The sequence below is a fragment of the Piliocolobus tephrosceles genome, chromosome 9 (genome assembly GCF_002776525.5).
Source record: "Piliocolobus tephrosceles isolate RC106 chromosome 9, ASM277652v3, whole genome shotgun sequence".
NCBI classification, from domain to species: Eukaryota; Metazoa; Chordata; class Mammalia; order Primates; family Cercopithecidae; genus Piliocolobus; species Piliocolobus tephrosceles.
This window is the reverse complement of record NC_045442.1, coordinates 11,287,919-11,432,097: the sequence shown is the minus strand read 5'-3', so window position 1 is coordinate 11,432,097 and position 144,179 is coordinate 11,287,919. Positions and strand designations below refer to the sequence as shown.

The following is a 144,179-nucleotide window of genomic DNA, read 5'->3' as shown; positions in this document are numbered from 1 at the left end:
TCCTGTCCAACCGTCTCCAAGACACCAGAAGTGAATAAAGGTGGATGGAATGAAGTTTGGGAATTCCTAACTGGAAAATTTTGTGCTATGTATTATTAAGTTCAAGCAAAATTAGTATCTATAATAAGAAAGAGCATTTCTTAGATTTTCTCCTCCCTTTCTGTGTGTCCTGTAATATTCCTCTGTTCCGTTAATGCTTGTGAAAGGGTAAGTGAACCAAGTGGAAAGTCATTCATGGGATTCATTTCTCTAGAATATTTTGTCTCATCTCCTGGGCTTTTTCAGGGATGTGTGCCTACCGCATTGCTGTCCTGAAGACAGAGGTGGTATCTTGTGGCTTTTTTCCCCCCTAATTCCTGATGCAATTCAGTATAAAGAAGAGATCCGGGCAGGAGGTGGTCTGCCTGTTTTGTTTACTTCTTAAACCTCAGTCTCTTTTTCTGAGTGAGTGAAGGAATGAATGAGGATACCATCCAAGCCAAGAGAAGACATTAGCTACTCTGCAGAGGGGAGATCTCTCCTGGGGATCTTACAGGTTTCAATTCGTTTTTTGTAGAGTTCACATAGTCAGATTCAACCCCACAAATGTTTTAGTCTGGTGCCTCATTCTGGGGACTCCTGAAATGACTGGGTCCAGGCCTTTGATCTGGAGCATCTGGCAGCCTCGTTGGGAACGCAGGTGCCTGGACTTCTCTGCAGGGGACACACATTGAAAAGGGCCTGGAGTCTTGAAGAGGCACTCCTGTGTGTCGGCATGGTCAGACTGTGGGGTTAGGTGGCCGAGGTAGATGGGAGATGAGTAGTTGCAGGCAGAGCCAACTGGTGTAGCATCTTAGAGCCATCTAAGGAATCTGGCCTTGACCCTGAAGGTGGTGGGGTGAAAAGTCTAGGTTTTCCTGAGATGTCTATGCCCCTTCCATTGTATATATCTCCCACTGTCAGTCCAGCATAGTCTTGTGATGTATAACTATGAAATCTAAGCTCCTTTACACAGAGAATTTCTGAGCAGCTATTTCCTGGTGCGGTCCAGGAAGTTATCTCTGACCTGAGTGCTGGCAGGGCAGCTTCCCTCTTGAAGTGGGGCCTCTGGCCGCCTTCTGTCTCCAAGCCTCAGCTGCCCTACCGTAGGAGCAGACTGGAAGCCGCATCTCACCTTCAGAACTCTCGCCCTGGCTTATCCAGAGATGAACCAAGAACATCAGCTTCTTCATCCTCCTTTCCCCTCCCCCTGCCTTGTTTTGAATGCCAGAGCAGGAAGGGCTTTGCAGCTAATGAGCCAAACCTTTCATTCCACTGATGAGCAAACATAGGCTTGCCTGAAGCTGATGGGACCTGCCCAAGATTCTCCAGATAATTGTGGTGGGGCTGGGATTCCAGGTCAGAGGCCAGGGCGGGCCTGCACACAGTTGAGCTGAATCTTGCCTGCCTTTGAGAGGCTGATGGCGCAGTTGACAGGGTGTGGCGTCATGGGATACATGTGTGTTTGTGTTTCTGTGTAACAGAAGCGCCCCAGGTCACTCTGATAGCATCACAATGTTCAGCTGCTGAATGAGACCTCACAGGTTATCTCAGCTGAGCTCCCACGCAGTGGGAAATTGCCAGATGACTGCTTGATTCTGAATCATACATACCCGAGGCCTCCCATCTTGAAGGGATGCAGTGTGTGCACACAGCTTCCACTGGGTGATGTTCCTTTGACTCTCATGTCAATATCGTCATTGGCACTTGGGCTAGAGTCACGGCTGGGATTATGGCTGTCACATGCACGTCCCAGCACATACGTGCATGCATGCATATGCACACACATGCTCACACACATACACATGGAGCACCTCCCTGGTTGTCACTTGGGCTCCTCCAGGCTCACAGGGCCAGAGGGGCATTTCCTTGCCTCCATGCAGGGCTCAGCTTCCTCTGTGGGCAACTTCCTGGTCCCTTAGAATTTCCGGAAGTGGAAACCCCCGACCTCCCTGAGCCCAGAGGCGAGCCTGGGTGGCTTGCTTTGCTCCCTTTGGTCTGGGAAGTCTGATCATTCCAGTCCAGCCCAGGCAGTGGGTTTGACCGTGAGGAAGGGGAAGCGTAAGAGAAGGTGTCAGTCTCCTGGGGCACTCATTTCTCCTCCGCAACTCCAAGCCCAGTTAGTGCTCCCTGTAGGTTTCGACAGACAAAAGCTAGCACCGAAAGGCTCCTGTGCCCAATGAGGGTGGGGCCCGAGCCGGCTGTTCAGCCTCGTCACATCTTGGGCTTCCCCCTCTGCTGAACGGTGAGGCCATGAGCTCCAGGAGAAAAGGGCCTCCATCTGTCCCTGCTGGCATTTTCAGAACCAGCAGCACAGGTCAGCACAGAGCTGGCACTCAGGATGGATGTGGTTGGGGAGGGTTGCTTCCTGGCAGTCTGTTGTTTCGTGGGAGGTGGAGGGAGGTAAGGAACCAGGTAGAAGAAGGAAGGCATGGACATCAAAACTAAGGCAGTATGTGGGGAGGAGCAATCAGGGTGACTTCCAGGAGGAGGTGGTGCTGGACCTGAGCTTGCAAGAATTACAGCAGTCAGTGGGGGAGAGAGAGGGGACAGGGCGGAGCAGCATTAAACTGGGATGAGCCTGGCCACTGAGACCCAGTGCAGTTGCAATGGCTGGAGGTTTGGATGAGCCCCGGTGGTGCAGGATCCTGTAGCCACATGAGCAGGTCTTGGTTCAGTCAGCAGAGCGGGGAGCCTGGGCTTGGGAGGGGAGAGTGGCAGAGCCTCTGTGCTTTAGGCTGAGCCCCTCCTGTGTGAAGGATGTGGTAGATATGTGGGAAGCTGCAGGGCAGGGAGGCTGGCTGTTGAGAGGCTATGCAGAGGCTCAGCCGAGAGACCAGGAGGGTCTGAAATAGGCAGGGGAAGTGGGAATGAGAGGAGGGGCACGCTCAAGAGACAGCCAAGATACAGGATTGACAGGACTCAGCAGTCTTAGAAGGCAAAATGCCTAGGAGATGACAGCAGCACCTCATGTTTACTCAGCACAGGTTTCGCCAGTACTCAGGACACCTCCTAATGGGTAGAGTCAGTCTCCCTGTCTGAAGGGCCGATCCTAGCACACAAGGGGTAGAGTGCCTTGGCCATGACCAGATTATTTACTCATGTATCATTTCTTACCTTGTTCTAGTAAAGGCTTTGAGTGACTCCCATGAATACATGAAATGAAGCCACAGAACACTAAATTGTTTGTTTGTTTGTTTTTTGAAGGAGGAAGAAAAAGACAGGCTCCCATTGTACATTAACTGTAATAACCCACACTCTTCCTAAGATGGGCCATACATTTAGCTCTGAACTTGCTAGTGGCAGGTAAAAAGGGAAACTTGATCAGTGATATTAGATAAAAACCAGACAAAAGCTTAAAAAGCAATTCACTTGGGAGAAGTACAGCTACTATTAGTATTAAAACGGTGGATGTCTTCAGCAGATGACCCCGAGCAACCTAATGATCAATGTCCTCAACAATATCTGTAGAGTAAATGCAACAATAAATCTTATAATGTTTTTTTTCTTGATGTTGGCAAAAGCGGCACACCAAAATGCAACTCAGTAAAAGCTACTTCAGGGATGTGGTTGTTGGGGGCAATGAGACCCCAGCTGCCTTCTGGTCTGGCCTTATGGAAGGATACGTTTTAGAGTAAGTGCAAGAGGTACTGGATATCCTTTAGGCCTCTGCCCATGAGCAGTGTGTATCTCAACTGAGTTTACGGCAACCACTGAGTTATAATGAGTTCAAGGTTATGCTTCAGTATGAGATCCCAGTGGCTACTCTTTGGTGCCCTGTTCAATGAAGTGAACATGCTTCAAGGCAATTTTGCTGCAGAGAGGTTAATATTAGCTGTGAAAGTTCAGTCACTGAAATCTCTGTGACCCTACCTGCCACATAGCACATCTACCACCACACTCCATCCACCCTAGCTCATGCCCTTCCTGGAGAGAGGCAAGGAACCAGGTAGAAGAAGGAAGTCATGGAAATCAAAGCTAAGGGAGTATGTAGAGAGGAGCAATTAGTGAGACTTCCAAGAGGAGGTGATGCTGGAGCTGAGCCCAGATGAATGACAGCAGTCAAAGAGGGACAGTGTGGAGCAGTGTTAAACTCACAGCACTGCAGCTATGCCAGCCCCAACATTCCCTCAAAGTGTGACAACTGCTTCTGCCCCAGGGCCTTTGCACATGCTGTTTCCTTTTCTTGCAATGCTGGTCTTCCAATCCCTGGCCTGGCCAATTCTTTATCCTCCTCTTTCAGGTTTTAAGTGCCTCTCTTCTGACTTCTGGTCACTTTTCTGATTCAACCACACTAGGCTGAAGTCTCCATTTTCTGCCTTCCCATCACACCTTGTTCTTTAACTTTTTAATCCTTAACATGACTGTCAAATGTGGTTATCTGTTTGAAAGTTGACTTAACATGTCACCTCAATGGCCCATCAGTTTTGTTCTTTGCACACCAAGGACCTCTCTGGGTGCCTAGCACACGGTATGTGCTCAGCGAATAGATCCTTCATGGGTGGGTGAGCCAAATTGACGGGTCCTAGTCATGAGCTCACAGAGACCTTCATCTGAAAGCTGCTCTTTGATTCCATTTGTGGGCAGAGAGGAATGGGACTTGAGGCCCCTCTGGTGGCACCATAAGGGTCTGTACAGGAAGACAGTCCTCAGGCAGGGGGATGACCAGATGGCTGTGTTGGCTAAAATCAAACCTTAACTCAGCACCTGGTGGCACTTCAGCTTTGAGCAATAATCCTTGTTCCCTGCTATAGGGTTACTTTGTTTTCTCTTGAAGGATTTGATCTCTGGCCTTATCTCCCAGGCCCAGAGCTATTTCTAACAAGCCATGTTGATCTTGTCCTCTGGCCAAATGTCCATATCCCTAAAGTGAGGCTCCCTTCCGTGCAAAAGCCTGCTGCTGTCCTGGAGTTGAATAAGAACCTCTGGGACTTCCCACTTCTCCAAAAGCAGTGTGGGGTTCCTCCAGAAACTGCAGTTCTCTCTCTCCAGGTGCGTGGATGTGATGATAACCAGACTCATGCCAAGCACCATCAATAGCTTCTACGAGGCCGGCTGCAAGGTGAGAACAAACCAGACAGGGCACATCACCCCTTGAGGGGGCCTTCAGGAGCAGCCCACATGCTGGGATTTTACCTACCAGGCCTACTTCCCCCCAGAATATTGATTTGAAGTCACCAAATATTTTATTTTGCCACATGAACACATTTTTTTTAAAACATCATTTTATTTGTAAAAGGATGTTTTAACACCAAAAAAATAGAAAGACTTTAATCTTAGATGGGGGAAGAAGCAGCATAGCCTTTCTCACTGAAACAGCAGAAGAGCTTCCAGGACATTCTTGTTGGAGTTGTGAGGTCTGGACTCACCTGGATCTAATCAGTGTGTCAGGGTTGGTAATAAATGATAGAATCCAACCTCATTCTCAGAGGAGAAAACAGAGCCAAGGAGGGCGGCAACCTGCCCAGGGGAACCAGGTGGGTCCAAACCCCAGGCCTCCTGACTCCAGCTCTCTCTGTATGGCTATCAGTGACCTGGGGGGATACCAGTCAGCAGGCCACAGTTCTCCTATCGTTGCGTCCTCCCCTTCGCCCCAGTGGTAATTCCAAGGTCACTTGTGGTGGCATCTGCATCCTAGTCAGCATTTCTCAGCAACGCTTGGGCTGCAGAAGGACCCCAGGCCCTGAAGCTATTTGAGATGCACTAGAACTCTCTCAAGGTCCCTGGCTCTGGGAAGCCTTTTCCACTTTCACTGCCCTTTAATTCTTGCTTTTTGGGTGTGTTCACATCATAGCCTCAGAACTCCCGTGGGGAACACCCCTTGGGCCCTCCATGATCGGCCACTAACTTGAGCCAGTGGCAAGGCCTGTGGTCAGGCTGCCTGCGTTTGCATCCGGCTCTGCCACTTACAAGTTGTGTGACCACAGGCAAGAACAGGAACCTGGGACTGTCAGTTTCCCCACCAGTGACATAGGGATAACAGTAATCCCATGTCATAGGTTTTCAATGAGGATTGATTTAAATCAACTGAGGGCAGCGCCTCGAGCATAGAAAACACTTAGAAAAGGTATATGCTGTAATTCATGTATTTTTTCTATTTTATTTTATTTTATTATTTTATTTTATTTTTGTGACAGAGTCTCGCTCTGTTGCCCAGGCTGGAGTGCAGTGGCACAATCTCGGATCACTACAAGCTCCGCCTCCCAGGTTTACGCCATTCTCCGGCCTCAGCCTCCCGAGTAGCTGGGACTACAGGCACCCGCCACAACACCCGGCTAATTTTTTGTATTTTTAGTAGAGACGGGGTTTCACCGTGTTAGCCAGGATAGTCTCGATCTCCTGACCTCGTGATCCGCTCGCCTCGGCCTCCCAAAGTGCTGGGATTACAGGCGTGAGCCACCGCGCCTGGCCTTTTCTTTTTTATTATACTTTAAATTCTAGTGTACATATGCACAACGTGCAGGTTTGTTACACACGTATACATGTGCCATGTTGGTGTGCTGTACCCGTTAACTCGTGATTTGCATTAGGTATATCTCCTAATGCTATCCCTCTCCCCTCCCACCACCCCGCAACAGGCCCGGGTGTGTGATGTTCCCCTTCCTGTGTCCAAGTGATCTCATTGTTCAATTCCCACCTATGAGTGAGAACATGCGGTGTTTGGTTTTCTGTTCTTGTGATAGTTTGCTGAGAATGATGGTTTCCAGCTATTTTGCAGAAAAGGTTTGAGCACGTCTGCAGAGACCCTCCTTCTGAGCACACGTGTAGGGTCATCGCAGGCCAGTAGAGGGCGCCAAGAGCTCAGGACTTCCTTCATCAACTGGTTTTTCTTGTCTTAGTACAAGGAAGAGCAGCTCACCACCGCCTGCGAGAAGTGGCTGGAAATGAACTTGGTTCCTGTAGTGGGGACGCAGATCCACCTCCGCAAAATCCCGCAGGACCTGCTCCACAAAGTGCTGAAGTCCCCCAGGTCAGAGCTGGCTCCCAGGGTGCGGCCCCTGATGGGGGGATGGGAGAAAGTAGAGGCCAGCCTGGAGAGGGAGATGCTCTGGGGGAGGCTGCACCCACTCCTTAAGCTTCCTGCCCTCCCGGACAGCTGGGCCTTGGCTGAGGCTGGAACTCAGGGTGCTGTGTGTGGGGCTGGGGAAGGGGCTCCCTTCATGCTCCTTCTTGTGGGTAGGGACCCTCTCAGTACCTGCTATCTCAGGTATTTTCGCCTGGGTGCGAAAAATGAAAGACTTAATTACCTAAGTAATTTTTAGAAAAAAATCCTGACAACATTAATGCACATTCATTACAGAAAATAAAATCTCTCACCTTAAATCAGTTTACATCTCCAGCGCTGACTTCTCTGCTGAATAACTCTACACCCACGTATCTGACCACCTGCTTGACCTCTCTGACAATTGAGATTAAAACCCATCTCTCGGTGCCCCTGCCCTTTCCTGCACCCCAACCCTGCCCCCAGTGTTCCTCCACCATCTGACTAGCGGATCAAGCTAGAGCCTTGATAGTCCTGGATGCCACTGTGACCACACCCCAACCTCGAGGTCATTTCTCCTTCCAAATGAAGTCCAGCGCTATGGGCCTTTCTCCACCGGTAGCAGCCTCAGCCCAAGATCGGAGGTCCAATGTGTCTTATTTTGGACCAAGGTGACCTCTAATGTCTTGCTTCTGGTCTGGACCTCCTTCTAATTGCGTCTCTAGCCAACAGCCTTTGCCTCTGGTGACCTGGCTTCTTCAACTCACACAGCTTAAGTGCAGCCACATGCCCCCCTCCTGAAACTTCCCTGCTGAACACTTCCCCATACCAGGCCTTGGTTCGTGCCCATCCTCCTGCCTGAAATGCCTGTCCCCTGCCAGGCTCCTTCTCCCTTACAGAAATTCATGGAGATGTTTCCCAATGCCGGGCTTTTTAGGTTATTTCCAATGTTTTACCAATATAAATAGCACACGGGTGAACACCCTTCAACATTTATCTTTATCTCAGATTCTTTTCCCACATTAAATTCCTAGAAGTGAAGTTACTAAGTCAAAAGAACTATTTTGTATTAGTCTCTTAAACATTTTTATTTGAAAATAATTTCAAACTTAAAACTTGCAAGAATAATGCATAGAATATATACAATATATAATGCATAGAATATATGCTATGATGCATAGAATATATACACAATAATGCATAGAATATGTAGTCACACTCGGTACTGCCAATCACCATAGAGTTCAAGTTCTGCCTTGCTTGCTATATCATTTGCATCTCTATGTGTATCTACATATACACTTGTTTTTTCTGAACTATTAATATTTGGGGGTAAGTTGTGTTTGTTAAGTTCCTTTACGCCACATGCTTCAGTGTTTATTTCCTAAGAAAAATAATTTTTGAAAAATATAATTATAGTGCAGTTATCAACTTCAAGAAATTTACATCGATGTAATACTTTAATGTCATTTGCCCAATATTGCCTTTTATAGCATTTTTTCTTTCTTCAATGCTGTTTAGGACCACTTAGTTGTCATATCTCTTTAGGACTCTATTTAAAAGGATCTTGGTACCCATTTCCAAGTTACCAAAATTTTATTACCTTTGAGTAAATTTCAAAAGCGAAAACTAAATTCTGCTTAAAATCCTAGTAGAATATTAGAAAATGAGTGTTTACTCATGTTTATGTGTGGAAAGTGTTCTGATTTCAGAAATTAGATTTGGAAAGATTTATTCTACTGTTGATCTGAATTGGCTACGTAGTGTGCAATGCCCTCACATTTACGGAGATGTGAGGCAGGTAGACCAGAGTTCTGGGACAGAGGGAAGGAGACCATATTCTCTAGGAAGCCTCCAGGAGTCCCAGTCTCATGCCAGCCCAGGGCACTGGCTCACTCCTAAAGTCATTTCGTGGTGTTCTCTGCTTTTCCCTGCTTAGGTGCTCCCCTACTCCCCAGCAGAGCAAAGGTTGCGCAATTGTTGAAGCAAAGATAAACATGGCATCCCCTAGACTTTTCATAACATTGTCCCTCCCTTGGAAAGGCTGAGCTGTCACACCCTGGCAGCATTAACCAAGAAAGGAGAAAAAAATGTCTGACCACAACCAGAAGGTTAGTGGTGGGAGAAGCCTGACAAACGTACGTGGGGCAGGAAAAGAGGTCAAGAGCATTACGTGTCAAGTGTCTAGACTCACCAGCTTGGCAGACATGACTGATGTGGAAAATGGGTCCTACTCCTCCGGCCCCTCCCCAGGAGCTGTCTGCACAGACAGTCCAGGGCTATCACTGAGTGGGAGAAGAGCCCTGTGTGGCTTCGGGCTTGTCATCAGCCACGTGCCCAGGCTGACCACTTCCCAGCCTCTGCTCACATCTTCTGAGGCTGATCTCCAGTGGCTGCCTGCATTAAAGCTTGAGAGAGGTGGGAGACAGGGTTCAGGAAGAGGGGTCTTGTTAGAAGTTTCACCAGCTAGGGCTTCTCATGTTAGGGTGCTTGTGAGTGGCCGGTGGATTTGGCACCGTGGCCCACAGCTATTTCAGAATGTATCTTTCTCGAGCAAACATTTTGGTGTGTGTTGGGTGCTAAGTGCACTGTCCCTTTCTATCCCCACCACCCCATGTGGTGGGCACCGTTATCATCCCTGATATAAGAGGGCTAATGATGGGCAGGGCAGGGCAGGGCCTCCACTGGCTCCAAAGTCCACGTCTTGCCCTGTGTGCTGCACCCCTCATCGGTGGTCATGGAGGCCAAAGCTACCAGCAACTAAAAAGACATAGTGAGAACCCAGTGGTCCCAAGGAGTCACGTGGCCCCAGAGTGGGATGTGTGGAAATGCAGACTCCAAGGTTAGGGGTGGAGTGGCCCTTGGCCTGACTTATCTGGCCCTCCAGCTGTGGGTCCAGTCCCCTCTCTGTGGTCACAGGTGTTTGGAACAATCCATTTCCTAGCAGATGCTGCAGCTTCTGGGCCATTCGGCTGTCTCCATCTGAAGTCCCTTGAGCTCAACTTCCTTCAGGTTTTGCTTTTCATTTTGTAAACCACCTGGGGTAAAATATGCAACAGTTTTCCTGACCTCCTGAGCCTCTGGTTTTAATTTATTTCCCTGGCATTTGGTTTTCAGTTAATTTTTTAGAGGTCACTACTGGGTTACCCTGTTTCTATTAACTCTAAGAAACTTTCCTTCCAACTTCTGTTTTTCTGGAAGCCAAGCTCCTCACAGACTTAGGAGGATGGAGATCTCAGAGCACTGTCTAGCTCCCATCTCGACCAAAGACTACCTTGCAACCAGGGGCACTGCATCCCTGTGTTTCCAATTCTCCCTGACTTCCCGCCTATAACCCGAGAAGTGTTGAGGTCTCAGGAGTTCCCTAAGAAGAGCTACGCATGTCCTCCTTGTTGCATCTGTCGCATGGCTTGCCTCTAGCATGGGACAAGTTTCCCAAGGGTGTCTGGGACACCCCGGGCACCCATCTCAAATATAATAGTTCTTGAATCCAATGCTTCTTTAGTTAATACTAACAATACCCACCAATTATTAAGCACTGTTGTATGCAAAATACTCAAGTGGGTTATCCAGACTGATTCCTACAGCAGCCTAATGAGGTGGATACTGTTATTGGCGTTTCCTGCCTATGGAATAGAGATGATAGGAAATGACGGTATCAGCTGAAGGTCTCCTCATGCAACATGAGAGTTGGGATTTGAACCCACGTCTGAGTGGCCTAAAGCCTGTGGTCATTACCAGCCCACTGATGTGCTCTGCATGAGGCCTTCTTTTTCCTTATTGATGGTCAAGAACGATAACAATATTGATGTTATTTTTACTGTTAAAAAAGTATAAAGGTAGAATGATAATACAAAACGCAGTTGTACTCATCTCCCCAAATGAATGCATATTAATATTTTGCCTGAAATTGAGAAATCAAACATTTCCAGTGAAGCAGTAGTCACCTACGTTCCCTCCCAGTCCTATTCCTTTCCTCACTTCCTGCCTCCTTCCCCCCTAAAGACAAACCACTGTCAGGAACTCGTGCAGATTTAATCTACGTGATTTTACTCTTACCACATAAATAATATTGCTTTAAAAGATTTAAACTTGAAATACACGCTCTCATCGTGATTGTAACGTTCTGCAACTTATTCGCGGACATTGTGTGCTGTGTTCTCTCCATGTTGATATTTACATATCTAATTAGCATTTAAAATTTTAATTGTACAGGGTTCTGTTGAATGAATGCACAACGATCTCTTTTCACTCCCTTCCTAATGGCCTTTTGTTTTGTTTTGTTTGTTTGTTTGCTGTGACAAGCGACGCAGCAGTGGGCATCCTTGTTCATATCTTACTCGCATGGTCATGATTTTCTCTATGGTCTACATGCAAAAGAGGGCTTTTATTGTTGATATATAATTTTCTCAGTAAAAAATAGAGGACAATGTCTTATCAAAAGCATTTTTTCCCCTAAAGAACAAATACTATTTACATTCCAATGGCTGCATTAAACACACATGGTACAGACCATAGAGGAAGTTTCAAGTCCCTGTGGGTTCTGTCTTGATTGAGGCCATCAGAGCTCTTAGGTAAATGAAAAGGTGTATGAATGTCTTTGGTGTGGTTATCTGTTGCAGAAACAAATACTTTCAGGTCTGATATTGACCTAAAGACAGAGGAATTGACTTTAATAATTATCCTTCATAAATAATAGAACCAGGATTCTGATTCGGGGAGCTCCCAAGGACTCCCCAGTGTTGCTGCTAGCCCCTCTTTAGTAAGACCTCAAAGGACCTTCTGGGCTTGAGGACCTCAGGTGTGGAGTCTACACTGGAAGTCACACCACTTTGCCAGCCCAGCTGACAAAGTTCTTCACGGGGACATCGTATCAAGTGGCTCTGAAGAGAGTCTCCCTTTCTGGCCTCACGATGATTTGCCCACATGGTGACGAACTTGGTCCTGTCTGGCCAGAGTCAAAGTCCATGCATTTGTAGGTGGCCTGAAAACCAAAGGAGAGGAAAGAGACAGTTTTACTCTGTTCAGAAATAGCATGAGAGGTGGGTGACATTTTCATTGTCCTTTAGAGTCACAATTTGTCTTTCATGCCACCCACCATAACCACATACAGTGGCTGAGCATGGAAGTGGTGATGTATTTTAAGGCCAGGACGCTATGTCCATGGTCAGAGACTGAAAATGTCAACGGGTTTAGGAAATGTTGAAATGGCTCCATAGATAACCATCAGAGGCTGCTAGAGAAGGGGGCTGGGAAACAGCCGTACTTACAGAGCTGACATTACGGGGTAGCAGCTATTCTTTGGCAATGCTTGTTTATGGAAGAGAGGCCTCATGCTGCAGCAGGTACTGCACGGGCTCTGCAGCTAGGAACTGACTCTGCCACGTATCCATAAGAGCTTCCATCCGCTGAGCATGTCATGATGTGCCAGGCACTGTACTTAGCACTTCGTATGTGTGCAGTCAGTAGAATGATGGCCCCACAGATGTCCACATCCCACTCGCTGGAACCTGTGAATATGTTAGGTTGCATGGCAAAGGAAACTAAGGCTGCAGATGGGAACTAAGGTCACTAATCAGCTAATTCTTTTCTTTCTTTCCAACTTTTATTCTAGGTTCAGGGGTACATGTGCAGGTTGTTACATGAGTAAATTGCATATCACAGGGATTTGGTGTACAGATAATTTTGTCACCCAGGTGATCAGTATAATATCCTTGATATAGTTTGGATGTGTGTCCCCACCAAATCTCATGTTGAATTGTAATCCCCAGTGTTGGAGATGGGGCCTGGTGAGAGGTGATTGGATCCCGGGGGTGGATTTCTCACTAACGGCTTAGCACTATCCTCTTGGTGCTGTTCTCCTGATAGTGAGTGAGTTCTCTTGAGATCTGGTCATTTAAAAGTGTGTGACTTCTCCTGCTCTTGCTCTGGCTGTGTGAAATCCTCCTCCTCCTTTATCTTCTGCCAAGATTGTAAGTTTCCTGAGGCCTCTCCAGAAGCCAAGCAGATGCCAGCATCATGCTTCCTGTACAGCCCATGGAACTGTGAGACAAGTAAACCTCTTTTCTTTACAATTACCCAGTCTCAGATATTTCTCTGTAGCAATTCAAGAACAGAACAATACAACCCTATACATAGTTCTTCAATCCTCGCCCTCTTCCTACCCCCCACCGTCAAGTAGGCCCTGTGTCTGTTGTTCCCTTAATGGTGTCCATGTGTACTCGATGTTTAAGCTCCCACTGATAAGTGAGAACATGCAGTATTTAGTTTTCTATTCCTGTGTCAATTTGCTTAGGATAATGGCCTCCAGCTCTACCCATGTTGCTGCAAAGGACATGCCTTTGTTCTTTTTTATGGCTGTATAGTATTTTATGGTATATATAAATACTATACAGTATTTCTTTATCCAGTCCACCATTGATGGGCACATAGGTTGATTCCATGTCTTTGCTATTGTTAATAGTGTCAGCTGGCTTTAAAATGAGGGGCTTATTCTGGATGACCTGGGTGGGCCCATCGTGATCACAAGGACCATGTAAATGTGAAGAGGGAAACCAAAGAGTCAGAACCATAGAGAGATTTGAAGATGCTGAACTGCTGACTTGAAGACTGAGAAAGGGGCCATAAGCAAAGGAATGTGGGTGGCTTCTAGGTGCTGGAAAAGGCAAGGAAGCAGTTCTCCCTTGAGCCTCTAGAAGAAATACAGCCCTGCTGATAACTCGATCTTACCTTGTTTGGTACTTCTGACCTCCAGAATGAGGAGAAAATAAATCGTTTTGTTTTGAACCACTTGGTTTGTGACAATTTGTAATAGGAGTGATAGGAAACTCATACACTCACCTCATCCGCTCTGCACCACTTTCCTCTGAGAAGCTGCTGTGATCACACTTTCACAGATGAGGACATTGCAGCTGCGGGGCAATTAAGCAACTCACAGGAGGTTCCACAGCCAGTTTGGTGAGAAACTGAGATTCTAACCTGCCCTGTACCCAGGTCTGAGCCCAGAATTGTGTGACCTTGGATAAGTTATTCAGGTTTCAGCCCTCAATCATGGCCAGAACTCAAGTGAAGTGAGTGAGGCACCTTGGTGCAAAATTTAAGGGAACACCAAAAAAACTTAGTCATGAAGATGCAGCATATTTTACTGTAATATATTAGAATTAAAAGTGACAGACTGGATTAAGAAAATGTGGCACATATACACCATGGAATACTATGCAGCCATAAAAAAGGATGAGTTCGTGTCCTTTGTAGGGACATAGATGCAGCTGGAAACCATCATTCTCAGCAAACTATCGCAAGAACAGAAAACCAAATATGGCATGTTCTCACTCATAGGTGGGACTTGAACAATGAGATCACTTGGACACAGGAATGGAAACATCACACACTGGGGCCTGTTGTGGGGAAGGGGGAGGGGGAGGGATAGCATTAGGAGATATACCTAATGTAAATGACGAGTTAATGGGTGCAGCACACCAACATGGCACATGGATACATATGTAACAAACTTGCACGTTGTGCACATGTACCCTAGAACTTAAAGTATAATAAAAAAAAAAGAAAAAAATAGTGGTAAAGACCACTATTTACAAAAATAAATGAAAATAAATTATAAAAAAATTGATGCAAAAAATGCCACGATGAACAAAATACTAAAATTTTAAATAAACATAGGGTTAATCTCAATTTCTACATCTATGAAAGTAAGGACTAACTTTGCAGGATGGTTGTGTGGGATTAAATGAAAGAATCTACAGAAAACATCTTGGGAACACCTGACACATGGTAAGAGCTCATTAAATAATGATCATCGTATTGCAGGGGCACAGAGGGTGGGTGAAAACACAGGCCCCCGTGTCAGGCTGCTGAGAGTCAAATCCTAGCTCCGCCATTTCCCAGTTGAGTGGCCTTGAGTAAGCTGTTTACCTGCTCGGTGTCTGAGGCTAACTTCCGACTCAAAGGTGGTGTCACCTCATTCCCAAACTCATTCTAACCAGTTTCTTACAAGCAGCATGATTTTGTGCTATTTCTAAAATGTCTTCTCAATCTTTTTATTTTGGCCAGGTTGTTTACCTTTAGTGAATTCCGTCTTCTGAAAACAATGCTTTTGTGGGTCTTCTTGCAACTAAACTACAAGATTCAGGCAATTCCAACTCATGAAACCATGATGACATTTTTTAAGAGGTAATATAACTTAGTGTTGATTGATGAAATACACAAATACTGAAATGTACAAACACTGCTCGTAATATCACGGGGGAAAACCCGTCAGTGATAAAATTTTTTATAGCATCATTCAGAGGGCAATTTAAAAAAAAAAATAGGGTCTAAGATTATAGGATGCTTTCAAACCACCAAATTACCTGGAAAAGTAAACAACATGTAGGTGTTGTACTGTGAGATAATCAGATGCTTCTGGGAACTTGTTGTGTCCAGTAATAGGCATGATGCAAAAGGTACTCCTTGGTTCAGGAAAATGACCACACTAACCTGACCTTTAAAACTTCGTTTGAAAAAAAAATCAGCTTTCTTAGGTTGAATAAGACTCATTTTTTTTTTCCTGTGGACGTAACTGGTGGCATTACCTTGTTAGGTTTATGTTTCTGATCCCCACATCCTCAGGAATGAGGGCTTCCAAGCGTGACGAGGTGAGTTTAAGGAAGTAAAGATGCTTCATTTCTTTTGCATGTGTGAGTTTAGCAGATAAACACGCATTCACATATTGACCTGTTTAAGCCAAGTTTCATTTGCATTGTTTTGAAGCATTTAATTCATTTCTGGAACATCTGTGTACTGCGTTAACTAAAGAGCCCATTTTTTCCTCTGTCTTGTTATTTGAGGAAAGCAGTATTCAGTGTCGGAATTACATGTACTTTGTTTAGTTTCCATATAATTTGCTTTGAAGCCAAATGTTTTACCCGCCCTCCCCCACTCTTTTAATAGCCTATGAGACACTTTTTCCAATGAGTCATGCAGCACCAGGAGGAATTGCTGTTTGGCTCCAGGTCAGCTCCCCTACTGGAAACGTCTTAGCACTGGGAGATAGGAAAAGAGCTAGAATGTGGTGATTCATCAGAGCTGTGTTTTTAATGTGGGAGAAGCAAGTGAGGAGAAGGGAGTCAAGGTGTGGGCCCCCTGCCAAAGTTGCTGTTTCCGAGGCCTTCGCTTGCACTCCTGAGCCAGAGACGCCACAGCTCTTCCCCGGAGTGGCAGGCACACGGGTGTTTCTCACCACTAGGGCTTTTCCATTTTCCTTTCGAATCGACATTGATTTGTCCCAGAGCTCACATCGCCATGCATTTCCCCAAGCCCCCTGATCCTGTACAGTTTTCTTTGTTGGAAACCATTTGCTTCTTTCCAAGTCATGTCATTGCCCCAACCTAAGCACTGATGACAAATCTTTCAACAGGGGCCGAGTCCTCTCAATATAGAGTGGGGGGTGGCTCCAGACAGCCAGAGCCTGCTGTGTCCCTTCCCCAACCTCCCTCCTTCCCTGCTTGGCTCTCCCCAGTCTCCAGTAAGCTTTGGGTCAGACTGGGAGAAAGGATGGGAAAGCGTGGGGCTTGGATGCTCTCCCCTGCACACTGTCCAGGCCCACTCTGTCAGCACAGAGGACCCTGTGGCCCACTTTTAGCACTGCAGCTGGTTCTCCTCCTGCCCAGCTCATCTCTTGCCCCAGAGTGGTAGCACCTCGCAGTTGTGTCCTTGTCATTGGCCTCCATCTCCCAAATGCATTTCCTGAGCCCTGGGCTCCTTCACCTGGGGGTCTGCTCTGACTGCTCCTGCTTCCCCCAGTCCCTGCCTGCTCTGCCTTGTCTCTGTCTATCCGTGACAGGGCCCTCCCACCAGAGCTGCTCTTCCTAGCCCCTGATGAACCCCTTAGTTCATGTGTATGTCCTGCCCCTCCCAGGGACACCATAAGCAGCTTCAACAAAGGGCTTATGATCCTTTCTCTTGTCCCAACTTGCCTGGCACCTTGCTGGACCATGAGTCTCCATCAGACATTTTTTTCTTTTCTTTTTTTTTTTTTTGAGACAGGATCTTGCTCTGTCATCCAGGTTGGAGTGCGGTGGGGTGATCATAGCTCACTGCAGCCTCAAACTCCTAGGTTCAAGCGATCCTCTCGCCTCAGCCTCCTGAGTAGCTGGGACTACAAGAGCATGTCACCATAACTGACTAATTTTTAAAATTATTATTTGTAGAAACAGGGTCACTCTGTTTTGCAGGCTGGTCTCAAAGTCCTGGTCTCAAGTGGTCCTCCCACCTTGCCTCCCAAAGCACTGGGATTACAGGCATGAGCCACTGTGCTGGGTACATTTGTTTTTTTTTTTTTTTTCTTTTTGGAGGCAGGGTCTTACCCTGTCACTGAGGCTGGAGTACAATGGCACAATCTCAGCTTGCTGCAACCTCTTCCTCCTGGGTCCAAGCAAGTCTAGTGCCTCAGCCTCCCAAGTAGCTGGGGCTACAGGCATGTGCCACCGCGCCCAGCTAATTTTTATATTTTTAGTAGGGGTGGAGTTTCACCATATTGGCCAGGCTGGTCTTGAACTCCTGGCTTCAAGTGATCCTCCCACCTCAGCCTCCCAAAGCATTGGGACTGTAGGCATGAGCCACCACGCTGGGTCCATTTTTTTGTAGCTCCGTTCTTCTCAGAGAAGTGGGTCTTAAATGCTGATGGAAAATTCGGAGAACACCATGTGTGTGGCAACTTCAAACCATAGAGATAGGAGACACATTTCTGTTTCTATTGATGGGTGGTGCCCGTTGAGTGCACTAGCCCAAGAAGGATTCTCAGTTTTTCTCTAGGCTCTGAGAAGAAGAATGTCGCAGTAGATTGGCGGTGTCTATCCTGGATGCAGGAGCCAGGCTTGGTGGCGCCCTGGCTCCATGTTTGCCATCCCCTGCCGACGATCCCCAGGGCTGACCAGTGACAGTGCGGGGGGCCTTGTAGCTGCTGGCCTAGCAGGGCTGGTGACTGGAGGGCTTGGGCTGCCCTGAGGCACCTCTGCTCCCTGTGGAGGTGGAGGGAGACTGCAGGGAGTCACGGATAGCCTGGGTCAGCATTGCCTCACCAGGCGAGTTGAGCTACAAACTTTGAAGGGGCAAAGGGAGCAGCTAATCAAGGAAGCTCCAGTAGTTGCTGACAGGGATATGCCAGGAGCATTTCAAAGTGAGACAGAGGAGCAGACCCCGGGAAGACAGTAAACAGGCAGAGGAACAGACCCCGGGGAAGACAGTAAACAGACTCGGAAATGAGAAGAGAGGGAGCTATTTGGCCCAATTTTAAAAATTGCAAATATTGATAAAATCATTTAAATGACAGAGCAATCTACTTCCTGGGGAGGAGGACATGTGGAGGCCGTCACATTATGGGAACTCACAACATGGATCTGCACTTTCCTAACATGTCAGTAGTGGGACAAGCTGAACAAATATTAGCTCACCCGGCCCTTGACCCTACCAGGAAAGAAGCTGAGCAGCAACTGCGGGCATGGCCTTGGCTGGCCCAGAATCCGGAAAGGAGGGTCGAGAGCCATTAACTGAGTAAAATGAGTCAGACGCCCTTTCCTCATCTGTCTCAGCAGTGTCCGGAAGACAGGCTAGGAGGGAACGTAGTTGAATAATTGACTTCTCCAGCAACAACTATACCCAAAATTAAAGACATACGTCCAAGCCATTTCTACTCTCCCATTTTCTTTTGTTCATTAATTTTTTTTCATTCTTTCATTCATTCAACAAATATTTTTTGAACATGTGCTATGTGCCTCAGACATTGACATAATATTGAAGGGGCAGTTTCTTTGCCTAGCCAGATGTTTAGAAATGACTTCGTTTATTTTTGTTGCTATCCAAGAATATCAATGTAAGAAGGAAATATAAACACACATGCACGGTCATGTGTGTGGCTTGCAAACACATGCAAACGCACACCTATATGCACATAAATGCATCACAATTACACACACCTAAGCATACACACACACACACACACATCCCTCTACATTCTACAGCCTGTTTTCCTGGCAATAGCTAGTTTAGAAAAACAAATAGGCTCTCCAGAATTAAATTTAACATCTCCTTGTAGGAAAAATAAAAAATATAAGCAAAACTGTTGCCTTCATCCATGAAGGAAAAGTCATCATTTCATTCCACTTGGTAGTCTGAGAAGTTCAGGAAAGCTGTAAAAACTTGTAATCGGAGAAAGGGCAGAAGCAGGCACATTTTCAACTTTTTAAAAGAACATTTTAAAATCAAGGCATAAAATGCAGAAAAGTGCGTGAACCTTAAATGAAGAGCTCAGTGAATTTCTACAAAGTGAACACACCTGTGTGACCAGCACCCAGACCAGAACGGGGGACATGGCCAGTCTCTAAAGCCCATATCTCAGTCCCTACCTCTTCCACCAAAAGTAAACAGTATCCTGATCTCTTTTACTGCCGATACATTTTCCCTTTTCTTGAAGTTTGTATAAATAGAATTCTGCAGCATATACTTTTAAATGTCTGTCTTCTTTCACACAATAGTGTATCTGTAAAATCCATCCACGTGGCCGCATGTAGCAATAACTTGTTTATTCTCATAGGATATTTCATTATATGATTATACCACAATTTATTCAGATGTTGATGGACATGTTCAGCCACTAGGAATAGTATTGCTATATACAACCACGTACATGTCTTGTGGTACACATAATTATGTGCTTCTATTGGGTAAAAACCTAGGAATAGAATTACTATGTCATAGGGTACGAATAGGTTCAACTTCAGTAAATGCTGCCAGTTTGCAAAGTGGCTGTGCTAATTTATTCCCTAACCAGCAGTGCATGAGAATTCTGATTTTTCCATATCCTTGCCAACACTAGGTATATTTGGTCTTTCACTTTTCTTTTTCTTTCCTTTTTTTTTCTTTCTTTCTTTTCTTTTCTTTTCTTTTTTTTTTTTTTTTTTTTGAGGCAGTCTCACTCTGTCTCCCAGGCTGGAGTGCAGTGGCATAGTCTCAGCTCACTGCAACCTCCACCCTCCACCTCCCAGGTTCAAGCAATCCTCCTGCCTCAGCCTCCTGAGTAGCTGGGACTATAGGCATGCGCCATCACACCCAGCTAATTTTTGTATTTTTAGTAGAGACAGGGCTTCACTATGTTGGCCAGGCTGGTCTTGAACTCCCAACCTTAGGTGATCCACCCACCTCAGCCTCCCAAAGTGCTGGGATTACAGGCGTGAGCCACCGCTTCCGGCTGGTCTTTCACTTTTCTAATGGATGGATAGTGGAACTAACTGGTCTATTCCCTTTTAATTTACGTTCCCCTGCTAATGAGGCTGAGCATTTCTTTATATATTTGTTAGCCATTGGGTATCTTCTTTAGTGAGGTGCTTGTCCAAGTCCTTACCCCATCTTTTCTATTAGGTGGTCATGTTCTTTTCTATGTTCTGCTACATTGTGGTCCATGTCCTTGTGGGATATATGAATTCCAAATACCTTATCTCTGTGGCTGGCTTTCTCACTTTCATAATGGCCTTTTGTTTTTGTTGAGACAGAGTCTCACTGTGTTGCCCAGGCTGGAGTGCAGTGATGTGATCTCGGCTCACTGCAAACTCTGCCTCTTGGGTTCAAATGGTTCTCCTGCCTCAGCCTCCCAAGTAACTGGGATTACAGGCATGTGCTATCACGCCTGGCTAATCTTTTGTATTTTTAGTAGAGACGGGGTTTCACCATGTTGGCCAGGCTGGTCTCAAACTCCTGATCTCAGGTGATTCGCCAACCTCAGCCTCCCAAAGTGCTGGGATTACAGGCATGAGCTACTGTGCCTGGCCTCATAATGCTCTTTTGATGAACAAAATTTTCAATTTTAAGGCAGTCCAATTTATCAAGCCTTTCTTTTATAGTTAGTACTATTTTTTTTTTTTTTTTTTTTTGAGATGGAGTCTCACTCTGTCACCCAAGCTGGAGTATAATGGTACAACCTCAGTTCACTGCCACCTCTGCCTCCCGGGTTCAAATGATTCTGTTCCCTCAGCCTCCTGAGTAGCTGGGATTACAGGCACATGCCACCACACCTGGCTAGTTTTTGTATTTTTAGTAGAGACGGGGTTTCACGATGTTGGTCAGGCTGGTCTGGAACTCCTGACCTTGTCATCCGCCTGCCTCGGCCTCCCAAAGTACTGGGATTACAGGCTTGAGCCACCATACCTGGCCTATAGTTAGTGCTATTTAAGTATCTTTGCCTATTCCAGTGCCATGTGGATATTCTCCTATTTTCTTCTAGAAGCTCCATTGTTTTACCTTGCATTTAGATCAAGAGTCCATCCAGAAGTATTTTTTTGAGTATAGTGTGAGGGACGGGCCATGGTCACGGTCCTTCTTTTTATAAGGATGCACAATTGATCCAGCACCATTTACTGGAAAGGCCATGCTTTGCTCACTGCTCTGCAGTGTCACCTTTGTCACAACATATTTTACATGCTATAAGTGTTAGTGTCATGCAACTATATGTATGACATATGCATCATTTTTAGTACCTCTATTCTGTGCCATTAGTCTTGTCTATCCTTGAAGCAATACCACACTTTCTTAATTACTCTTTCGTTATAAATCTTGAGATGGAATAAGACATCTACCAATTTTGTTCTTCTCCAAGATTACCTTGGTCATTCTTGGTCCTTCGGATTTTCACATATTTACATTAGAATCAGATTGTCAAATTCCACCAAAAAAGACAAGAGAAAAAAATGCTGAGATTTTGACTGGGAAGATGTTGAATATGTAGATCAATTTGGGGAAAATTGACCTCTTTAGAATACTGGGATTTGTAATCCATGAAAATGATATACATCTCCATTTGTTTGTGTTTTAAAATTTCTTGACCAGGCTCAGTGGCTCACACCAGTAATTCCAGCACTTTGGGGAGGCCTGACGCTGAGAGTTAGAGACCAGCCTGGGCAACGCAGTGGGACCTCTTTACAAAACAAAATTTAAAAATTAGCAGGGCATGGTGGCATACTCCTGTAGTCCCAAATACTTGAGAGGCTGAGGCAGGAAGATCACTTGAGCCTGGGAAGTTGAGCCTGCAGTGAGCTGTGATTGTGCCAATGCACTCCAGCCTAGATGGCAAAGTGAGACACTGTCACAAAAAAAATTAAAAATAAAAATAAAATTTCTCTCAATAATATTTAACAGTTTATTGTATAGAGGCCTTGCTCATTTTCTGTTGTATTTATTCCTAAGTGTATAATGTTTGCTGACTCTATTATAAATGGTATCATTTAAACATTTTTATATTCTAATTGTTCAGTGCTGATGCATAGACATACAATAGTTTTGCATATTGACTTTGTGTTCATATATTGATAGATTTTCTTATTAATTTTAATAATAGCTTGTACATTTTCTTGTATGTTTTCTACATATAATTATGATTTTTAAAGAATAATGCTAGATTCATCTCTTTCTTTCCAAATCTTGTGTCTTTTTTTTTTTTTTTTGAGATGGAGTCTGGCTCTGTCGCCCAGGTTGGAGTGCAGTGGCCGGATCTCAGCTCACTGCAAGCTCTGCCTCCCGGGTTCTTGCCATTCTCCTGCCTCAGCCTCCCGAGTAGCTGGGACTACAGGCGCCTGCCACCTCGCCCGGCTATTTTTTTGTATTTTTTTTAGTAGAGGCGGGGTTTCACCGTGTTAGCCAGGATGGTCTTGATCTCCTGACCTTGTGATCCGCCCATCTCGGCCTCCCAAAGTGCTGGGATTACAGGCTTGAGCCACCGCGCCCAGCCCAAATCTTGTGTCTTTCACTTATTTTTCTTCCCTTATTGCACTAGGTGGAATCTCCAGTATCATGTTGAGTAGACGTAATGATAATGAATATCTTTTTTTTCTCCCCAGTCTCAAGGAAAAAGCTTTCGGTAATTCCCAATCTATGTATGCTGTTTGCTGTGGGTTTGGTGTAGATACTCTCTATCAGATTTTGAAAATCCCCTTCTATTTCTAGAGTTTGTAAATCATGAGTGAATCTTACCAACTTTACCAAATGGTTTTCAGATTCTCTCAAAATGATATATAGTTTTCTCCTTTTTGCTGTGAATGTGGTAAAATATATTGATTTTTCAAAGCAATAAACTTTGAGGTGTGATTTAATTACAGCAAAATAAGTACATTTTAAACGTACAGTTTGATGACTTTGATAAATAGATATCAAAGTATATATGCCTGTATAACCAGCACTGCAATCAAGATATAGAACTGTTCATTTATTTTTTAATGGTAAACCAACTGTGTATTCCTAGAATGAAACCAACTAGGTCAAGCAATGTTATCCTCTTTTGTGTCACTGAATTCTATTTGCTGACTGTTTAGAATTTTCGCCTATATATTCATGAGAGATATTAGCTTGAAATTTTCCTTTCTTGGTTTATCCTTGCCAGCTTTTAATTAATATTGAGGTTATGCTAGTTTCATCAAATAAATTTCAAAGCAGTCCCTCTTTTTCTGGTTTCTGGAAGAGTTTGGGAGAGACTGCTGTTTTGTCTCCCTGAATATTTGGAAGAATTTATCAGTGAAGCCGTTTGGGTTTGAGATTTTGGAAGACCTTTACTTACAGATAGAATTTTCTTTATATATATAGTATTATTCAGATTTTATGGGTCTTTTTGTGTCAATTTTAGTTATGGTCTGTTTTTCAAGGAATGTGTACTTTTCATCTAAATTGTTTTAAATTTATTGACACCAGTAATTAACAAACTTTATCTTTTTAGAGCTTTTTTGAGGAATAATTGGAGTTCAATAAACTGCACATAGCTAAGGTTTCAATTTGATGAGTTCTGATGTACATAAGTACCCAAAAAATGATCATTACCATAAAAATAATGAAAATATCCATCTCACATAAAGGTTTCCTTATGACACTTAATGATCCGCTCGTAGGCCGGGTGCAGTGGCTCACCCCTGTAATCCCAGCACTTCGGGAGGCCGAGGCAGGTGGATCCCCTGAGGTTGGGAGTTCCAGACCAGCTTGCCCAACATGGTGAAACCCTGTCTCTGCTAAAAATACAAAAATTAGCCAGGCGTGGTGGCGCACATCTGTCATCCCAGCTACTTGAGAGGCTGAGGCATGAGAATCACTTTGAACCTGAGAGACGGAGGTTGCAATGAGCCGAGATCACACCATTGCACTCCAGCCTGGGTGACTGAGTGAGACTCCAACTCAAAAACAAAACAAAACAAAACGAAACAATCCACTAGTCCTCTTTGCTTCAGCCCCACCACCACCCTTGGTGGGCAAACACAGATCTGCTTCTATCACTCTTGATTTGTTTGCATTTTCTAGAATGTTATACAGTCATGCGTCACTGAACAACTAGGATGTGTTCTGAGACATGCATTGTTAGGCTATTTCATCCTTGTGCAAACATCATAGGGTGTGCTTACACAAACCTAGATGGCATAGCCTACTACACACCTGGGCTATATGGTATAGTGTATCATTCCTGGACTACAAACCTGTACAGCATATTCCTGTACTGAATATCATAGGCAGTTGTAACACAATGGTAAGTATTCGTGTATCTAAACATAGAAAAGGTACAGTAAAAATATGATGTAAAAGATTAAAAAAAGGTATACCCGTACAGGGCACTTACCATGCATGGAGCTTGCAGGACTAGAAGTTGCTCTGGTGAGTCAGTGAGTGAGTAATGCATGAATGTGAAGGCCTAGGACATTACTGGGCAGTACTGTAGACTTTTTTTTTTTTTTTCCCGAAACGGAGTTTCACTCTTTTTGCCTAGACTGGAGTGCAATGGCACAATCTCAGCTCACCACAACCTCCGCCTCCCGGGTTCAAGTGATTCTCCTGCCTCAGCCTCCTGAGTAGCTGGGATTACAGGCATGTGCTAGCACGCCCGGCTAATTTTTTGTATTTTTAGTAGAGACAGGGTTTCTCCATGTTGGTCAGGCTGGTCTTGAACTCCCAACCTCAGGTGATCCACCTGCCTTGGCCTCCCAGCGTGCTGGGATTAAAGGTGTGAGCCACTGCGCCTGGACTGCTGTAGACTTTATAAACGCTGTGCACTTAGGCTACACTGAAATGTTATTTCTTCAATAACGAATAAGCTTTAGCTTACTACAAGTGTTTACTTTATAAATTTTTTAATTTTTAAAACTTGACTTTTTCATAATAACACTTAGCTTAAAACACAAACACATTATACAATTGTACAGAAATATTTTCTTTATAATCTGTTCTATAAACTCTTATCCTGTTTTCTAAAATTTTATGTTTATTTTTTACTTTTTAAAACTTTTTGTTAAAAACTAAGCCACAAACACATGCATTAGTCTAGGCCCACACGGGGTCAGGACCATTAATGTCACTGTCTTTCCACCTCCACATCTTGTCCCACTGGAAGGCCTTCAGGGACAATGACACCTGTGAAGCTGTCATCACCTATGATAACAACGGCTTCTTCTGGAATACCTCCTGAAGGTCCTGCTTGAGGCTGTGAACTTTTTTTTTTTTTTAATATAAGTAGAAGGAGAACACTATACAATAAAGATTAAAAGTATCTAATAGTAAGTACATAAGCCAGTAACAGTCATTTATTATTCATGATTAAGTATTATGTACTAAACATAATTGCATGTACTATACTTTTGTCCAACAGGCAGCACAATAGGGTGTTTTTTATACCAGCCTCACCACAAACACATGTGTTGTGCTACAATAGAACTTTTTCAGTCCTGTCTTTCAGTTCCATTATAATCTTTTGGGACCACTATCTTATATGTGGTCTGTTGTTGACTGAAATGTTGTTAAGTGGTGTCTGACTGTATATCTAGAATGTTATGTAAATAAATCATGGAGTCTGTACTCCTTTTTTTCTGGATTCTTTTACTCATCATAATTATTCAGAGATTCATCCATGCTGTTGCATGTATCAGTAGGTCTTTTTGTTTATTGCTGAGCGATATTCCATTCATGGATTACCAAAATTTGTTTTTCTGTTCATCTTTTCATAGACATTTGGGTTGTTTTCAGTAACTTCATAAATAAAGTTACTATAAATATTCCTGTACAAGTCTTTATGGGAGAGTATGCTTCCATTTCTTTTAAGTAAATAAATACCTAGGAATAGAATGGCTAGGTAAAATGGTAGGTGTATGTTTAACTTTTTAAGAATCTGCCAAACTGTTTTCCAATGTGGTTGCACTATTTTTTGTTTTTGTTTTTGTTTTATGTTTTTGAGACAGAGTCTCACTCTGTTGCCCAGGCTGGAGTGCAGTGGCATGATCTTGGCTCACTGCAACCTCTGCCTCCCAGGTTCAAGTGATTCTCCTGCCTCAGCCTTCTGAGTAGCTGGGATTACAGGCACATGCCAACACGCCCGGCTAATTTTTGTATATTTAGTAGAGACGGGGTTTTGCCATGTTGGCCAGGCTGGTCTCAGGAGATCCACCTGCCTTGGCCTCCCAAAGGGGGGCATTTCATTTGCTCCACATCCTTGCTAACATTTGGTCAGCCTTTTTAATTTTTGCCAATTTAATGCATTTGTAATGGTATCTCATTGTGATTTTAATTTACATTTCCCCAATGACTAATGATGGTGAGCATCGTTTCATATGGTTATTTGTCCTTCATTTATCTTCTTTAATGAAAAATCTGTTCAAACCTTTGGCCCATATTTTTAAAACCGGGTTGTTTATTATTGAATTGTGAGTATTCTTTATATATTCTGGATACAAGTCTTTTGTCAGATATATATTTCATAGATATTTTCTCCAAATCTCTTACTTATATTTTCACTTTCAAAATAGTGTAGTTTGAATATCAGAAGTTTTTTATTTTGACGTTTAATGTGTTGACTCTTTTTTTTCTTTTCAGTTCATTCCTTTTGTGTCCTACTTAATAATCTTGCCAAAGCAAGATGACTATGATTTTTCCTCTGTTTTCTTCTGGGAGGTTTATTGTTTAAGCTCTCACATTTATATTTATGATTAATTTTGAATTAAGTTATATATGTATGTGAGGTAAGGGTTAATGTTCATGTTTTGCATATAGATATCCAATTATTCAGAACGATGTGTTGAAAAATTATCCTATTTCCCTTGAATTGCTTTTGGCACCTTTGTCAAACATCAACCATATGTGTGTGTTTATTTTGGGACTCAATATTCTGTTCCTTTAAACCATATTCCTATTTTATACCAATATATTATCTTGATTAGATAATTCATTTTTACTAAGTCTTGACGTAAGATAATGTAAGTTCTCTAGCTTTGTTCATTGTTTTCAAAGCTATTTTGACTACTCTAGCTTCTTTGAACTTTCATATTAATTTTAAAATCAGCTTGACAGTTTTTGTAGAAAAATCTCATGGAATTTTGATAAGGATTGTCTTCAATGTACAGGCCAATTTGGGAAGAATTCACATCTTAGTAAGACTGAGTCTTCTGATCCATTAATGTGGTGTATCTTTCCATTCATTTAGGTCCTTTTAAATTTCTTTCATAAATGTTTCGTGTAGTTTTGCACATTGTTTAGAAAATTTATCTCTAAGGCTTTCATATTAACACTATTATAAAAGGTATTATTTTAACTTTGATTTCTGATTGTTCTTTGCTAATATGCAGAAATATAAAATTAATTTTTTTACATTGACTTTGTATTATGCAACCTTAGTAGAACTCAACTGTAGTTCTAGAAACTTTTTTTATAGATTCCTTAGGAATCTACATAGGCAATCATGTCACCTGTAAACAAAGATAATTTTATTTCTTCCTTTTTATCTGTATGCCTGTTTTTGTTCTTGCTTTATTACACTGAATAGAATATTCAGTACATTGTTGAACAGAAGTGGTGAGAGTGGACCTTCTTGCCTTGTTCTAGATTACAGGAGGAAAGAATTTAATCTTTCATTATTAAATAAAATTTTAACTAGAGGTTTTTTATAATTACCCTTTATCGTGTTGAGGAGGTTCCTTTTATTTCTAGTTTGGTGATTAATTTTATCAGAAATAGACGTTTTATTTATTTTGTCAAATGTTTAGTTTGCCCTTCTTTTCCTAGTTTCCTAGGTGGCAACTTAAGTCATTGGTTTAAGACCTTTTTTCTAAGTGTTTAGTGCTATAAATTTCCCTCTAATTATTGCTTTAGCTGCATCTCAGAAATTTTGATATGTTGTGTTTTAAACTTCAGTTCAAAATACTTTCTAATTTCCCCTTTGAGTTCTTCTTTGATCTATGGATTATTTAGAACTGTGTTATTTGTTTTGCAAATATTTGAGGATTTTTAAAGATATCTTCCTGTTAACTGATTTCTAACTTAATTCCATTGTTATCAGAGAAAATACTTCGTATGATTTTAGTTCTTTTAAATTATTGAGACCTGTTTCATGGCTCACCATATGATCTCTCTTGGTAAAAAATTTTTAAAATTCTTTATGATTGTATTTTATGTATATTTTTAAAAATTTCAACTTTTATTTCAGATTTAGGGGGTACATGTACAAGTCTGTTACATGGATATATTACATGATGCTCAGGTGTGGTACAATTGACCCTGTCACCCAAGTATTGAGCATACTATTCAATAGGTAGTTTTCCAGCCCTTGTCTCCTTCGCTCCCCACTCTAGTAGTCCCTAGTTTCTATTATTCCCGTATTTATGTTCATGTGTACCCAATGTTTAGCTTTCACTTATAAGTGAGAACATATGGTATTTGGTTTTCTGTTTCTGCATTAATTCACTTAGGATAATGGTCTCTATCTGCATTCATGTTGCTGCAAATAACATAATATATATATTTTTAATGGCTGTGTGGGATTCCATGGTGTATATGCACTACATTTTCTTTGTCCAATCCACTATTGGTGAACACCTAGGTTGATTCCATGTCTTTGCTATTGTGAATAGTGCTGTGATGAACATACGTGTGCATGTGTCTACTTGGTAGAATGATTTATTTTCCTTTGGGTATATACCCAGTGATGGGCTTGTTGGGTCAAATGGTATAGTGCAATTTTCAGTTCTTGAGAAATCTCCAAACTGCTTTCCACAGTGGCCGAACTAATTTACATTCCCACCAAAAGTGTATAAGTGTTCCCTTTTCTCCACAACCTTGGGAACATTTGTTATTTTTTGACTTTTTAATAATAGCCATTCTGGCTAATACAAGATGGTATCTCATTGTGGTTTTGATTTGCCTTTTTCTGATGATCAGAGATGTTAAACATTTTAGCATATGTTTCTTGGCCACTTGTATGTCTTCTTTTGAAAAGTATTTGCTCGTGCCCTTTTTCTACTTTTTAATGGGGTTGTTTTTTGCTTGTTGATTTGTTTAAGTTCCTTATAGATTTGGGGTATTACACCTTTGTTGGATGCGTAGGTTTTATGTTTACTCTGTTGATGATTTCTTTTGCTGGGCAGAAGCTCTTAAGTTTAATTAGGTCCCACTTGTCAATTTTTGTTTTTATTGCAATTGCTTTTGAGGACAATCACAAATTCTCTGAAAAGACTGATATCCAGAAAGATATTTTGTAGGTTTCTTCTAGGATTTTTATAGTTTTAGGCCTCACATTTAAGTCTTTAATCCACTTGGTAAATGTTTATCATGTTTTTAGTGTCTGTAGAATTTGTTGTGATAGCCCTCTTTTCCTATCAGATATTGATAATTTGTATATTTCTCTTCTTTCTTTCTTTGATCAGCATTGATAGAGGTTTATTTTATTAATTTTTTTTAAAAAACACCTTTTGACTTGACACACCTGTTGATATTTTTCAATTGTATATTTTCTATTTCATTAATTTTTCTCTTCATTCTTTCCTTCTACTTTCTTCTTTTTTTTTTTTTGAGACGGAGTCTTGCTCTGTCGCCCAGGCTGGAGTGCAGTGGCCGGATCTCAGCTCACTGCAAGCTCCGCCTCCCGGGTTTACGCCATTCTCTTGCCTCAGCCTCCTGAGTAGCCGGGACTACAGGCGCTCGTCACCTCACCCGGCTAGTTTTTTGTATTTTTTAGTAGAGACGGGGTTTCACCGTATTAGCCAGGATGGTCTCGATCTCCTGACCTCATGATCCGCCCATCTCGGCCTCCCGAAGTGCTGGGATTACAGGCTTGAGCCACCCTGCCTGGCCTCTACTTTCTTCAAGAATTATTTGATATTCTTTTTCTAACCTCTTGAGATAGGTGTTTAGATATCTGATTTCCAGGCTGTCTTCTTTTCTGATTTAGAGCTATACGTTTCCTTTAACTGCATCCCAGGCGTTTTGATATAATCTGCATGTGTATAGTGTATTGGGTCAGGAGTGGGGGCGGCTTTATCAGACATTCTATAGTAGGGGACAGGTGGGTGGAGAAAGTGAGGAGGCCTCGGAAACAGTTGCCACTCTCTCCATGAGGGGCAAAGGGTCTGAGCTCTGGTGATATCAAGAAGATGGAGTGGAAAGAGTGTCTGTAAGAACAAATATGGTAGCAAGAGAATTAATTCATTCATCTGGTTCACCTGGCTGGAAAAGGAGATGAAAGAAGATGGGAGAAGCAGCCCATTGCAGTTTGGAATCCATGGTGATTTATACAAAAATATGGCACCTGTGGAAGATGATCTTATTTTGGATTAATTATGGTGAATTTAAAGAGATCAATTCTTTATCAGGAGCTCAGGTGTATGGTGTATTTCAAAAGCCATCTTGCTAGAGTGATCTGCTGTGCCTCCGCACTTGGCTCAGTTATCCCCAAGGAAACCCGCCAGGAGCACCCTCTCTCCCCACAGTCTGATTCAGATGTTCAGTCTCTGGGCTCCATAGTATTGCATGCCCATCTCTGTAAGTTTTCTCACTTGTAAATAAAATAATTATTGGGATTATCTATTCCTAAGCATGGCTCCCACACTGGCCATTTGCAGCAAGGACTGTGTCTGACTCACTTTACCCTCCCAGTCCTCAATCTTTAGTAGCTAGTAGCTGTTGACTAAGTACTGAATGAATGGTGCTTTGAATGTTCCTTAATGGTGGTTTTCACCTCTGAAATATTTCACTTTAACTCTGAAAACTACTCTGCATTGCATGTCAGGTACACACTGTAAGAAGGAATATAGTGACTTTCTGGCTAGCTTTTCAGTGTTAAATTGAAACAGTGTCCTGTTTGCAGAGTGACAGCTTGAAGTGCACCAAACATGGGATGGTTTCAGTCCTGCTGGGTATGGATTTGACCTTGATTTGCAACTTTCTCCCTCCAGCCTTAGGCATTACAGTGTGTATGCTACATTTCAAGTGGAACTGTCTTCTCAGGGCCTAGGGATGACTCTCCAGTTGCTTTGTGTATGCCTCCAGTTGTCAGGTTCAGCAGGAGATTGGCAAGTAGCTTCTTGTTGCTTCTTATGTGTCCTTTTATGGTATGTGGGGCAGGGCTGGATCTGAATGACTGCTAGAAGGGTGGAGAATTCAGTCCTCAATCAGGTGAAATTGGTCACTATAATTAGAAGCAGAAAATGTCTTCCCACCTCCAAAAACCTTTCTGAGAATAGTGTAGAACTCTTCTTATGATTGTACTAATTGAAATGAGTGGCAGTTTGGGAGCTACAGGACAACAAAATGCATTCAGTTCATGTCAGTTTGTAAATTACTCACTTTATTAATTCAAAGAAGTTTGATGCTGGAAGGTCCCTTAGAAGTTACCTGGTCTCACCCTTTCATTTTGCAGTTGAATAAGCTAAGGCCCAGGCATAATGAGGAGCTTACTTAGGCTCTTTTTGCAAACGGATGGTGGTGCTGGGGTTGACCTTGGTCTTCAAGGTCTTCTGACACTCTTAGCTCTTAGGGTCAAGGGCAAATCAGCAGACATGTAATTCTAATGCTTAGCTGATTTGTTAGTCACTAAATAGGTATCTCTCAGATACTGCAGGGTTGATTCTGGCAATGAGCTTCCACCTCACCAGAAGGAGGAATTAATTTGAACGTAGCCAATGAAGCCAATTCCCATATGATCCAAACTTCTAGATTCCCCTGATTCTCCAGCTGAGTCTGTTCTTTCCTGTACCCTACCCAAAGCTGACCCAGCCTTTACAGAGCTGGACAAAGCCGGTTCCAGAAAGCCTTCTCTGATCTCACTTGTGCACTGGATGAATTCCTCCTCTTAGCTCCTCTTTGCGGAGAGAACAAGAGCATGTGCTGGCTGCCTGGGTGTGCACTGGCGAACCTAACAGCACCTTCCCCCACCCATTCCCCCATATACCATTCCCAAGGGAACCACAGGGGGAAACTTTCAAGGAGAGCTTCCCTGCCATGCCCTGTACCCTGGGTGCCCTGAGCCCACTGATTTCTTGAGGAAAATGTGCTATGATGCTGTGTCCCCAGGGAAGGTGAGGCCATGTGCCTCTTGTCATTCATGAATGGCATTTGCAGATGTAGCCAGAGTTAGCATAAAACTGGGCAACCCTGGTGTGCCAACACTGATCTCTTTACCAGCACATTAATTTTGAAATATCCCATGAGTCACGGACATTAGGGCCATTAAATTGTTCTCTTTTAGAATAGCTCAACCAAGCCTTGTGCAGGGAGGTTGATGTATTCGGGGCCAAGAGGATTTCTCATTATCTGACGTTCGTGCTTCTTGCCTTGTTTGTGTCTTCTCTTGCTCTGAGAGGTGATGACTCTATTCCCCTTTAATTTGGATCTCTGGAACCTGAGTCTCTATTGTTCTCAGGGTCCCTAAATATTATGCTTAGTTCTTACTAATTTTCCACCTCTGCCACATTGCTTCTTGGCTTTCCAGGCATATTGAGAATCAGAAGCACCAAAACATACCTTCAACAATAAGCATGGAGGAATAGAAGAAGTATAAGAGTCTGAGTGTAGGAGGTTCTTAAAAAGGGCAGCTGTGGTTGTGAGTAGACAGGATTTCCCTTTGTGCTAGGGTCAGGACCATCTTGACAGACAGAAGGACATTGAACTCAGTCTCAGTGAAAATCTGGTAGGTCATAGTGACAGCAGACAGGACCACATGGGCATTGAGATAGCAGCATAGATGCCTGTATGTGCAGCAAGTGTGTGTGAGTATGTGCACCAGGGCTGGCCCTACTGGCATTCCTAGCAGGCAAGTCGTGGGTGAATGGAGGGATGGGATGGTGGAAATGAGGCTGGAGATTTGGCAGGGACCAGGTCGTTCATCCAATTAATTCACCCAACATATTGCAAGCTAAGTGTCAGGCACCGTAAAAGACACCAAGAGTACAACAATGAACAATGCAGACACAAACCCTGTCATCACGGAGCTTGCAATCTAGGAGCAGAGACACGCAATAAATGAGATGTATGTTAGGAGAAGTCAGCCCCGAGTCTTAGCCCCACCTCTGCCGTTCACTGCCTTTGGGCAAGCACTGTGAGCACTGTGCATGGAGGTAATGACACGCACTCACCGGGACTGATGGTGGGTCAGCCCTGACTCAAAGAAAAGGCCCAGGACAGCATGTGACAGGGGTCCTAAAATGTGGTGACCTTTGGTAGGTTATGATGTGGGGGTGGCAGAAGGAATTATTGTTTCATTTACCACAGTTGAGTGTCAGGAGCCAAGAGGACCATTTCCTGGTGATAGATAGATAGATAGATAGATAGATAGATAGATAGATAGATAGATTTTTTTTTTGAGATGGAGTCTCGCTGTGTCGCCCAGGCTGGAGTGCAGTGGCACGATCTCGGCTCACTGCAACCTCTGCCTCCCAGGTTCAAGCAATTCTCCTGCCTCAGCCTCCCAAGTAGCTGGGATTGCAGGCGTCTGCTACCACGCCTGGCTAATTTTTGTGTTTTTAGTAGAGACGGGGTTTCACCATGTTGGCCAGGCTGGTCTCCAACTCCTGACCTCAGGTGATTCGCCCTCCTCGGCCTCCCAAGGTGCTGGGATTACAGGCGTGAGCCACCGCTACCGGCCTCCATTTCCTGGTTCTTTGATTTCAGAAGAGTCCCAAGTCTTCTATGCTGAGTTGTATTTTGGGGGGGGGGAGGGGAAAAGCCATTTTCTCTTCTCATTGTGAGTTATTACCCTAAAATGTGTGTTTTTTTTCAAACGTCTTAAAATTTAATATGTTAGTTCAAGTGTTTCTCAAATAAGCGAAGTCATTTTTAACCCTCATGTCTTTTTTAAAGTGGGCAAAATATGCATAGCATAAATTTTTCCCATTTGAACCATTCTTACGTGTTCAGTTCAGTGGCATTAAGTTTATTCACATTGTTATGCAGCCATCTCCAGAACTTTTCCATCTTCCCAAACTGAAACTCCACCCATGAAACAACAACTCCCATTCCCCTTCCCCAGTCTCTGGCAGCTACCGTCCTACTTTCTGTCTGTATGAATTTGATGACTCTAGGTACCTCATAGAGTAGAATCATCCAGCATTCACCCTTGCGCCTGGCTTACTGCTCCCAGGTTCATCATGCTGTAGCATATATGTATGTTAAGGCTAAAAATCTGAAGTGCTGGGAATATCAGGGCTATGGGTCTGATACTCACAGGAAGGGTGGAAGGCTCCAGCAGATGACAGGGTAGAGGAAGTGAGAAAGTTGTGGCTAAGAGCACCTCTAAAATTACATTATGTACCCATCAGAGGGAGACTTGTCCCCAGGCACTGTCTTTCTGAGTCTATGGGAGATTTGTCCCCAAGTTCTGGCAAGTAGAACCTAGGGCCAACCTGGATGTGTCCTTCAGTAGCAAGGAACTGTGAACTGTCTTCCCTAGAGAGGTCACGCCCCAGGATTTCTCAGTGAACTTTGGGAGGCATAGACCATCGCCTGAAGTTGTCTCAAAAAAGTAAGCACTAAACCAAAAGAAGTCTTTGCACAAACAGAGCGCAGTACCAGAGAAATCATGCCAGTCTTTGAGTTCACCAGTGTGGCCAAGCGCAGTAGTCCCCAGACTTAGCAGCTGCTTGCTCCCTCCCATCTTACGTGACACCATGTGAAGGCACTCACCACTGGGCCAGAGAGGAGCAGGTGCCTCCGCTCCCAGACAGTTAAGTGGCGCCAAGTAAAATGGAAAAGGTGCTGGACTGGCCCTGAGTGGCCTGTGTAGGACACTGGCTCCAAGACAATGGACCTTGCTAGGCTCCCAGAGCCAGGTTATATTGATCAGTTCTGAGGGTGGACCACAACCCTTAGATCCTTTGAGATTTCAGGAAATCAGAAGCTGAGGGCACCACTTTCTTTCTTTGAGGGGCCCATAACTTGGGTGATTTGGAGGGTGGCAATGATGATGAATACCGCCAAGAACAATTCCCTGCATTTGACCCTGCTTAAGTCCATTCACTTTCCCTGGGGCAAGAGGACAATAGTGGCGCTTATGGGTGTTGAGGACTCACTGGGTGCCAGTAGCTGGCCCAAGCCCTTCCCACTGTCAGCTTTACTCCTCCCTCCCCACCAAGGCAACACCTGTGGTTGCTGCTCCCACTTGATAGAGGAGAGTGAAGCTCTGAGAGGCCCGGTCACAGGACTGTGACTGGCTGGGTTGGGATTGGACCCTGGTCTGCCTGCCTCAGGGACTCCAACTTGGTTGGGTGATGAGATGACTCATGGCCTTTCCATGTCAGCCACAAAAGTGGGTATCCTTGCCACTTCCCAGAGGCCCCAAGGGGTCATCAAGTCCAACCAGCTGTCTCAACAAAGCTGTTTCCAAATCCTCTGGGACAGGATGGCTGTCCAGAGAGGCCCTGGCTGAAAGGCCTGTGGGTCTGAGTGCCTCTGAAAGGGAGGATCAGGGTCTCAGTTCCTCTCGCCCCTGCCAGCAGCCTTGCCATGCCAAGCACGTCAGCAGAACCGGCGTCTGGAGCTTCCTGGTGGGGGGCAATGCTTTCCTCCAGATGGGTCCTTTCCTTTCTGGGGCTGAATCTGTTTTTAAGCTGCAGCTCCAGCAGGGGCCCACTGCTTAGGGCAGCACCCAGCTGTGGAGCCCTGGCCATAGGTGCTGGCTTGTCCCCAGAGCACTGGGCAGGGCTAAGGAGGATGGCGTCAGCTTGGCCCCTTCTTGCCACTTGGCACCTGCTGCCCAGCCATGATGACGCCTCAGCTGTTCCTCCATGACATGATGAAAAAGAAGCAGAAGAAGGCGGAGGCTCAGATCATCTGAGGAAAGGAAGTGAGCCAGTGTTATTTGTCTCACGAAGATGTCAGTGTTTTCAGGGCACAGGCACCGCACCCACCAGCCCCGGCTCCACTTACCCTGGGTAATGGAGGGCTGGTTCCAGAACCAGTAGTTCTGCACTCCTGAAAGCATCTGCCTGACTTTATTTATGGCTGCTCTGTCCACCTCCGGAGACAGGCACCGGGTAGATGCTGGTAAATAACCCTTGAATCGAATCAGAACTCACTTGTCTTTATGCCTACAACTTTTCTGCACCCCTAGGCCTATCTTCTGGGACCTCTGGCGTGGAGCGGTTGGGCGGTCCCAGAAATTCCCAGATCTTATAAAAATAAACGGTTCCGGGAAAGCTGGCGGGCATCTCTGACAGAGGGGACCATAGGGTCAGTGGTGCCTTCTGTCCAGCTGAGACAGGATGTGACTTGGACATCACTCTTGATTTACGGAAAAATAATCTGCAAGTACCCTGGGTGGGTCCTCTGCAGGCTCTGCCTTGAGGGAGTGACTGCATTTCCAAAGGGACTTAGAAACATTGTTCCCCGTTGTCCCCATTTATGAAAAGTGACGATTTTTGTGAAGTAAGTTATTTCAAAACAAGGGCAGGGAATGCGTGTCTGTGTGTGTGTGTCTTCTCAAAAAGAACTGGATCTTCTCAACCCGGCGCTGACCTTCAGCTCCATGAGGAAGTTAATTGGAGCTTGGTATTAACGCTGAGTATAGCAGAACTGATCCTGAAACCAGCTGCTAAAACTAGTTCCCCACACAGCCATTCTCTTCTTTTAAATTTTACCAGAAAGCACTTACAAAGCGCCTAATTTGGTCGCTTACTGGAAGGGCAGCGTATGTACAGGGGGAGTCAGGAGTCCCGGGTTCCAGTCCGAGCTGAGCCTCTTTTTCCCATCTGTAAAATGGAGCTCATGATCCTTGCCCCGTCTGCTCTACAGGAAGTTGGTGAGACTCAAGTGAGAACTGTAAAGTAACATGCGTTCCCATCAGTCACTTAATACACTTTCATTGAGCGCCTGCTTTGTGCAGAACTCAGTGGTAGATGCTGAGGAGAATATAAGCATTTGTCTCCATTACCATCTCTGGGGCTGGACTTTATAGAATGTCATCTAAGCCACCATCTGCTTCCATATACCTGACCCCTCTAGAGAGACTGAGGCTCCATCTCCCCCTGGCTGGTGAAGCCACTAGTCTCTACAACATGGCTTTCCCTAGCCCGAGCTAATTCCAGAAAGCAGTTTGCTGAAGGACTGTTATTCTTCTTTATGCCTCTGCTAAGCTTTCCTGAGAACTGTTGCTTTCTGGACCGGGATATAGGACAGAGCTTGAGGCCACTCTTCTTCTGCTTGCGTCTGCACGGCATTACCAAAGGTAAGCCCCAGTCCCGGGGAGTGCATCCACAGGAAAGCTGCTGGGCACCTGCCCACCCTGCAGCCACTGCTGGGGGAGCCTCACCTGATGTTTCCAAGGGAATCACCTGAAACATGGCATTGTCACTTCCAAGTATGTGACGTCGGGAAAGTCATGCAGCCTCGAAAGTCATGTAGCCTCTTGGTCTCACTTTCCCTGTCTGTAAAATGAGGGTAATTGGAGCTCTGATGAAATGCAATGATGGCTAAAAGGGGCTTATATATTGTGAAGCAGTGTACAGCTGCCAAGGGCTGTTTTATTGGCATCTAATTGTATGTCCTACCTCTTCACATGCTTCACTTCTAGGCCCCTTGTTCTGCAGTTTGGGAGAAAACTCTGGATTTGTGCTCCCTCAACCTCGTGCTCTGGGCACAGGGGATGGTACCTGTAACTCGGAAAGAGGAAAGGAATGTGGGGGAATATGTTTTTGGCAGTCCAGGAGGCCACCCAGTGAGATCTTTGCATCTGAAAGGACATCTGAGAACATTTTCAAAGCCATTTCCAGCTATCCAGATACAATAAGTGGCTCTAGAATTCAGGAATGGTTGATGGGGCCAGGTAGTTTTGTCCAAGTTGCTACTAAACACTCCAGAAACACTGATTACCTGATCTCAAACCTCCTTTCCCAGGCAGGATTGCAGTCAGGGGGCCGTGAATGTTGGGGTGAGGCGTGGCTGTGGGGGAACACTAACTCTTCCCCAGGGACCTGGGAAGCGAGATCTAGGGAAAAGTATGGGGAAAAAAATAAAAATAGAAATTTTATATTGGAGCTATGTGCAACTTAAGTATCTTCTTCCTTTTGCTTTGTAATTTTTTCGATAATATTGTGAGAACTGAAATATGTTTAAAGAATAAGGAGGACTGGTCAAAGCTGACCTTTGAGGGCCACTGATGGCTTTTCCTTTAATAATAGTTCTCAAGGTACCTTCCAGGGTTCACTGGGCAGCAATATCTTCGTGCAGGATTGTTGAGAGTGTATTTCATTCAAAATAATATAAGTTACACTTAAGTTGTACATTAATGTGTAGTAAAGACATTTTTTTAAACTGAAGTTGAAATGGCCATCCAATTTGGAGTGAATGTGTTGTTTCCTTTGGAAGATTATTTGTATAAGGTGGGTTTTTTTTTTTTTTTTTTTTTTTTTTTTTTGAGAGTCTCACTCTGTCCCCCAAGGCTGGAGTACACTGGTGCAATCTCAGCTCACTACAACCTCTGCCTCCTGGGTTCAGGCGATTCTCCTGCCTCAGGCTCCCAAGTAACTGGGATTAAAGACGTGCATCGCCACACCCAGCTAATTTTTGCACTTTTAGTAGTGACGGAGTTTCGCCATGTTGGCCAGGCTGGTATTTCTGTAAGTTTTTAAAAGAGAATTGATTTGGAATAGAAAAGTAATTGGCTCTGAACATAACCACAGTGACCCTGAGATGGTTTATTTCCACTTTGTCAATCAAACCTTAAAGGAGACCATCCACCCCTTTCCCTTCCCTCAGCTCCTGACTTCTTCCTTTTCCTTTCTGTAAATGAGACTTCTGAGGCTCCGGTGTGAATAACACTAAAAACCCTTCTCTTTGTGTTTCTTCCCAGGCAAGGATCTGGAGGTGCTGCGGTACATTAACTTCTTCCCAGAGTCATGGCTGAACCGGGTTACAGCCAACCACTACCACGCAGTGAGTTGCCTGCTCTGCAAGAACACAGTTGTCAAAATATGTTGCCTCTCTGACTTTGCTTTTCTGGAGATGGGTTTCACTTTTGAAGCCTCTAGATCTCTGAGGTCAGGACATATCTGGATTGTCCTCCAGGGAAAGTGGGAAGAGCAGGGCCTCGGAAGGAGAGAAGGGAGGAGACCCAGCTTTGGAATCCGGGTAGTTCGAGCTCCCCTCATACGCATTTTTGTTCTTGGTACAGATTAACAAGTGTTGGGACCAAATTACTCTTTCTCCAGTAATAAATGAGCATGTCTCTCTGTGCACCCTCAGCAACACAGAGCATTTACATTTCTAATCACTTTTCTTAATTGAGAAGGGAACAACAGCATCTCATGTTTTAACATGCATTTCCTTTATTACTGGTGACTACGAATGTTTTTCTATGCGGCATTTCCCCTTTGTGAATTGTCCATGCAAACTGTTGTAGTTCTTATGTGTTTTCAATCTCGCGTTTTCAAAGATGAAGAGGGGCAGTGTGTGAGTTCTGAAGAAGTATGAGTCACTAGTTAAAATTCAATCCTGCTCAACAAATACCTATTGTAATATGCAAGCCACAGTGCTCAGCGCGCCCCGCACCATAGATCTTGACTCCGTGGAAGGAGGTGCTTTTATGGGACATAACTCAGGACCGTTCTCTAACAAGGCAGCAGAGGAGTGACAGAGAGGGGACCGTCTGTGCAGACATCTTGGGAAGTCCCCACCTCGCTCTTGGTCCTCTAACTCTGTCCACCTCCTTCCTTTTGTCCCCTGCTCCTAATGCCATCCTCTCGAATTCCACCCCCTCCCCGCCCCAGCCCTCACCTTGGAGCCTCCCATGAGGGGCCTTGCTTGCTCTTGATTTTGTGACTGTGATCATCTCTGCCCCATGTACACATTTTATTTCCCAGGCGAGACTGCTCAGGTACTTTTCTGTCTTCTCCTTGCATCCTCTGAAAGCACTGGGCACAGCACCCAACACAGTAGGTTTTCAATAAATGTCTGTGAACTGAATGAATGGCTGAATGTGAGTCTAGAGGCAGAACTCTTTTTCAAACATGGTGAGGGGTGCAGGCATCAAGAAAGAGGCATGAAGATGAAGACAGGCACTCGTGTCCAGAGGATCCCTCTGTGGTCAGTTGTGTGTGTTTTCCTTTCAGCTGGAGAATGGGGGCGACATGGACCAACTGAAAGATCTTAACACCCAGGCTATGAGATTTGGGCTGCTTTTTAACCAGGTACTGAGAACTGCACCCAAACAAGGGGAAGAACTGTCCCTCTCGTGCTTAGTTAAGAACCTTTGGAGGGCAGCCATGATCACTTCTGGCTCCTGGTAGGGAGGTCAGGGGACCAGAAGAGAGAATCATAGGTGTCTCTCCTGCATGGTCATCAGCTCCCAGGAAATAAAATTCACAAGGCAGGGGCCTGGGACAGGCCGTTTAATAATTACCCCACTAAGGGGACCAGCGATCCTGGTGGTACTGGGATGGAGGAGTTGCTCTGGGATGTAGGACTTCAATTCTAAAACCAGGAAAGGCCAAGGCAAACTGGGAAAGGTTGGTCATCCTATTTCCCACAAACACCAACAGTTGCAAACTGGCTCAACAAGAGACTCCACACCAAGTCCATGTTTAAGCTTATAGGGGTGAACTCAGTCTGGGCAGCTATTTTGATAGATCTCAGAATAAAACTGCAGTGGGTCCAGGAGCTTGATTGCAAGGCATCTTGGCACTTAGTGACCAGGGGAGCGTTGGGGTTGGTAGCTGTGCTCCGTGCTGGGTTCCCTGTGATGGAAACAATTTTCCAAGAAATCACTGATCTCCTTTGATTATTTCAAGGCACCCCCACAGTGATCTCAAAAGAATTCATGTTTCAAGAACTAAGGGGTGTTGAATGTATCATCAGAGAGTCCCCTCTGAGTCATCCCTGGAGAGGCTGGCTCAGCCTTTTGGTTGCAGAGATGTCGTGCCTAAGTGGGCAGATGGAGATCACAGAGTCAGCACTTCCTGCAAGTGCTTTGAGTGGCTCTTGGGTCCATCAAATTGAAACAACATGCTTTGTTTCAAAGGTCTGTAGACCACAGGTCATCTAAGAACATACCTAACCTATTCTTTACCTCACTAAGGAACATGAAGAGTAAATCATATTGTCACTGTTCAGTAGTTACTACTAAGGCTACTACTAACTTCTACTAACTGTACCAACTGTTTGTAGTGAGACCAAGGAGAGGAGGGTCTAAACCCTCCAGAAACACTGATTACCTGATCTCAAACCTTTTTTGCCAAGCAGGATTGCAGCCAGGGGACTGTGAATGTTGGGGTGAGGCATGGTTTTGGGGGTACACTGTAACTTTTGCAAACTTGATGGGTTCCCAGGGACCTGAGAAGGGAGGTATAGGGAAAAATATGAGGAAAAACATAAAAATAGAAGAAATTTTAAATTGGAGCTATGTGCAGCCTAAATATCTTCTTCCTTTTTGCTTTGTAATTTTTTTCTGTAGTATTGTGAGAACTGACATTTTTTTTTATTATACTTTAAGTTCTATGGTGCATGTGCACAACGTGCAGGTTTGTTACATATGTATACTTGTGCCATGTTGGTGTGCTGCACCCATCAACTCGTCATTAACATCAGGTATAACTCCCAATGCCATCTCTCCCCCCTCCCCCCTCCCCATAATAGGCCCCGGTCTGTGATATTCCCCTTCCCGAGTCCAAGTGATCTCATTGGAGACCTGAAATATTTTTAAAGAATAAGATGAATCAGTCAAAGCTGACCTTCAAGGGCCACTGATGGCTTTTCCTTTAACAATAGTTCTAGAGGTAGCCTCCAGGGTTCACTGGGCAGTGGTATCTTCTTGCGTGGTTGTTAAATGTATATTTCATTCAAAATAATATAAGTTACACTTAAAAGCATTAATATGTAGTATAGAATTTTTTAAAACTCAGGTTGAAATTGCCATCCAATTTGGAGTGAATTTATTCCAAATTGTTAGCAGTAATTACTACTACCAAGGATTTCAGTTTCACTTTCTCCATGTTTCCTACATTAAAATTGCCGTTGTATTTTCACTTTCAAATCAGTTGCTGAATGAGTGACGTTTGTTGTTGTTGCTTTACTTTGTTTTACCATGTCCTCTTGACTTTTTTTTTTTTGGAGACAGAGTCTTACTCTATCACCCAGGCTGGAGTGCAGTGATACAATCTCCGCTCCCTGAAACCTCTGCCTCCCCTATTCAAGCAATTCTCTTGCCTCAGCCTCCTGAATAGCTGGGACTACAGGCACACACCACCACATCTGGCTAATTTTTTTTTTTTTTTTTTTTTTTTGGTATTTTTGGTAGTGATGGGGTTTTGCCACATTGGCCAGGCTGGTCTTGAACTCCTGACCTCAGACAATCTGCCTGCCTCAGCCTCCTAAAGTGCTGGGATTACAGGTGTGTGCCACCGCACCTGGCTGACTTTGAACACTATATATTTTTCCCCCTTCACTTTGTTGTTTCTCTTTCCCAATTTAGGAGAACACAACTTATTCGAAAATGATTGCTGTATATGGATTCTTCTTTAAGATAACGGGACTCAAACATGATACTACCTCTTATAGTTTTTACATGCAGGTAAGGATAGAGTGCACGAAAGTTATGTCTCTGAAAGTCTTTTAGAGTTAGAGTCAATCCATGTTGAATTAATAATAATTGATTCATCATTAATTACTAATTGACATGAAATGTAAGTGCTAACCATGCTCGTATATGTGATGTCATTTGATTTTTACAACCACCTTGGGAAGTAGGTATTGGTAGCCCATTTAGCAGATGAGGATCTGAAAACTGAGCGTCTTTGTGTTTATATGGCCTCTACTGGTAAAGCCAGGATTAGATTCTAGTCTTCTGTCTCCACATTGGGGCTCACTTCATCTTCAATTTATACAAACAATTCAGTTATTCTCCCATGAAGATAACCAGTAATGTCCCCAACTGGGAGAGGGGATAATTTTGTTTAGCTGCAAAGTGGGCTATGGGCAGGACCCCAGAAAGGTGCTTGACTTCTCCGTAGTGCTCCTGCTGGACTTTAGGAGAGGCAGGAGAATGTCATGTTTAGCAATGGAGAGTCCGCAGGCAAATGGCCTGTGAGCTATAGGACCTGGGCAAGTGCCAGGAACTCTCCTCTGTGCAGTTTACTTACCTTTAAAAGACACAGAAGGTAACAGGACATACCTCACCGGGTTGTTGTGAGTTTAAATGTGTTAATCTGTGCAGGGTGGCTTGGAGCAAGCTTGACACACAAAGCACCATGTGCATTAGGGAAGATGAGGAAGATGATGATGATGACAATGACAACTATGATGAAAGATCGCTGTGTTCCGCTTAAGATTTGCTTACAAGTCTCTCTTCTCTAAACTGCAAGCTTTTGAGAGGCCATACCTTATTAATCTTTTTATTACTACTGCCAATCACAGTACCAAGAACATAGAAGAGCTTTATTTTTTTATTTTTCTTTATTTTTTGAGATGGAGTCTCGCTCTGTCACCCAGGCCGGAGTGCAGTGGCGCAATCTCGGCTCACTGCAGCTTCCATATAAAGGGGCTTTAAATGGCTGGCTGAATGAATGAATGGATAAATGAGTGAATTAATGCATGAATGAAGAAACCAGAGTTTTAATCTCAGCTTTGCCAGTACCTCATATGTGCCCTAGAGCAAGTCATTTCTCTTTCTTGGGCCTCAGCTCTTGGTCTCCTCAGTGGTCTCCACTGACTCAGGCATCTCCCTACACAATGAATTCTTCTGGGTGGAAGAGACGAATTATGTGACAACAACAGTCCAAATGCCCTTATTGAGTACTACATTGGTTTTTTAATTCTGGCGAAGCCATCATAAAGCTTGACTTATGGTGTTTTTCTAGACTGGCCAAAGCCCAGGCCATCAGCCACTGGTTTATGTATGGTAAGGGCTCAAATAACAACCCACTCAGCAGCAGCAACTTTTAGGAGATGGTGCCAGTTGGGAAATGCCTGCTTGCTGCCTGCACACATTATATACCAGGGTCTATGTGCCAGGCGCCGGCTTTCGCTATCTCTGGGCCACTCCGATTGCAGTTCCACCTGAGGTGGGTCACTCTCTTTGCAGAGAATAAAGCACACAGACCTGGAATCCCCCTTCGTGGCCTATGAGCACAAGCCCGTCAGCCTGCGCGCGGCACGCCTCGTGAAGTATGAGATCAGAGCCCAGGCCCTGGTTGACGGCAAGTGGCAGGAGTTCAGGACAAACCAGATCATACAGAAGTTTGGGTTGACCAAGCTATCCTGCAAAAGCCATGCAAGTGTTCATGTTGTGTTTTTCTTTTATTTCCTTTTTGCTCTTTCTCTCCCCCATCCTTTTGGGGATCACTGGCTTCTAATCTCCAGTGCTCTACACTGAAGATCCCTGGAAAATCCGGCTCAGTTTCTTAAGGATTATCACAGCCTCAAATAATGCTAAAGAGAAATCTCTTCTAGAATGAAAAATGATGGATATGGATAACTATAACCCAAATCAGACTGCCTGACTTGGGTCACACTAGATCTATTTTATAAGCATCAAAGGGTATTTTTTTTTTAAGTGAGGAGGCTCCGTGGAGCGTATTTGCCATCACTACCTCCACTGATGCCTGTGAGTAACACATTAATTTCCCTGAAATCCACAGCCCAGACTCACCTGCCTCACTCGGGTCCACTGGGGAAGGACGGGGTCCATCTACCTCAGTAGGTGTTTGCCAGCATCTAGGCAGATCCACTGCCTGGCCTGGCTTCTGACCAGAATAAGACTTTGCTACAAGCCAGTGAGTAATTCCCAGTCCTGACTGCACATCAGAATCACCTGGGGGCTTTATAACTACCAAGGCCAGAGCCCCACCCAGATCACCAGACTAGATAGATACTCCATGGGTCGGGCCTGGGTATCAGTATTTTTAAAAGCTTCCAGGTTATTTTCTATGATGGTAGAAATCACAGTAACAATTTCCTTTGTGGGGGCAAGGGAGAGGAGCTGGGAAATTAACTGACAGAGAACATGAAGGAGATTTCTGTGGGGCTGGAAATATTTGTCTTTGTTTTTTTTTTTTGAGATGGAGTCTCACTCTGTCACCCAGGCTGGAGTGCAGTGGCACGATCTCGGCTCACTGCAAGCTCCACCTCCTAGGTTCACACCATTCTCCTGCCTCAGCCTCCTGATTAGCTGGGATTACAGGCGCCCGCCACCACGCTCAGCTAATTTTTTGTATTTTTTAGTAGAGATGGGGTTTCACCCTGTTAGCCAGGATGGTCTCGATCTCCTGACCTCGTGATCCGCCCGCCTCAGCCTCCCAAAGTGCTGGGATGAAATATTTGTCTTGATCAGGGTGATGGTTACACAGGAATATTTACTTTGTGAGAATCCATCAAGCTGTCCTCTTCAGATTTGTGCACGTTATTGTGTTTAAGTTATTCCTAATTTATTGGCAGTTTATTTCCAATACCCGCTGCAAGTTTTTCTGATGTGCAGCCATCGTTGAGAGCCAGCATTTTCTACAACTGTTAGGCCTTCCTCTTTCCCCTTCTAGGGGGCCATTGTGTTTATCCTAAAAGTCACATTTGCTTGGTTTTGTTTCATGTTTTAGATCTTGAAAATCCAAACTGTGGGCATCCCAATCTATGTAAGTTTTGCATTCATCTTCCCACCATCCTGACAGTTTCCAGAAGAATCTGTGGGATTTCCCCCTCACTGGTCTGCATAAAAGAAAATAAAATGACATAAAAGGGAGCACTCAAGCATTCCGTTGCCTTTCCTAGTTGGTGATGGTCTCATTCGAACTTTTGTCCACATTTGTATCATTTGAGGGTGGAATGTGCCAGACCCAAGAGTGCATTTACCAGCCCTGCCCCCACAGCACCCTGAGTCCAGCCCTAACTTTCTGCCCTCTCCCAGCACCATGGAAGCACCAGCGGCGGCAACAGACTGCGGCTAGGAGCGTGGAGGACTTCCCTTAGATGCAGCTCTGTCTGCTACACAGAACAACATGCCTGCCAATTGTCCCTGGCAGTTTGGGCTCAGACAGCACAAGAGGTAGGAGGGGACGGAAGTGATTCTTAAGTACAGAGTGACTTATTTATTATCCCACCTTTTAAACTGAAGCTCTGCAGTTTGGAAGGAGGGAAGTAGACAGCCTTCCTTCCCACTTTATTTATTTTCTATTGCAGTGTCACAAAGAACCACAAATTTAGTGACTTAAAACAAGACATTGATTACTTCACAGTTTTCATGGTTGAGGAATTCAGGCGTAGCTTCACTGGGTCCTATACTCAGGGCCTCATAAGACTACGGTTTAGTGGCAGGCAGGCTGTCTTCTCATCTGAAGAGATGGCCAGGGGAATTCATGTCCAAGTGCGTTCAGGTTGTTCACAGATTCATTTTCTTGCAGCTGTATGACCAAGGGCCCCGGCTGCTACCAGGGTAGAGAGAAGGCTGTGCAGGCCCTAGTGGCCCCCTGCAGTTCCCTGCCATGTGACTCTCTATAGACATTTCAAATCATGGCTATTTGCTTCTTCAAGGCCAGCAGAAGAATCTCTCACTCTAGTCTACTAAGACAGCATCTTATATAACGTAAGGTAATCATAGGAGTGGCAGCCCCTCCCCTCTGCCCTACTTTCCGGACTAGAAGTAAGTCACATGTTCTACCCACACCCAAGGGGAGAGAATTATACAAGGGGTCACCTGAGGGTGTGTCCACCACACTGTATTACCCATTGTCTTTGGAAAAGTGATGGAGAGTCGATGACGCTATGCAGACAATTAGGTGGATAAGTTTAGTCTAATAATCACCTTAGAGTCAGACACAGCTGGGGGAGTCTCCTTCCCAGCAGAGAAACCTGTGCAGTGTGACCTGGCAGGGAGGCGCAAAGGAACTGGGTGTTGGGAGCCTATTGGCAGGTTCTCCCCGCCCTTCCCCAAGCCCTGTTTCCCAGGCTGCCTCACCAGCTTGCTTCTGGCCTGGTTCAGTTAACAGGAGGTGGGGATGGGAGCTTGGAAGACAGAGAACAGGAGAGGCCTGGGTAATTTGTACCCTCTGGGCTCAGAGGACATTTTCCAGCAGTAACTGTGTCTCCTTCCTCCACTGCCCAGCTCGTGCCCCAGCTCATGCCTGCAGCCTCCTGCCAGGGTTTCAGCACCCATCAAAGGTCCCTGCTTCTGGTTCTGATAACACCTCACCCCTGTGTCCCTCCAGAGTTTGGGGCAGTGGGGACTTCCTTCACTGCAGTCCCTGGGTCGCCTCATTCCCTGTTTAGCTTCTTGAGTTTTACTTCATCCGGGAACCAGTTCTCTGTATTACATTGATACTGTTTGAAACCCCTAGAGTAGTTTATGTTTCCAGGTTAGTCCCTAATGTAAAGGGTTTTGGTGAGTTGGCAGATGCGGTTCAGTGGGGTGGATGATTGGATAACACGGCCTCAGTGATTCTTCCCATCCCTGCAGGGTGGGGTCTAGGATGAGGCAAGTGAGGCATTTGCTTGGGCATATAACCCAAGGGGGCACCAAAATACTCAGTAATATAGATAAATAGTATTTTAATTCAATGTTTTAAAAGACCAAAATCAACACACACAAATCTATGACAGAACTTGGTGAAATGTCATGAGGTGAACACACCCATATAACCAGCACCCAGATCAAAAACAAAAAGAACATAACCAGCACCCCAGACACCCCCAGTGGACCCCCCAAGGTGAATACAACACCGACTTCCATCTCCATGGATTAGTTTGGCCCTTTAGTTTGAATATCTTACAAACAATCTGACAGCGCACACTCTTTCATGCCTGCATGCTTTTGTTCAGCATCGCATTTAAGAGATTCATCCAGGTTTTCACCAGGAGCTGTAGTCTGATTTCAAATAACATGATAGTTTCACTTTTATACTTTTTAAAAACTAAATGTTACTTCAATAAAATAATACATGTCACAGAAAAGTGAGAAAATACAAAGAAGAAAATCAAACGGCCTGGGACTGCCGTCACTGAGATGTTTGGTAGGTGACTTTCCAGGAGGAATTTTAGGTGCATTTACAGTTTTCTTTCCATTTAAAATGGGATTTGCAGTTCAGAGCCTCATTATTCTCTTGAGAGAGCTAAACAGGATGGCAGGGTGTAGTGGCTCATGCCTGTAATCCCAACACTTTGGGATGCTGAGGTAGGTGGATCCCTTGAGCCCAGGAGTTCAAGACCAGCTTGGGCAACATGGCGAAACCCCATCTCTACAAAAGATATAAAACTTAGCCAGGCATAGTGGTGCGCAGCTGTAATCCCAGCTACTTGGGAGGCTGAGGTGGGAGGATCATTTGAGCCCAGGCAGTTGAGGCTGCAGTGAGCTGTGGCTGTGCCACTGCACTCCAGCCTGGGCAACAGAGCAAAACACTGTCTCAATTAAAAACAAAACAAAACAAAACAAAAAAACAGGGAAGGCGGGGGAGGTTGAACGGGATAACAGGATGATTTCTTTAATAGGGAGCACAGTGTTTGTGGAGGAAGGAGATGGTGTTTTTGTTTCACCTTCAAATTGTGGGGCATCAGAAAAGTCACTTGTCACTTATCTTCCATGACTGTCACTTTCTTATCTGTAAAAGAGACATAAACTGTCCCCTCTGCCTCCTTCTCAGGGCTGTGAGCCCCGCAGGCAGCACTGTACGTAAGGCCCCTTTATGGACCAGCCCCTGTGCAGATGCCTGGGGGCTTGGTGTTACTGGCTCAAGCAAAAATGCAACCTTGTGGCATTTTACCACAGTTCTATAGGATAACAGGGATGACAAGAACTGAAAACACTGACAACCAAATCTGCAGATGTCTAAGAGAGGAGAGGCTGTTTGGAAGCGTCTCTGAAACATGAATGATTGCCCAGTCTCTAGGGGAAACAACTGTTAGGTATTTGAAATATGTAAACTCATTCGCCAGGAGTTTGCAAGAGTGGGAGAAACTTGCAAAGCAGTGATGCCAAAAATGTGTCTGTAAGGTGAGCAGTAAAGCAGAGCAGGGAATGTTAGGGAGGGGCTGGGGCGGGCAGGAGAAAGGCAGCCCTAAAACCTGGGGCGGGGCTGGGGTGGCAGGAGGAAGGCAACCCCAAAAAGACAGGGAAGGACTGAAGGCTTGGGCTGCCTCCCCCTCCTCTTGACCTGGCAACAGGAAGGTACCGGAGGCAGTAGGACTTGGGGTGTCAGGGAGGGGCCCTGTGATGTCATTTCCACCTCCCAATTGTACAAGGAGGGAAATGGAGCCCCAGCAAGCTGGAGTCATGATTCTGGTGGGAAAATGCTTACTAAGCACCATCTCGCTGAATCCTCCTGACCCCATGAGGTAGGTGTATTTTCCATGTCTGATAAGAAGGAAACTGAGGCCAGGCCATGGTGGCTCACACCTGTAATCCCAGTACTTTGGGAGGCTGAGGTGGGTGGATCACTTGAGGTTAGGAGTTCAAGACTAGCCTGGTCAACATGGTGAAACCCTGACTGTACTAAAAATACAAAAATTAGCTGAGTGTGGTAATGTGTGCCTGTGATCCTGGCTACTTGGGAGGCTGAGGTGGGAGGATCGCTTGAAGGTTGCAGTGACCCAAGATTGTGCCGCTGCACTCCAGTCTGGGCCCAGATAAAGTAAAGTAAATTTATTCATCCAAGGCTCCTCAGCGTGGCAGAACTGGGAGTCCAGCTCAGGCCTGGCCACAGGCCTGTCTGTTTCTAGTTCCTCTGATGGCCCACTGAGAAGAGTGGAAATGTTTTAGGGTGTTTAATTCAAATATTTCTTGAACATCTATCTGTTCAAAAGCAATGTGCACAGAGCATCTGCTGCACGCCAGGCCGCGATGTGCAGGGTGTGCCCCATATGATATCTCATTTGATTATGATGGGGCCTTGAGCGGGGGCGAGGGTGGGAGAGTGGCACATACCTAGGCCTGGAAGGATGGTGGGGGGGTGTCCTTGCAAGTGGTAATGGAGGGAAACAGTACACAGATGGTGTTCCAGCCCCATGGCTCTAGGACTGAATATGCATCTGAATTACCTGGGACTTTGTGCACGTGCAGATCCTGGGCCCCGGCTGAGAGAGGCTGATTTTGAAGTCTGAGAGACACTCAGAAATCTGCACTATAACAGGCCTCCTGGGGTACGCTGATGCAGGGTGTCTGTGGATCACACCCAGAAACTGATCTGTGTGTCAATTCCACAGCAGGGTTTCTTACTGTGCTCCACACACCCAATTGTCTTCCTTACCCAGTGCCAAAACAAAATCCAAACAATAACAAAAAACCTGTGAATCGATTTCACCACACTGGCTGATTCGAAACAAAGCAAAACAAATTTCCTAGAATATGAAATAAACAGAACTTAGTAATGAGGCCCCTCCTGTGAGTGAGCCATAATTCACAGTCACAGTTCACCCCTTTCCACTAGGGGGCATGGTCCACCTCAAAAATTTTAGTGGCAAAAATTTGCAACCTAAAAACTCATTTTACAGCAGGGAGTCCCCTTGCTTTGTGGTTGAAAGTGAGTTGTACATCCTGGGAGAGGCTCTGTTTATCCAAACATCCACAGTATGCACATCATAAAATCTCTGAACTTGAGAAGTGTTAGTTTTGAGACAAAAATTCCTAAGATAATTTTACAAGCTTTTCTTACAAGGGAGAAATTCGTAGAGATTCAAGGGAGAATTTGAATTTTAAAGCCCAAAGTCCCAATGCCCAAAGCAGTGGCCATGAACAGTGGTTAACGAAACATCTTATGTACCATGTCTGAAACGTCTCATTCACCTCTCCCGATGCCCACCTTTCTGGCTCACCTCCTAGCCCCTCCCCTTCAAAGGGGGAGATGGCCCTGGACTCATATGGTGCACACACACCAAATCTTTCGGGTTCTAGAGTACAACTGACCTGTGTTTGAGTCTCAGCCCTGCCCCTTACCAGCTGTGTGGTCTTAGGCAAGCCATCTAACCTCTCTGAGCCTCAGAGACTGATCTGAGATAGGCAATCAAACTCATGATAAGAATTAAATAAGTTGATGTGATTTGTAAAGCACCTACCACATAATACGTGCTTTGTGCAATTTGTTCCTTATTGTTTCACCCTTATTGCTTGGAGTCAGGTAGTACTTGTTGAAGGCCAAAATGGTTGCTGTGCGATCTTGGGCCAGTTCCTTTTCTTTCTCTGGGCCTACTTCCCTTTATGCAAAATGAAAAGGTTGACTCAGGTGCTCTCTGCAGTCTTTTCCGGCTGCAATCAGCAGATTCTCAAATTCTGTGAATATGGAAAAACAGATGTGAGTGGTTGAGCCTGTGAACCAGAAGAAGGAGGATTTGGAGAAGGGAACTGTCTTATTTTCCCGTGGGCTCATCAAAATGGGAATGAATTGGAAAGAGTAAGAGAGGGTTTTTTCCTTGCCCTCTTTAGAGGGTTTTGCATCCTGGAGACTAGTGTGTCTTGTAATTCCGGGGAGGAGAGAGTTTGTTCTTGCTCTTGTAAGCCTAGGCTACTGATTGGGGTTGGCCAAGCTGTTGGGGAGACGAGTGAGCTTCGCAGGGATGACCTGGATACCAGAAGTCCCAGGCCCTGCTTGAACATGGGGGTAGGTTTAGGATGTGGGGGATTGGGCCTCTGGGCCCTGAGGCCTTGAGAGCTGGGGAAAGAGGTTCTTGTGGAGGAGAGAGAGACAGAAGAAACCTCAGTGAGACAGACCCTGAGGGCAGCACCAGCCAACAGAACTTTCCACAACGATGGAAATGTCCCATATCCGCTCCATCCAATGTGGCATTCGATGTGGCATCCGATGTGGCAACCGATGTGGCATCCGATGTGGTATTCGATGTGGCATCCGATGTGGTATCTGATGTGGTAGCCATTAGCCATGCGTGGCCTTTGAGCACTTCAAATGTGGCTGGAGCAAACTGAGAAACTGAGTTTTCAATTTTATTTCATTTTAATTCATTTAAATTTAAATTGCCATAAGCTTAAGTAGAAGAAGCAAGGTAACAACAGCACCCAACATGAAACCAGAACTGGATGCTTCCTGGCTTTGCAGACTCTCTAGGGTTCCAAGTCTCTCAGTCTCTTCCCAGGCCCTCCACGAGTGGAGCTTCAGTGGCAGGCCGTGCCCATGCCTGAGGCTCAGCCTGAGGCCACCTCAGACTTCTTTCTGGAGAAAGCCGTGCTGCAGAAAAAGAAGGTTCCCATGCTGGGGAAGTGGAGCTCAGCACTGTATTGATATTATTCTTATCTTGCTCCTTCTACTTGCGCTAACCACTTGAATTTAAATAAATTAAAATGAAATAAAATTTAATATTTCACTCTTAGTCACTCTAGTCATGTTTCTTTTTGTTGTTTCTTAACTCCTCCTTGCAGAGGAGCGCTAACTCACAGGCTGTGTGCCCAGAGTCGGCCAAGCCACCCTTCAAGTGCTCAGCGGACTCAATGGCTAGTGGCTGCCCTGTGGGCATGGCAGATGTGGGACAAAGGGCTCCTATGGCCGCCCCTCATGCCTTTGAGCTTTGTGACTTTGAGTCAGTCATGTGACCTTTGTGCTTTTGTTCCTTGACTTTACTCATGCCATAGATTTACCGGGAGCTGCTGCAGGCCAGGCTTTGGGTGAGGTTGCAAAGGCGAACAAAACACACAGTCTCTGCCATCTTGGAGCCTACAGTGTGTGGGGAAAGACAGTTATTAGTGGAATATGCACTACAGAATGCCTGGGTGCCCTAAGAGCACAGTTTCCAGAGAGCATAAAGCAAAGAAAGCTGACCTGGATCCTGGTGTGGGGGTCAAGGCCCAAGGAGAGCCCTCCCAGGGGAAGCAATGCTTACACGGAGAGCTGAAGTAGGAGTGGGAATTGAAACAGGTTTAGGTGAGGATGTAGAGAAATGACTACTCATATGCTGCTAGTGGGAGGGTGAAATGGTGCCGTTGCTTTGGAAGACTGGTGGCTCCTCAAACAATTAACGTACAGTACCATGTGACCCAGCAATTCTCACCTCTAGTTACATACCCCCCGAGAAAATGAAAACGTTTGCCCACCCAGAAACGTGAACATGTATGTTCATAGCAGGTTATTCACAATGGGCAAAACAGTGGAAATTAGCCAGGAGAAATGGCATGCACCTGCAAAAAGGGTGAGGTGCCTGTAGAAAGGGGGTTGGTGCATGCCTATAGTCCCAGCTGCTTGGGAGGCTGAGGTGGGAAGATCACTGGAGCCCAGGAAGTGGAGTCTGCAGTGACCCGTGATTGCACTACTGGACTCCAGCCAGGGTGACAGAATGAGACCGCCCTTTACAGAAAAAGAAAAAAAAGTTCTCACTTTGGTAGCAGATATACTAAAATTGGAATGATATAGAGATTAGCATCACACCTGCACAAGGATGACATACAAATTTGTGAAATGTACCATGTTTTTAATAAATTTTTTTAAATTAAAAAAAAGTAAAAGAAAAAAAAAAAGAGAAGTGGAAACAACATAAATGTCCATCAGTGGATGCATGGATAAACAAAATGTGGTCTATCCATGCAATAGAACACTACTCAGCCCTTTAAAGGAATGTAGGACTGGCACATGCTACGTGGATAAACCCTAAAAAGATCATGCTAAGTGAAAGAAGGCAGTCACAAAAATCACGTATTATGTAACTCCATTCATACGAAATGTCCAGAGAAGAAATGTCTACAGACAGAAAGTAGATTCGTGGTTGCTCAGGGCTGGAAGATAAGAGGATGGTCACTAAAGGGCACAGGGTTTCCACTTTAGGTGATGAGAATGTTTTAAAATTGAACGATGGTGATGATTAGACAACTCTGTGAATATGTTGAAAACCACTAAACTGTACACTTAAGTGGACGAATTGTGTGATACATTAATTCTATCTCAATAAAACTGGGGTTTATTTGGGAAAAAAAAGAAGAGGAATTAGGGGCTCAGGAGAAGATTTAAGCCCAGACAATGTGTGCAAGTGAGCCTCGTGCCTTTAAAAAACATGGAGGAAGGCCCCAGTGGTCAGAACCAGCAGAGCCAGCACAGCAGAGGCTGGACGTGTGGGCAGCCGGGACATCCCTGGGTTTTGGTATCTTTCTCAAGAGCACCTAGTATTCAAGAGTTTCAAGTCTGGGGCTACCCCGATGAAACCTGGGTTTTGAAAAAGTTATTCTAGATGCTGTTTGCAAGCAGAGGTGAGGGGAGCTTGGGCAAAAATGCCAGGTGTCAACATGGTGTGAGATGTGTTGTGGGTGAGCAATGACTATCCGGGCCAGTGGTGCAGGGGTAAAAGAATTTACCAAGACAGTTGTAGAGAATGAAAGGCAAATTTACTAGAGAAAGTATGAAACTATGTTGTGAGAAGGCAATGGGCAGGCCAGCAGAAGAGGAGCTGACTGCAAGGAAACAAAGGCTGGCTGGAGATTTTATAGAATAATGCTTATGCTGTGTGCCGAAGAGGGCTTTGTGCAATACTGATAATGCAAGGTTGCAGGGAGCCAACTTGCAGGTGTCTGGTGATAAGTTGGGTGCACAATAGGTACCTGTCCTGGGCCATGAAGAAAGGCAGATTTGCAGCTTACGGAGATGCCCCACGTGTCCTGGTGGGAGCTTTCCCCTGCTCCCACCAGCCTGACTCCTTTTCCCTTACCAGGACTCCACAAGGAGGACAGGCTGGGAGAGATGTAGAGCTCAGCCCCTGCCCCATCCCAGAGAGGGAGGGAGAATCCCTTAACTTCCCTGCATGATTCCTTAACTTGCCCTGGTCCTGAGTTACCATTGAGGGGTGTGCCTGTGGCCCTTTGGGGCAGAAAGCTCCTCTGCTATCACATATCACAAAGTGGTTGTACCAGTTTGTTTAGAGAAACACATTCCCAAAGGACACTGGCTGGTGGCAGTATAAGTTGGCACTGCCTTTCTGAGGTCAGTGTGGCAGCATATTGGAAAAGAGCTTAGGATGTTAATTACTGTGGTAGATCATGATAATGAGGGCCCCAGTAAATCACACCTCCCTGTGTCCACACTCCTTGGCTTTGTGGTGCCACCCATCAACAGATGGAGTCTATTTCTACGTCCTTTTGGGTCTGGGTTGGCCCTGGGGCTTGCTTTGGCCAATAGAGTGTGGCAGAAGTAACATGGTAGCATTCAGTAGTTTGGAGCTCAATGTGCCTTGTAGCTTCTACTCTGGCTGCTTGGAGACCTGGGACCGTGTAGTGCAGGTCGCTGCTAACCTGCTGGAGGGTACGTGGCCATGTGGAGGAGAACCTCAACCCGACCACCAGCCCCAATTGCCACACATGTGAGTAAGGCCATCTGAAACCTTCCAGCCCAGTTGACCCTGCTGTGGAATGCAGCCTCACGACTGACTCCAGAAGAAACTCTGCAAAGGATTTCTTCAGCCAACCCTCAGCATCATAAGTAGTTAATCGTTGTTTTAAATCACTAAGTTTGGGGGTGCTTTATTACCCTGCAAGAGCTAACTGCAATACATACCCTTTGAATTAAGCAAATCCACTTTAGTAATTTATACTTATAAAATAAAAATCCAGAAAATAGCCCATGATTTAGGTACAGAGGCATTCCTTATAGCATTGTTTGTAATACAAAGCATCAGCATGATTTTAGTTGCCCAGCAGCAGGAATTAAACAGAATAGGGTAGATCTGTACACTAGACAATCATTAGAAAGTTTTTGTTGAAGCAACTTAGTGGCAAGATTTCCAGAATATACTGTTAACTGGAAAACTAAGACAATTCTTTTTAAGTATGCAAATATGATCTATTAAAATATGCATATTCTAAATATATTTTAATGAAATTGATGGGTCCAAAAGCATATGCAGCTTTGATATGATAGTATAAAATTGTTCTCTAATGTGGGTGTGATAATTCATCTTCCTCCCAACACTGAGGAACCTTGCTGCTGCTTTGTGTCCCTGTTGCAGGTGGTAAAGGGTGCTTGACTGATACATTTGAGAGGCTGGTCAATCCATGCACAGAGCTGATGTGAGTTAAGGCAAAGGAAGCTTCAACCTTTATTTCACTTAGCAGAATTTCCTGATTTCTTGGTCACTCAGAGACACCTTCTCAGGACTTATTTCTCACCCAACCAAAGGGGCATCATGTGCTCCTGGACTCCTTTAAGGAGAGAGAAACTTTGGGTGCAGCATCATGAATTGTAAGCAGGAAGCCAGGCTTCTGAGAGGCAGATGGAACTGCAGCCGGGAGCAGGGGGCTTGTCGTTTGTCTGCCCTGAGCCACCAGAAAGGGTTCAGTGAGTCTTGAACACAGTGACTAACTTCTCTTGAATCTATGCATCACTGCACAGCACAGCCAATTGCTTGGCTCCACCAAGAAGAGACATGAGTCACTCGATGTCTTACTGTGGCCTGAGCACGTTTTATTCCAAGCAGGTGCAACTGTTCCTGTATGTACCTTTGAGATACCCACGAAATGAATAATGCTTGTTGTCCTCCTCCAACACCAACTAAATATTGAATCAATGGTTTGCTATTATAATAACAAGTGAATATTGCACTAAGACTCTTTTGTTTTGCTGGTTCAGTGCCAGGGAGATAGGTTCCTATTTCTTTTCCTGGCTGTTGGGTCACGACTGACGGTCCCTGGGATGTGGGGCATCTCTCTAAGTAACAGGAAGTATATTAACTCATGGGTTAATTGAGAAAATCATTGACGAAACCACATGAGTGTGTACTGTGCAAGCAACCCTTGGACTGCCATAGAGGCCAGGGATAGGGAAGGAAAATTGGACCCAGCTGTGGCCTGCTTAGCTCTTTTCTTCCAATGTGGGTCACTCCTTGAACTAGGACAGTCTGCAGGTGTTCCCATTGTGCTCAGACAAACACTCAACTCTTAACCCTTGAAAGAAAGAAGTAGGAACAAAGGCCTGCTCGGGCATGTTGGAGACACAGAAATTGTGGAGGGAAAAGCGGCAGGCCCTTTTCACATGGTGGCTGCCTTACCCTCTCTTACTCTATTATACAATCTGTTCAACTTAGTTAAGACCCTATCGCTCTAGATTCCACCCCCTCCTTCCCTACCACTCTCTGGCTGGGTGACTTTTGGCAAATTGTCTATTTTTTCTGAGCCTCAATTTCTCATCCTCACAGAACCATTGTGAATACTAAATGAGGGGCAGAATGGGGATGTGTGATAGGAAGAATAATGGCCCCAAAGACATCCATGCCCCAATCCCCAGAACCTGTGAAAGTTAGCTTATGTGACAGATGGAGCGCTGCAAATGTGATGAAGTTAAGGGTTTGAAGATGGGAAAATTATCCTAGATTATCCAGGTGGGCCCAGTATACCGAAGGGGTCTTGATAAGAGGAAGGCACACCCTCACAGAGGCAGAGGGCAATGAGACTACCGAAGCAGAGACGGGAGTGATGTGGTCACAAGCTGGGGGATGCACGCAGGCCCTAGAGGAGCAGACTCTCCCCTGGAGTCTTGGAAGGAACCAGCCCTGCTGACCTTGACTTTAGCCAAGTGAAACTGATTTCAGACTTCCGACCTCCAGAACTGTAAGAGAATACATTGGTATTATTTTAAGCCATCAAGTTTGTGATTTGTTACAGCAGCTGCAGGAAACGAATGCAGGCTGATTTGTAAAGTCCTCCTGTGAAAATGGCAGAATCTCCTGTAATGTAGCCAGAGCCAGGTGAGGCCCAAAGAGGTGGGTGTGCCTGATAAGCCAGGAACCTGTCATTCTGCAGGTGTCTATTTGCATGAGCTTATTTGCAGGGTGCTGCCTGTGAGGCAGGACTATGCCTGCTGCCTGACCCTGCCTGGTCACCCAGATATGAGCTCAAGCCCAGTGAGGAGACACTGCATAGACAGAGGTTAAGGAACAGTTCTCCAAAGGACTCTGACAGCTTGTGGGTACAGCTTGGGGCCCAGTGACAGGTGAGGTGTGGAAGGGGGCAGGGACATTTGTTCCATTTCTGTTGCACACTTTACGGCATGGCTACAGCTGGATAGACACTACCTGATGTATTCTGACACCCTGAAGGCTACAGACATCTCAAGACCACTAGCAGACCTCAGTCTTGATCACTGTCCAGGTGGCAGTGAAGAAATATCCTCTTGCAGGCAGCAGGCATCACCAAGAGGTTTGAGCCAGAGATACGGTGCTCCCCTGAAGATACCATTGCAGGTGGTTAAGCAAAAGCCACTGGCATTTGGATGAATGTGTGTTGGTGCCCACCCACAGATAAGGCCTTGGGACCCCCAGGCCACTGCAGGGACTGCCTTTTGGCATCCACCGAGGTTTCTCTCCGGGACACCTGCTCCCTAGTGGACCCAGTGACCTGAGTCGCCAGCACAGACATGACCACACCTCCCATTATGTAAGGAAATCATGTATGATTCTCTGGGGAAAATACTTTCCAGTTCTCATCACTCCTCCCTACCTGCAACACATATTCTGAATCCACCTGGAGAGCCATGAAACTCGATGGCAAGTGGCAGGTCAGATGCCACCAGGCTTCTCCTTCTGGCCCTGTGTCTTCGCTCTACCTTATTTTCCTGCTTCTTGCCACTCTCTAGACTGATCTTGCTCATTCTGGCTTGTTCATCATGACTCCAGGAGAGCGAGGACTTTGCCTTTTCTCCTGTGGAACGCCTGGCTCTGACACGGCTGCACGACGTGTCACAGCACTCATATCTCAGTGAATTAATTAGTCGACGCCTCAAGCATACTGAGGGTGGAGGGCGGGTGCCTGGGACTTGAAAGACATGTGGCACATTTCCAGGTCCACTGCGCACTGAGCTGGAAGATTTCAGAAATGAGCCATGTGGAAACAGCACAGGAAGCCCACAGAGCGCTTCTTTCATTGCAGTGGCCTGAGGGAGGCTCAGTGGAAAGCTATGGGAGAAACTGACCTGGTCCTCTGCCACGTGACAGCTTCCTCTTCCCTGAGGGTGTGGGAGAGACTGGGGATGGGGGAGGGAGGAGGAAGCAAGCGGGATTTCTCCTTTGGGGTCTTTCTCTTCCTGCCTTCTCCTCCTTGGCCTCATTTTTGTAGCATCATTACAGACTGCATCTTCTGTCCCCGCCACCGCCCTGCCTGTCCTCCCTTCTCAGGCCTGACTCCTGCAGTCAAGTGTTAAGAGTGTTCTGGAAAGTTCCTTCCGGGTCACCCAGTGCTTAAGAAAATCTCACAAGAAGATCTTAGCATCACTGTGTTTTCCATCTTGAATCATTCTGATATGAACTTTGTGGTACCAAGGTGGGAGGAGGAAGAAAAGGGGAAAGAAAAAGACAGAGAATGTCTTCATTGATTCAAGGTTTTCTTCTTCAGGAAGTCAGTCCACAAAATCCCAACTGTTCTTGATCTCTGAGACTCTCAAAGCCCTACATGGGTAATGCTTCTGTGTGATAGGAAACAATTTTCTTCCCCCTAGTTCATCTTAGATGGACACTTGTATAAAGTACAAAGAAAAATGAGTAACTCAAAGATTTACAAAATACAACCTCGTTCATGGTGCATTTGTGTGTGGCAACACCCCAATGCTGTAAAGGTTTCTAAATGCCTACTCCCCATTTCTGCAGCTATCCCATTGAGCATGGACAATAACTGTCTGTGCACTGGTACCAGTTTGCGAACACACTTGGAGCTCACAGCATAGATTCATGGACAGACTGCCTGTTTAAGGCTAGAGTCCTGCAAGTGTTAGTTATTCTTTAGTATATGAATCTGCAGCCAAAGACTTTCTCAGTAGAGAAGGAAAAAGAAAAGCCACTCTGATGCTTTACCATTCACCCTGGTCTTGCTACAGGGAAAAAGCGAGCTCCAATAAACAGAGGGTCACTAAGCCACTGTCTCCTTGGCAGCAGACAGAGAAGGCCTTGTTTGGTTGTCCAGGACTGTCAGAAAATGGAGAAGCCACACTTCTGCCATGAGGGAACACCGGAGGTCGTGTTGGGTGGGAACCTCCACCAGTCCTGTCAGGGAAGCTGGCCCATGTGAGAGGAGTGGTTACTGCCACATTAGTTCCGAGGATTAGCATGAATCTTGTGCCATGACTTCAAAGTCGTGATGACTCCATTTAAAAAACGGTATTGGAGGGCCAGGAATGGTGGCTCACACCTGCAATCCCAACACTTTGGGAGGCTGAGGCAGGTGGATCACCTGAGGTCAGGAGTTTGAGACCACCCTGGCTAACATGGCAAAACCATGTCTCTACTAAAAATACAAAAATTAGCTTGGCATGATGGCTCATGCCTGTAATCCCAGCTACTTGGGAGGCTGAGGCAGGAGAACCACTTGAACCCGGAGGTGGAGGTTGCAGTGAGCTGAGATAGCACCACTGCACTCCAGCCCTGGTGACAAGAGCGTCTCACAAAAAAAAAAAAAAAAAAAAAAAAAGGTCATTGGTACCTAGGATGGCTTGCGTGTTTACTATGTGGTTGACTCCCAAGGTGTCATCTTCAGCTATCCTATTTGGTTGTTGCCATTGTTATTGTTGTCACTTCAGAGATAAGGCAATCGGCCTCAAAGAGCCAGAGGGCACGGCCAATAAGGTGAGACTTGTGCATGGCAGCTGGGATCTGAACAGGGACCATCTGGCTTCAGGGCACCCTTATCTGCTGCATCAGGCCACCTCCCAGGTTCGTAAAAGGGGCTATTCAGGATGCTTTGGAAAAATATTCCCTGGCACAGGGCTCCCTGGAGTCAAAGGCAATCTCTGTGCATTGAAACTATGTAAGAGCAAGAATTCAGCCACAGAAGTCATGTAGAGCAATAGTTCTCAGACTTGAACATGCATCAGAATTACCTGGAGGGCTTGTAATCACACAGACTGCTGGCTCTCAACCTTAGCGATTCTGACTCAGTAGGTCTGGGTGAGATGGGAGAATTTGCATTCAGCAAAGCAGCAGGTGTTGTCCAGGCTGCTGGTCCCTGGCTCACACTTTGGGAGTCCCTCGTGGAGAGACAGGCAGGACTGTGCTCTGGGATGTGCTCTGAATAGGATTGTTACTCCCTGGGTGAGGCGGTCCTGAGGGGGTGTGGATGAAAAGCCTGCTGATAGCTCCACTGTCCACTCCAGACATCCTCCCATCACCCCTTTGCAAAGGGCCAGTCTCTCTAAATGCAACACAGCCATACTCAGCTTTGGGGCATGAGGACTCAAAAGCAAATGCTCTGATACCTCTTGGACTATGTTGCTAGCCCCGCGCCAGGTGCAAATTAGGTGTTTACCAAGTGCCCAGGTAGATTCTCTTCGATTAGCAAATCCTGTGAATTCCTAGATATCCCCTGGGTGGGAGAAAGAGCTGATACTTTTCTTCCTCCCCACATTATTTTACTTACTTTTAAAATTGGAGATGTACTGACTCAGCTCAGAAATGACAAGGTGATATGGTGTGGATATTGTCCCCTCCAAATTCCATGTTGAAATGTGATCCCAGTGTTGGACATGGAGCCTAGTGGGAGGTGTATGGGTCGAGGGGGCAGATCCCTTGTGAATGGCTTGGTGCCCTCCCCATGGTAATGAGTGAGTTATTGCTCTCTTAGCTCATGTGAGAGCTGGTTGTTAAACAGAGCCTGGCTCCTCCTCCTTCCTCTTGCTCCCTCTCTCACGATGTGACATTCCTGTTTCCCCTTTGCCTTCCACCATGATAGGAAGCTTCCTAGGCCCCCACAATAAGCCAAGCAGATGCCAGCACCATGATCCTTGTATGGCCTCCAGAACCATGAGCCAAATAAACCTTGTTTTAAAAATGAATTACCCATACTCAGGTATTCCCTTATAGCAACACAAAACAGACTAAGACACATGGGAAGGCAATGGAAAATGAGATTCCACAGGGAAATTGACATTTTATGCAAGAGAAGGAATAAATCAACCCAGCACTCCCACAGCCCAGGCAGGCAGGCTCTCAGTGCACTAGAATCCAACCTGCACATGGTGGGTGACACTGTGTTGTGACTTCTGCCTGAAAAGTGAATCACTCTGGTCAACAAAGCAACATCAGACTTGACAGATGTGACTATTATTTCAGGACCCTCTTGGACCTGGTGTTGCTTTTCAGAGGATCCACTTCATATCACAGCAAACATGTGAAAACTCAGCCCCTTCCATGTTACAGCTAACCTATTCTCTTGTTGATTTTGAAAGGATTTTTTATAATTTTGCTTTTGGAATTATTTAGCCATAAAAAATATTTAATGTATAAGTGGCCATGATTTCTTAGCAGTCTTGTATATTTGGGAACTTTTTGTGAATTGAAATAAATCTAGGCTGGGCATGGTGGCTCATGCCTGTAATCCCAGCACTTTGGGAGGCCAAGGCAGGTGGATCGCCTGAGGTCAGGAGTTCGAGAGCAGCCTGGCCAACATGGTGAAACCCAGTCTCTACTAAAAATACAAAACAGAAGCCAGGCATCATGGTGGACACCTGTAATCCCAGCTACTCGGGAGTCTGAGGCAGGAGAATTGCTTGAACCCAGGAGGCAGAGGTTGCAGTGAGCCAAGATTGCGCCATTGCACTCCAGCCTGGGCAACAGGAGCATAACTCCATCTCAAAAAAAAAAAAAATTATGTGTGAATATTTATTTAAATATGTATTAATTCCAATGTTGTTATTTCTTATTTTGGAGCGAATAGATTTTTTTTTTTCCTTCAGCGTTTAATCATGTCGAAAGGCTCATAGGACCAAGCACTGGCTTTTTAGTGCCTAGAGGTTAAAATATTCCTGCCACAGGTGGGGTGCTCTTCTGCAAACGCCTCGGCCTGGGCGCTCTCCTGTGGACGTTTGTGAAGCTCATTCCCTCCGCTCCACCAATTGTGAGCATGAGCATCACCTTCACCATGAGGCCGGCCCTGGCCACACTCTCCCTTCCTTGGCCTCCCCAATCCTCTTTACTCTTCTTGCCTTTGCCACCTTCAATGGTTCATGACATGTACTCACTTATCATGTGTACTATTTACTATCTGTCCCTCCCAGCCCAGCCCCACCTACTCCATTCAGATAGAATAGAAGCTGCAAGAGGACTCAGGGCTTTGTTTTTATCCCAAGTACCTAGAAACATGCCTGGAACTTAATGTATTTGTTGGGTAGAAGTGCACATCAAATTGCAGCTAGGGGTCAAGATACTAAATGGGGGCTTTTCCTTATGTGCCCGAAGCCAAGGAAGGAGACAGAACCTTCTCTTGCATAATAATATCTACGAAAGCTGTTGGCCAAGCTTTACCTGGAGGATGAGGAAAGTCTGGGTGTTGTTTCAGTGCCCTAACTGCCAGAGCTTGAACTCAAAACTGGGATTGTGCAGGCAGGATGGCTTTAGTTGGGTGCAGGAAGTCCAATCCATGTAAATGTCATCTGGTGCCTCCTTGACCTAGATGGCCTAATTGCCTCTGATGGCCAGATGGCGAGGAGGTAACAAAGGGAGTCATACTTCTGGAACATACTCCTGAAGTCTTCATGAAGTGCGCTGTCCTAGACTTATTCTGTCCCCCATGCGCATAGAGTGTTGTTGAAATTGTCTGTTGTATCTTCAAAAGTCACCATCAGTTTGCCCTTTGGGCCATTATATGTGCCACCTTCATTATGGGTAGCCTTTCTGAAGAGCCCAGTACAGCACCAATTGCTTTCCTGGTCACTGATCAGGGCAACTAATTTCTTAGGCAATTAACCTGCATCGTCCCCTCACCCCTCTTTACTATGCCCTTGAGAATGCCTCAGTTAATTAACTCAGATAATTTCTAACTCCCACTTGAGCCAGCAATTCTTAAATTTAGTTTAAAACCCAAATTTAAAACAGGCGATAGAGATCCTCCTATTTCTTTAGACTGGTGGATATTAGCACTCCCAACTAGTAACAACATTAATAATGTAATCATAATTTTTTGAGCCCCAGCGTGCTACGTAATGTTATCACCAACTCTTAATACATTATAGGAGGATCCTTTCATGCAGGTTAATTAGATAAACATATGCAAATTCGATGGCATTTTTCTTCATTTTGATGAGCAAGGATTTGTTTTGATTTTCCCAGTGGGGAATTTGTGTGTGCAGGATTATGATGTTAAGTTGAACTGTGGTGTGTGTGTGTGTGTGTGTGTCTGTTAAGCCCAGCACTCTTATGTGTCTTTTACGATTGTCATGGTAGACATGGCAGGAAATGCTAGATCTTGAGTCCCAGCTCTTCCATTTCCCAGGTGCATAATATGCTCCTCTTTCCTCCTCTGTAAAATGGGACACACCTGGCAGGGTTGTACCAAGCTCTAAATGAAACTACATGTGCAAAACTGAACCTAAAATAGTGTGGCCCACACAGTACTTTGGTTTTGCTCCACTTGTCTGAGGGTCCATCATCAAAGAAGAGATAACAAGTCCATAGTGTCCTCATTGCCTTAAAGAAGTGGTAAAAGTCGGCCGGGTGCGGTGGCTCAAGCCTGTAATCCCAGCACTTTGGGAGGCCGAGACGGGCGGATCACGAGGTCAGGAGATCGAGACCCTCCTGGCTAACATGGTGAAACCCCGTCTTTACTAAAAAATACACACACACACACACACAAAAAAACTAGCCGGGCGAGGTGGTGGGCGCCTGTAGTCCCAGCTACTCCAGAGGCTGAGGCAGGAGAATGGCGTAAAAACCCGGGAGGCGGAGCTTGCAGTGAGGTGAGATCTGGCTACTGCACTCCAGCCTGGGCGACAGAGTGAGACTCTGTCTCAAAATAAATAAATAAATAAATAAATAAAATAAAAAATAAAATATATAAAAAAAAGAAGTGGTAAAAGTCTAGGTGCAAAGATGCAAAAGCATCTAGATGAGAGAATCAGGCAACAGGTGCAGGTGCAAGGCTTGCAGAACTGACTGACTGTTCAATGAGTTGATAGGAAGCTTTAATTGAACTGGAACTGGGTCTCAGCTTTATCCTATGAGCCGGTAGAGAAGATGGGGGTATCAAGAGACTCAAGGGGATTGCCCAGGCTCTGCTGTCACTCTCTAACCTTGAGCACACCTTTTCCCATGGAGGGGGCTCCCTATATGTATAGGGGTGGAAAGAGAAGCGGGCACTCCCTTGCTGCCTCCCTTCTAGCATGGCCATGAGAGACAGCACTTGTGAATGGCTCCTCAGGTGGCAGACATGCCAACTGTCTGTCAGAGCCATCTCCAACCCACAGGCTCTCAGACAGTAGGATGAGGGCCATGCCCTACCTCCAGACTCCCTCTTCCTGGGATTCTAATGTGCTTCCTTGGCTTGCTGATGTTAGTTGCATCTTCACTAATGAAGCAAATGATGCCCTTTCTTTCCCAGAGGAGGTTGGTGGCTGCAAAAGGGACAGCCCCACCTCAGGATGGGAGGGCACCTGGGCTGATGTTCTTCTCCAGTGGCAGCTTGGAGTGGGCACTTCCTGTGGTGCACATAGCCCCAGAATATTTGCCTTTGTTACCAAGATAGGCCCGGATGCACTTTCAAAGAAACCAGAAGCTGCTTCTCTTCAGGAACTTCGTTACCCTGGTTACCTGGCAGGGACATCTGTCTGCCACAGGGGGAGGTCCTTGAAAGTAACTAGTGCTTTACAAACACCACAAAGGCCAGGCCGGAGGGGCTCGGTCTCAGGGCCACAGTCATTTACCACCATGTCTATCCTGTCCTGCATTCAGTGACTCATTCTCTCCATTCACTGTTCATTCATTCAGGTACTACTTTGCTCCTTGGTTTTATTCAACTATCAGTTTGGTCATCCATCCATTGATTCATTCAGTTATTCAGTAAGACATTCATTTGTCCACCAATCTTCTCATTCATCCATCCCTCCATCCACCCATCTCCCCATTCCTCCATCCACCCACCCATCCATCCTTTCATTTGGTCAGTCAGGAATTAAACTAGCCAGGCAATCAATAGACACATATGTACTCCAATATCCAAAGCACTGTCTTTTGGGAGCAAGGACGGAAGGGCACTAACATCCATTGCCAGATTACTATGTGCCAGGTACAGTGCCAACCTCTTAACATATTTGATTTTCACATTAATCCCAGAGGCAAGTATTATGCTTCCCACCTACAGAGGAGGAAAGTAAGGCCAGAGAAACTGGATGACCTGTCTAGAGACAGTCAACCAGTAGGAGACAGAGCCAAGGTTCCAACCCAGGGCTTCCTAATTCTTTAGCCCCTGTCTTTTCCAGTTTCTGTTTATCATCACTATTTACAAAGTGCTTTGGTATTCCTGTGATACCACAATCCTGGGAGATGCATCATATTGCCCCACTGTGCAAATGAGGAGAGTGTGGCTCAGGGAGGTTGTGAGATGCTGGAGGCCACACGATGGCTAAGGACAAAATTAGAACTTGAACTCAGGTCTTCTGAATGCAAAGGTTTTGTTCTTTCCACAGCATTGTGTGCTCCAAGAATTAGCCACTTGGAGTAGCAAGTTCTGAGTGGCTCTGTTCACTGGATGTATGGGAAGGAACCCTGGGTTCTGGGGAGGGGGTGATGATCATGTGCTGGGGGGCAGGGGAGGATTTATAAAGGAGGGAGAGCCAAGCCAGGCTTGAAGGACTGGGGAATGTTGCCAGCTGGAGAGCACTCCGAATGAAGCAGAGGTGCAGAATCTGTTTAGGGGTTTGGCTAGAGCAGGACACCTGTGTTGGGCAAAGGAAGATGGAATGTAGGTGGGGCCTTCCCTTCCAGAAAGACTGCTCAAAGAGTCCAGAGGACTTAAGTAATCCACAAATCTGACTGTGTCTCTCTCTTAGTTAAAATTCTTCAATATCCCCTCTCCATTTCTTCAGGATAAAACCCGCACCCTTTACCCTCTGTCCCTGTCCCTCTGCCTGTGCACCTGGCCAACACCCAGCAGCCCTGCCCACAGGGCATCCTACCTCTAACATGTCTGTGTAGGTGCCTGGATGCAGTGGCTTCTCCCGGCAGTGACTCAGGGAGCAACTTTTGTTTCAAGGAACCGTATGGGCAGGCCCGCCACTCCCTGGCTGGCCTTTTCCATCCAAAACAAACAGTCTGGCAGGCAGCATGTGGGCCCCAGAATTAAGAGAAGGGCATTTCAGGATAACCAGGAGAGCTTCCAGAGAAAAGCTCATTTGTTGTTAGGAAGTAAAGATGATGAACCCAGGAATAGGCCTGGGTAAGCGTGGGTGTGTGACTTCTCTAATGGCCCAATAGACACCATAATAAAAGCCACTTATTGAGAACTTACTGTGTTCTAAGTCCCATCTTCACAACTTCTATGCAGCAGAGGGATCATTTGCCCAAGGAGGAAACTGAAGCTCAGAACCCTTTAGCCAGTGGCTCAAAGTTCCACAAGCCAGCAAGCAGTAGATTTGAACTCGGGTTTGTCCAGCACCAACAGCACCCTTTGCAACAGCAGCATGGGTCAAAAAGCTTAGATCACAGAGATGTGATCATTTAGGTCTTTGCAAAAAATCAGTCATTTTCATATTTTTAGAGCAGTTTTCCTAAACAATGTGCTAGTCATCTCTTTGGGACAAAAAGCCTAAATGGATGGAGAACTATTGAACCAGGACATTAGGTTTTCTGAGTGGTGCTGCTGGGTTGCCATACTGGAGTGGGAACTATACTGACGGGCTTATGTAATTGACAAGAGAAAGGACAAGAGGAATCAGAGAAGGAATCCCACAATGAATCCCAGAATGGTCTCCTCTGACCAGCTTCCTGGGCAGCTCCACATTCCCCAGTGGAAAGCGGGCAGAAATGGAGAGATCAAGGCCATGTAGCACTGCCCACGATGGAGCTCAGGGCCATGCCAGGACTCCAGCCGCCAGTCCCTTGTAGGTGGGCTCACTTATGCCCTACCTAGGGGCTCCATTCTCCCAGGTTCTTAAGCCCATCTCCACAGGGGCCATATGGGGCTCAGCATCTGATGTGAAGCCTAGGGGCTTGGAATTAAGTCACCTGGAGCTGCTACCAGGAGTGAGCCCTGGGCAACTGCACATCACATTCAAGCTGAGTTTGTTCCACTGGATTTCCTGTCAGACTGTCCTAGGGGTCTCTAGCCCTTTTCCAGGCCTGGGGCTTGTCTTGTTTCTGCCAACCTCCCTTCTGAAAGCCAGATTTGCCCCCAGGCTCATCCACCACACCACTATCCCTTGATGACCCCCGCCCCTACTGCCCCATCTCTCATCCTGGACACTGTACTAGGGGCTGATGCTATTGAGGTAATTAAGACATGGTCCCTGCTCTTGAGGAAATCATGATCCCCTGGGGAAAACAACACTACAGTCTAAAAATGGGGAGCAGTGGGGTTGCAGAGGACAGAGGGCCACTTCTGTAAGCTCAGAAAGATGTCTCAGAGTCAATGAGTTTTGATTGGAGTTAATGTTTGTGTTCCAGTGTAGGCAGATTTTATTTGTGGGAGGTTAGGGGGTGGGGTGGCGCTGAAGGAAAAACCCATTCTGCGCAGAGGAAGCAACATGAAAAAAGACACAGGAGAGGAAACAACTCAATATCCTTCAGCAGGTGAATGGATAAACAAACTGTGGTGTATCCACACAAGGGAGTACTATCCAGCAACAGAGAAGAATGAACTCATACATGCAACACAGAGGAATCTCAAAATACTTAGGCTGAGCCAAGGAAGCCACACATAAAAGAGTACATACTGTATGAGTCCATTTACAGAAAGCTGTAGAACATGCAAACTGTAGTAACAAAAAGCAGACCAGTGGTTGTGGTTGGGGTGGAGGAGGTAGTCGGGGGGAATGATAAAGGGGCAGAGAGCAGTTCTGGGGGTGACAGATGTGTTCACTGTCTTTTTTTTTTTTTTTTTTTTTGAGACAGAGCCTTGCTCTGTTACCCAGGCTGGAGAGCAGTGCCACAATCTTGGCTCATTGCCACTTCCACCTCCTGGGTTCAGGCGATCCTCCTGCCTCAGCCTCCCAAGTAGCTGGGATTACAAGCGTATGCCACCACGTCTGGTTAATTTTTGTATTTTTAGTAGAGATGGGGTTTCATCATGTTGGCCAGGAAAGTGGCTGGGATTACAAGCGTGTACCACCACGTCTGGCTAATTTTTGTATTTTTAGTAGAGATGGGTTTCATCATGTTGGCCAGGCTGGTCTCGAACTCCTGACCTCAAGTGATCCATCTGCCTGGCCTCCAAAGGGCTGGGATTCCAGCCGTGAGCCACCACGCCTGGCCTTGTTCATTGTCTTGAGTGTGGCAATGTTTTCACAAGTGTATTTATAGGTCAAATCTTACCAAACTGTGCTCTTTCCATATGTCCACCAGTTTATTGCATATCAAGTATATTTCAATAAAACTGTTTTCTTTTTTAAGGCAGGGAACCTGGAATAGCTGGGGTGTGGGGAGCCCCAGGCAGTTGGGTTAGGCTTAAACAAAGTGTCTGAAGGCTTAGAGGCCCAGGGAGAGTTGTGGCGAGAAGCTCGGATTTTATTCCGAGGCAACTGGGAGCCACTGAAGGCTTTTAAGCAAGATGATGGCGCTGTCAGGTTTGTATGGGAAAATGATTGTTCTGGAAAGAGGCTGGTCAGGAGTCCAGGCACAGATGGGAGGACCTGGACTACGTTAGGAACAGTGAGACAGAGAGGATTGATGGATTCAAAAGATGTTTAGGAGTCAGAATTGGCAGGACTTCGTCTCTCACTGGACATGGAGAAGGAAGACTGGAAGGAGTCAAAGGTGGTGATCAGGTTTCTGTTTGGGTGACTAGGAGCTGGCACGACTGAGATGAGAACTCATAAGGGGCTCGGCTTTGCCAGGACGCTGACTGTTGTCTCCAAGGCTTCTCCAGGTACTGACAGCGGCTTGGATTTTCTCTGCTTTTGGGCTGTGGTGCTTCAGACCACATACATGCTCTCCCTGGAGCCAACTTGAGGTGCTTTGCCAATTCCTTCTCCCTCTCAGTGGTGCTAAGATGCTTAAGTCATGCTCGGTTTCTGGCCCAGATCTGTCCTTGTTCTGACAGGAAGGCAGACAAATACTAAGCATCCAGGGAGAGGTATCATGGGAAGATTCCTGGACCGGGAGTGGGGAGCTCTGAGTTTGACTTTGACTCTTTCTCCTCTTATCTTCAGTTTCCTGTCTGTAAACTGAAGCAGATAAGATCCTTGGGTCCCAGCCCTGGCTGTGCATTAGAATCATCTGAAGGTCTTTTAAAACAATTGATGCCACAGTAAGATTCCATTACACATCTACTAGAAAGGTTAAAATAAAAAGGTTGACAGTATCAAGAGCTGGCGAGAATATGGAACAACTGGAACTCTCATACACTGCTGGTTGGAGTAAAACTGGTGGACCAATCTGGAAAACAGTTTCACTGCTTCTTATAAAGCTAAATGTACTCTTACTATATAACCCAGTGACTCCACCCAATATCCAAGAGAAAAGAGTACAATTGTCCACCAAAGACTTGCATAAAAACATTCATAGCAGTTTTATTCATAATAGCCCAAAACTGGAAATTTAAATGTCCATCAACTGGAAAATAGACAAATTGTGCTTTGTGTGCAAAAGAGAATATTACACAGCAATACAACACACATTGACGAAGATAAATTTTATAGACACAATGTTGAGCAAAAGAAGTTAGACCCGAAAGAGTATAATACATACTGTGTAATGACAATTACATGAAGTTCAAGAACAGACAGAACTAATCCATGTAGATAGAAATCAGAATAGTGGTTACCTCCGGCTGCTAGAGCTAGAGGAAGCCTTCTGGGGTGTTGGAGCTGTATCTCACCCTGGATGATGGACACACAGTTGATTGAGCTTTATACTTAAGTGTTGTAGACTTTACTATATTTAAGTTATACCTCAAAACAAAGCAAAAAGAAAAGAAGGAAAAAATAATAGTAATCCCAGTCCCTCACGACCAGAGATTCAGATGGGTCTGGGGTAGGGTCTTAAGAATTTTTTTGGCAGGGCGCTGCGGCTCACGCCTGTAATCCCAGCACTTTGGGAGGCCGAGGCAGGTGGATCACGAAGTCAGGAGATAGAGACCATCCTGGCAAACACGGTGAAACCCCGTCTCTACTGAAAATACGAAAAAATTAGCCGGGCGCAGTGGAGGGCGCCTGTAGTCCCAGCTTCTCAGGAGACTGAGGCAGGAGAATGGCGTGAATCCGGGAGGCGGAGCTTGCAGTGAGCGGAGATCGCGCCACTGTACTCTCAAAAAAAAAAAAAAAAGACTTTTTTTAAAGCACTCCCAATGGTTCTAATGGGAAGCAGATTCTAACGTGCATGACACCCATGAGAGCAGTCCCTCTTAAAGACCCTCTTTCCCCAAGGGTCCAGGACTTGGTGCAGGAGAAGTCTGCAGCTGGGCTTATCCTAGAATGTGCAGACTGCAGTTTCAGATAAGGAAATAGGTAGAAAGCTTTCTTTTGTGTGAAGGAAGTTTTGCATGAAGTGCTGGTGCAGAGATGGCTGCTGGAGTCTCCAGCGCGGGAGCAGTCTGGCTCTGTCACCGTGCCGCTGCACTGGCTTCTCTGAGTCAGCCCCACGTGCACACCTGCCCTGGCTACCCTTGGCTGGGGCCCAGGCTTGGCATCCCTTCTCAGCCCCTCGAAAGCCGTGCCAAGGAGTCAGGAAAGCCATGGTTCGCATAAGTCGCAGTGGGACTGGGCGAATAATTGTGAATGGAATTCGTGCTTGTGACTTCTGGTTCTCACAGCTGCGGATGGCGGGGATCACCATAGGAATTCTGAGTATTGTTCAGCACTGACTGCAGCTTCTATTGTTGGGCTCTGATTACAGCTTTTGTTTCACCATAAAGTACTGTTATTAAATGCCAGTCAGGGACAAAGATGTACTTACATGCCAGGGGCTCAGGGAAGGCATGCTATTTCTAAAGCTGCCCCTGCTGTTAGTCTAAGGGCAGGTAGGTTGTAGGGGGAGGAGGGCAAGCTGGAGGCTTTTAGATGAAAGTGAAATGTTTCTGAACGAGCCAGACAAGATGGGAAATGATGACGTCATCGCAGCCCTGCTCTAGTCTTCCCACGTCTATTCATTTATACTTATTTATTTTTGTGGCTGGGAGAGAGTGGGGGTCGGGTGCACAACCAAACATCTACTGCACATTAGAATCATTGGGAGTGCTTTTTAAAAGTCTTCGATTTGTGGGGAAACAAATTCAAATACCCCCTTAGCTTGGTAGCCTGAGCCCTTTCAAGTCAGGCCTCTGCTATGTCCCCAGCACCATATCCACAAGGCTCTGTTCCCCCATTGCACCAAATTCCGCTAGATCCTACACCACAATCCCATCCCAGTCACTCTCATATGAACAAGGACCATAGCAGTCAAAGTAATTTTAGAATCTACCCACTGCCCATGTAAGAGACTCTGAATGTATTATCGCCTTGGTCAAGTGGGTTCAGGGAATCGGGCCAAACTAAATCATAGAATCACTGACATCGATGGAGCCACTATGTGCCAGATCTTTATTGCATTATTTTATTTAGGACTAATGATGGGGCTGTGAAGTGGGAACTATCGTCAGAGGAATCAGGTAACGTGTTCAAGGTCACCCAGCTAGTGAGGGCAGATGGACTCCAGGGTCCCACCTTCTTACTTTCCTTTCCAGGGCTGGGGCCCATGACATCCAGGCTCTCCGGGTGGAAGCAGTGACTTTTATGTTCTCTTCCTTTTTTTTTGACGAAGTCTCACTCTGGTGCCCAGGCTGGAGTGCTGCAGTGAGGCGATCTCGGCTCACTGCAACCTCTGCCTCCCAGGTTCAAACGATTCTCCTGCTTCAGCCTCCTGAGTAGCTGGGATTACAGGTGCCCGACACCACACCCAGCTAATTTTTGGATTTTTAGTAGAGACAGGGTTTCATCATATTGGCCAGGATGGTCTCGAACTCCTGACCTTGTGATCCGCCTGCATCTCGCTCTCAAAGTTCTGGGATTATAGGCATGAGCCACTGCGCCCCGCCTGGTGAGGGGAAGGGGCCTAAGGTACAATTCCCACAGGCCAAGGAGCTTGTGAAGCCCAAGACGGACTTGCTCCCAGATCCTCTCTGCAGCTTTGTTTGTAAGGGGTCTTCCCCTTCTAGAATGCTCTCTACTTCAGTGCTGCCATTAGCAACCCAAATGTGGCCCTGGATGATCATCTTGATTTCAGAAAATCTTGTTTTTCAAGTTTTCACACCACATTGGAGCAAGAGTCCACACGTTTGGATGACAGCAAGCATCCTGTGCTCTGCAGTTTTAGGGCTTACCACCATCCCAGGTCTGCTACATGTGGTCAGGGTAATTAATGTATGACCTAACTAGGGTGCAGATGCAGTTGGAACCCACCAGACCCCAGAGATCATAGTGTTGCTGGGGACCTTTAGAATTCCAGTGGCATTCAGCGAGTTTAGATCCTGTACAATCCAGATGTTCAGTGTTGGGCTCCCTTCCTTGTCTGATAATCCTAAGGCAGGAAAGACCTAGTTCTGCCCTCTACAAGTCTTGGAGGCAAGCATCTCCCCGGATGCCCTTTTTTTTTTTTTTTTTCCTTTGTGGGCCTGGAATTTGAGCTGGTTGCTGACTTATTTAGAAATCCTATTCTTGCACCTTGGTAAGCATAAAATATGGACAGTCTTTTGTGGCACCTTCCTGAAGGAAGATTGTGCCCCAGTCCTGGGATGCAAGAATTAGCTCCAGAAGGAGACTCCAGTCACCTGATTGGTAATCTGGGCAGGTCACTTAATCTGTGCCTGCTCGGGGTGATTACTGAGAATCATGCTTCCCCTCACTTGGTCTGTGCCAGTTGTGTGGCAGGGTCAGAGAGCCAGCTCCGACTCTTCACCCACAGAAGCAACCCCACTGACTCCCTGCCTGAAGTTCTTGTGCCATTTTTACACTAAAAAATAGGGAAGAGCCGTTTTTAACTCTCTGCTACCCAGTTTCTGGAGGGGACACAAAAAGAACAAAGCCAGGTTCAGAGAGTGTTCAGTTCATGTTTAATTCTTGTTCTATATTGGTTCTGATTTCTGGTTAGAACAGAGGTTTGCTTCTGGAGGTACTCCTGCTTGGCTTCTGATGCTGGCTCTGTCCATAAAGGGGGCTGTGGCATTCATCACTCAACACATACTTCTGTTCTAGGCACTTAGGATACAAGCAGGGACAAAATGTAAAATCCCTGTCCACGTGGAGGCTCTTGGCTTAAGTGTTCTATTCTCAGGACCAGTATTTTCAGATCAAATAAAAGATGTGAATTTGACTTTGAATTTCAAATAAACAAATTTCCAATCTGGACTCTTCTAGGATTCTAGCACTGAGAAGCTAGAGACTCCTTCTAGACATTCTAGCCAAGGAAGGCAAACTCAAATGATTAGAGGGATAAGACAGGTGACACCTAGATTTTTGTTTTTAAATGTTAACCACATTTTATTATACTTGCATAGTATGTAGGAAAGTGACCATTGCTAAGGGGAAAAAGATAATGCAGGAAATGCTGCAGACGTTAAATATTAGAGAGGTGACTAGCATTCAGGAACTTTCTGAGTGCCTCTGTACACTGCTTTTGTGTTGTCAGAGGGGCTGACATTTTTCTGGAAGCCCCAGAGCCCACCACTAAGCATATGGAAGGGGCTCAAGAGCTATTTTTGAATGAAACATCAAAGTGCTTCATACGTGCAAAGCATGATGATAATGATGATAGTGATACTTTAAAGGTAAACTGTAGGCTGGGCGCAGTGGCTCACGCCTGTAATCCCAGAACTTTGGGAGGCTGAGGAGGGGGTAGATCACTTGAGGTCAGGAGCTTGAGACCAGCCTGAGCAACATGGCGAAACCCCGACTCTAAAAATACAAAAATTAGCCTGTTATGGTGGCAGGCACCTGTAATCCCAGCTACTTGGGAGGCTGAGGCAGGAGAATCACTTGAATCCAGGAGGTGGAGGTTGCAGTGAGCTGGGATTGTGCCACCACACTCTAGCCTTGGCAACAGAGTGAGACTGTCCCCCCCACCAAAAAAAAAGTAAACAGCTAAACTGCAGATCCTTGAATTCAGACTCCTCCTTTTTCTTCAGATGAAAAGTAGCAACGGAATATTCCAGCATTCCTCAGTGCCTTCGGTGTGTCCGGAGTGTTCTTGGTTTGCTCCCAGACTGTAATTTCCCCATACTATTTTTTTTTTAAATAACACTGAAAGCACTGTTATGTAATAAACCTCTGCATCCAAAAAAAAAAAAAAAAAAAAAAAAAAAAAGAAAACTTTTTTTTTCTTTTTTTTTTTTTGGTCTCTGTATTTATTGGCTGATCGGGAGTTATCAATTTCTGGTTATACTGCAACCTCAAAACAGTCCTGGGATTATCTTGTTGTGTGTCTTTGGGCAAACTGAATTACTTTTCTGGCTTTCTTCACTGTATGTAAATATGGCTCTCAATGACAAAAAAATCTGGGGGCTTGTTATGCAAAAAGAACAAAGGAACAATTTTTTTTTTCTTGAGTCCTGTTCTGTCCCCCAGGCTGGAGTACAGTGGCACGATCTCAGCTCACTGCAACTTCTATCATGTGGGTTCAATTGATTCTCCTGCCTCAGCCTCCTGAGTAGCTGGACTACAGGTGCCCACCACCATGCCTAACTAAGTAGAGGGTGTTTCACCATGTTAGTCAGGCTGGTCTCAAACTCCTGACCTCAAGTGATCTGCCCACCTTAGTCTCCCAAAGTGCTGGGATTACAAGTGAGAGCCACCACATTGGCCAAAGGAATAATTTCAAACCACTCAACAATGATGTCAAACAACATTCAGGAGAGAGATCCGGTGGGTCCAGCCTGGAGAGGGTGAGAGGCTCTTGGCCTAAGTGTTCTGTTCTCAGGACCAGTATTTTCAGATCAAATAAAAGATGTGAATTTGACTTTGAATTTCAAATAAACAAATTTCCAATCTGGACTCTTCTAGGATTCTAGTACTGAGAAGCTAGAGACTCCTTCTAGACATTCTAGCCAAGGAAGGCAAACTCAAATGATTAGAGGGATAAGACAGGTGACACCTAGATTTTTGTTTTTAAATGTTAACCACACATTCAGTTAAATCAGCAAAAACCCACTGTGTAGACCAAAATAAACAATCTGCTTCGGCTACTTTATAAATTGTAGTGAGGCCAAACCCTTTCAACCATTATACAGATGAGTCCCCCAAAAGGGACAGATGTCAACAAAGCTGCATAGCTAAGGTTTCCCAAAAGATAATCAAAATATCACGTTGAATGAAAGGCAATTGAAAATGCTAAGTCTGAAAGAGGCAGTAAGAGAGTCGTTCTATGCAGTTTGCAAGATATTTTCACCTCCATCAATTTATCAGACTCTGAAAACATTCCGTAAGGCAGGCAGGGTGGATGACACTCATTTACAGTTGAGGTCACTCGGTCAGAAGGGCAAAGTGTCACTCTCTGCATAAAGTCACATAGGTAAGTCTACACAGGAAATTCTAGGGCTGTTCACTACACCTCTGATTCAGGTAACAGGCAGGCTTCCTCTAAGATTTTAATAAAGACAAACTCAAAATCCTATATGATGTCCCATGAAGAGAAACAAGTCAGGAGGCCAGGCTGAGAGCCCAGACTTCTAACCCAGTTCGCAAATAAAGAAGTGGCAAAGTAGTCAGATTCCAGCCTGTCACCAGGGTTGTGTCTTCTGTCCTAGCAGCTGTACAGCTTGTCTTACCAGTGGACATTTGTTTCATGTACATTTTCACATAGGAAGGATGTTCTAAAATATGTTGATAAAGATTTTTTAAAGGGTTTGAAGGGGATAGGATGTGATCTAAGGTTGTGCAGGGAGAGGAAAGGAAAAAGCACACGAAAATAACATATTTATTAAGAGCCTACAGTGGCATGCGCTGTGAAAGGCGTGGCATGTAATTCTTTCCCAGTTCTTTGTATGTCTGAATATTTCTCATTCTTCAGGTTTCAGCTCATATATCACATCCTCAGAGAACTTTCCTTGCCACTCTCTCTGAAAAGCCTCCCTCCTCCCCCCGCCGCTACTGTCTCTTGAACTTTCGCAGTCTGGCCATTCTATTAAAATCTGGAACGATTATGCTAGTTTGAGGACGAGTTCCCCTCAGGCTGCAGGCTCCTTGAGGGCAGCGACAGTGTCTCTTTCTCAGATGAATGCCGGGTTGCCTATCGCGTACTTGGCACACAATAAGTGCTCGAGAAATTGTTAAACACTCAAGGAATATTTACCAGAATACATATTCATGCTCCACCCTTGCTGAAAGAATTTCGACTAATTCTTCTTTAAGTCTCTCCCATCCTCTTGTACTGTTAACACTATTGTAAGTAGGCGGTGGAGCTACATTTGCAGGGAGAGAAGAGCGAAAAATTGGCGCGCAGAGCTGTAAAGCGTTTTTCTCCAGGTCACACCGCAGCCTGTAAATTTGTGCCACTTGGACCGATTATGGGACAGCTTGCAAACAAATTATCTGCAAACTAACGAAGCCTATTTTTAAAGATCCCTGTTCCTCGCAGCTCTAGGTGATGACATCAGAAAACCCGGAGTTCCACCTCCGAGCCAAGCCCGTGGTGCTCAAAAACTACGAATACCAGGAAGCACCGCGGCGCGGCGGCCCAGAGCTCAGTGCGCAACCCTCCCCGGCGCACCGAGGCCGCCGCCGCTGGAACCAGGAAGACACCAGACACCCGGCCCGCCACGCCGCCGGGACCCGCGCGGGGCCTGCCGGGACTCGTAGTCTCTGCGGGCTGGGAGCGCCGGCTCCGGAATCTCAGCCGCCGTCTGCGGGCTGAGGCAGCGTGGGGACGCGTGCGCAGTGCGCGGGCTGGCCGTCGTGGACGCCGCTCCGGGCTTGGCCCAAGCCTCTGTGGCAGCCGGGGCCGCGGCGGCGCGGGTGCTCCGGGCCGAGGCCGCGGTAAAGTTTGGCTTAACGAACGCGGCCGCGCTGGAGCAGGGGTGGGGGACAGGGCCGCCGTAGCGCGGTTCCCGCTGAGGCGAGCGGGGAGGCGTCCGCCGAGGGGCCGGGGGCGCGGGTGAGTGCGGGTCCGGCGCCCCCTCCGCGCACGTCCGCCCCGCGCGCCACAGCACCTGGAGGCCGCCGGGCGGGTTCACCTGCTCTGGCTCGGGGCGGCGGGAGGGGACGGCGTCTTCTTCCCGTGGGTCCCCGATTGTTTTCCCGACGTCAGCCCTCGGCGGCGCCCGGCGGGGAAGGGTGGGAGGCCCGCGGCGGTCTCGGGGCCAAAGAGCTCCTCGGCGTCTCCGCCCGCAGAGAAATCCCGCTTGGGGCGCGGTGCGCGCAGCTGCCCGGGGATTCCCGGTGGCGCCGGTCGGAGCGGCTCCCTCCAGGGCTGTGCCCGCGGGGCGCGCGGCCCCGGGCATCCTTTCCTGGTGTTTAATGCGTTTTGGCTTCAGGACTTGCCGAGGCCGAAGCCGGCTCCGCCCTGGGCCCTGAAGTCGGGCGGTGTCCGCGGTGTACCTCCGCACCTTCGGGGCAGGTGGCCAGAGGCGGCGTTGAAAGCGACTTGCCCAAGGTCAAGCAGGTGGCATCGGGGAGGCGACCAGACCCAGGTCTTTCGACGCCGAGGCCAACTGCCAACCGCAGAGCTTTGGGGCCGTCCTGAGTGGTTTGTGGTTTGTTTCAGATGCTTTCTATTGACCTCCTGGAAAGAGGGGAAAGTGTGTCATAATGAAAGCCGTCTTGTTGCTTATAGTGTTTACTGCCTTTGGTGGAATTCTAGTGAGCCTGTGCCCCTGAGCAGAGCATCTACCGTGGTCTGGGCATATAAATAATGAAACTGCTTTGCTGTCTTTGGGGTCAGTACAAGAAGAGGTTCAAGGAACAAATATCCAGGCAGTTTCTGCATTTTCCTCGTCTGTTTCACCTTCCAGTTCTGCAATACTTGTTTTCTTATTTTACAATTGATCGTGGACTGTTTTAATAAGATTTTCTTTGTCTTAATGAAGTCACTGCCCCTTGTGAGTGAGTTTTCTAAATAGAAAATCTTATTTCCTGTGTGTTTAATGACTGGAACAAGCAGCGCACTATGAGGTTTACACCATTGTCTTTTATCTTAGAACTCCTGATCAATCTGCTTAGTTTCCCCAAGTACTCAGCTTGCATACTTTCTATGTTAATTTGATGCCACTGAAACCATTTACAGCAAAATTTGGGTAAGAGTTATATGGTTTTTTTGTGAAACTATGTTTTTCTTCACAATCTGAAGAACTCGAAGACCCGTTATATTAAAATAATAAGATTTATTCTGACCACAATGCCTGTTTACTTTTCATGCTCTTAATTTTTTATGTTGACACACGTATGGCAAAAGAAATATTTCCCCCAGTGGAGTTAGTTTAAGTGTTTTTTTTTTTATCTTGGCCAATTTTCCCAAGGAAAATTGCATTTTAGAGTACTGACACATTTAAGCAAGAGTATTTAAGTTTGACAGAATTTGAATTAATAAAGTAGTTAAGTTATTTTATGGTGCCGTAAACCTTACACTGTATCCACTGACAGTTTTCTCTTGTAGCGTATACCTGTATCAAGGTATATGACTGTGAATTTAGTGACATTAAGAATATATATATTATGTAAATATATGTGTGTACACACACCGCGCGGGCGCGCGCAGAGCTTCCAATCTTTATCTTGTTAATTAGTATTGTCATTGTCGATTTGGTGGGGGGAAAGTAGCAGGTTTCTATCTTTTTTTCTCCCCAGTTTTAGCAGTGTAACAAAATAGGAAAGATGGTGTGTAAATTTGAGTTTGTCATAGACTAGGAGAGATAGTGAAACAGGATAAGTATACAATTGTGAGGAAATTGCCATGAGTTCATAAGCCGGAAGGACCTTTTTAGAAGTGTTTAAGGATGTTAAGAATAGCATTGGATTCTTTTCTTTAAAAAGTCATTGTGGGCAGTATTCAAGTATTGGTTGCTAACATAAAGGATGTGACAATATTGACGACTCCTAGGAACATACTTGGGAAAGGTGGAAACTTTTTACATTTTTATGGGGACTTCCCCCCGCCCCGCAAAAAAAATCATTTAATGGAGATTTAAACAAAGTGACTTTTTGACTTAAGCCTGGAAGTTCCTTATTATTATTATTATTAGTCGTGCTGCAAATCCCAAAGTTATTTTAATTGTGTGATAATTTGTAACCCAGAATGAAATCTAAGAAATAATTTATTAGCATAATTTAAGTCATACTTTGATATTGACATATTGCTTGATGTCAAGTCGTTATTGTTTAAGTAACTTACTTGAGAATGAGGAAGATAGTTTTCTGAATAGAGTGTAGTAATTATTTGTGACAATAGTAACACTGCTTTTATTAGAAAATATTCGGTTTGATAGCACTAACTGCCTTAAAGTATTTCCTATTTGATGCCAACTGCGAGCTAACGTAATATACAAATAATTACTTTTCTCATGTTGGAGCAATTTACTTTTGGTAATATTAAAATTTAAATTTGAAGTTTAAAAAATCTTATTTTAGATCTACAATGATACAATAAAATGACTTCAGTAGGAGGTAAATATTAAAATTTGGTTTTAGGTTTTTTGACCATTCATGAGTACATACCCAGCATTTAAGAATTTATTGACATGGTATCTGAAAGGAATGCTTTCAGAAAGGGCAGAAAACTTGGTAGCTTTAGATGATTGTCTATAATGCTTAATTATTTTTAGAAACATAAAAATATGGGATGTTTTTATGTAAACATAAAGCATCCTGTTGTTATAGCACTAGAACTCTTTTACACTTACTGAGCAATATTAAACCATTTGACCCTAAGTAACTTTTTTTCTTGTGGGTACTGTCTAATAAGGAACATGTGAGTTTGTGATTCCTAGATGCTTAAGCAAACATACGTTTGCTATTTATTTTAGTAAACCTTTTAATTAGTTGAATTGATTTTATTCAGTTCACCACGTGCATGGCGGCACGTGCCTGTAGTCCCAGATAGTTGGGAGGCTGTTGTGGGAGGATCCCTTGAGCCTGGGAGACAGGTTGCAGTGAACAGAGATTGTGTTGTGGCACTCCAGCCTGGGTGACAGAAGAGTGAGACCCTGTCTCCAAAATAAATAAATAAATAAATAAATAAACCCTCCAGTCTATTCCAGTTTGAAAGTTCAATCTCATATATATTCAATTTAAAGGTTTTTTGTTTTTTGTTTCCCCTTCCTTACCCCATGGTCAGGCCACTTACTTCCTGAAGCACTTGGGGTATGGATGGCTTGTGGTAAGCTCCCGGGATACCTCTTTCCTTTCCCTCTTGAGGAATCTACTTGGATACAAACATGTCAGGAAGAGAAGTAGAAAAAGACAAGTGTTTGTTACTGGTGCTGCTAAAGTCCTCTCTTGATTAACAGTGGCAGGCCACTGCAGTCCACTAATAGGCAACCAAACTGGCATTTTTGGTAAGATCTTGCAGGGAGACTCCTGCTGCAGTTTCTGGGTATGAAATTTTCTGTAGCTAAACCTTTTCCAACCTACACACCCATCTGCTTACTCCCATCCTGTCAGTTTACCCACTGGTTACGTGAATGTGTGTGAGTTGGGGTGGAGATCTTTTCTCTCTGCAGAGAGATAGTTTGATAATGGCAAAACAACTCCAGTCCAGGTACCCTGTGGTTTCCATTCAACCTACTGGAAACTCACTTCCTTGTGATGTCAAATAGTGGCATACAGACTACTTAAGTCTGCCTTCTTTCTGCGCCCTGCCATTTCTTATCAGTTCTCTTTGTCCCCCTTTTCAAGTAGACGCACGGGGTCCGTCTCTCAGTCTGCTGCGTAAGTAGATGTGGAACTGGAGAATGGGATGGGAGTCTCTTCTAGGCCCCTCTGATCTTGGTGAGTGACTTCTGTTAGAGGCCCCTGCCACTGTTTTGGGTAAAGACCTCCTTCCTTTCCCTGTGTTCTCCCTGAAGACTTCTAGTTCTTTCCCTCTCTTCTGTCAACTGCTCTTACAGAGTGGAAGGATGGTGCTGAATAGGGTGCCAGAGCCATGCCTGACTACAGATGTTTGCTCCTCGTTATCTATATATCCTCATCTTTGTGTTTGTCAGTGATTGTGGGGAATGGGACTAGTCCCACTCGACATGTTTTAACAAATAATAGTGAAGTCTTGTGGCCTGATGAGGTCTCACTGTGCAGAGTTTAATTTTTCTTTGCTTTTTCTTGTATCACTCAGGCGGTTTCTGTGTTTTGCTTTATTTTTTGGCTTCCTGGTTCCTGACTGATGAGGTGTTAACTGTGATTATGTTAATTTATGATTGATTTGTAAGATCTAACTATACCTTAGTGTATGAGTAAAGCTGAAGGAGAAATTTGGGTGGGGGGAGGCATGTTATAATTGTGTCTGTTTTTGCCTCATGTAATTTTTACTAAGAATATAAATTCAAATGGAAATACAATGTTTGAACCTTTTTCCTTCCATTGTTTAAATAAATCAGTTAAATCTGGTAAATGATTCTTGTCTGATGAGGAAGAACAACTTCCTATCTGGAAACTTAATGTTAATCTTTGATGCAGTTATTATGGGTTACTTCATACTTCATTCAACAGTAGTTACTGAGGGTCTTCCATGTGACAGCCACTGTTTTGGGCATTGGAGAAACAACAGTAAATAATAAATCCCTGCTGTCATGGGGCCTACATTACAGTGTGGAGAAACAAAACAAGAAACAGGTAAATGAGTAAACTGTATCATTCGTTAGATACCAGTAAATGCTAAGGAGGAGAATAACATAGGGAACCGAGATGGAAGTGGCAGAACGGTTTGGAGGATTTGCAGTTTTAGATAAGATCTAAAAGGAAGTGTTCAGTGAGAAAGTGACTTTGAGTTAAGTCCTTGAATGGGAATCTTGTCTGGTGAGTCCAGCGGCCAAATGAATGAGTAAGGTGGGTACTGGGATGGTACTGGATGGGATAACAGGGCAGATGAGGTCTAGCAGTCATTATGAGGGCTTTGGTTTTTAGATTTTTACTTTGAATGAGATGGGATCCTATTGAAACAATAGTTGTCAACCTTGACTGAATGTTAGAATTATCGGGGAAGCTTTAAAAAAGTACTGATGCCTCGATCCCATCCCAGAGTTTCTGATTTAATTGGTCGGCGGTGGTGGGGGAGGCAGTGTTTTAACATAGGCATCAGGAATTTTTAAAACTCTCAGGTAATTCTAATAAGTGGCCAAGGTTGACATCTATTGCGTTGAAGAGTTTTGAGCAGAGTGAGGTATTACATAGTATTGAGGAGTGTGAATCTAGAGCCAGACTCCTCCAGTTTGACTCCTGGCACTGCCACTCCTAAGCATGTTACCTTGAGCAGATGTCTTGGTTTTCTCATCTGTAAAATTGTTATAAGGATTAAACAACCTAATATTTAGGTATTTAGAAACGTGCTTTGTGAGTAGTACTATGTGTGTTTATTGAATGAACACTTGAATAAATGTTTTAATGGTATCACTTTGAGTGCTGTGTTGAGAATAGATTGAAGTGTGGTAAGGGCCAGATCTAGGAGAGACCCTTGGCAATAATCCAGGTGGGAGGTCAAGGTCACTTGGACCAGAGTGGCAGCAAGTGGTGAGAAGTAGGATTCTGGTTATAATTTGAAGATGGAGATGACAGGATTTGCTGATGGATTGGACATAGGATAGGATATGGTTTGGATTTGTGTCCCCACCCAAATCTCCTGTCAGATTGTAATCCGCAGTGTTGGGGGAGGGGCCTGGTGGGAGGCGATTGGATCACAGGACAGACATCCCTACTTGCTGTTCCCATGATAGTGAGGAAGTTCTCCTGAGATCTGGTTGTTTAAAAGTGTGTACCTCTCTCTGCTCTCTTTCTTCCTCTTGCTCCTGCCATATAAGAGGTAACTCCTCCCTCTTCACCTTCCACCATGATTGTAAGTTTCTTAAGGCCGCCCCAGTCATGCCTCCTGTACAGACTGTGGAACTGTGAGCTAATTAAACCTCTTTTCTTTATAAATTACCCAGGTAGTTCTTTATAGCAATGCAAGAACAGACTACCACAGGGTAAGAAAAACTTAAGTATGACTTCAAGGTATTTTACCTGAACAACTGGAAGAAGGGAGTGGCCCTTTACTGAGCTAGGGAAGGCTGGATCAGATTTCTGAGGGGAATATCTGGAGCTCAGTTTAAGTTTGAGATGGCTTGTTAGATAAGTGGAACCGTAGAATAGGCAGTTGTATACATGGGTCTGGAGGTCAACAGTGTTCAAAGCTGGAGATAACAGTCTGGAAGTCATCAATATTTAGACCTGTGAGAATGAGTAAGTTCACCAAGACACTGAGTATATATAGGAAAGAGATCCACAGACCACTCTCAGGGATACTCCAACAATAGAGGTCTGGGAGATGAAATAGTCCTTAGGGTTTCTAATGTACTCTAGAATGAAATACAATTGTAATTGTTTCTTTTTTTTTTTTTTTTAAAAAAAAAAGCTTTATTGAGATATAATTCACAACATATAATTCACTTATTTAAAATGTATGATTTAGTACATTCACAGTTATGTGGATAACACCACAATCAATTTTAGAATATTTGTATCTCCCCCGAAGAAACCCTGTACCCTCTCATCCTTAGACAACAACTAATTTCTTCTGTACCTAGGCAACTAGCAATCTGCCTTCTATCTTTATAGATTTGCCCATTCTGGATATTTCTTGTCAGTGGAATCATACTATACTTGGTTTGTTTAGAGAGAAATGGTATCCATTAGTACCTAGCTTCTAGATCCAATAGATACCAAGTTATTTGGTAAAGGTGGGGGCTATAAGATCTCTCCAGTGTAAAGATATATTTCCTGTTTGCAATTAGTGACAAAACTGTGGGATGATATTTTGAGACTGTGAATATTCTGTTTCCTAATCGCATTTCATCTACTGGTTTTAGTGCTCGTTGAAGATGCTTGTGTAAATCAGTGAGACATTGGGATTACAAAGTGGTGATTTTCTGTTACTATCATATCTTCAGAAATTATGTAGTTCATAGTATTTCTAGTTCAGACATATTGTACACAGTTTGTTCTTCTCTTTTGTGTTTGTACCTCTTTTCTCTCACTGTGAAAGTCTTGGTTTCTAATAACAAATAAATATTTTCTTTTATTTTAAATATAATTAATCATATCAATGTATTTACATTATCCAATAATGTACATTATAATGATCTGGAAGTCTTATCATACCTAAAATGTTTCACATTACAGTACCAAGTAGGAATGCTGGATCATAGGATAACAGTATATATGATTTTGTTAAATAGTACCAGATTCACCCAATAGGGTTTTACCATTTTGCCTTCTTGCCAGCAATGTAAGTTTCTGTTTTCCTACAGCCTCATCAGTATAGTGTGTTGTCAAGCTTTTGAATTTTTGCCAGTCTAATAGATGAGAAATGGTATATCTGTGTAGTATAGATTTAAAAAACTTCTATTATGGAGATTTGTGAACATCCACAAAAATAGAATAGTGTAACCAATCCCGTGAACACCATCATTTAGCCCCAGCAACTACCAACCCAGCTACCAGTGTCTCTTCTCTTTATTCCCTTCTCTCAAATTATTTTGAAACAAATCCCAGATAACATTTTCTTCTTTTCTTTCTTTCTTTTTTCTTTTCTTTCTTTCTTTCTTTCTGTTTTTTTCTTTGTTTGTTTGTTTTTTTGAGACAGGGTCTTGTTCTGTTGCCCAGGCTGGAGTACAGTGTCACAGTCATAGCTTACTGCAGCCTCAATCTCCTGGGCTGAAGCGATTATCCCACCTCAGCCTCCCAAGTAGCTGGGACTGCAGGCACCCACCACTATGCCTGGCTAATTTTTTTTCTTTTGGTGGAGATAATGTCTCGTCATATTGTAGGCTTGAACTTCTGAGCTCATGCAATCCTCCCACCTCTGCCTCCCGAAGTGCTGGGATTACAATTGTGAGCCACCATGCCTGGCCCCAGATAAATAACATTTTATTTTATATCAGTAAGTATCTCTAAATGAAAAGGACTCCTTCTTTTTTTGGTAACAATCACAATACCATTATAAAAATAATGTGTCTGTTTTCTTAATATCATCAGACAATATTCAAATTTCCGATTTTCTTGAATGTATCAGTTTTTTTTTTTTTTTTTTTTTTTAAGAAACCGGATTTAAATAAAATCCACATGTCATGATTGGTCCAGAAGTCTTTTAAAGTATTTTTAAATTCATAGGTTTCTCCTCTAGTTCCTTTTCTTCTCCTACTTTTGAATTTAATTTTAAAGAAACCAGTTATCTTTCCTGAGCCATTTCTTACCATGTAGATTTTGCTATTTGAATCCCTGTGATAGTTTCTTGTGTTCTTCATATTCTTGCGATGTCATTGGCAATGGCTACATCTTGGTATGGTTTTTTGTCTTTCTCCTATTATGAGTAATACTGAATACCTTGTCATATATTTTAAGGGCCATTTTTATATCTTTTTTGGTACAATGTTCATGTCTTTTACTCATTTTTCTGTTGAACGTTTGATATGTTTCCCTTGACATTTTTTGCAAGCTCTTTAAATGTTAGGGAGACTAGCCTAGTCTAGTGATATATCTATATCACAGACTAGCCTAGTCTGTGATATAAGTTGCAAATATTTTCTACTGGCTTTGACTTTGCTTATCAGGTTTTTGCCATGGAAAGCTTTTAAAAAACTTTATCTGTAGTCATTTATAAATGAGTTTTTAAAATTGTTACTGGGCCAGGTGTGGTGGCTCACACCTGTATTCCCAGCACTGTGGGAGGCCAAGGCGGGTGGATCATCTGAGGTCAGAAGTTAGATACCAGCCTGGCCAACATGGTGAAACCCTGTCTCTACAAAAAATACAAAAATTAGCCGGGCGGGAGTGGCGTGGTGTCTATAATCTTAGCTACTTGGGAGGCTGAGGCGTGAGAATTGCTTGAGCCTGTGAGGTGGAGGTTGCAGTGAGCCGAGATCACGCAACTGCACTACAGTCTGGGCAACAGAGTGATACCCTATCACAAAAAAAATTTTTTTTTTTAAATTGGTACTGGGTTTTTAATTAACCTCTTGAAGTTACATTCAATAAACTGCATCTGTTTAAAATGTATAATTTGATGAGTTTTGACCATGTCTACAATCACATTAAGATACAGAACATTTCCATAACTCTGAGAAGTATCCTCATGCCACTTACAGTCCTTTCCTTCACCCTCCGCTCCAAGCAACTACTACTGATCTGGATTCCATCCCTATAGATTGGTTTGCAGTTTCCAGAATTTTATAGAAATATAATTATTTCTATAAATTATATAAAATATATATAAATATATATATAAAATACATAAATTATATAAAATAAATAACACTAAAACCACTAGATGAAATGTTGTTAGGAAACAGAACTATTATAGAAGGCCATATCCTTTTGTGTCTGGCTTTTTTTTTTTTTTTTTTTTTTTTGAGACTGAGTTTTGCTCTTGTCGCCCAGGCTGGAGTGCAATGGTGCGATCTAGGCTCACTGCAACCTCCGCCTCCTGGGTTCAAGCAATTCTCCTGCCTCAGCCTCCTGAGTAGCTGGGATTAGAGCATGCATCACCATGCCCGGCTAATTTTGTATTTTTGGTAGAGACGCGGTTTCTCCATGTTGGCACGTTGGTCTTGAACTCCTGACCTCAGGTGATCACCTGCTTTGGCCTCCCAAAGTGTTGGGATTATAGGCATGAGCCACTGTGCCCGGCCTATTTCTGGCCTTTTTTCTGCTTAGTATTATCATTTTGAGATTCATTCATGTTGTTGGATCTGTCATTAGTTCCTTTTTACTGTAAAGCAGTATTCCATCTCTATTGATTTGTTCCATGTCCCATATCTTTTTGATCTGGCTTCTTTCATATACCAAGATACAGTTGAGATTTATTAGTTGCTCATGTATCAATAATTTGTCCCTTTATTTTGCCAAGTAATATTTTATTGTATTGGATGCACCATGGTTTGTTTATTCATACACCAGTTGAAGGACATTTGGGTTGTTCTTATTTTTTTTTTTTTTGCCAATTATGACTAATACTGCTATAAACATTTGTATCCAACATTTGATGTGAACATAAGCCTTCAGTTCATTTGGATAAATACCTAGGAGCGGGTTTGCTGGGTTGTATGGATATGTTTGATTATAAAAACTGCCAAACTGTTTTCCAAAGTTGCTATGTCATTTTGCATTCCCACCAGCAATGTATGATAGTTACTTTATTCCACATCTTTGACAGCATTTAGTGTTGTCAGGGTTTTTTTTGTTTGTTTGTCATAGACATTTTAGTTGGTATGTTATAGTATCTTGTGGTTTTTATTTGCAGTCACTTTCCTGAATAATTATGGTAGGCATCTATTTATGTGTTTATTTACTATTTTTATATCTTCTTTGTCAACTTATGTGTTCCAAGTTTTTTGACCATTTTCTTATTTAGTTGTCTTTTTGAATTGTAATAATTACCTGCCTGTTCTAGGGTATCATTTGTTGTCTAGATACATATATATTGAATATTTTCCTCATTTGGTGGCTTGTCTTTTCATTTCTTTATGGTGCCTTTTGAAGACCAATTTTAAAGTTTGGTTACGTTTCAAATATATCAACTATTACATGATTCAGGCTTTTTGTGTCTTATCTAAGAAATATTTGTCTCCCCTTAAGATCCTGAAGACTTTGTCCTATATTTTGTTCTAGAAGCTTTATCATTTTAGCTTTTGCATTGGATCAGTGATCGATTTAGAGTTAGTTTTTTTCCTCATAGTCAATTATTCCAGTCTTGTTTGTTGAAAAGACTGTCCTTTCTCTACAAAATTGCCTTGGCACCTTGGTTGAAAATTAACTGTTCTCTCCTCCTGTTTACTAGAAGAATCTGTAAAAGATTGGTGTTATTTTTTTCCTTAAGGGATTGGTAGAATTCACATATAAACTATTCTAGGCTTGGACTTTTCTTTTTGGGGTTTTAGTAATGAATTCATTTGCTTTAGTGGAAATAGGTACTTTAGATTTTCTTTTTCATCTTGTGTCAGTTTTTTCAAAATTGTGTTTTTTCAAATAATTTGTTTACTTCTAAATTGTCAAATTTGTTTGCATGAATTCTTAATACCCACTTAATATCTACAGGGTGTGTAGTGATAACCCCTCTGTACTTCCTAGTATTGGTGATTTGCTTTCTGTCTTTCACTTGGTTCACATAGCTATAGATTTATCAATTTGATCTTTTCAAAGAAACAGCCTTTGGTTTTAATTTTCTTCATTGTTTGTTTTCAGTTTTATTAGTTTCTTTTCTGATATCTATTATTCCCTTTGTATTTTGGGTTTACTTTACCTTTTTCTAGCTTTTTTAAGGTGGAGTTTATGTCATTGATTTTAGACCTTTTCTAATAAAAACATCTTAAGACTATAAATTTTCCTTTAAAATCACCTTTAGCTGCATACTACAAATTTTGACTTTTAAAAATTTTCATTTAGTTAAGAATGTTTTCTGATTTCCCTTTTGATTTCTTCTTTTACCCATATTTTATTTAAAAGTGTATTTTAATTTTCAAATGGCTATTCAGGTAATAATTTCATCTATAGCACTAAAAACCAATGAAAATTCTGACATTTGTTTATAAAATTCCTTGAATGTTCTGTATATTATATTTATATGGTATATGCCTGAGGGCTTTTCTGTAGCCTAAAATAACAGTTCATTATTTTTCACTGTTCTCTGGGTTGAAGGAGCTCATTTGGGCAGTTCCCTCTTGGGGGTCTTTCTCTCTCGTAGTTGCAGTCAAATGGCAGCTGGAATGAGAGTCATCTGAAGGCTTGACTGAGTTGGATGATCAATATAGCCTCTTCACTGACTGCTGGAACAGCTGGGTGTGGGCTCGTCACCTCTCTCTACACAGCTTCTTTATGGGATTAGTTGGCTTTCCCACAACAGGGCAGTCTGAAGGCAGTCAGATTTCCTATATGACAGCTGACTTCTAGAGTGAGCATTCTAAGACACTGAGTTTTTTTCAAGTAGCTAATTTATCTGCTTTATTCTTTTAAACTAAGAAATAGGATAAATTGTATTGGGGCAGTCATTGTAGAAGCTGCCTAGTAAGTAACATGACAGCATCCTTTATTTTTATTTTTTTAGTCGAGGTGAAATTAGCATAAGATTACCCATTTTAGTGTGTGCAACCCAGTGACATGTCATACTTTCACAGTGTCAGTGTTGTGCAACTACCACCTGTATCTACTGTCAAAACATTTTCATCACCTATTAAGCAGCTTTTCTGCATTTCCCACTTTATTCAGCCTCTGGCAACCACCAATCTACTCTTTGTCGCTCTGGATTTATCTATTTAGGATCTTTCATATAAATAGAATCATACAACATGTACCTTTTTGTTGCTGGCTTTTTTCATTTAGCATCTTTCCGAGGTTTATGTAGGCTGTATAATGTATCAGTACTTCATTTCTTTTTATGTCTGAAAAATATTCCATTGTATGCATATGCCACATTTTATTCATCCATTCACCCCCTGATGGATGTTGGGATTGTTTCCACCTTTTGGCTATTTGTGAATAGTGCTGCTATGAACATTTCATATACAAGGGTTTATTTGCCTACCTGTGTTCAATTCTGAATATCTGTAGGCAAATCTCAGAGATATTGTGGGTTCAGTTCCAGTCCATGGCAATAAGATAAATGTTGCAATAGAATCAATCACACTAATTTTTTGGTTTCCCAGTGCATACAAAAACTATGTTTACACTATTATTAAGTGTGCTATAGCATTATGTCTAAAAAATGTACATACTATAATTTGAAAATATTTTATTGCTTAAAAATGCTAACAGTCATCTGAGCCTCTTCAAATGAGTTGTAATTTTTTCCTGGTGGAGAGTTGTACCTCAATGTTGATGACTGCTGACTGTTTAGGGTAGTGGTTGCTGAAGGTAGGGATGGCTGTGTGATTTTAAGAAACCACTTTTTTTGCTCGTCCATGGAAGCAACTCCTCATCTGTTCAAGTTTTAGCATGAGATTACGGTAATTTAGTCACATTTTCAGGCTCCTCTTCTAATTCTAGTCCTTTTGCTATTTCTGTCATATCTGTAGTTACTTCCTCCACTGAAGTCTTGAACCCTTCCAAGTAATTCATGAGGGTTGGAATCAACTTCTTTCAAAGCCTTGTTAATGTTGATATTTGGACTTCCTCCTGTGAATCATGAATGTTCTGAACGGCATCTAGAATGATGAATCCTCTCCAGAAGATTTTCAATTTACTTTGCCTAAATCTGTCAGAGGAATCACTACCTATGGCAGCTATATTTCAAATCACAAATGTATATCTCATATCACAAAATGTGTTTCTGAAATAATAAGACTTGAAAGTTGAAATTACTCTTTGATCCATGAGCTGCAGAATGGATGTCGTGTTAACAGGCGTGAAAACAACATTAATCACCTTGTACATTTTCATCAGAGCTCTTGGGTGACCACGTGTATTGTCAGTAAGCAGTGATATTTGGAAAGGAATCTTCTGAGGAGTAAGTCTCAACAGTGGGCTTAAAATATTCAGTGACCGGGTGCCGTGGCTCATACCTGTAATTCCAGCACTTTGGGAGGCCAGGGTGGGCGGATCACCTGAGGTCAGGAGTTCGAGACCAGCCTGGCCAACGTGGTGAAACCCTGTCTCTACTAAAAATACAAAAATTAGCCAGGCATGGTGGCACGTACCTGTTAATCCCATTTACTTGGGAGGCTGAGGCAGGAGAATTGCTTGAACCTGGGAGGCGGAGGTTGCAGTGAGCCAAGATTGTGCCACCACTCCAGCCTGGGCGACAGAGCAAGACTCCATCCCCGCCCCCCAGCCAAAAAAAAAGCAGTAAAACATGCCGTAAACAGGTATGCTGTCATCCAGACTTTGTTATTCCATTTCTAGAGCATAGGCAGAGTAGATTTAGTGTAATTCTTGAGGGCTCTAGGATTTTCGGAATGGTAAGTGAGCAGTGACTTCAACTTAAAATCAGCAGCTGGCCGGGCGCGGTGGCTCAAGCCTGTAATCCCAGCACTTTGGGAGGTCGAGATGGGCGGATCACGAGGTCAGGAGTTCGAGACCATCCTGGCTAACACGGTGAAACCCCGTCTCTACTAAAAAATACAAAAAACTAGCCGGGCGAGGTGGCGGGTGCCTGTAGTCCCAGCTACTCGGGAGGCTGAGGCAGGAGAATGGCGTGAACCCGGGAGGCAGAGCTTGCAGTGAGCTGAGATCTGGCCACTGCACTCCAGCCTGGGCGACAGAGCGAGACTCCGTCTCAAAAAAAAAAAAAAAAAATCAGCAGCTGCATTAGCCCCTAACAAGAGTCAGCTTGTCCCTTGAAGCCTTGAATCAGGCATTGACTTCTCTAGAGCTGTCAAAGTCCTAGATTGCATTCCAATGGAAGAGTTTCACATACATTGAAAATCTCTTTAGTGTAGCCATCTCCTTGATCTCAGCTAGATCTTCCTGGACAACTTATGGAAGCTTCTATATCAGCACTTGCTGCTTCACCTCGCACTTTTATGGTAAAGAGATGGCTTCTTTCTTTAAAACTCATGAACCAACGACCTCTGCTGGCTTCCAGTTTTTTTTCCTACAGCTTCCTCACCTCTCTCAGCCTTCAAATAACTGAAGAAAGCCTATCTTTGGGTTAGGCTTTGACTTGAGGGTAATACTGTAGCTAATTTGATGTTCTGTCCAGATCACTAAAGCTTTCTTCATATCAGCAATAAAGCTGTTTCACTTACCATTCTTGTGTAGCACTTTTAATTTCCTTCAGGAACTTTACCTTTGTGTTCATAACTTGGCTGTTTGGTGCAAGAAACCTCACTTTTGATCTGTCTCAGCTTTTGATATGCTTTACTTACTAAGCTTAGTTATTTCTGGGTTTTGGTTTAAGGTGAGACACTTGCCTGGGCATGGTGGCTCATGCCTGTAATCCCAGCACTTTGAGAGGCCAAGGCAAGAGGATTGCTTGAGGCCAGGAGCTTGAGACTAGCCTGGGCAGCATAGTAAGATCCTGTCTTTACAAAAAATAAAAAAGTTAGCTGGGCATGGTGGTACATGCTTGTAGTCCTCCCACCTATTTGGGAGGCTGAGGCAAGAGGATTTCTTGAGCCCAGTACTTTGAGGCTGCAGGGTTGCCACAAACCTTCAATTTGTAAAAACCCCGATATATGTGAAGTGCAATAAAATGAAGCACAGTAAAACGAGGTGTGTGTGTACCTAGGAGTAGTAGTACTGAGTCATATGGTAATTCTATGTTTAACTCTTGAAGAGCTGCCAAACTGTTTTACACAGCTGTTATACCATTTTACATTCCCACCAGCAATGTAGGAGGGTTCCAATTTCTCCATGTCCTTGCCAACATTTGTTATTTTCCTCTCTTTTAATTATAGCCATCCTAGTGGGTGTGAAGTTTTATCTCATTGTGGTTTTTATTTGGATTTCCCAAAATGACTAATGATATTGAGCATCTTTTAATGTTCTCATTGGCGATTTGTTTATCTTCTTTGGATAAATGTCTCTTTGAGTCATTTGCCCATTTTAAACTTGGACTGAAGTTTTTGAGTTCTGAAAGTTATTTATATATTCTGGATATTAGACCTTTGTCAGATACATAGTTTGCAAATGTTTTCTTTCCTCCTGTAGATTTTCTTTTGACTTTCTTGAAGTCCTTTGATGCAAAAAAAGTTCTAAAAATTTGATGAAGTCCAATGTATCTTATTTTTGTTGTTGCTCATGCTTTTGGTATTATATCTAAGAATTCATTGCCAATTCCAAAATAAGATTTACCCCATACTTTCTTCTGAAAGTTTTCTAGTTTTAGCTTTTAAATTGTTAATCCATTTTGAGTTAATTTTTATATATGGTGTGAGGTAGGGGTTCCAGCTTCATTCCATTACATGTGGATATCCAGTTGTACCAGCACCATTTGTTGAAGAGGCTTTTTTTCCCGCCTACATTGAATGGTATTAGCACCCTTGTTGAAATCAGTTGACTATAGATGTATAGGTTTATTTCTGTGCTCAAATTCTTTTCCACTGATATATGTCTTTTCTCATGACAAGTTGATAGCTTTTACCTGTGGTATATGGTAATATAGAGTATTGATTTTTCAAGCTTTGATTGCATTGTAAACTTTTTTTTTTTTTACAAACTTATGGTGAATTTATTAAAGAAATTATTTCCTTTTAAAGTCAGATTTATAAGAACAATAACAACAACACACCAACTTATTGGATGGTTTTATTTAAAACTTTTTGGTGTATTTTATCATTTCTCTGACTGCACATGGAATAGTGATGCCGATACATAGTGTATCAGTGTACATTGTAATTGAATTTTCACTGTAAGTTAAATTTACCTTGAGCCTCTAAATAAAGAACTACTTATGTAAATTCGTCCTGCTAAAAGATGTGATGGTGCCAGCTATAGAAGTACCAGAATAGGAACAGCTGTCTGTTGCAGATTTGGGCTAAGCATCACATCAAGAAGGAATCACATATCTGTAGTCTCTAGAGAAACAGTGCTTGGCACCTAACGGTTTTTTAACTTTAATCAGTACAACAAAAGTTGCAGTGCTTTAGGACCAGAATATGACATACCTTTTAAGTCCCTTTTAATCTATAATGTCTTTCTCTTTTTTTTCTTGTAATAATTTATTTGCTAAAGAAATTTTTTTTTTCCTTTGTTTCTTATAGTCTGGTTCTTGCTGATTGAATTCCTTTGGTGCAGTTTAGTATGTTCCTCTGTGTTCTGCATCTCCTGTAGATTGGCATTTGGATATAGCGGGGATCTAAAAAACATTTTTTCTTGTTGTTTTATGTTCACTTCATAGGTGATGTTTGTGCCTTCCACCAGGAGGCACATCATACCTGCTTATCTCTCTTTCTACTACATTAACTAAGTTTTAACAATTCAGGGGTTTTTTTAGAGAAGATGGTATAGAGCATAAGATAAGAGCTCTAGAGTGCAGTAATCTGGATTCAGGCTTTGACTCTGGGCCTACTAGTTTTGGAATTTTGGAAAATCACTTCGCCTCTGTGTTAAGTTCCTTATCTGCTGGGGATGATTATGCCTACTCCTAGGATTGTTTAGAAGATTAAAGAGATCACATATGGAAAAGAACCTGGTACAGAGCCTGGCATGTAGCAGGTGGTCACTAAATGTTAACTGTTGTTGTTTTGTGAATTTAAAAATATTCTAAAATAATCTAAAGGATAGATTATCTTGATTATTCTAAAATCTAAAGGATAGATTATCTCGATTTGTAAGTGAGGAAATTAAAATTTGGATAACTATTTTTTTTTGGCTCACCTGGGTTTTTTTAGGGAAAAAGTAAGGAAATTATTCAACTGAGGTGAGTAGCTCTCCGTTGTCCCCATCAAAGTGAATAGTTACATTTAGTAACCACTCTTCATAAACTTAATTTCAAAAGTGATTTTTGTCAGTGACTTGGATGTTGGTGTGTGTTCATTTTAATTGGCCTTATCTCATGTTGGCAAGTTGCCCCCTCATTGAACAGACTTATACCATAGCACGTTTTATGCTTGCAGTCCATGAGAAATACTTTTCTGTTTCATAGGGAGCTTACTGTTAATGTTTTTATTTTACAGGGTAATGTTCAAGCTCAGCAATGCCTTATGTGGATCGTCAGAATCGCATTTGTGGTTTTTTAGACATTGAAGAAAATGAAAACAGTGGGAAATTTCTTCGAAGGTACTTCATACTGGATACCAGAGAAGATAGTTTCGTGTGGTACATGGATAATCCACAGGTTCGTAAAGTCCCAAGGATTATCTTTTAAAAGCATAGGAAGTTGTATTTAAGTATGTAACATACTATACAGGTTTTAGTATTTGTCTTCTTAAATGGTATATTTTTAGATTTATTTCTACTGACTGTCCTCTCTGCCCTGCACTCCTGACCTCTGCTGTCTTGTTTGAATTTCAGAAGGTGAAACTAAGTTTATTTGATAAAAATTAATGCTTTTGTATTTTTCCCTCGAGAGAGAAATGCTCTCTCTGGTAGAAAATTAGGTTTTAGAAAATTAGATCTTGAGTCACAGAAAAAAATAACAATTGAAGCTGTCCCAAAAATCAGAAATACTGTTTTTGTAACATGTATTTCAAACAACAGCTAAAATAAAGACCAGGAACAGATAATTTTCTTGCATTAAGGAGGCTTAATACCAGGGTCCCTTTAGTGAGATTAAATTTAGGTTTAAGATGCTGTATCTAAGATAGAGACTGTTTTTTTTAATAAATAAATGACTTAACCACATGATGCTCTTGCGCATATGTAGTCCTTTTATTTTGTAGTGTCAGATTTGAGTCAGTCATTGTAATGCCATCCATGAACTGAAATGCATTTTGATTTTATTGTTGCCTTGCAAAACATAGGGGTAAATGTTGTAATTTAAAAATTGGAATCCCAGCCTTAAGATCTGTAAGAGGCCTGAGATTAGATATCATCTGTGAAGTAGTTTTAAACTTTCAACTTTCTCTACTTTTTTTTTTTGAGATGGATTCTCACTCTGTCACCCAGGCTGGAATGCAGTGGTACGATTTTGACTCACTGCAGCCTCTACCTCCCGGGTTCAAGTGATTCTCATGCCTCAGCCTCCCGAGTAGCTGGGACTACAGGGGTGAGCCACCACGCCCGGCTAATTTTTTGTTATTTTTAGTAGAGATGGGGGTTTTGCCGTCTTGACCAGGCTGGTCTTGAATTCCTGACGTCAGGTGATCCTCCACCCTCAGCCTCCTAAAGTGCTGGGATTACAGGCATGAGCCACTGTGCACGGCCTTTTGGAACTTTTTATCTTCAAATAAAAATTGGTATAAAAGTTAAAAATGGGTATGTTGCAAGGAAGTATGTGCAAAGCAAGGGATGAATCTCTAGCAGACTTCTAAGCTGATTTTTGTCCAGTAGACTTCTCATGTGGGTGAGGACTGGAAGGTCTAGGGAAGAGCAGCAACTTACACAAGGTTCTGTTCTGTTTCACAGAGCAGGAACTAGGTCTCCTGATAAGTAGTCTAGTATTCTTCACTATATACTAATTTTAGATTAGACAAGATACAGATACACTAATGTGTGTATGTTTATTTACGTAGAATTTGAGTTGTAAGGGACATCTCACCCATGTGAGCCATTGCACGGTTCTGCCTATTTTCTCTCCCTGATTTTTCTGTCTCATCACTAGGTCCGGTTGACATGTATGGTTTCACCTGAATTTTACTTGAAACTCCTTGATTATTTTTCCATGTTCCTACGTAATAGATTCTTCTTGTCATTCTTCCTTTATCAGTACTACCCATTTAACAGAGCTAAAAGAAGTTAAGTACAAAATAGAATATATTTATTACCCTGAATAAAGCATGAACTTGGAATTCAGAGGAAAGTTATACAGCTAGTAGAAGGAGTTGAAGTCTTCATGGAAGTGGTAACATTTGAAACTGACCTAGAAGTTTGGATATAATATTGGCTAAGAGATGGAAAAGTTGAGTATTCCAGTGCTCAAAGAATAGTGTGGGCAGAGATCAAAGCAAGAGAGCCTGTGGCATGTTTGGAGACTAGATCACTTTAGCTATAGCACTCATCTAGGTTTGCACTCAGCTAGGTCTTGTCCACATGAACTTTTGAAAGCCATATCTCTATGTCGGAATTAATGCATTGGCTTTTCTGGACATAGTGTCAGTTTTTTTTTTTTAAGTGCAAAATTTAAATGTTTTTTAGTTTGTTCTTATTGATTTTGTATCTTCTTTCCAACTTAGGAAATCTTGATTCTGCCAGCCAGTGTATTAGCCATTAGTACCAACTTGGTGTCACTTTTAAACGTAATAATCAAGACATAGCTACTCTTGAAAACTTTAGTAAAATGTCTTGCTAAGATTATTATATTATTTTCTTTCTTTATCAAGGTTATTATGATCAGTATCACCATGTTATTACATCTTGACATAAGCAATTAGATTGAACCATATGAAATTGCTAATATACCTAATACACAACCATTTTGAATTACTAAAAAAATGGCAATTTCATATGGTTCAATCTAGTTGCTTATGTCAAAGTATAATAACATGGTGATACTGATCATAATAACCTTGGTAAAGAAAGAAAATTAGTTTGATTCATCTGTTATCAGGGAGCCACTTCTTCCCTTGACCACTGCTTCCTTTTCCACTAACCATGGGTTTAAAAATTCTTTCTAGTGTTCATTAGGGATCATTTTGGGGCTTTCTGTGTTTTGTCAGAGGTTGGTAATCATGGAGAATGAAATAATTAAGTTGTACGAGGGAGTGCATTTGAAGAGATTTGAAAGAGTATTTGGCAAAATGAGTTTTGGAACTCATAATCAACAAATGGCCTATTTCCCTTTTTTTCTTAAGTGTTCTACTAGTTTGTTATTTCTTGTTCATTGTCAAGTAACAAATTTTGAATCTCTTTTTTTTCCAGTCGAACCTGATGGTAATCATACTAGTCCATAGAAACTGGGTATTTTGAATATTGCTTTTCTTTCAGCTACTTACATTTCTCCGTAGTGTACTACTATTACTGTGACACTTTGTGTCATGCTTTGGTTTCTCATTTGTCTTCCTTCCACAAAGACTTAGAGCTCTATTCAGCAGGTAAAATAATAGGCTCATTAAAAACGGAAAAGAAATAAATTATTACCCTTAAATGGAAGGGTAACAGTTTTTGAAAAAATCACTTTGGTAGTAGTTAGAGATTCTTGAAGACATATTTACATTTCTTTTCCTTCCTTAAAGTTAAAAACCAAAAACCCATAAATATAAAACGTTATACATAAGAATACAAATAGCTTTTTAATGTTATACATTAATGAATTATAATTTTATTTTATATGCCTATTTACTATTTATGATTTATATTTGGAAGCTTGTACATAGTATATAGTTTAAAGCAGAACATAATTAATGGAATTTTACAATATATAGATGTGTGTGAAAGTTTTGAAAAGATCTGTCCCTGTCAACAGTAAGCAGTTCATGTTTGGGAATCTTAAGTCTTTGAAATGTCTAGGCTTCCAGTTACCTCCTAATCATTCATTAGAACAAGCCCATAGATTTTTTTTATTTTTAAGTACATTATTATAAAGTCAGTTGAATAGTTGATGCTTTCTAATCTCCAGCAGAAATAATTTTCAAAATTAACTAAATCTAATGTTTTCATTTTTACCTCTGAAATATTCTATCAGTCTTTTATCAGTCTTCTGTCATATAAATGAAATTTATATTCTTTGTTTCTTTTCCCCAGATTCTTTTGTCTGGTTTTCCTACCTCCATCTTCCTCCTCTATAATCCATTCAGTTTATTAGATAGTAATTAAAGCATAATTTTGATTCCAGATCTGCTCATAAGCCTTCTTTGTTGGCTTCAAATTCTCTACAATATAAATTCTTTGCTGCTTTGTTTTTTATGCAGGTCCTCTATGATTAGGTTCTCAGTTCAAGTTTTGAGACCACCATTTTGTACCACAATCTTATAGGACACTACATCATAGCCCAACATAGCCACCCTCTCTTTCTAGTACAGAGCTGTGCATATTCAATTGTTTGCCATGGTTTATCCGTTTTCTCTACTTGGAATATTCTCCCCTGCTTTTTGTGTTTCAAAATTTTCCTTAACCTCCAGCCTAAATGTTGCTCATTACTTCAGTTTTTCTGGATAGCTTCAACCAGAGATGATTCTCCCTCTTCGTTTACCTTTAGCTCTTTTACGATGCAAACCACATCTAAAACTTATGGGAAGAATGAAAATACTGTGTGTGAAAGTGCCTACATTCCCTGCATATGATGTAAAGAGAAGCTAACATTTTTTCTTTGGAAAAAAAAAGTATCAATGTAGATTAATATGGTATAACAAACAGTGAACCATTTAAATGGGGGGAAATGCAGTCCATTTTTGTCAACAGATATTTGATAAAGAAATTTTAATAGAACAAAGGAATATGTATAGGTTTTTAAAGTATCTTACAATTATATTTGTTTTGTGCCTCTAAATATTTCCCCCTTGCTTTCGGGAACAAAATCTGATCTTGTTTTTGGCTTTTTAAGCTCATGAGAAAGAGTATTGGTTTAGCTCCAGTGATAAAAATAGCCTTTTAGTCATAGAATGCATGATGAAGGAAAAGAGTAGGATTCAGTTTTGTTATCCAAGCTATGGACTTGATTTCAGACCTAATAAAAACTTGAACAGAAGAAAAGTTCATTTGTAAAATGTGATATTAAAAATTGAGTTTTTCAACTTTTCAAAAGTACACGTGGAACATTATAAAATGAATTCGTAATATTGGATATTAATTATACATTAATAATTTGTTTCTAGAACCTCCCTTCTGGATCATCACGTGTTGGCGCCATTAAACTTACCTACATTTCAAAGGTAGTCTTTGTACATTGTCTTATATTCATGAGTGAATTAAAATCCTTGTGAATGAGAGTACGAATGGAAGCAGCAGTATCCTTTCCATGTCCTTTAACAGTGATGTTCAGATTCCTATCATGCTGAAACAGTTCCTGATTACTATGTTTAGGAAATTCTTTAAATCGATACAATTATGAAGAATACGATTTTAACTTACAGGATGTGGCAAATTGCAAAAGTTAACATTAACTTTTATGATCAGGGATACGAACATCAGAAAGGGAGAAATCAGTGAAACAAATTCTATCCTGAGAAGGTCTGGAGATTTTTCTAAGTCTGTATTATGTTTGTTTAGGCTGTTTCCAACTTTTAAATCCCATTGTCTTTGATACTTTGTTTTTTAATGTTTTATTTTGAGGAAAATATGGACCATTTTCATGTTGAAAGGATGATTTTCCACCCTCTTTTCACTTTGTCTCTTTTCATTTCTATTTTCTTCTTTGTTTTTCTGGTAATTTTGCAATACTATTCTTTTATTTTTTTAAATTTTGATTTTATGTTTGTCAGGTACCTTTTTTTCTTATTTTCTTCTATTAATGTTTAGGGAACTAAAAGATGCTGAGGTGCTAGCCTTGTGGGTTTGTGTGTGTGTGTGTGTTTTACATAAAAGCAGTAAACGCTTATTGACTACTTATATATGAGATGCAAAAGGTAGCAACACAGTATTACTAGATAATATGGGTACTATTGTGCATATACTGAGATCTGTTGGCAAAGGTAGATCACTTCAACAGAAGACAAATTTACAAATGTGCCTCTGTTTAGAAGATAGATGTTACATAAATAAAATACTTTATATTAGTGTTAAACAGAGGTATTCATTCTCATTGACCAAAAGGAAAAGAAAAGAGCCCTTGGACAATAAAGATTACATATTTAAGAGGAAACAGCCGGGCGCGGTGGCTCACGCCTGTAATCCCAGCACTTTGGGAGGCCGAGGCGGGCAGATCATGAGGTCAGGATATCGAGACCATCCTGGCTAATACTGTGAAACCCCGTCTCTACTAAAAATACAAAAAATTAGCTGGGTGCGGTGGCCGGCGCCTGTAGTCCCAGCTATTCGGGAGGCTGAGGCAGGAGAATGGCGTGAACCCAGGAGGCGGAGCTTGCAGTGAGCTGAGATCGGCCACTGCACTCCAGCCTGGCGACGGAAACATTTTTCTGTTAAAATCATGTTATGTAAATTTACATATGACAAATATTATGTGGAAGCTCTTTCTTGAAGTCAAGTATTAGCTCAGTAAAGTAGGTAGGGTGACTGGCCAGCTGCTTTCCCCTCCTCCATTGCTCTTCTTTTAATTTGTAAGCTTTTTTTTCTGTGCAGTTCTATAACTTTCATCTTGTCCTCCCACTTCCTGAAGTTTAAATTGTGCAGTTTGTACTCTACTTTGGATGTACCACTTTTTTTCCAAAAAGAATTTATTCCAAAAATTTATTTCTGGAACAAACTTTTGTGTGACTCAGAACTGTGAGTTTGTAGTCGGGATCAGTGAGGAATCCCAGACTTAGAATTCCTTTTGAAGGTACAAAACAGATGCTACAATTACAAGTTCTGTCACCGGACAACAGCATGGCAATAGTTGTGAATGAGCTTCTGGGAGGTACTTTATTTAAAGGGATAGCAGCCACCAAATGCAGCTGGTTGCCTCATCTTCTAAAGTGAACCATTAGCTGCATTTAATAAAGTGATCCCATTATCCTAGGGTATTCTCCTGTGCAAGAGAGGATCCAGCCCCATTTTGATCTCCTTATAGCAGAGTAATGCCTTAATCTTAATTATTAAGATTAAGATTAATTCAATTAAATGCCTGGATTTATGGACTTTAAATACACAGTCTCCCCTTCACCCATCCCCACTTTTGCTTAAAAATCATAGCTAATTTAGAAATACGTTATTTGGGAAGAATGCATAGTTCTTGTAGAATATTCATTGAGGATATTTTGAAAATTATGTTAAACTAAAAATACTTGTGTGTATGACATAAAGCCTAATGGTTTACTTTCAGCTTCTGTCTGACATTTCTTTGAAGAGAAAACAAGTTTGTTCAAAGAGAATTTGGAAATATTATTTGCTACCTCTTACTGCATGTGTGTTTGTACCGCTTACTGCATGTATGTACATGGGAACTGCATCCTATGTATTTAATTTGCTGTTCTTTTTCAGTTGTCTTTCATGTTTAATTTTAAGTCTATTTACTAAATGTGTATGATTATTGGGGAATCATACATGTGGAAGTTTACATAGTATATACGGTTGGTTTTAGGATGATATGAAGAAGTGAGGAACCCATCTCTATTTTTCTTTTTAGGTTAGCGATGCTACTAAGCTAAGGCCAAAGGCGGAGTTCTGTTTTGGTAAGTAGCCATGTTACATGTATTTTAAATTGACTGATATAATTGTATCATATTGTAAAAGAAAACTGTAGCAGAAAACCACACAAAACCTATGGCTGAATGAATTATTCTAAAGTGAATTTCCTTGTAACCACTATACAGATAAGGAAATAACATTTTGCGCTCGCCCTCCCCTAACCCTGAAGCCTCTTTCCTGTGTGCCATCCTAGTTACAATCACCTCCTTCTACCCATATGTAACTTATTTTGGCATTTATAATGATCACCTCCAGTGAGATTTCAGGTAATTTTAAACTTTCTGTGTCATGTTATTCTATATTAAACATATAAATAATTAAAAGGATTTGGTCTTTAGCTTGTGGGTAGTGAGAAATGTACAGTTTGGGATAGGAGTAGTTGAGGGTATTGGATTAACTTACTCAGCAGATGTTTAGTATATGGCAGGCACTGTGCTTGGCAGTGGGGCAGTAAGATGAATAAGAAGCAATTGCTGCCCTTAAGGCTGGTTGGCTCATAGATAAAAAATACCAGGCAATTATTATTGCAGTTGTCACAACCTGTAGATAGAGGGATATGCAATCTATTAAGCACAAATAACGACCTTCAGATCTTTGTTGGGGAGCTCAGGAGTCGGGGAGCCTCCCTGGAGGAGGAGATGCTTATGCTGGTGGCCAACTAGCCTGCTTATATGCTTTACCACTGCAGAGAAAAGGCAGGAGGACCACATGCACAGAGGATTGTGGGGAGAAGAGCGTGGTGCCTCTGGAGCTCAACACTGAAGCTAGAGGGTATGATAAGTGGCTAGAGAGTAAAAAGGCAGGCAGAAGCCAGGATGCTGTGTTTTGACTAGCAATAGGTTTTATTATTTTGAAAAAAGGAGAAGAGAAAGAGAGCATCTGAAAGCAGACATAAGGTGAAGGAGTTTCTTTTTTTTTGGTATGGATAGGAAAGTTTTGATGTAGGTAGACTGGGTAAGTGGCCTCTGAACTACTGTACTTACGTAAGGTCCTGAGTTAGTGTGGTGGCAATGGGAGAAGGAGGAAGGGTGAAAAGAAGGAAAAGTGCAGGGGCTTGGTGGATATGGGGGAATTAGAGGGAAGAGAGAGGTGGCAGGGAAGTTTGCTTCAGGTAAAGAAATGGGAAGTCAGGGAGAGCTGGCTCTATAACGTAAAATGTTTGCTATGGAGTTGAAATGGTCGGGAACTTCCAAATGGAAATGTTCTGTTGATAGTAATTGAGGACTGGATGGAGCTTTCAAGTCAAGAATGGAGAAATTTGGGGTCTGTTAAAAAGGAAGTGGTAGTTGAAGCTAGGAAAATTGATCCCTCTCAGAGAGTATGTTAGTGGACATTAGTGACTGAAGGAACAAATATTTAGAGTGGCCAACTAACATCAAAAGGGACTATTTCACATTAAAGTGAGAGATGCTTTTGGGGGTAGAATTGAAGTTCTTTGCTCTCTTTTGCTTGAAAAGGACAGGTTTCTTTAGGCAGTACTTAGAAATAGCATCTTGATATGAGCAAGATGAAACATGGCTCTCAAGGTAATCCTCTTACCTTGAAGATTAAATAGGAAGATTAAATTAAATTATATGCTTTTATCTCACTGTGAAGCTATTTTTTAAAGTTACATGTTTATTACTAATTATAATTTTGGTTACGAAGCAGGAAAGTGTCTCAGAGCCTTGTAAATGAATGGGTATTGCATGTCAAATAACTGAGAACTTTGTATTTTAGAATGTATAATGCACATACTTTTGACAACCCTTTTTTTCTAAAATCCCAAACTTACCGAAATAGTAATATACAGTAACAGACTTGACATTCATAGTTATTGGAGTATTTAGAATGGGTGATTTTAGTTGGAGTCAAAAATTAAGATTAGTCATTCATTGGTCAGTCAATAGTTTATTAGTCCTCTACTGCTAGTGGGAGTAAAGATGCATGAAATGCTTACTTTTAGAGAGGGAAGCAGTGACTTCTAAATAGAACCACAACTTTCATTCAAAGTGGCAACATGTCTTATCTCAAATTGTCCCAAACCAGTGAGAATAAGAAACATGCAAGCCATTTTTGATGGAGGGAGCAGAGTATCTGTAACCCTCAGTATGTAAAGTTGGAAAGTAGATAGAGGAATGGTAGATAATTCAGCAGAGTGGAGGAAGAGGCCAATGTAAAGCTCACCATTTAAGTGTTCTGCCTCACCCCAATTCTAGATAGGCTTAGGTACAGGAGATACATTTTCTGAGGAAGCAACAGTGAGGAAGGACCAAAAACAGGGACTTAGTTTGCATATCTATATCAGAAACAACCTGTGTTCCCTACCTCCGTCTAGCTCAATCAGGCAGACACCCTTCCCCTGTTCCAGCAGGAAATGGGATGTGTGGTGTCTCCACAAATAGAATCAGTGAGGCTGTATATTTAGGGGCACTAGTCCCAGAGAACGAAAGGAATGAGGCATGAAACTGAAAATAGGAAGATTAAATGAAAGTCTGCACAATCAATGCAACCCCAACCCTAGAGCATTGGGGCAGCCGGGTTTAGGTGAGTAAGATCCGAATACCCTAGAGAAAAGATCCATAGATACTGACTGACATCTGGGCATTTCTACTAGAAGAGGTTGCCATAGTTGACTAGCGAGGTCCACAGTCAGCAGCCCTACAACAACCCAAGAGAGCTTTTCATCAGTCTTTTTAGCACTTTCTTTTAAAATATGAATAGACAGCCCAGGATTACTGGACATTTGATGAGAGAGGATTATCAAACAGGAGAAGGAACATGAGACAATGCAAAACTCAAAAGAAAAAGGCACAGAAATCTGAAAGTAGAACAGAGGTAAAGATAGATAATGGAAAAGAGATAAAAGCAATCAAGGAAGTCCAACATCTGATAGAGACTGAGAAGACAGAGGAAAGTACAGAATAGAGAAAACAGAATGGGGAAAATTGACAAAGAGTGTGATAAAATACCTTAGAACCTCTTGAACCAAAACCATATATTCATAACCAGTTGATCTCAGGTCGTGAGATGATTTTTGTTTGCAGTTAAGCTAATGTTTATGCTTCAAGTTTTATCCATTTTATGTATTCATTCTAATCATAAAGATTTGAAATGAAATACTCAAGTGGAAAAGATAGGAAGGATACAAGCTTCTAGGGATGCATTTATTATTCACAGTGAAACCCTTACTTTAGGGTTTTTATGGTAACTTAGCAGTATCAAAGTTTTTTTTTTTTTAATTGTTCAAAGATTTTCTTTCTCTTTCTCCGCTCCCCACCAATATTGCTAATACACCACATGTCAGTCACTTGCTTTCCTTTTTCTTTTTTCTTTTGAAATGGAGCCTCCTCACTCTGTCCCCTGGAGTGCAGTGGTGTAATCTTGGCTCACTGCAACCTCCACCTCCTGGGCTCAAGTGATTCTCCTGCCTTAGCCTCCCAAGTAGCTGGGATTACAGGTGCCTACCACCACGCCTGGCTAATTTTTGTATTTTGAGTAGAGACAGGGTTTCACCATGTTGGCCAGGCTTGTCTCGAACTCCTGACCTCAAGTGATTTGCCTGCCTTGGCCTCCTAAAGTGATGGGATTATAGGCGTGAGCCACTGTGCCCTGCTTTACATTTTTTATAGTGCTTCCTTACTCCTTAGAAATCTCCAGATGATGGCAGTGAAGAATATTCTGTACCAAGCACTGTGTTAGTTTCTTTACATGTAAGATCGTCATCTCTTAAGGAGGTGGAATGAGTGGCATTCTCATTTCACAGATGAGAAGTATCAGGCTCAGAGAAATTAAGTAATGTTTGAAAGATGATATTGCTTGTAAGTGCATAAGCTAGTCAGGTTGGACTGATTCCAGGCTGATTTTTTTTCCTAGATCATACCTATATATCTACATCTTGTCATGAAGTAATTCTTAAAGTCCATGAGATTTTATTCAGATTGCAAGGTATACTAGGAGTGTTTTTTTAGATATATATTTACATCTCTTCCTTCCCTTAAAAGAGATCCTTATATAAATATTATTTATTCAGAAGTATATGTATTAAGCATTTACTGTGTACCAAGTATAGTATATTAATAAGTGCATAGATTTTTAAACTCTTCAGATGTTCTGGGCAGATGCCCAAAATAACATTGAGGGGAAGAAACCATTATGAATGAGGAGAACTCTGCTTCAGCCTAAGCTGAAAAAAAAAGAGTATAAAAGGAAGCCTTACTGATGGCTAGAAATTACAAACAAAAGTTATTTATTGATAGGTATAGCATCCTAGTGAATTATGGATTTATCTTAATATATGTTTATGGCAATTATAACTTTTCCAGTCTCTAGAAAGATATACAAGAACAGATTTCCAGTGTGTTAAATTTCCTTTAAAGTTATAGACTGGTTGTTTTGTAGTGCTTTGCAAGATAGGCTTTGACTTCCTTTCTAAGACCTTCATCTCAATTCAAGGAAGCTGTAGTTTAGAGTGTCTTGGTCTCAGGCCCAATTTCAAAATCTTGTGTGTTTTCCTTGAGAGTTTGCATTTCCCCTTCTCTCAGCCACATTCAACTGTGTGCTAGTGTATCCTTTAAAATTTTGGTGGAGGCGTTTTGAAGTTTTTTTTTTTTTTTTGAGGCAGAGTCTCGCTCTGTCGCCCAGACTGGAGTGCAGTGGCCGGATCTCAGCTCACTGCAAACTCCGCCTCCCGGGTTCACGCCATTCTACTGCCTCAGCCTCCCGAGTAGCTGGGACTACAGGCGCTCGCCACCTCGTCCGGCTAGTTTTTTGTATTTTTTAGTAGAGACGGGGTTTCACTGTGTTAGCCAGGATGGTTTCGATCTCCTGACCTCGTGATCCGCCCGTCTTGGCCTCCCAAAGTGCTGGGATTACAGGCTTGAGCCACCGCGCCCGGCCTGAAGTTATTTTTATGTTTGAACAATTGCAACAGTATAACTATTCAGGTACTTAGCTCCTGGAATAATATTTATGCTTTTAAAAATAAATGCACGTGGTGTACAATACATAGCTTTAATTCAAGAGTGGACTATGATGGTTTATAGACAGCTGTATGTGCGCATGTGCTTTGCTTTATAAAAGTACATAGTCCCTAAAGAGGTATATATAAACTAAATTGCATAAAAGTTCCAAATGTAGGCCGGGCGCGGTGGCTCAAGCCTGTAATCCCAGCACTTTGGGAGGCCAAGACGGGCGGATCACGAGGTCAGGAGATCGAGACCACTCTGGCTAACACGGTGAAACCCCATCTCTACTAAAAAATACAAAAAAGTAGCCAGGCGAGGTGGCGGGTGCCTGTAGTCCCAGCTACCCGGGAGGCTGAGGCAGGAGAATGGCGTGAACCCGGGAGGCGGAGCTTGCAGTGAGCTGAGATCTGGCCACAGCACTCCAGCCTGGGTGACAGAGCAAGACTCCGTCTCAAAAAAAAAAAAAAAAAAGTTCCAAATGTATTAAGATTCAAAATATAAAGGAAATTCATAAGGTCTAGAAAAATAAATCTTAGGGAGATTTTCTAGATGATATGAAATCTGGATACATTTACAGAAAAGATTCATAGTATATTTCTGTATGATCAAAACTACTGTTAAAGTAAAATAAAACTGACACTGGGAAAAGTATTGGTAATAAAGCAGAAAAGATTAATATATAAGTTTCTATAATAATGAACAATTCAGGAGAAATGTGGGTAAAAACAGTAAACAAAACTCACAAAATAAATGCAAATGGCTAATAAACTTATAAAACTAATTTATCTCAATAACCAAAGAAATTAAAATTTGATAAGCTACAATTATTTACCAATAGGTTGTTAAAGAGTATTAGTCAGGAAAACACCACACTAGGTATTTCAAACCCAAGGGATTTGTTCCAGGGAGTTGGTTACCCAAATCTTGGAAGACTGAAAGAATGCGAAGGGAATGCCGAAGTAACCCAGAAATTAGAAACTGCGTGAAGTAACTACTACTCAAGGAGGGCTAGGGAGACAAAAGGGGAGAGACAGTAGTATTACTATAACCTAGGGCAGCGGAGTAGAAGCTACTATGGAGCTATTGGTATCCAAGGGGACTCTGCAAGGCTGGCATAGGGGGCAGGAAAAGGCCCCTAATAGCAGCTAGTTGTGTGCTGCTGTTGGAGAGAGGTCAGCAACAGCAGGAATCAAGGATAGTCTCCTCTTTCCTTCTCCCCTCTCCCACCTTACAGCCTCTCATCAGTACCTACCATTGGCAGAGAATGGCCTCAGATGGGGTCTAGGAAATATTGTTTGCAGACTGCCAGCCCCAATGCCACAGAGCCTTTGAAAACTAGAAACTAGAGGTATCCACAGGTGCTAATAACCAGTTCTGGTGAGGGGTATTCAATGAAATAAACCTTGCGTATGTGGTTGATAGGAATGTGAACAGATTCAACTTTGTGGAAAGATGATTTGGAAATACCTATAAAAAGTTTAAACGTCAGCTGTCTTTGACCCAGCCAATCTATGTCAAGAAATTTATCCCCCAGAAATGCTAGCCAAGTGTGGAGAAATATATGTGTATGATGTTTCATTGTAATATTTTATATAATTTCAAAAACTAGAAGTAGCCTAAGCATCTATCATTAGGGGATTGACTAAATGTATTGTGGTGTATCCATTTGATAAAAACCATAGCCATAACAAAATAAGAGTTTTACCTGTGTTATTGTGTGATAAAAGCTGTATTATATGTGGTCTGATATGTTTTGTCAAATCCACGAGAGTCATGGTGTTGAACCTAGCGAGGTTTTTCAGCTACTGCAAACATAAATTTAGAGGTAATAAGTACAATATTTGGTGTGTTATTTTTTTCTGTCAACAGTTATGAATGCAGGAATGAGGAAGTACTTCCTACAAGCCAATGATCAGCAGGACCTGGTGGAATGGGTAAATGTGTTAAACAAAGCTATAAAAATTACAGTAAGTATATGTATTTTTTTGAAAACTGTTCGATGTCTGGAATTAATCTTTTCATTTTGAAAATACACCTACCAAATGTTCCCAGCTTACCAACAGGTTTCATACTCAAGCTTTGTTTAAAAGACAGGTATTCAGAATGTGAATATGTTTTCTTGTACTTGGTGACTGTTGGTCCTTCAATCAGCCCATTATTGCCTTTTTAACTTATGAACCTAATAAGGAGATATATTACTGCAGATCTTAATCACTTCTTACAACGTTTCTAGGAGAATATGTGCTTAGTACGTAGTGTTCTACCGGGAGGATATATTATTTTCTTCTAGTATAGTGTAAGAGATTTCCTGCCACCTACCTGGGGAATAGGCACTTCTCTCTTCTAAGCCCTGACTGGGGATTGGGGTCAGAGAGGGAAAGAGTTGAAAACAGGAGCAGGACAAGGGGAGATGAAGGCTGAAAAATGAGGGATAGGGATAGGCATAGTGTCTGAAGGGTTGTGGCAACCAGAGGGTTCTGCCCCATGTGACCCTTGAGAAGTTTGTCTCAGGCTCTAAACTTCTTCCTACGTCCAATTTTTTTCCTTGCGTTCCAGGGCTTGGTACCTTTCCCATGCTACAATTTCTTGCTTGTAACGTGTGCTTCTCTTCTTTTTTGGTTTTCTGATGAATATTTATTGGTTATTTACACTCTGCCAGATCTTAGACTGAAGGTTTTACTTAAATGAACTGGAAAAGTGAGACCTAGAAAGATTAATCTACTAGTTTTATAGCTAGTAGATTATGGAGCTGGAAGTCCAGTCCAGTTTGTTGGACTCTGGAGCCTGAACTCTGAAGTGCAGTGCCTTACTGCTTCCTGAACGAAAACAGCCCCCGTCTCCTACTCTTTTGTTCCTAAAACCAAAAACCTTTACTGAGAGAGTTTGCTAGTGATGGTGAGCAGCAAGTAGGTATGTACCTTGCCTCAACTTTCCCTTTACACTTTTGTAGAAAAATACATAGTAGACCTGCCTGAAATATGTTGGGAAGGAGTTCTTGTGTTGTGAGATTTGTGTCAATTGCGTTTTTTTTTTTTTTTTTTAATAAAGTGCAGTTATTTACTGACCCTAAGTGACGTATTCTCAAAGAATATGTGCCCTGAAAGTCAGCATATGTTAGTCACTCGTTAGTTTTAATCTAAAATGAATAATTTCATATTTATATCACAACACAATAAAGAGTCAGTGTAGTTAAAGCTGTTCCCAGAGTTAAGTCGAATTTTTTTTTTGTTTTGCACTAGAACAGCTTGTTACCACATGACAGAAAACGCCTACGCACTGCATCTGATCTGTACATGAAGCAGAAGTTATTTTAGGTTTGTGCAGTTTCAGGAAAGCAATTTTTTAACCTGATTCAGACATACATATTCTTAAAAACTTTTAGCTAATCATTTTAACTCTTTTAATAAATATTCCCTGCTGAAAAATTTCTTTAGAAAGATAGTATCTCGTAACTTTACTAAATTCATGTTTTACAATTTGCAGTAACAAGCAGCACTGGTTTCTTAGTGCTTTAAGAGAAAAAGCAGTGAATTGTCTCAGGCTTTTTACCATTTTAGGGGGTCTTGAATTGCTATGTCTAATTTATCAGTGGTATGAAACAGTCTTATACAAATGACACTGGTAAACTTTTTAGCATGATGGAAAAACAGATTAGAAATTCTAAATAGAATTCTTAAAAATACTTCTAAGTAGCTTTTGTGGTCTTGCAACTTTATTTTACATGTTGAAATTTTTATAGTTTTTAAGATAAATTTGTTGGTAAATGATTTTAATGTTTTATAATTCACATTTGGGAAATATAAATACATATAAGATATAGAAATCCTTATTACTATAGTGATTAATAAAGTGGTTATAACTGCATTAAAGTGAGTATAGAATTGATAGCACTTATTAAAAATAAACTTTAGATAGACACACATTTAACTCATAGGATAGCAATGAAATAATTTCCCATGCTTTAAGACGATATGCTTTATGTTAATTTTATTCCTTAAAAATCTTACCACTTTTATGTGCATTTTATACATTAAGTGTATTAAAGTGTGGAATCTCTAATTTGTTATATTTTCCTATGAACATTGCTAATGATTTACATGTAGATTTATTTGAAAACTTAAAATGTACATTTTGATATAGGTACTTAATACATAAATCTTTCTGTGGAATCACTCTCATTTTGGTCAACTGTGTAATTTAGTGGTCTGCTAAGTACTGTGTGATAAGTAAATTTTAAAATTTTAGAAATCTGAAATTAGAGTTTGGAAATGTGTGGTTTCAAAATAGAGGTGGTTAGAGGGCAATGGGTAAGGGAATGATGATTTTTAAGCTATTTCCTAATTATAATATATTGCCATTTTAATCCATTATCCTCCAACTCTGTGACTTTCCTTACTTAAGTCTAGATGGGTGCCACTTGAAATTCTTTACCCTTTACAGTTGCTTTTCAACTTATGATGGGGTTACATCCTTATAAACCCATTGTAAGTCAAAAACACAAGTTGAAAATCCATTTAGGACCCCAACAAACCCACTGTAAAGTTGAAAAATTGTAAGTTGAACCATTGTAAATCCTGGACCATGTGTATTACACACGCACAGAAAGGAAAAGAGCAACAGTAGGAGAATCATCCCTGAAGGGGGAGTATCAATGACCGGAGTGAGGAAAATCAAATTTTAAAAGTATGCTTTCCACTGTTCATTTATAGTAATAACAACATAAATATGGTGGTTTCTGTTTCCTTATTGATTATTAAGGAATGTCTAAGATACATATGGTTTATTCCTGAATAGAGAGCCACTGTTTTTAAACATGTCTTTTTAAAAATTTAAAAATAAATACTCGATTTGAATCTAAAAATTAGTCCTTTGAATTTGTGGCAGAAACTCCACAAGTTTGGTATATTTTTAATAGAAACTGGAAACAAGTAGATGTAGAATTCTCAGAAAGATTGTAAGACATGGGAGTTTGTGTCTGCACTAAGAATTTTTATTCTCAGTGAAGTGAATTGAACCATTATCGCTATTTCTTTCTTTTTTTGTTTCTTTCCTTTTTTTTTTTTTTTTTTTTTTTTTTTTGAGATGGAGTCTCCCTCTGTTGCCCAGGCTGGAGTACAGTGGTGCTATCCCAGCTCACTGCAGCCTCCGCCTCTGGGGTTCTAAGTGATTCTTGCGCCTCAGCCTCCTGAGTAGCTGGGATTACAGGTGTGTGCCACCACACCCAGCTAATTTTTGTATTTTTAGTAGAGACTGGGTTTCGTCATGTTGTCCAGGTTGGTTTTAAAACTCCTGGCCTCGAGTGATCCACCCAGCTCTGCCTCCCAAAGTGCTGGGATTACAGGCGTGAGCCACTGCACCTAGCCCAACATTACATTATCATTCTCAGTGAATTGAATATCAACTTTCCTTTTAACTTTTGAGAAACCTGCAGCATTTTTATGTATTTCATGCATAAATACTTAAATCTGTTTTGTTCATCTCTTTATTCTCTAGTTATTTTTACCTTTTCTTTTCCTACTATTAGAATTTCCTACTACTAGGATCACATGCAAATGCCTGCCAAGAATACATTCAGATCTCCTACACAAAATGCAGGGATGTAAAAAGATAGAAAGCCAAGGAAAGGGAGAAAGGCAGTAGACAAAGAAACCAAGTGGATTCAGTGTCTGCCATGTGCCAACTGCCCAGTGGAATCACTTTTCTCATTTTCATTGGACAGTTGGATGGTTTGGGGTAGGGTTGTATCCTGAAAATGTCTATCTTAGTGGCTGAATGTAGACCAAGTTTTCCAGTGGTACCTATCGTTTTTAAAGGAGTTATCCATATTCATGGATATTTTACTTGAACTTTTCTTGTTCTTAGGGAATACGATGATTAAAGTTAGATAATTTTTATAGTAAGATGCAGTTCTAAGTGAACTATTAGCGTTTGATTTTATTATAATGACAAATTAGAAGCAGTGAGCTTAACAGCATAAGCAAGGACTTTTAATATACTGTAATTTAAGAAAAATGGAAAAACCAATATAAATTTCAGTATTTTAAAAATGATTTTAAAGGTTTTTCTTAATAATTCTGATGTCTGAGTAAACTTCTTGAAAGAATAACGGCTGGTTTTCCTATGGGTCACCTCTTAGCAGCACCTCTCATCTAATCTAGTTCAATAGATTGTTTTCTCTCTGGTTTCAAGTTCTCTTAATGCTGTTTTCTGTTCTCAGTGAGATAACTGGGCCATATTTTCTCTGTCAGAATAATTGAAATATATGCTATTTATTAGAAAATATAATGGGCTTCCCTAGCAAATCGTTCCAGGGTGTACTATCCTAATTTTATTTGACAAGGAAAGTTATCTTCATTGTTTTATTGCCTTTAAAAAGCACTCCAATATGTGCACATTCTTAGAAGAATTCAAGAGGTATTCAGGTTTCTCTTCTCTTTCCTGTTTTCTCTCTCTTTTGTTTCTGCGGATGAGGGCATTGTAGTATGAATATGAACCAGAGGCTGGAGGGTTGGGCTTGAGGCCTGAGAGAAACCACTTCAAGGGAGGCAGGTGGGGAAGGAAGGGAGAGGGAGTTTTAGAAGTCACCTAAGAGACAAGTCATTTATTATATCCATAAATTACATTTGTGTGGATTGGGATTTACTGTAGCTCAGCGTCCTTTCATATACACATGGACCATGTTTGCTCAATATTTTGCAAAATGCTGCTTTGCAAATCCTTATCTGCATTGTATACCCTGTTTTCTACAAATTGGGTGGGAGTAGCATTGAATAGAAGGAGAGCACAGGTTTTAGAGCAGTGTTTCTCAGTGTGGTTTCTGAAACTCCTGCCTCAAAAATGTCTGGTGTTCTTGCTTAAAGTGCAGGTTTTTGGGCTGCAGTATAGATTTGTGGAGTCAGTTTCTGGGTTCGAAGCAGGGGAATCTGAAGTTTTAAATAATCTTCCTGGGTGATACCTTATGCACTCTAAAGTTTGAGAAACCACACTGCTTTGGCATCACACTAATAAATGGTTTGAGCCTTTGAATACAATGTGAGTGATATCCTGTAGTTCTACCAGTACTCTATTAACAGGAATTAGCTATATGACAAGCAAACTATTTAAGTTAAATGTTTCTACACCGCTACTTCTGTGATTGTCAGTAGTGTTTGTCATAGTGTTTCTGAAAGACTGCAAGGTTCCAAATGCCCTTTAAATCATTGGAGAAAGACTAAATCATGTTCAACATGATAATTGATGCTAAGCAGATTTGATTACATTTTATTCACAGCCTTAAAAATGTGTGATTTAAATACAGACTGCGTGCTTAACAGTCTACAGATGGAAATGGTGATTAACTCAGTACCTTATTTACTGAATAGATCACATAAGAAAAGCTAAAATATATGTTAAAAATTTGTGATACCTTTGATTTTTTCATCCACTTTAGTGAGGTGTTAATAGGAGATTGTGCTGTTACCACAGTCATTGTTTTCCTGTACTTGTGAATGATTTATCATTGATCCAAGTATTGGAATTCCTTCTTTAAATTTCTAATGAAAAGTTTTGTTTTGAAACTTCTGATGTGTTTTAAGAATTTTGCTATTTTTCCTGCTGACTTTGGATTCATCCATTGAGTCTTTCAACATTTATTGAATACACTATGGTTTTGGTAATAGGCTCTGTCTTGAAGTCAGGAAAGACTGAATATGCCACAATCCCAGAATCATGGGTAGGAATGGAGAAAGGGAAGAAAACAGCAAAGAGCTGTAAACCAACAGTAAGTGTGCCAGTAAACAGGGTCTAGAGCACAGCAGTTGGGCTTGGCAGAATTACACACACTTGGCTAGAATGTATTATAGTCAGGACCTAAACCTATATTCCCTAATGCCCCTGAGCCTATTTCCTTATCTCTTAGGTGGGGGTAGAGTCCCTATGCATAGGGTAGACAGGAGTAGTAAAGGAGAAAAATGTATGAAATAGTACCTGCCCGAGTAAGCACTCATTAAGTGATAGCTATATTATAAAGTATTATTCCAACAGAAAAATTAGTGTGATAACTTAAAGGAGTACATACATGGACTGTAAGTAATTTTTATATGTATTTGTCATATATACAAACAGACGATTAATTAGAAATTCTGTGAGAAAGTAGGTTCACATGTATAATGCTGGTTGCAAAATGATTCATTTTATTTACTATTTCAGGTACCAAAGCAGTCAGACTCACAGCCTAATTCTGATAACCTAAGTCGCCATGGTGAATGTGGGAAAAAGCAAGTGTCTTACAGAACTGATATTGTTGGTGGCGTACCCATCATTACTCCCACTCAGGTAATTAGGTTACTCTTCTATTGTGTGAGGGTCTAATTACTGTATATTGATTTTTATATTATTAAAACTAAAACAGGGTGTCTTTGCTGAATTAGTATAATATTCAATTACTATAAAATATTTTTGTTTATTTCAAAAGTATTTATTATAAAAAATTTGGAAATTACATAACGTTTAACACTTTATCATGATTTCTCTAAGCCTTTCTTGGGTGTACTTTTCACCTCAGAAATGGAGATACGAGTTGCATATTACGCTTTGTAAACAGATTTTTTCACTTACATCATGAGCATTTTCCAAGTCATCAGAAATCCTTTTGTATCATTTTTAATGAGCGCATAGTAGTTCTTCCATGGATTTACCATAAATTATAAATCCTCTATTGGACAAATAGAGTTCCTTTTCCATTTTGTTTCTTTTACTTTTATAAACAATGCTATGATGAATATTCTTAAAGGAGAAATTCCTAGAAATAAAATTGCTGAGTCAAGAGTTTGCAAGTAGTAATTTTTAAAATGTACTTTTTCTACAACCTGGCCTAAGTGAGCTAGACAGAGGACTGGGATTTTAACTAAATTATATCTCAGAAGTACTCATGCTAAATTAAGTCTTTATTTGAGTTTTAGGAAAAATATAAATTTATGAACAATTTTTGATGAAATTAAAACTCTTTTCTGAGCTTGAATTTCTTGTTTTGCTGTTGAAAAGGGTGAATTTGTAATGGCTACTAAGTTACTGGTAGTTGAGAAAGCAAGAATTTTAAAGTAATCAATTGGTATTGCCAAGCTTGGGTATTTTCATTACCAGTGTGCCTTTTGAACTTAAAAGACTTTGACATTTTATAAATCTTTTACGTCAAATTGTATTATACCCCACATTTTTCAGGTCTTTTGCTATGGGAGGGTGATTAGTGGGTTTAGAAATCTTACAACATTAATTAATTAATTAACTATTGAGTGCCTTATGCTTGGCAAAGGGTATGTTAATGAAGAAAATTGACAAAATGAACAAAATATGACAGCTCTATGCTGTCATAGAGCCTACATTTTTCACCAAAGTTGGATTAAAAAATAAACTAGGATTGTGTGTTTACTTTTTCCAAAAGTAATGATTTTAAACTATTAACCTTCTGGTAACTATGTAGCTAGATTAAGCTGCTTTCACTGGTATTATGACCTATGTTGACATAAGGGGTAAGACTATTTTCCTGTAGTTGTGTTAAGATATTGTATTAGTTAGTATCTGCGGCTGTTTTAATTTTGTCTAGAGTTAAGATTTTGTTGCATTGTAATTTTGGTATAGATATTTCAGTCATTTCTAGGATTTGATGGGGGGGGTATAATTTTAAAACTCTCAAAGAAGTTTATTGCATCATTTATTTTGTAGTATAGTTTTAAAAATTATAAAATAATATATATCTATTGTAAAAGGCAAAAATTGGTAAATTGGACCTCATCAAAATAAAAAATACTTGCTCTATGATAGCCCTTCTTAAGAGGATGAAAAGCTACAAACCAGGAGAAAAATTTGCAAACCACATGTCCAACAAAGGACTTTTATCTAGAACGTAAAAAGAACTCAGAACCCAACAGTAAAAAACCCAAGAAATCCAGTTAGAAAATTCATGAACAGATATTTCATCAAAAGATAAAAGATACACAGATGGTTAAGTAAGCACATGAAAAGATGTTCACCATCATTAGCTAGTAGGGAAAAAATACAAAGTAAGAGCACAACGAGAGATGACTGGACACTATCAGAGTGGCTAAAATAAAAGTGACAACACAAATGCTGCCAAGGATGAGGAGAAACATCTCTCAGGTGTTGCTGGTGGGAATGAAAATTAGTTTAGCCACTCTGAAAAACAGTTTGGTGTTTTTTTTTTTTTGTTGTTGTTGTTTTTAATAAAAGTAAGCTTGTGGTTCCTGTACAACCCAGCATTTGCAGGCCTAGGTGTTTATCGTAGAGAAAGGGAAAATTACATTCACATAGAAACTTGTGCGTGAATGTTGATAGCAGTTTTTTCCTAATAGCTAAAAGCGGGAAACAACTCAAATCTCCTTTAATGGGTGAACAGTTAAACAACTGGTCCTCCATCCATACCACGGAAATACAGCAATAAAAAGGAATGAACTCTAGATATAAGGAACAGCCTGGACGAATCTCTAGAGAATTATGCTGAGTGAAAAAAGATAATCGGTAATCTCAAAAGATAACCTTCTGTTTGTTTCCATTTACATTATATTTTCAAAATGTCAAAATTATAGTCTTGGAGAACAGATTAGTGGTTGCCAAGTGATTTAGGGGTAGGAGCTCTAAAGTTTACAAGGGAGCCTTGGGGTGGGTGATGACCAATTCTGGGTCTTAAATGTGGTGATAATTACACAGATCTACACATGTGATAAAACTGCATAGAACGACGAATGAATGTATGTAAAGCTAGTGGAATTCGAATAAAGTGTATGGGTTGTGCCGATGTCATTTTCTTGTTTTTGATAATGTTATGCAGTTTCCCTGTGAGGGGAAACTAGTGAAAGGGTACATAGGACCTGTTGTACTTTTTTTGGGCAGCTTCTGGTGAATCTGTGTAATTATTTCAAAATAAAAAGTTAACTCCTTCCCCAAAAAAGAGCACTGGTGGCAGGACTTGTGCAGAACAAGAGGAACAGAAATTTGTGCTTAAATCAGTGACAGGAAAATTATGAGTAAGTATATCAGATTAATTAGAAAACCCTTCAAAAATCTGTTTCTAACTAATCTAAGGTGGATTTTAAGATTTTCTGCTGGGATAGCATGAAATAAAAGTATGCTAAACAAGCAAGAAAATTATTTATTATGCTTCATTTTAGAAAGAAGAAGTAAATGAATGTGGTGAAAGAATTGACAAAAATAATCTGAAACGGTCACAAAGCCATCTTCCTTACTTTACTCCTAAACCACCTCAAGATAGTGCAGTTATCAAAGCTGGATATTGTGTAAAACAGGGAGCAGTGGTGAGTAGCTTAACAAAATACATGAAATAATGAAAAAGGATTATGTTCTAGCAAACTCAAATTAATATGGAAATTGCTTTATTTTGTGAAAGACCCCAAAGTGAGAGACCAGCATGCTGAGGAGAGTCAGGAGATACAATAGGGAATATTCTATGTTTATAATTCAATGCTGTTATTTGCTTGGTTTGCACGGGGCCAGGAAAGTTAATACACATTACCACTGACTTTCAGTTTAAATGAGCTTTCCTAACAGTTTAATGTTTTAGAAAGTTTTTCTATTGATCTCCACTCATCATCAGGAGTGGGTCAGGGAAAGAGAAAGTTTTTCTATTGATCTCTACTCATCCTCAGGAGTGGGTCGGGGATAGAGAGCTTTAGTGGGGAGATGGCAGGCCAGGGGCAGGAGAAAGAGTGGGGCATAGGAGGGTTTCTTCCTTGATTAGGCATTGAGCTGACCTCAGTGGTAAGCTCTCTGACCTTGGGCTACTTACTTAACCTCTCAGGCCCTCAGTGTCTCTCTTAAGGAATATCATATAAAACCTACCATCTAGGGTTTTGTTTTGTTTTTGTTTTTTTAAGAGATGTAAATAAAAAAGGTGTGTTTCCCTTTGCACAGCACCTGGTACTTAGTAAAAGCTGTTATGGGTTAGCCCAGATATTCCCACATAGTTCCATGATGAATTTTTTGCAAGAGCAAGTAAATTTACCGGTATTTCTAAGGTTGCAACATACCTTAGTATTTAAGCCATTGTTTCTATGTGAACTAAATCTTTAGAATTTCATGAGAAAATTAACTGTGAAGTTTGGAAATGTTTAAGTCTGTGAGTAAAGAAATACTTAAAATTATTTTGGTGGTTCCGTTTGATTTCTCATCACTTTCTGGCAACTCTTAATTGTTTTAGGGCAGCCAGGAGAATGTTCTTTGACCTGTTTGACCTGCTTTAGGCTGAGGAAACAAATGCCGGTGAGGGCAGGGTTTTCTTACTGTAGAATGTCTGCAGGTAGAGTCAGAATTCTCATCAGGCTGTGATGCTCTGTTGTGTGTAGATTGAAAGCCCTAATTTACACACTACTGAGCATCATAGCCTGATGGTTCCTTTTTGTTTTACTCTTAAGTCCAAAATACCAGTCAGAGATACTTAAGTGCTTCTGCAAAAACTATATTTTATTGACAAAAAATGTTTGTACAAAATAGGTTTACTTTATTAAATATTTAGTGCTTTACTACTACGTATAAAGTACTTGTAGAAGAATTCATGCATTTTTACAGATGGAGAAACTTGATGTGGTTTAATAACATTTCCTGTGTTTGCTCTTTACATGGGGCAGGCGGGGGCGGGGTGGGGAGTAGGAGGAAGGGGAGGTGCTTTTAAAAAAAAAAAGTTTCAACACTAAAGATACGAAATAGGCTGGGCACCGTGGCTCACGCCTGTAATCCCAGCACTTTGGGAGGCCGAGGTGGGTGGATCATCTGAGGTCGGGAGTTTGGGACTAGCCTGACTCACATGGTGAAACCCTGTCTCTACTAAAAATACAAAAATTAGCTGGGAATAGTGGCAGGTGCCTGTAATCCCAGCTACTTGGGAGGCTGATGCAGGAGAATTGCTTGAACCCGGAAGGCAGAGGTTGCAGTGAGCCGAGATCACGCCATTGCACTCCAGCCTGGGTGACAGAGCAAGACTCTGTCTCAAAAAAAAAAAAAAAAAAAAAACCCACATAAAATCATACAATAAAAGATGAAAGCCAGGCACCAAAAATTGAATTAGGAATTCAAAGCCTGGGTAGCTAGAGAGGGATGAGGTTTAATTTATCGCATCTCTAAGGGAAGTAATGAGATTTTTTAGTGCTTGGCATGTCTGATTGTGGATTCATATCAGGGTAATTAAGTGGTGACTAACATTTGACATTCTTAGAAACACAAGTCTTATGTCTGTGTTCATCTCTGGTAGATGAAAAACTGGAAGAGAAGATATTTTCAGTTGGATGAAAACACAATAGGCTACTTCAAATCTGAACTGGTATGTTGTTACATCATAAATGTTGCTGTAAGAATGTTTGAAAAGTGTTGCATTGTAGTGATTATATGTAATTTCTTGTACTGTTCTCTAGTTTTAGAATAAGTCTAGTTTTTAGAGGTACATACAGTTTATTTGGCGGTGATGCTTTTGGTTAATGATATTTTTCTTAAATACATTGTTAAGTAAAAAGATCCTATCTTCAAAGTGGCATTCTACCTTGAAAGATCTGAAGATCTCAGAATCCTCTCGTCTATAAATTTCTGCTAAAGGGGCTGTCCTCTTGGGGGGTTAGCCCCACGCGGAGTAGGGAGAGAAGGACATCCACATGGGGAAGGGGTGGTGGCAGAGATGGGAGAATGGTCACATACACACTGATTGATAAAATCAGGAACTATATTAAGGGTAATAGAAGCCAAGTCTTGTCAGAGAAATAATACTTTTTGGTGAATGAATGTATATTTATATGTATGATGAGGAATGAGATATTTGTATAGTTTCAAAGTACCTATCTACTAAAATAGGTATTAAGTATTATATGAGGGTTGAAAAAGAGTAACATTACAGTGACGAAAGTGGTGTAAAGAATTCTGTCTGTAAAAGTCAACGTTTAACCCTCTGTGTTTCTACCTTCTCTTGAGATTTTCTTTGCCTATTTCACATTGATTCATACATCACTTCACATAAGATGTTTTTATCCTCCCTGAAGATAGAATCAGAAATTGAAATTCCTTATTTGCCTTGTTTGAGTTGCATCCTTATTTAAAATATTGTAGGGTGACCTGAGTCCTGAAATAGCTTCTTGGATAAATTGAATGCAATTCTATAGTATAAATGTTTATCCTACCTCTTCTTTTTGTGTGGGACCTTTGAGAAGGGAACCTTATGCTTTATTTGAATGAAGTCACCAGAACAGCATTGTTCATTAGAACTTTCTGCACAAATGGAAATGTGCCGTATCTGTATTGTCCAAGGGCACTAGCTACATGTAGCTGTTGAGTGCTGGAAATGTGGCTAGTGTGGCTGAGGAACTGACTTTATTTCATTTTAATTAATTTAAATTTACATCATTAAACACAACAGCCACTGTATTTGCCAGCAGAGCACTAGTGTATAGGAAGGGAATATTTTAAGATTCACCTCAGGAGTCAGTTCTTCTGGGAAGCTTTTAGACTCTGGGTTAAGTGTCTTCTCCTTATGTGCCCTGTGGTACCCTGTGCATACTTGTATCATAATGCTCTTCCCAGGGTGTGGCAGTCACGTGCATTCTCATCTTTGCAACTAAATTAAATGAGCTTCTTAAGGGTAAAAGACTCTTGTAGTCTTATGATCACAGGGTCTGGCACTTGGTAGGTTGTGTTTGAATGAATGAAAAATGGCATAGCATAGCAAGAAGAGTCATTTTAGCATGGGGCTTTCTCAAAGCTTAAGAGCCTCAACTGGAAGTAGTAGTTACTTGGTTCAGAAAGTACCTGCCTTGTTGTCTCAGAGGCTACACTTGTGCTTGGTTAGCAGGTTGTCTCATTGATTTTATTTAATGCCAATACTCCTGGGAAGAGTCATTCATGCAACAGACATTCATTGAGCTCTCCATGAACTTGGTGCACTGTTCTGGGAACTGGAAATAAAAGAGAATAATTAGCAAAGTTCTCTGGCCTTCAGGAGTTCAGTTTTGATGGGGAAATTGACATGTGCCCCCATCATCAACAGTAGTTTTAATAATTCAGATTATTTTTAGTATTTAAAAATTGCAGATAAAGCTGAAAACCTTTAAAGGTCAGTAATTATAGCTGTACTTAAGTTTTCCTAATTTTACAGGGTATAGTTTATCTCCTCTGATAGTTCTTTGTTCTTCCTCTCAAATTTCACAGAATAATGCCCAGCATACAGGTTTTCAAAGCTTAGTATTTCTGTAATAGTTCTTGTCTCAGCTCCCCCTCCCCCAGTTTTAACATTTCTGAAATCTTAACGGTATGTCTTAGAGTTGCTAAGGGCGAGGGGCAGCCAGGCTGCAGCTGTACTATAGTTGACTGCTTGCCATATGCACAGTACCTTTGGGTAAAATCCAGAAGACACCGGCATCAGCATGTGCAGGAAAGGGTGCTGGCAGCTTGGGAGGAAATCTCAGGGACACCATGACGCATTCTTAAATGCTGCATCACCAACACTGTTTTTGGCACAAAGAATGACATGGAGTGAAAAACATGGACATTGGTGGCTCTAAGTCAAAAAGTGATTCAGAAGATCTGGAATCTAAATGTGAAATCTTAAAAACTGTAACCAGTTTATCTTGTTTATATTTTTCTTTTTTATATATGCTCAAGAATAATACATGATAAAAATGTTTAAAGTGTAAATGGGCTCTTTTATAAAACCTTTCATCATGGAAAAGTGTAAACATACACTTTCAGTAGACATAAATAATACATGGAACCTGCATATACCCATCACCTAGATGTCATAATTGTTAACATATGGCTCAGCTCGTCTTGTTTCTTCTGTTTCACCACCCACCTCCTGCTTCATATTTTGAGGCAAATCCTAGATATTCCATTTCATCCGTAAATATCTCAATGTGTATCTCTAAAAGATCATTTAAAAATTTTAAAAATAACAGACTTAAGTGCACAGCTGAAAAACTGGTGAAAATATTTGCAACATACATTAGAGATAAAACTTATAAGGAATCTTAAAAACTGAGGGGATTTTTCCTCACCTACTTTGCCCTCTTTTCCTTGCATCAATCCCAAACAGTTCAGACCCCTATGTATTAGGTGAGGCAAAGCAACATAGGCATTCAAGAGGGACCAGTGCGGCCTTGTGTGGGTGTCAGAGCCTATGCAGGACAAGGAGGCTGTCCTCTTGTGGGGTTAGCCCCGCGTGGAGTAGGGAGAGAAAGGCATCCACATGGGGACGGGGTGGTGGTAGAGATGGGAGAATGGTCACATACACACTGATAAAATCAAGAACTATGTTAAGGATAATAGAAGCCAAATCTTATTCAGAGAAACAATACTTTTTGGTGAATGGATGTATATCTATATGTATGATGAGGAATAAGATATTTGCATAGTTTCAAAGTACCTATCTACTAAAATAGGTATTAAGTATTGTACAAGGGGGAAAAGAATAGCATTACAATGAGGAAACCTGGCAGATACCACTTTACTCAGGTTGGTCAGATGATTAAAGTGAATGTCATTGGTAATGAGATAAATTGAAATCACCTGATAGGATAGCGGAAGATGAAGACAGCATCACTTCTGTGATACCCCTGCCCAAGGTGTGTAATCAGAATCCCACCATGAGGCACACCCAAATGAGGGACATTCTACAAAATAACTACCTTGCAGTCTTCATAGAGTGAAGATTATGCAAGTCAAGGAAATAATGAGGAACTGTTCCAGACTGAGGGAAAGAAAATATTTGACAAGCAGATGGTGTTCGTGCTTCTGAACTGAATCCTTTTGCTCTAATAAAAAACATTGTGGGCACAGTTTTCTGATTCTGGTGATTGTATTGTGATTATGTAAGAGAATGTCTTTGTAGGAAAAGTATTCCGGGGTCGTGTGGGACAGGTCAGCAACTCACTCTGAAATGGTTCAGGAAAATTAGTTCTTTGTGCTGTATTTTCAATCCTTGTATAAATTCATGTTTGTTTCAAAGATTAAAAAAAGAGAGAAAATGGAGGGGAAAATATCTGGTAGGCAAATGAACAAAAGACATGAATAGACAATTCATTTAAAAATTAAAATAGGTCTTAAAATATTTAAAAAATTCAGCATCACTGATAATTAGAGAAATGCAAATTAAAACTGCAATGAAATATTCTCATCTGTCATGAGAAGGTTGTGGCTGAGTGAAGAGATTGGCATATCTCCACCTACACTTCCCAAAAGCAAGTGTAAATGCCATTCTGTAAACAAAAGGAATCAGGAACCCTTGGCGATGTGGCTGATTTCAGAGTTGGGTCATATAAAGTACAAACAGCTCAGAAAGTGAAGTTGTGCCAGAGAATAAAGAAGTGGCTCAGAGAATGAATGGAACATGTCAAAAGGACACAGAAATTACCTTGAAGGGACTGACCAAAATGCAGACAATTTAAAAACAAAATAATTATAGTAATGGAATATAACCCATAGAATAAAGTAAGTCATGAATAACTAAATGGAGAAGGAAAAATACTTCCTTAGAGTAAAATTCTATTTAATGTATGTAGATAGATTGATGGGGCTAGAAAAATCACCATTTGACAGCCACCAGTAATGGTTTCAGGCAAGAGTTTTCAGTGTTTGATAAAACTAGTTGCAAAATGATGACGGGAAACCTGGTATTATTACAGGCTCCAGGTATCTCCCCACAAGATACTTAACAATGACAGAGGGAAAAAGTAATTTTACAGTTACTGGCAAACATGGCCTTAAGCAAGAGATCAGGGTTAACACACCAGTGACAGGACAAGCCACCATCGGGTGTGTACGTCCTCATAGTGGTCCACTGAGAAGAACAGTGTCATACCTGTGGCTTCCTGTCAAAAATGTCTAACCTGAATCTCAGCACAAATGTCATACAAACCCAAACTGGCAAGTGTTCTACAAAAATAACTGGCTTGGACTTTTTTAAACTCTGGAAAACGAATGAAGAACTATTCCACAATTAAAGGCGACGTAACAGCTACATACATGGTATGATCCTGGATTTAACTCTGGATCAGAAAATAGTTTTTGTGCTGTAAAGAATACAAGTAGGGCAGTTATTGAAATCTGAAGATGGTCTGTAGATTTTAGTATTGCATCAGTGTTGAGTTTCCAGTTTTCATAATTGCACTGTGGTTATGCAAGGGCACATCCATGTTTCAGGAAATACACACTGAAGTATTTAGTAAAGGTGCATCATATCTACAACTTACCTTCAAGCATTTCAGGAATCTATCTATCTATCTATCTATCTATCTATCTATCTATCTATCTATACTCACACACATACGTAAACATAAGCAGATAATGATAAAGCAGATGTAAAATATTAACAGCTTAGAAAACAAGGTGTAGATTATGCAGAAATTCTTTGTACTATTTTTCTAAGTCTCATTAAGTGAAAAATTATTTCATAATTAAACTATTTCATAAAACTTTTTTTTTTTTTTTTTGAGACGGAGTCTCACTGTGTCGCCCAGGCTGGAGTGCAGTGGCTTGATCTCAGCTCACTGCAAGCTCCATCTTCCGGGTTTACGCCATTCTCCTGCCTCAGCCTCCTGAGTAGCTGGGACTACAGGCGCCTGCCACCTCGCCTGGCTAGTTTTTTTTTGTTTTTGTATTTTTTAGTAGAGACGGGGTTCCACCGTGTTAGCCAGGATGGTCTCGATCTCCTGACCTCGTGATCCACCCGTCTCGGCCTCCCAAGGTGCTGGGAGTACAGGCTTGAGCCACCGCGCCCGGCCTGTAAAACTTTTTTTAAAAATCAAAGATTTTTTAAAAATCTATGATTTTTTTTTTTTTTTTAAAAAGCACTCCTGGCTGGGCGCAGTGGCTCACACCTGTAATCCCAGCACTTTGGGAGGCCGAGGTGGGCGGATCATCAGGGGATAGGAGTTCGAGACCAGTCTGGCCAACATGGTAAAACCCCGTCTCTAATAAAAATACAAAAATTAGCTGGGCTTGGTGGCGGGCACCTGTAATTTCAGCTACTTGGGAGGCTGAGGCAGGAGAATCCCCTTGAACCCAGGAGGCAGAGGTTACAGTGAGCCAAGATCACGCCATTGCACTCCAGCCTGGGCAACAAGAGCGAAACTCTGTCTCAAAAAAAAAAAAAAAAAAGCACTCTGTCATGGTTTAGTTTTATTTTTGGTGCTACATAAAGTAATGGTATGTCTTAATCTCATGCTGTCATATTCAATGAAATATGTATATTGTATTTTATGGAATGTATACTAGAAATACACTATTAGGAACCAGTTTTATTTTATATTTGTGTCTTATATCTACTTTGTAACCTTGGGTGATATACTTAACATGTCTAATCTGCAGTTTCAGCACATGAATAGTAGTACATGTGTTGTAAGGTTGTGGAAAGTGAGATAAAAATTAAAACCTAGCAGATGTCTCAGCACTTAGTAAATGTTCAATTTTGTATTTATATAAAAGTGGTATTTGTAAAATAACAAATGTAAGTCAAAGAAGCAGGATGTGCATTTGCTCTGCTGCCTTGTATATCAAAGTGACATTCCAGAAAAGGAGGTGCTGCGCATACTGGTATGTGGGTCCATTGGGGAAAGTCTGATGGCTAATAGCTTTTAATAAGCTACACTGCCCTTAAGGTCAGAAATAATGTGAATAAGACCTGTATGCAGTTTTTCTTCTTTCAAACAACAGTGTATATTAAGGTTATAGTGTTTGAGCTCTTCAGATGCTGGATGGTTTAAGAAGGTAGATTTATTTCTGAGATGTGTTTCAGCAAAGAAGTATGATTTTCACATGGGTCTCCAAATAAGACAGCTAACGTTTGAAAGGATTTTAAGAATAAACATCGTGTATCTGTTTTTTTTTTTTTTTTGGCCAGGAAAAGGAACCTCTTCGTGTAATACCACTTAAAGAGGTTCATAAAGTCCAGGAATGTAAGCAAAGGTAAGGAACTACTCTGACTTGATGCCTGGCACAACTTATAAACACAGAGTAGTGCCTTAGTTTGAGTAATGTACTTACAGATGACATTTTTCCTTATTAATTGTAGTTATTTTTAACTCTGTATAGTTGAGATACTCTGGAATTTTCAAAACCCTCAGATTAAAGTATTGAACTGTTTTGTTCATTTGAAAACTAAAAATTAGGAAAGAATCCTTTTTGTTTCTTTGAAAACTAAAAATACTGAAACAGCTTAATGGAAAGGAATAAATTTAATGTGAACAACTTATGGTTAGACCCTCAGATTTGACAATTTGATGTATTAATTTTAGTGTTTAAAAGATGCAGTAGAATAGAGCTTTACGAGAAAATGTGTTAACTGTGACAGTGTTTCACCAAACTGATTACTGAAAACTCTGAACTTTAAAGTTGCTTTATGAACTTTTTCTAAAAGTAAAACTACATAAAATATGTAAAATCTTACATGAAAATAAATGGGAAAAGATAATTTGGATTTGTCAAATCAGTACTTTACCTCCTTTATTTATTGACACATACTGGGTACTGGGTAAACAAATGAAAGAGAAACTGTCAAACAACTGCTATTTTACTATAATTGGATTTTTTTTTTCATACAGTGACATAATGATGAGGGACAACCTCTTTGAAATTGTAACAACATCTCGAACTTTCTATGTGCAGGTAAGATACTTATTTGGCAATTAATAGATCCTAGATCCTCTTGACAAGAAATTAATAATTTTAGAGGTGAAATAAGCATAAATAAGCACTTGAGGTTAAAAAAATATGACAACTGTAATTCACCAGCTTAATAAAAGGGTACTATTTATAGAGTTATTGGTGGGGTTATATGTTCAGGAAGTGGGAGTATTTGTTACGAATTAGTGAACTAGAACTAAGTAGAGAAAGGGAAATGCTTTTAATTTAGATGTTAAGTGTGTACTTTCAAGTTGAATTATTTTTGCACATATTTTAGAATTTTGATTTTTCTATTATATCATTTTTTGGTAACCTTATTAAAACAACCCATAGTAAAAGTAGACAGTAGATCTATATAGTTTCGCTAATAGTAGGCATCCTGTATTTAAAGTGTACTTTTTGCATACCTCATTGAATTATTTAAATGGAAAATTTTAAAAAACGATTTGGGCCGGATGTGGTGGCTCACACCTGTAGTCTCAGCATTTTGGGAGGCCAGGGCAGGCACATTGCTTGAGTCCAGGAATTCAAGACTAGCCTGGGCAACATGGCAAAACCCCATCTGTACAAAAAATACAAACATTAGCCAGCTGTGGTGGTGCAGGCTTGTAATCCTAGCTACTTGGGAGGCTGAGACACAAGAATCGCTTGAACCCAGGAGGTGGAGGTTGCAGTAAGCTGAGATCATGTTACTGCACTCTAGCCTAGGTGACAGAGACCCTATCTCAAAAAAAAAAAAAAAAAAAAAATCAAAGGATGATTTGTTTTTGTTTTATTGAGTTTAAATATGCTTGTTCCAGAAAACTTGGAAAATATAGAAAGATTTCAGAAAAATGTGCTTTATAAAACACTCAGTCCCACATTGAGGCAACCATTCTTATGATTTTGCTCCCTTTCTTAAGGTATATATTTTTATACTAGGTGGGGTCATACTAAATATAGTGTTATATCCTGTTTGTTTCTTATATTGTTATTTTTTTCCCATGTCATTAAAAATTATCTGAAAACCTTTTAGAACTGCACCATACTCCATTGTATTGATTTCCACTAGTAAATTGTTTCTGTATTACTCTGTTGCTGAACGTTCATATACATAGTTTTTGTATTTATACATTTATTGCAATAAACAATGTGATGAAAAACCTCTTTGTGCATTACTTTGCCTGAATATTTAGGGTAAGTTTCTAGATCGAGATTAACTATCAGAGCATGACACTTTCTATTTTGTCAAATTGATTTCTAGAATTGTATTTCCATTAGTAATGAATGAAGTATACTCTACCTTTGGCTACTTTTAGTTTTTTTTTTTTTTTTTTTTTTAAAGTCTTTGTTAATATTACTTATTCAAAAATATCCTGCATTTTAAATTTTTTCATATTTCTAGATTCTAGAAGCATAAGAGATTCTAGAATCTAGAAACAAGAGGCAGTATATCTGCAGCCCACTTGGGGCCTTATTTAATTGGATTAATTTCATAGTAAGGTTTAAAATTCACATTGAAAGCCAGACCTATCTGTCAATACTTGTTGTAGGCTTTAGGATACTGCTAGAAATTATTTCCAGAAAAATAATATGTAAAAGAATGTCAGAATTTTTAAAAATTACACAACTACATAAATATTCTTGTAGCGGATTCAGACAGTGTAGCAGTAGATAGAGTGAAATAAGAAGGGTTTTTCTTTGCCTTCCTCCTCTCCTTGTTTTCTCTCTGGAGGTATTCATTATTGACGCCTTTTGATGGGTCTGATCTTGACATTGAAATGCTCAATTTATGTCTCTGTGTAGTTAAGACCTAGCAAAACCCGGCTTTAAAAAAATGATTTCTAAATTTTTTGGAAACAGTTGCCTTAGAGTGATTTTGTTGATGACAGTATTTAAGTTACCAAAATAAATACATTGGCTTCATAGAAGTGGAAGGTGATTTTGAGGAAAAATTGTTTGAATGAGGTCTCTTTTCCTTTAGGCTGATAGCCCTGAAGAGATGCACAGTTGGATTAAAGCAGTCTCTGGCGCCATTGTAGCACAGCGGGGGCCCGGCAGATCCGCATCTTCTGTAGGTTTCCTGCCCTCTGGGGTGATACTCCCTTGGGTGCCCCCCATCCTGTTAAATTGTTTTCCTTCCTCTCTCCCAATCCACCTGGTTTCTTTCTTTATTGAGATTTATTTGCATGTTGACTTTTATACCAATTGAACTTGCAAAAAATAATGCATTTCTAATTTAATGCTTCCTTGTAGTGTTACGTATACATAACTTTCTGTGCATTGTGTTAAATGCACAAGCAGGGCAACTAAAGAATAAACATTTCCTTGCTTTGTTTTAGGAGTTCTTACTTGTCAGTAGCTCTAGATTTGACATAATTTGACAGATTCTTAATATGATGTGTGGCCTGATCATGTAAGACTTTTTATTACACAGTTTTGTGAACATCTCAATTTCCTCTTTACTTCCTCTGATTTCAGTTCAGGTTTTTCTGTTTTGTTTTGTTTTTTACCTTTGGCTTAACCATGCCATAAGATCACTGAGCAGCTGGGGCCTTAAATGCAGTTCAGTGCTCCCAGTGTTTCCATTTCATGTTTTAATTCTCATCTTAAAAGCTGCTTTAAAAGCCTGCTTCTGAAAACTACCATAATTATCTTTGTGGTAGTATGGTAATAAAATTGAAATGCAACTAAACATTCTGCTCAGAAATATTTTTTAAAAGATTTTTCTTGTGTTCAAGTACATAAGAATTAGATTTGCCTTTGGAATACTTTGGCCACTGATCTCAGATCTGAAAATTTAAAGTATCTTAAAATGTAACACTGCCATCTGCAGAAAGTAGTCTCATATGTAGCATGATAGCCTTTATTATCTAGATTTACTAATATATATATGCTAGATACTTAGACTTTTAGTATTTTTTTCTGATAGTTTAATAATACTGCCTTTTATTTTCTGGTAGTGATAACTACAGATAATAGAAATCAATGTTTCTGATTTCTTAACTGTTGTCATTCTCTTTATATCCTTTTTGAAATATCTAAGAAGTCACTTTCATAGATGTTCATTTTGTAACTGCCTGTATTTTATGTGACTTTTTCAGCAGTCAAGTATGAGACTCTCTGCAAAAACAATGTCTGTTGGGAAGAGGAAAAGTTGGAGAAGGATGTTTGTGTTTTGTGCTTTGTGGTGGGGGCAAATTGGACTATCTAGCTATGACTGTCAGCAGAACTTTCTCTTTTCCTCCCTCTACCCAGTATAGGTTAACTCTAATCTTAGCTTTGCACTGTGTTCCAGATGCGGCAGGCCAGAAGGCTGTCGAACCCTTGTATACAGAGGTATACATCAAGAGCTGGTGAATGCAGCACGTATGTGGGCTCTCACGCAAACGTGCCTTCTTAGTGGAGGGCCCAGACTTACTCACTACTTACAACTGATCATAGAAAGTTGAGTTAACCAAACTGCCTTTTGCAGTTATCGTAACTGATTTTGTCAATACTAACGCAAACTGTTTCACTGTAGTCATCAGGTTGGATATGTGTATTTAAAAATAAAAATAAAACATACAACTTTACTAACAGAAAGAGACATTAACATATAAAAATTAATATACTCAACTGCTGCAAGAGTTTCAATTTCTATATTTTATGTATTTAAAAAATTTTAAGATATACTATGAAATGCACCATTGTTCTAATAATATATGCAAACTAATGCATGCATATGCATTGGATAAACTATACATTACTGTAGTTTGCATGGCATTTAAAAATCTCTGAAATTTAGCCGTTAATAGGACTCTGTAGTGTTTTGGTAATTTGTAGCACTTTGATTTCAAAGGCACTGGTATCATAAATGAATATACTAGTACATAGCAATGTATTTAGAGTGGTCATATTTAAGGATATCTTCAGATTTGATCTAGTTAGAAGCATATTGAAATTAACATTCACAACTGATAATTATTTCACCACAGTTTAAAATATGATAAATGTGTACCCTTTGTTACCTTTAAAATATTAAGCCATATGAATATGTGACCTATTCAGAACTAAAATTAAGTATAAAATGAAGAGACTGTGTTATTATTGGTTGCAGTGAAATTCAGGGAAGTAAAAACTAAGTCTTATCGGCAAAATAATGTTTGAAAGATGTTGATTCGTGCTTATTAAAGAAATATGGCCTTTCATTGTTATAGGCTATATTTTCATTTTTTTTTTCATTCTAAAATATGTGGGATAATTCCTAGTGTTGACTGAGAATATACTCTTAAATAAAATGATACAGCTGGGAGGTTCTCTTTTAAACACAGTTCAGTTGCAGCTGGAACACTATATTTCAGTTTAGGTTGGCTGAATCTTCAAAGTGTCATAGGCTGCCAAATTTAGCTTTGGTGACGGAACTGGTTTCCTAGTGGAAATGGTTTTTGGCTATCATTGCTTTAAACTCACCTCTAAAAATGCATTGCTTTGGGAAAGAACTTGCACATTTATGCTGCATGGCTTCTGCTGCTGCCTTGTGTGTATGTGTGTGTGTGTGTGTTCTGTTTTTCAGAGAATCAGGTCTCACGCGGAGTTACTAACCTGGTCATTAGTGATTGACTGTGTCTGACTGCCACTCCTTTTTGCAGGAGCATCCCCCCGGTCCTTCAGAATCCAAACACGCTTTCCGTCCTGCCAACGCAGTCGCCACCACCTCACATTCCACAGCCTCTCGCAGCAACTCTTTGGTCTCAGCCTTTACCATGGAGAAGCGAGGATTTTATGAATCTCTTGCCAAGGTCAAGCCAGGGAACTTCAAGGTCCAGACTGTCTCTCCAAGAGAACCAGCTTCCAAAGTGACTGAACAAGCTCTGTTAAAACCTCAAAGTAAAAATGGCCCTCAGGAAAAAGATTGTGACCTGGTAGACTTGGATGACGCGAGCCTTCCGGTCAGTGACGTGTGAGGCAGAAGTGCACGGAGCCTGCCTGCCTCTGCTGTCCTCAGTTTCCTTTCATGAGGCTTCTAGCCAAAGATGGTAAAGGGGAAAATGGTTTTTAGTGCGTATATTATACTGCCTCTTAGGTGTACTCTTTATAAGCTGGTAAACCAAGAATCTAGGGAGTGGCCAAACTAAATATAATTTCTTTAAAAAAGAAAGAAAAGGAAAAATCCAAAATATCTCAGTATCATCTGTCTGAAGCATTGCGTGTTCTCATTCGGATGGTAACAATGTATGTGTAATATTTTTTTTCTAGTGATTTTGACAATTTAAATGTTTAACAACTTAAAACATTAAAAATGCTTATTAACAACTTTGGTCATTTAAAAAATGCTACAATGACTTCCTATTAAAGGTTCAATATTTACACATTGTTATTGGTCAATATTACCACATGAAATATTGCCAAACCAAGATACCTAAACTCATGATGTCTGTGGTGCTGTAAAATTTATACAACAATGTGGATGATTTTGAAATTATAACCATTTTTGATGCCCTGAATCTTGAGGTGACTTATTTTGCATAGAGGATATTATTAGACCAACAGTAAGGGTTGTGGGTTATATCAGCATAGAGAAAAGAAGAAAACTAGAATTCAAACAACTATGTCTTAGACATTTGTTTGAAGAAGCTTCATCAGGCCTTGGAGCAGTCAGTGCTTTATTCAGCAAAAATTATTTGGTAGGAAATTTTTGGGAGATCTGATTTTCTTATCAAAGTTTTGTAAATAGTTCTTATTTCTATATTTGGATTGGTGAAAGACCTCAAGTTTATATGTAAAGACATAACTGCCCTTAGTCATGAAATTGTTGTGACCTCTACTTTTTGTCACTAATAGCCTATATTCAAGTGCCTGTGTTTTTTCATCTTGTTTAGGAATGTTTTGAGATTAATGTGCTTAAAAGTCCTACGTGACTGGTTTTAAACATTGGGATAAAATTAATTTTCAGTAGAATAGTTTAATGTGTTAAATAAGATAGCATTTTATGTTAGAGATACCAGAATGCTGGTATTCTACCTGTGCAATATATTTGTTTTAAAAAACAAATTCGAGAATACATTTAATCATAGGGATATAGATATAAGCACCTCTCTAAAGAATCTTTAGTTTCTGGTGTTGAATTATAGACCAGTTTGAGTAAGTACCGTGTGGTTTTTTTTTGAGACGGACTCTCGCTCTGTTGCCCAGGCTGGAGTGCAGCGGCGTGATCTCAGCTCACTACAACCTCCGCCTCCTGGGTTCAAACAATTCTTCTGCCTCAGCTTCCCGAGTAGCTAGGATTACAAGTGCATGCCATCACACCTGGCTAATTTTTGTATTTTAGTAGAGATGGGGTTTCACTGTGTTGGCCAGGCTGGTCTTGAACTCCTGACCTCAGGTGATCCACCTGTCTCAGCCTCCCAAAGTGATGGGATTACAGGTGTGAGCCACCACACCCGACCCATAAGTACCGTGTTTGAGGTTCAGTCTTAAACATTTGCTTTAAGAAAACAGTCTTGAATTTCACATGCTGCTATTTTTATATTTTGCCATTTTACAGTACTGTTTTGTTTTGAATTCATACATATCACTGAAAATTTCTCATTTTCATTTTCTTAGATGACTTCTTGTCTGAGACAGAGAAAAAATTTCCTACTACAGCAGTGGGGTCCAGAGGTTAAGATATATTAGAATTATACAGTATCGGTTTAAAAATCTGTATGCATAAAGAATGCACCACTCAACTTTTTTATTCATAAGCTCATATTTTTTTAAAGTTATATTAAGGTTTTTTCTCTTTTGCAGCTACATTTGAAAGTGATAGTGTAAAGAGATTTTAATGAGTTATCACTTTTTCTGCTGATATATTCATTATAATGGCTTTTTTGAAAGTTCCTTTTTCATGAACACACCCGAGAAATCTTAAATATAGACACTTTGCAATATTTCTAATGCTGTTTAATTTTGGTACAGCTTCCACATTGCATGTTCATTTTAGCACATTTTGGTATTTGCAATTTGATATATTTCATGGTGGCAAAATATTAGCTCTATTTTGGGACATTTAAAAATAGAACTATCCTTGTTCAATAGCATAGGAAAATGTTCTTGTGATTGTCAGGGTCTCCTAATATTTATCTCCATTCTTTTATAAGTCTATGGAAACTATTTAATTATTTTCAAACGTACACACTTTTCTTGTAAATATGTCACGTCTGAGTTAAAAAAAAATACTTTGAATACCTTAATATTTGCTGCATTTTTTTTTCTGTATATATAACATGTCTTCTTTCAGAATGGGAATATATGTGTGCCTCCCAGCATTTACTGTTAAAGTCTGTTATCTTTATATGTCAAACTGGTTGAACACTGTAATGACTTGAGAATAAACTGCACAGAGTTTATTCTGACTTACTTCATTTTGTTTGGTTCAGCCCGTGTGTGAACAAGTAAATACAATGATTAGGGATGTGTTTGGTTAATTGACTTCAGTTTACATATTTAAGGACTGAGTAATTATTTGGTCATCTTTGCAAGAATAAGAAACTTCAGATCTGTGAATCTTAAGGCATCCCTTCATGTGAAATTATAGAAGGAAAAATGTTTTTTTTTTTGATAGGGGAAAGAACTTGCTTATTTTTCTTAATTAAAAAACATGTTTTCAAAAGCAAAATTATCGTACGTCAGCCTCAGAGCATCGTGTGAATCATCTGGGCTGCTTACAGTGCTCCATGATTATTTAGACGGCATGATGTAAGTAAGGTGGAAAGCAGAGGGCATCTTAATCTCCGGGTGGGCAGTTGAGATGCACTTAGAAAACTGCCAGGCATTAGAGGCTGCTCCTTGCAAATGTTGCCTATTGATGATAAATGTTCCACGTCTGTTGCAGTGAACACCATATACAGGGCCTAGTGCAGTGCTTGGTGTACAGGTAAAGCTTAAATACTTCTCCAGTGAGGATAAGGCATTAATGTAGAATGTGTGAACATTATAGAAAAATATATACCTATTTGTTAGATAAATCATACTTTTGAAATTCTGGAATATTCTTTCCTTAAAGCAACTTGCCTTCAATGATTCGAGATACCTTCTTTTGCTTGTTGTGTCCAATCCATTGTCAGATCCTGCTGCTTTTCCCTGGCATGTTCATACCTTGTCCTCTGAAATTTAGCCAGCAATGACTTTGAACCAGTATCTCTGCTCACCTATTTATGTCCTGTTGGGGCTCTCCTGGACTACCCTACTTCTGTCATTGTGCAGCTTAGGTATCAAAGTAGACATCTTCATCTGTTGCTTTTTCCTGAAAAGCTGAATGACTTCTTAAAGATGAACTAGGCCAAGCCCCCACCATCAGTGCTAACTGAGATAGATTGAGACCCCAGAAAGGAGGAGGATTTGCCTGGCCCATGGGGCACATTAGCAACGAAGCTGTAACTGTTGGCTTCTCACTGTACTTGGGAGCATCATTAGGATCTATGCTCAGGGTGTAGCTAGAGTAATCCAGCCACATATACCAGGTTGCTTCCTAATAACCTATGGCATTCCGTACCTCCTCTCCAAAACACATTGGCTTAGTGTTCGTTTTTTTTTTTTTCTTCCCAGTCTCTTTTTCTGAAGGCCATTTGTTGTGTGAAATGCTTTATTCATCTTAGATTCTCAGATCTCTGTTGAGTCAAGTGACTTGTGAATGTCTAGCCATGCAACAGCAGCGTATGTACTTCCTGTGTGTGTTCTAATATGCTGCTGCTACAAATGGATGGAACACATTTGCCCTAGAATGCAAGGACCTTGAGGTTTGTGTCTGCGTTTCACCTGTTAGGTTTTTCTATAGTTCCGTTAGACCATGGATATGTTTATGTTTGGTACCCCTTTATTGCAGCATGTTCAGCACTTTCAAAAAGGGGAGCATTTAGTATTTGGTTCTATTTAGGAAGAGCTTTTAATTATTTCCAAAAACTTATCTAGGTTTAGCAAATGAGCTTTGAATTTTTTAGTATGTCCTACCTATTTTTCTAAAAGATTATTTTCTTACCAAAAGTGCCATTGCATGTGTAAGCCATGTTTTCTTGTTCACGCCAGCCATGGGAGGTGATAATAGCCTGGGTAACAATTTCAGTCATACTTGTCCAGGAGCCTGCTTCCTTGAAAGTGACGGATGTTCCAGTGTTCCTTTCTTTCCCATTTTGTCTTGGACACCTGATTGTTACCATGGTGTTTGTCCACTGCTGCTATAGTCTTGTTGATGCTGCTCCAAGTAAGTAGCTGTGTTTTATGGTTACATAAGTTTTATTTAAAGCTTATTCCTGGACAGATTTTGTCCATTTTTGAAAATATCTAACTAATTTGACTAGTAGAATTAGGCTAACTATACATGGTTCAAGCAAAAATACTGCCTTTTGTAATGAAAGTTTCTTCTTGCCTAGTGTCTCATTGGTCTGAATATAATGGCTGTCTTAGACCTGGCGTCCTGGCGTCTATCTTCAACTCTAGTTCTGCTGTATGTGACTTTAGGCAAGTGTCTGTGTTTTGGAACTTAACTTTCTATGTTATATAAAATGGAATTGGATAAAAGCTGTCTCTGTCTTGGTAATTATTATTAACTGATGCAACTTATTTTTTTTCCTTTGAAAAGTATTTTTAATGTTTTTATCCTAAACCCAAAATAAGGGAAAGTTGTAAACATTTTTGCTTTAACAAAAAGGAAATATCCCTTTCTTAGCTTTTCTTTCACTTCTAGTTGCAGTTCAGGAATTTTCTGTAAGTGGTGCTTGTACCTTTATCAAAAGTTCTGTTAACAGTTGGTGGGGCAAGAAATATTTGTATCAAAAATGCAAAGATATGACTAGCTTAATACTGGGTCTCTGTGTTTAGAAGTTTATGTAGGATTTGTGTATGTTATCTATTTTTTAAATGATTATTTGTATGTTTTAAACCTCAAGTAAGACACACGTTGAAAATATTGCTGAATTGAGGCTAGCATTTACAATTTTGATTGATGAAATCTGTATTTTTTGATACATTTAATAGTGCCTTACTGTGGTATATTCATGTGGTAACAGCGCCACCTTCTGGTTATATCATTGCTAAATTTAAAATATGGTAATGTGGAGTCTGTTTATTGCCTCCATCATAGAAAATTAGAGAAGATATGTGATTGCCTAGGATAGTTTTGAAATTAATATAAAAGTTAAACCAACATTTAAAAATTACAATTTTTTAATATATAAATGACTGTAGGTTCACATGTAGTTGTAAGAATTAAAACTTTCCGAACTTTCAAAATGGGGAATATTTAGTATTTGGTCCTATTTGGAAAGAGCTTCAATTATTTCCAAGAACTTACCTGGGTTTAGAAAATGAAGTTTTGGTTTTTAAATTATGTCCTTACTGTTAGTTTCTATTTCTGTAAGAATAATGTTGACCCACACGCCTATAGTCCTAGCTATTCAGGAAGCTGAGGCATTGGAACACTTGAGCTTAGGGGTTTGAGATCAGCCTGGGCAAAATAATGAGACACCATCTCAAAAAGAAAGAAAAAGAAAAAGAAAAGATATTGTGTACCCTTTACTCAGTTTTCCCCCAACAACATCTTGAAAAACTAATACAGTATTATAACCAGGATACTGACACTGATACAGCCAAGACGCAGAACAGTTCCATCATCACAAAGGCCCCTCTTTGTTTTCCTTTTTATAGTCACATCCATCTCCTATTCTACAGGTTTGGAAACTGACTTAGCCACTTGTCCAGAGTCACATTAGACTTGAAATGTATCTTTCTGATACCAAAGTTTGGGCTCTTAACATACTACTACTTCTGTCTCAGTAGAAGTCTTACTTCCAGGTTACTAAATGAGTTGAATTCAATCTGTTTTCAACATTTCTAGAACCATACTATTTCAAATGACAGATTATTTATACATATCTTTAAATTTAACATTTGAGAATCAATAGGTAAGTATCAAATTCTACAACTTCCCTGAAATTTCAAGCCCTGACATTCGATAAATAAGGTTGCCAAAATAAATAGTAAGTAACAGATTAAAATAGCCTTAAGATGCTGGATTCTTGCTTTAGAAATAGCTATAGGGCCTGGTTATAAAGATAATCACTTGGTGTAGGCTAACAGGGTTTTACCACGTGGAGAAGCTTTGACCTGTTGGAGTTGGGTCAGTCGGTGTCTTCAGTGGACAACATGCAGCACACAGGAGGCCTAAGAAGACGACAAAGATGTCTGCAAGGAATCTGCCAAAATATAATATATATATAATATGTGATAAAATCTAGCATGGAAAAGTACAGTAGCATGGAAAAGTACAGTAGTATGGAAAACTACATGTCAGCGAGATGGTCCATGGGTGATGATGGAGTGGGTGAGATGAATGTTGTGATGGAGAGGGCCTTTTGGGGGGTCCCATAAGAGAAAGAAGTACTTCTAAGTAAAAGCCATGTGACTATAAATTTCTAAATGTTGCAGGGGTCCAAAGTGATGGAGAAAGTTTAAATTCTTCTCTTAAGGCTCCATTGCCTCTTTCCCTCCCAAACTGTGGTGTGTATACCTCTCATGCACGTTTTCTTTAGCGAGGAGGAAAGGAGGGGATGTAGGGAATTTTCCATTGTCAGGAATTTACAACAACCTTTTTATTTTTATTTATTTATTTATTTATTTTTGAGACAGAGTCTTGCTCTATCGCCCAGGCTGGAGTGCAGTGGCGCGATCTTGGCTCACTGCAAGCTCCCCCTCCCGGGTTCACGCCATTCTCCTGCCTCAGCCTCCTGAGCAGCTGGGGCAACAGGCACCCGCCACCACGCCCAGCTAATTTTTTTTGTATTTTTAGTAGAGACGGGGTTTCACCATGTTAACCAGGATGGTCTCTATCTCCTGACCTCGTGATCCGCCCGCCTCGGCCTCCTAAAGTGCTGGGATTACAGGCGTAAGCCACTGCGCCCGGCCTTTGTTTGTTTGTTTGTTTGTTTTTTTGCCTGTCTTTGGTACCTTATCTGGATCAGATATGGCAAGTGAAAGGAAGGGAAGAATTAAGGGTAATGACAAGGTTTTGGGCCCCAACAACTAGAAGCCATGAACTGAGGTAGCAAAGATTGCAGGTAGAGCAGGTTTGATGGAAAAGATGATGATTGCAGTACTGGTCGCAGTATTGAATGTTAGGGTTGACATGTCAGACATCCCAGTAGAAATGGCAGGCAGGCATTTGGATATGCAGATTTGGAATTGAGAGAAATTATTATTGGAAATAAAAATGTGGGCGTCTTCAAAGTATTAGGTGCTATTGAAAACTTTGAAACTGGATGAGATCACCTTTAGAGAGAATGAAGATGAAAGAAGAAAAAGCCATGGAATGAGCCCTGGGGCACTCCAATATTAAGAGCTTTGGAAGAGGAGGAGGAAGTAGCCATGATGAATGAGGTGGTGTGACCACCACGTCAATAGGATGTCAAGAGTATGTAGTGTCTTAGAAGCCAAGTGAAAATGAAGCAAGGAGAAAGAGGTGATCTGATGTGTCAAATGCTGCTCATAGGTCAAGTTTAAGAGGCAGCCTGAGAAATGCCCATTATGTTTGGCAACGTGGACAGTACAGATGTCATTGGTGATCTTGCCAGGGCCTGTTCTGATGGAGTGGTGGCGACAAGTAGAACTCTTTTTGAGGAGTTTTGCTGCAAGAGGACTGGAGAAAGGTGATGGTTGCTAGTAGCAAAAGTAGTCTTTTCTTCTTAAGATAGTGGCTTGGCCAGACACACTGGCTCATGCCCTTAATCCCAGCACTTTTGGAGGTCTAGGTGGGAGAATAGCTTGAATCCAGGAGTTCAAAACCAGCCTGGGCAACATAGCAAAACCCCATTTCTACAAATATACAAAAATTAGCAGGGTGTGGTGGCGTACATCTGTACTCCCAGCTACTTGGGAGGCTGAGGTGGGAGGATCACCTGAGCCTGGGAAGGTTGAGGCCACAGTGAGCTGTGATAGTGCCACTGCACTCTAGCCTGGGTGATAGAGTGAGTCACTGTCTCAATAAATAATTAAAAATTGGTGGCTTATTTGTTGATGAAATGACCCAGTAGGAAAAGAAAGATTGATGATGTATAAGAGTACAGAATTGTTGGGACAAGTCCTTGAGGTGAGATGAGATGGAAGCTAGGGCACAAGTTGAAGACTTGACTTCTCCAAATGCACAGGTATTTATCTGTGGTAGGAAGGCACAGTATGTGGTGCAGCCACTGGTTAAGTGGGTAGACGTGGAGGGGTAAGTCTCTGAAAGTCTCTGCCGTAGTGTCAATAAACTAGGAAACAGAATTCTCAACTGCAAGTAAGGTGGGGAAAGGTGTGAGGGTATGAGAGAATAGATGTCTAGGATTGTGGAGAAAGAATGGACTAGGGACATTTAGGATATTCCAAGCAGCGCTGAAAACCCACTGAGTTCTGTGTGCAAGAATGACAGTGTTCAGTAACTGAAAACTGGTCATTTTTGCCACACTCTTGACTTCAGTGGAAAAGCATCTAGTGCAGGAGTGTCCAATCTTTTGGCTTCCCTGGGCCACAGTGGAAGAAGAAGAATTAAGTCTTGAGTCATACATGAAATACACTAACATTAATGATAGCTGATGAACTAAAAAAAAAAAACTCCCAAAAAAATCGCGTAATTTTTTTTTTTTTTTTTTTGAGACGAGGTCTTGCTCTGTCGCCCAGGCTGGAGTGCAGTGGCCGGATCTCAGCTCACTGCAAGCTCCGCCTCCCGGGTTTACGCCATTCTCCTGCCTCAGCCTCCCGAGTAGCTGGGACTACAGGCGCCCGCCACCTCACCCGGCTAGTTTTTTTTTTTTGTATTTTTTAGTAGAGACGGGGTTTCACAGTGTTAGCCAGGATGGTCTCAATCTCCTGACCTCGTGATCCGCCCGTCTCAGCCTCCCAAAGTGCTGGGATTACAGGCTTGAGCCACCGCACCCGGCCTAAATCTCATAATGTTTTAAGAAAATTTACGAATTTCTGTTGGGCTACGTTCAAAGCAGTCCTGGGTCACATGCGGCCCGTGGGCTGTGGGTTGGACAAGCTTGCTCTAGTGATTCCCCATGCTGCTGGCTTGTGGCCTGAGAAATATTTTATCAGGTTAAAGAAGTATCCAACTATTCATATTTTATTGAGATTTTTTTCTTAAGTGAAGAATGGTGATTGAATTTTGTTAAATATCTTCAATTTGTCTGGAAATAATATTTTTATCCCTCTTTAATTAATTTGGTGAAAGCTATTAATCCAGTTCCCAATATTTAACCATCATTACATTTCTGGAATAAATCCCATTTGGTCAAGATAGGTTATTTTTAAAATCTGCTAGATTTTGTTTGCTATTAGGGATTTTTGCATGAATATAAATCATATTGGTCTGCATTTTTCTTTGGTGTAGCTCTAGTCTTTGTAGGTTTTGTGGTGTTTTACTAGCTTCATAGAAAATGCTTGAAAGGGTTTTTTTGGGTTTTTTGTTTGTTTGTTTTAATTTTAACCTGCTACAGAACAGCTTCAAAAGAACTGGTATTCTAGGCTGGGCCCAGTGGCTCATGCCTCTAATCCCAGCATTTTGGGAGGTCGAGGTGGGTGGATCACCTGAGGTCAGGAGTTCGAGACTAGCCTGCTCAACATGACGAAACCCTGTCTCTACTAAAAATACAAAAAATTAGCTGGGCATGGTGCAGGTGCCTGTAATCCCAGCCACTTGTGGGGCTGAGGCAGGAGAATCACTTGAACTGGTGAGGCGGAGGTTGCAGTGCCTCGAGATGGTGCCACTGCACTCCAGCCTGGGTGACAAGAGTGAAACTCTATCTCAAAAAAAAAAAAAAAAAAAAAAAAGAGTTGGCATTCTATACTCCTTAAAGAGTTAGTGGACTTCCCCTCAGAAACCCTTTCAACCTGGTGTTCTTTTGAGGGTGTGCCACTGACAACTTCCTCATTTCCTCTATGAAAATTGATATGCTTAGGCTTTCTATCTTTTCTGGGGTCAGTTTTGATCAATTATATGCATAGAAAATTATACATTTTATCTAAGTTTTTAAATGTATTTGCTCAGAGCTGAGCACAATGTACAGAACTTATTTAAGGAGAAACACATTACTGCAGATCCCACTTTGTTCTTCAACTCAAAATATACAACTGCTGTGAAGATTGCTTATATGACAAGTTGTGATATCTTCTGATTTGTACCTGGCAGCAATGTGATCACAAACATGCCACCAGATTAAAGTGGTAGTACTCAGGTAAGAGGAGGCCATCCAAATTAAATTTAGGAGTCTTTAAAAAATTATCAAAATTCAATGTAAAAAGTATAATTTCTTGAACATGTGGTTCCTGGAGAACATGTCTAGGTTCCCCATTTGAGAAACACTGTCCTAGTGAATAGCATTTGAACTTCTTAGCCTATGTTCATGGCCCTTCCATGTCCACCTTCTCACACAGTGCTTCTGTGTATATCCTGCACTCCAGTTCAAACAAACCTTTCCATCTCCCAGTTTCCCACCTTCCTGCTATTATTCATGCTGTTTCTTCTGCCTGGAATGCCACTTTCCTAATAATTGTTGCCTGTTAATTCCACCCATCCTTCAATTCTCACCAAAATGCCACTTT

General features: G+C 41.7%; 2 protein-coding genes and 1 pseudogene across 4 annotated transcripts in view; all 3 read left to right on the top strand.

Annotated features, from left to right (window-relative positions):
• The window catches only part of BTBD16 (BTB domain containing 16), a 68,169-nt gene extending 22,178 nt beyond the window's left edge, over nucleotides 1-45,991 (top strand). Inside the window, exons 8-16 of one of the 2 annotated variants that reach the window (XM_023224396.3) lie at nucleotides 5,011-5,080; nucleotides 6,858-6,988; nucleotides 15,068-15,187; nucleotides 37,393-37,484; nucleotides 39,108-39,190; nucleotides 40,366-40,443; nucleotides 42,723-42,821; nucleotides 44,331-44,519; nucleotides 45,838-45,991. In XM_023224396.3, coding sequence (XP_023080164.1) covers nucleotides 5,011-5,080; nucleotides 6,858-6,988; nucleotides 15,068-15,187; nucleotides 37,393-37,484; nucleotides 39,108-39,190; nucleotides 40,366-40,443; nucleotides 42,723-42,821; nucleotides 44,331-44,519; nucleotides 45,838-45,906 — 931 coding nt within the window. In that variant the 3' untranslated portion in view covers nucleotides 45,907-45,991. The remainder of the gene's footprint in view (nucleotides 1-5,010; nucleotides 5,081-6,857; nucleotides 6,989-15,067; nucleotides 15,188-37,392; nucleotides 37,485-39,107; nucleotides 39,191-40,365; nucleotides 40,444-42,722; nucleotides 42,822-44,330; nucleotides 44,520-45,837) is intronic. The other variant, XM_023224397.3, reaches the window with a different exon arrangement.
• A 7,546-nt stretch (nucleotides 45,992-53,537) lies between these two features.
• On the top strand, nucleotides 53,538-53,637 carry LOC111550834 (annotated as a pseudogene).
• Nucleotides 53,638-77,871: 24,234 nt separating this feature from the next.
• PLEKHA1 (pleckstrin homology domain containing A1) lies at nucleotides 77,872-135,964 on the top strand. Of its 2 annotated transcripts, none has more exons than XM_023224323.3 (12): nucleotides 77,872-78,048; nucleotides 95,799-95,959; nucleotides 100,533-100,589; nucleotides 102,941-102,986; nucleotides 109,818-109,915; nucleotides 116,136-116,261; nucleotides 119,111-119,254; nucleotides 121,204-121,272; nucleotides 127,828-127,892; nucleotides 128,528-128,591; nucleotides 130,573-130,662; nucleotides 133,220-135,964. In XM_023224323.3, the coding sequence occupies exons 2-12, from the start codon at nucleotides 95,819-95,821 to the stop codon at nucleotides 133,532-133,534; spliced, it is 1,215 nt and encodes a 404-aa protein (XP_023080091.1). In that variant the 5' UTR covers nucleotides 77,872-78,048; nucleotides 95,799-95,818; the 3' UTR covers nucleotides 133,535-135,964. The 2 variants fall into 2 exon arrangements, with proteins under 2 accessions (XP_023080091.1, XP_023080092.1); XM_023224324.2 differs by lacking the exon at nucleotides 77,872-78,048 and adding an exon at nucleotides 78,149-78,166.
• Nucleotides 135,965-144,179: the final 8,215 nt, after the last annotated feature.

Coding starts and splice junctions, on each gene's coding strand:
- PLEKHA1 (XM_023224323.3), top strand. CDS start 95,819: ATGCCTTATGTGGATCGTCAGAATCGCATTTGTGGTTTTTTAGACATT. Junction 95,960..100,532: donor GGTACATGGATAATCCACAG/GTTCGTAAAGTC, acceptor ATTTGTTTCTAG/AACCTCCCTTCTGGATCATC. Junction 121,273..127,827: donor GCTACTTCAAATCTGAACTG/GTATGTTGTTAC, acceptor TTTTTTGGCCAG/GAAAAGGAACCTCTTCGTGT.